Source organism: Sebastes fasciatus, chromosome 4 (genome assembly GCF_043250625.1).
Source record: "Sebastes fasciatus isolate fSebFas1 chromosome 4, fSebFas1.pri, whole genome shotgun sequence".
NCBI lineage: Eukaryota > Metazoa > Chordata > Actinopteri > Perciformes > Sebastidae > Sebastes > Sebastes fasciatus.
The window spans coordinates 5,199,260-5,343,438 of NC_133798.1; the positions used below are offsets into that span (position 1 = coordinate 5,199,260).

At 41.2% G+C, this 144,179-nt stretch overlaps 2 protein-coding genes, 1 long non-coding RNA gene and 1 other non-coding gene across 4 annotated transcripts; 2 read left to right on the top strand and 2 right to left on the bottom strand.

The window, feature by feature from the left end:
* Positions 1-28,009: 28,009 nt before the first annotated feature.
* On the top strand, positions 28,010-28,081 carry trnap-ugg (transfer RNA proline (anticodon UGG)). The gene has a single exon. It is a non-coding gene; the product is annotated as a tRNA-Pro (tRNA).
* A 211-nt stretch (positions 28,082-28,292) lies between these two features.
* lrp5 (low density lipoprotein receptor-related protein 5) lies at positions 28,293-98,810 on the bottom strand. The gene is made up of 29 exons (XM_074631573.1): positions 98,533-98,810; positions 83,728-83,928; positions 83,396-83,612; positions 79,164-79,232; positions 78,901-79,029; positions 72,773-72,969; positions 72,438-72,569; positions 68,360-68,448; positions 68,010-68,228; positions 67,313-67,401; positions 66,103-66,274; positions 49,705-49,921; positions 49,419-49,572; positions 48,026-48,161; positions 47,123-47,367; positions 46,021-46,205; positions 44,872-45,020; positions 44,277-44,454; positions 42,011-42,207; positions 40,791-40,996; positions 40,422-40,612; positions 38,660-38,869; positions 38,387-38,512; positions 37,655-37,891; positions 36,082-36,192; positions 35,733-35,972; positions 34,993-35,135; positions 34,773-34,870; positions 28,293-33,171 (listed from the first exon to the last, which is right to left on the bottom strand). The coding sequence occupies exons 1-29, from the start codon at positions 98,594-98,596 to the stop codon at positions 32,847-32,849; spliced, it is 4,926 nt and encodes a 1,641-aa protein (XP_074487674.1). The 5' UTR covers positions 98,597-98,810; the 3' UTR covers positions 28,293-32,846.
* Positions 98,811-134,173: 35,363 nt separating this feature from the next.
* c4h11orf24 (chromosome 4 C11orf24 homolog) lies at positions 134,174-142,801 on the bottom strand. The gene is made up of 3 exons (XM_074631574.1): positions 142,240-142,801; positions 137,032-137,437; positions 134,174-136,432 (listed from the first exon to the last, which is right to left on the bottom strand). The coding sequence occupies exons 2-3, from the start codon at positions 137,201-137,203 to the stop codon at positions 135,408-135,410; spliced, it is 1,197 nt and encodes a 398-aa protein (XP_074487675.1). The 5' UTR covers positions 137,204-137,437; positions 142,240-142,801; the 3' UTR covers positions 134,174-135,407.
* LOC141765537 (uncharacterized) lies at positions 138,429-141,498 on the top strand. Its single transcript, XR_012593528.1, has 3 exons — positions 138,429-138,720; positions 140,744-140,807; positions 141,359-141,498. It is a non-coding gene; the product is annotated as an uncharacterized LOC141765537 (long non-coding RNA).
* Positions 142,802-144,179: the final 1,378 nt, after the last annotated feature.

Here is a 144,179-nt window from a genome sequence, read left to right on the forward strand (position 1 = left end):
GTGGGAAAGCAGGAGATATGTATGTATGCATGTAAATAATACAGAAAATAAAGATACTCTTTTCTGTCAGGTGGAAGTAGCTCCATTACTCAGATCTACCAGAGCTTCAGGAGGACCAACACAAGGTGCAAAACAAACACTCCAAAAGTTTACCAAAATGATATATATAAATATGTATTACTGTAGCCTTATTCTTATTCAAGTGTAACTCTCTTGAGCTCTTAAAACTGAGGTCACTTGGCTGTAACTGTTCTGGACAGTTAAAAATGAAACCCAACTGAATGGTTACAGTAGGTGGTGTGTTGTGAATGTGGTCCGGGCTGATTGCACAAAGACAGACTTTGACTTCAACAATAGACTCACTTGACTATCATGACCAGGACCTGCCGAGCTCCATTCACCCCATAGATAGATAGATAAAGAGATAGATAGATAGATAGATAGATAGATAGATAGATAGATAGATAGATAGATAGATAGATAGATAGATAGGCAGGCAGGCAGGCAGGCAGACAGACAGACAGACAGACAGACAGACAGACAGACAGACAGACAGACAGACAGACAGATAGATAGATAGATAGATAGATAGACAGATACTGTAGATAGACAGATGTGATGGAATACTAGACTGTGCTGACACCATCTGTACCCAGCTGTACCTATATATGTCTAAAATCCATCTATAATTTTGTGTATTGCCTGTCTGTCCTGGGAATTACTCCTCAGAGTAACATGGCCTCTTTTCAGAATAATAGATTTTAACCACATTTCGGCCTGGTAAGTTGTGTTTTTGTTACTTTCGCGTGTAATGAACTGGGAGGAGTTATGTTGGGCATCCAGAATTCTGGAAGATAAAATCTGGTTAATTTTCTTCTAGACAATTCAATTCAATTCAATTCAATGTTACAAAGACAATATTGCCAAAGTATCAAGTCAATGCAAGGTGACTGACAGTTGGAGCACTTGACATCAGTGTGAAACTGCCCTCAGTGTGTTCATATATTTTATTCCAAATGAATAATGAGCACTGGCAGTGACAAATGTGACACTTATTCAAGATGGCAGATGTTCTAAAATGTTAGTTGGAGAAGTGATGACACCGGCACAATGTGTTTCAGTGTGTTAAAATCACCATTTTATCAGACAAAAGATTACTGTGTAGTTATGTCATTACATATATCATTATGCAACAGTCCATATGCATATGCTCCTTATCCATAATCCTTAAATAAGCAACAGGATATCCTTATGGGATTAACACTGAACAACATATGGTTCATATCCTGCACACACACACACACACACACACACACACACACACACACACACACGCGCACACACACACACACACACACACACACACACACACACACACACACACACACACACACACACACACACACACACACAGTCTATAACTGGCGTTAAGCACGGCCCCATTTTCCTAAACACTGGTTCAATAAGCAGATGACTGGTTCCTCTTGGCCCACTTATAGAACAATAGGCAGACTAAAGGTCACATGCAGAAGACTGTGGGAAGAGAGGGTGAGGGCTGGAGGGCTGGATGAAGGGGGCTGGGAGGTAGAAGATGGGGGGTAAACTCAGGAGCTGAGGCGAGGGAGGAAGAAATGATGATGCTGATATCAGTCACCTGTAGATATAAATGCTCCAAATGTTTCAGTTACCCTTTGACCTTTCCTCCAACACCACCATTAGGCCAAAATGTCTTCTTCACCAACACTCTGATGCATGACAAGATATCTAAAAAATGGGTGTTTCCACAAACGTTGCTGCAGATATTTCGCATTCCCCGAGGTGAATAAATGGAAACGTTGTGTGTGTGCTCACCCTGATCCTAATCGAATGTCCTGTTTGTTCCAGCTCACAAAATCCTGAAACCCGCCTGACTGCTTGTGTTTCTTGACCCGTCAGACTTCTTTTTAGCAATGTTGTTGTGTTCCCACATGTAAAGTGGAATCATCCTTCAATATTTTCAAATAAATACAGAGCTTTCGTCTGTCTCTAGTATTTGTAGTTCTAGTTAGTTAACGTAGTTCTGTGTGACAAAGCTAACTGTGCAATTTGAGTACAAAGTACTGCATCCATTCCAAGAGAACATCTGCTGCTGTTGTAAATATATCTCTGTCCCTGTCTCTAGTGTACGCTTCATCCTGTTGTTCTTCATTTCATCTCATGTAGTTTATGTGTATTTTGATGTGGCCTTTTTGCACTGTAAATCATTTCTCAATGAATTTCACAGTAAAATGTGTCTGGAAATGAATAAGCCATGAGTTGCACAGATAAAAGCAAGGGTGAAAGGTATGAGTGGGAGAGAAAAATGAGTGCAGTATGCGTCACACAGGAAAACTGTCGGCCGGCATCCTCTGAACTTGTGTTATCTCGTGTTATCAGTCCATTGTAAATATCCTCTATTCATAAAACAGCACTGTTTTACGTGGATCACAAGAGCAAGGGTGTGTTACTGCAAAAGACAGGTCTGACACTTCAAACCTGCTGGTTTCTTAAGGCCAAGCAGGAAGCCCATATATGGAGTTCCTTTACATCTTTTTTACTATCACTTTCTTCTGCTTTTTAATGCACACATATCATCACATCGTGACTGTATACTCAGTGAACTCATTAAGGACGGGATTGAAACATTTTAGAAAAAAACGTTTCTGCAAAACCGCGGGTTACATTGAATGACGACGTTTCTGAACCATAAATATGTTTCATATCTACCTTATATCACGCTTGCACATAACCGTCGCTCAATATTCTACATCCCTTGCTCTGACTGAATGCAAAAAACGTAGACATTCAACGTATCCGTGGATTGCAGAAAAAAACGTTCCCTTACATATGAAGTATATGTTGATATATAGCATATGGTAATATCAAATCACATGATCACCAGTCATTAGGATTAATCGTGTTGGGACCATAAATGTCTGAACCAAAATTCATGAAAAACAATCAAATTCACTGACATTACCATCCTAGAGCCAAACTGGATGTGCCATCCAGGTTTGTTGCAAGACATGTTTGTAAAATCATCTCTTAGTCTTACTCTGGGAGTCAAACCACCAGCCTTGCAGTCACAAGCACACTTGTTAAAGGAGTTTTGAAATACGAAATAACATGAAGGCGACAAGATGTGAAATCTGTGATGATAGAAAATAAAACCCTGTTATAGATTTGTTGTATTTTCTGGTGAATATACTAAATAATATTTGTTCATGCTGTATCATGTCTTACAATTAGACATATACACAAATGCTTGCAGGAGTGTAGGAGTTTTTTATCTGAGTACACAATCAGGTGCAGATATGCTAATACTTTTATACACACACACACACACACACACACACATGCATGATAGATGGAGGGAAGATTGGAGAAGTGCGTGGGTGTGGAAGTACAGTATGTGTTGTGGAGAAGTGGGCCTCACCTACAGCAGGTTACAGAGGCAGTCAGTCAGTTCAGTAACCTGCTTCGACTCAATGCACGTACAGTAAATGTCCTGTAAAGTGTGTGAGAATAATGCAGTAAAGCTATACTCTGATTAATTACAAACCTAGCTAACATACAGTATCTGACCTAATTCTGTAATCTACTGGTCATCGGGGCTTGGACTCGTCTAGCTTCTTTCACTTTCGCATTCACCACCTGTTGAAGAAAGACCGCTTTATGTGTGCATATTTAGGTCAACAAGTATAGTGTCACAGTTTAACCTCACAGCTTTGGCCAACAGGTGACAAATTAAAGGAAACACCTGAATAAATGAGTGTAGAGACATACTGGATGCTTCCATACAGGCCACAGGGCTCAGTCAGGCTACAGTCCCTTCAAAAACTATTGGAACAGCGAGGTCAATTCCTTTATTTTTGCTGTACACTGAAAACATTTGGGTTTAACATCAAAAGATGAATATGAGACAAGAGATCAGGATTTTAGCTTCTATTTCCAGGTATTTACATCTAGATCTGTTACACAACTTAGAAGATAGCATCGTTTGTAACAGAGCACCACATTCTTAGGTGAGCAAAAGCATAGGAACAGATAGACTTAAAATAGATTAAAGTGAATAATACTTAATATTTAGTTGCAAATCCTTTGCTTGCAATAACTGCATCAAGCCTGCGACCATGCAATTGACATCACCAAACTTTTGCATTCTTCTTTTGTGATGCTTTTCCAGGCTTTCAGCGCAGCCTCTTTCAGAGCTGCCATCATGTGTTACATCATCAATGAAGATCAATGACCCCGTCCCAGAAGAAGCCATGCGAGCCCAAGCCATGACATTACTGCCACCGTGTTTCACAGATGAGCTTGTGGGTTTGGGATCATGAGCAGATCCTTTCTTTCTCCACACATTAGCCTTTCCATCACTTTGGTAAAGGTTCATCTTTGTCTCATCAGTCCATAAAACTTTGTCCAACAACTTTTGAGCACTAAGTTGCAGATCTAGCATTAGCTGCTAATGGTACCTGGCCATGCCGGGCCGTGCTCTTCCCTAGCTCCACCCTCTCGTCCAAATACGGTCACTTTTGGTTCCAAAAAAACAAGATGTGACGGCCGAAATGGCAAGGAGGGTCAGAAGAGGAGATGTCACGCGTCATCAATGCGTCATATCTTTGGGGTCAAACACATGCGCAGTAAAATCTGGTCTCACTGAAATTGAGCCAATCGCAACGCACGACCGCAGCTCCAGTTACCCTGCGCATGTGTTATACCCTATACATCCACATCTTATATAGAGTCTATGGTTTATACCTACTATGGCTGTTTATAAGAGGTAAATGCACAGGATGTCATTGAATGGTCAGAACTGTCCTTTAAGCAAGTCACACGGCCTTAAAGTCTCTCTTGTGGAGCAGCTCAGTAGCTAATGAATGGGAGGTGGTAGGGGGGGGGGTCAATCTAACTGTTCCCCTGTGTGTGCCCCTCTCTTGGCTCTTTGTTGTGTTAACACAGACGTGTGGTCTCGTGGAGCAGCTGAACACTGAGAGGACAGAGAAGAAAGAGCCTATCAAGCCTTCTCCTCTTGCCACAATCAAAGACAATGATGCCAGCTGATGCCAGCTGCCTGCCTGGCAACCAGCCTGGCTTGTGGCATGTAATTTGCAGGAAGAGAAGTTGTATAGTTGTCCACTGAACCATAGCTGAGTTTGCCTTGCTCACTGCCTGTTTAATAAGGTGCGTGTGTGAGTGTGTGTGTGTTTATTTTGGTGTCCTGAACTTCCTGTCTGGTTGGATTAATAAGCGTCTGACAGATGATATCAAACCTACACGTGTTTATACACAACAATAACTATTTTTGTGGAGAGAGCCATTTATGTATAAATTGCAAAATACATGTGTGAATCCTTCTGTGTGCATTCATTAATATTGAGACTGATCTGACTCCATACTATGATGAATACCAGAACGGGATCCTGTCAAATTAATTAATGAAAAACTAGAGGATGCCATCATGAAATCAAGAAATATAAAACATAGATTCCAGATTTTTTCTCAAAGGAGAACACAGGAGAAGTGATTTACAGGGCAGATAAGCTGCTGTAGCAAACAAAAAGTGCAATTCAATTAAAGTGAATATATGTAGGCTATGTATATTTATTAACATGTGTAGTAATTAGAGCTGTCAATCTATTAAAATAATTAATTGTGATTAATCGCATGATTGTCCATAGTCAATTGCGATTAATCGCAAATTAATCGCATATTTTTTATCTGTTCAAAATGTACCTTAAAGGGAGATTTGTCAAGTATTTAATAATCTTAAAAACATGGGCGTGGACAAATATGCAAATGTATGTATATATTTATTATTAGAACTCAATTAGCAACACAAAACAATGACAGATATTGTCCAGAAACCCTCACAGGTACTGCATTTAGCATAAAACAATATGCTCAAATCATAACATGGCAAACTGCAGCCCAACAGGCAACAACAGCTGTCAGTGTGTCAGTGTGCTGACTTGACTATGACTTGCCCCAAACTGCACGTGATTATCATAAAGTGGGCATGTCTGTAAAGGGGAGACTCGTGGGTACCCATAGAACCAATTTTAAGTCACATATCTGGAGGTCAGAGGTCAAGCTAACCACATCCCGACTCCAGCCCTGTATCTAACACACAGATGTGGGATTGATATCCATCTTCTCATCCCCCTCTCAGAAAGAAAGTGAATTGGTGTATCCTACAATTTTGAAACATTCTTTTAATTAGGTAACTGTAGAACAACGCATCAATATCCCAAAAAAAGAAGTGTCAGTGATAGACAAAATTATAAATACTGGTTAAAAGTACAGACCTTTGTGAACACAGAGGAGCAAATTTATCATTGGGCTGATAAACAGGTTCACAGTGATGCACACCAACTGGGTGTCCACTCAGTGTTGTCCCACAGCAGGTGCTGCCTTTGTCTCTCCACCAAAGATCCCATATACAGTAGACCCCCATGACCTCATCAACCTCAATCTGAGTTTGTCCATGGTGTATGAATATAACTCTGTGGCTGTCTGCTCAATTAGGTTCTCTCTGTTTCTGTGTAATGATGTACTGCTCGGGCCATATGCTGAACTCTGTAGGGTCACACTCTCACAGTCTCTGAGCACAGAAACATCACAGATCAGAGGGACAGAGGCCCTGTTCACACCTGGTATTAACATGCGTCCTCAGTGATCCGATCACAAGTGGACAGCCTTAAGTACAGGTGTGAGGACGCATTGAGGTGAGATCTTTCAGACCACATTCAGAGGTGGTCTGGGCCACATATGACCACATTCTTTTAGCAGTGTGTGCGTGAATGTGTCCTGGACCACATTAAGGACCAACTACTCATCTGATGTCCCGCTGGGATCCACGGGATCACCGCGCTCCTCAGGTGTTCTCTGTCCTCCCCGGCTCTCTGGAGCTCTGCACCCCGCTGTTGTCTGGCAAAAGCAGCGGCACCGGCGGCGCGGAGGTTCCCGGGGACCGCCGGTACAATTACCTTTTATTTTGATGTTAATACAATGTACCAGAATTCACAAATATGTAGGATATTACTACTGTCATTCATGTAATATTACGTCACAACGTCTGCTGTATCAGCCGTGTGTTTACTACGTGTTTATTTGCATATAGAGCGGGGAAGTGAGATCGGATCACAAGTGGCCACTCAAGACGCATTCTAATACCAGGTGTGAACAGACGTACTTAAAGCTGTCCACTTGTGATCCGATCACTGAGGACGCATGTTAATGCCAGGTCTGAACAGGGCCAGAGACAGGTCGTCCACCAATCGGAAGGTCGGCGGTTGGATCCCCGGTTCCTCCGGTCCATATGTCGAAGTGTCCTTGAGCAAGATACTGAACCCCAAATTACTAGTGGAAGTCAGGATATTGAGTTCTTTAAAAGATGCCTGAGATCCTGGAAAAGATCCTTTGACCTACACATTTTCATGCATCTGGCCAACTGAGTCTGGATTTTGTAGAAAGTTAAACATTTGGTCTGTTGTATCACGAGTACCCCGAGGAGAAGCAACATAATGTAGCTTACCACTGTTACGCAGACGACACACAACTTTATGTCCTGCTGACTGGTAGCAACACAGACAAACTCTGTCATATAATGGACTGTCTCTCAGGCATTAAAATGCTGGATGTCACAAAATTTCCTTCAGCTCAACGACTCTAAATCTGAAGTCTTTCTATTTGGCCCCCCAAACCTGACTAATGTGTTAGTAAATATTCTTGGCAACCTGTCATCTAACATCACGCAGTCCGCCCGCAACCTGGGTGTGGTCTTTGACTCACCAAAGTAATTCAATCATGCTTTCTCCAACTAAGGAACATCTCAAAAGTCAAACATTTCCTTTCTCAAACAGACCTAGAAAAAGTCATCCATGCATTCATCTCATCCCGATTAGACTACTGTAATTCCCTTTATTCGGGGTTCAGCCAAAAAGCCATTTCCCGTCTCCAACTTGTTCAGAATGCAGCAGCCAGGCTATTAACAAACTCTAAGAGACGAGACCATATCACACCCATCCTTGCAACACTTCACTGGCTCCCAGTCAGGTATCGAATTGATTTTAAAATGTTTCTAATTACTTTTAAAGCCCTACACGGCCTTGCCTCTAACTACATTTTAGAGTTACTTGAGCCCTACGAGCCCAGCCGCTGCCTGCGCTCCTCAGGTAGGACCCTCCTCACTGTCACCACAGCCCGCCTGGTTACAAAGGGAGACCGGGCGTTCTCCGTTAGAGCCCCACAGCTGGGGAACTCCCTTCTGGAGGAACTCAGGCTAGTAAACTCTGTTTCTCCTTCTAAATCACGCCTCAAAACCTACTTTTACAGTACGGCCTTTTTATAGCAATCTCTTGTCTTAATTTCATTACAGTTGACTTTTTGTACACATTGTTTTATTAAGTCTTACGTTCAACATTTTATTTTAGCCTTTGTTTTTATTCTGTATTGTTTTTATCTTGATGTTTGCACTATTGTAACTTATGTAAGGCACTTTGTAATTATGTTTGGAAAAGTGCTATACATTTAAAGTTTATTTATTATTTATTATTACCACTGAAACTTGGTGGCATGGGCTTATTGTTAATACTTAATAATTAAAAATAACAAAGATCTTTTTTAGTAACTTTCATTACCTTTTAAGAAAGTACCGCAAAACTAAACCACAAAACCAAGAAATGAAACTATTTTTACAGGAATTTGTTTTATCAGTTTATGTTGGTTTCAGTGGGCAGTTTGAATGTGATTGAATAGTTTATTAGAGACACTGAACACGCTCAGCATCTCCTTACTAGCATCAAGTTCAGTCCTTTGTGTGTGTGTGTGTGTGTGTGTGTGTGTGTGTGTGTGTGTGTGTGTGTGTGTGTGTGTGTGTGTGTGTGTATGTCTATGTGTGTGGTCGAGGAAAGGCATGGGAAAAAAAATCTGCAGTCCTTCACAATGCTGGAGAACATGCTTGATAAGACACATTAATTTTATATGACATTATTCAGCTGATTATGAAGCAGGCCATGCCACCCGCTGAGGCTCAACAAGCAGCAGCATCCTCTGACGCCAAGCGCTCCCTTCTCCCTCTCAGAGACACTTCTCCTTCTGATGAGGCCGCCACCCTCCTCCGCCACCACCGTCATGTTCATCGTGTTCATCATCACTGTTGTCCAAATTAAACTTACACATCACGACAGTGTGCGGCTAGTATTGCTTGCACCTTGTGAGTCTGTGTGTGTGTCTTAACGGCAAAATGTGGTCCTGGAGACACCGACTGGAACGGGAACTACAACAGAAGTTTGGAGTACGTGTTTATATGTCTGTTTGTCTGTCTGTCTCTGGACAGATTTTACCACTATGATAGCGTCGCAATCATGCAAGATGCAGTCACAAAACTTTACAGCTGTGTCATTGAGATCAAATTGAAGGCTGCATTGAAGAAGGGTGTGGTCCGAGCAAGGGCGCTGGATGTAGGGGTCCATTGCCCCCCAAACACACTTTACACCCCTGGCCCGATTTGGCGTCGCAGCTGGTGTGATCCCATCACAAGATGGGGCTGCCTCCTGAACGTCGGTGAGTCAAATCATCTGTCGGTGACCCCTCAGTCAACTTGAAGTTCTTCAAGTTGAGTCGCGGCCCTGGGAAGCGGCGAGGTCCAGGCGAAGGGTGCTGTGAAGCCGTGGGCCACCTTCACCCCGGGCCTTTTCAAACCGACCTAGAGCTGATCGCAGCATACCATCATGGAGGAAATGTGCGCAGCGAGGGCCAGCCAGGGTAGAGGTCCCATGAGGAGATCCTCCTACACCGAGTGGCCATTCCCGACCCGCTGAGTTGAATTCCCCGAGCAGACTGCAAAGACTAAGATGTGTAGATATTTTTGGTTCATTATGAAACTGTGCCGGGCCGCATTTGACCCCATTTGACTATGTTAATGTAGTCAAAATCATCACTGAAACTCATACCAATGGATTTTCTGATTACCAGATAGTGTATGTGAAAAAAGGGTACGAAGTTGAATTCAGGTACAGCCCTACAGAATTTAGAAATCATCATCATCATCATCATCATCATCATCATCATCATCATCATCATCATCATCATTATAAATACATTTGATAATGAATAAATATATTTAAAAATACATTTAAAATGATTTAAAAATAAAACAAAATGATAATAAAAATATAATAATAATAATAATAATAATAATAATAATAATAATAATAATAATAATACAAAATTAAATATATGCAAATATAAATACAAAATAAATAAAAGCGAAAATTAAATGGAAGAGTACATAAATAGGAATAGGAATATAAATATAATATAATAGGAATAAAGAAGCAATTTAAAACAGAAATATCAGTTTATTAATGCCTAATTACTGCCTAATTAATTAATTGATTTCAGATTTTGGCATATATATGTAATACATATACAGTATATACAGTATACATACGTACGTTCCTGTGAACCCAATATCTCAGTGAACGCCTTGAGAGAATTTCTTCAAATTTGGCACAAACATCCACTTGGACTCCAAGATGAACTACAATTTGGTGGTGAAAGACAAGGTCACTTTAACCTCACGTCCATGACTTCTAGTTCTTGTCACATTGTAACATTGTTGGAGGGAACCTGAGAACAATAATTTCATTGGCAATGACTGTAACATCCCCCCCCCACCCCCCCCCCCCCCCCACCCCACCCCACCCCCCTGTAATTGTAGTGCAAATGACATGAAATCAAGTGTGGAAGATTTGCACATACACAATGGATGAGCTTGCCCTCTCCTACTCACAAAGATTAGTTTGTTTCAACCAACATTAAAAAAAAAAATCGTTGCCTAATATTAACAAAAGCGGGAATGGATCACCTTAGAATGACCAATGATCTATTGAGTCATTTAGTTATGAGCACTTGTTGCTTTTAAAACTTTTTTTTTTTTTCACTACGATCCAAGTCATCATGCTTTAAACCAATTTTCCTCCATTTATTGTCAGTATTTCGTTTTAGAAATCACAAATTATTTTCTTTTCTGGGTATTAAAAAATGAATAGACTATTAAAAGTCCTTCCATTTGGACTGTATTATGCAGATATCCTGTCTTTGTGTTCCTCAGCATGTCACAGCACACTCTTTCTGTGTCACTTCTCACCCATATGATGCCTCTACCCATCCAGCTCAAGCATTCTGGTTTTCTCATACCCATCATCTTTCTTTTTTTTTCTCAGCCCATTACACCGTGGTTCAAGCCAAGCTGTGCTGTCTCTTTGTTTCCCCTACGCTTCGATCGATCTGACATGGCCCCAGCCTCCAGCGGCATAATGCCCATCAAGATACACAGGAACTCAGTACAAACTGACTGGCTTAAACAATACCAGCAACAATACCATCACATAAGGACAATACAGGCCAGACAGATTTCACTGAACAATGGCGTATGCTACACACACACACATACACACACACACACACACACACACACACACACACACACACATACGCACAACGTTTACACAGAGCAGAGCTCACAGACTCTGCAGTGAAGTAGGCCAAATGATGCTTTGTTCATCAGATTATAGTTATTTGCATTTCACACATCATGGATCTAATAATTGATTTATAGCTGGACGTCAAAGTTGGAAGTTTGGAAAAAGTTTTGAGAATTTGAAATCTCTTTTTAAAAAAAATATTTTGGACTTTGTTGCCTTGATGGATTTGCAATTTCAGAGTTTTAATAGACAGTTAGATGAAGCTTCACAAATAAGTGTTCGGTACTCACAAAGAGTGGTGAATATCAGGCTAAACTAAGTCTCACTGCAGTTAGCTGTTGATGGATGGATGTATCTACAGTTTGTTTGATATATGCCGTGCACTCATCTTCTTAGAATGTGAAACAGATCTAAAGCTCTATCTTTGTGTTGTCATTACTGTGAGTATAGTGTATATTACCACTCCTCAGACTTGTATAATATCCTTGGATTAGTATTAAAAACAGAAGGCACGAAGGATTGTGCAGGATTACATCACAATGGAACATCCTCATCTGCAGAGACGACCAGCATTCAACACTTCAATTAGTAAGGGTGTGGATGTGGCATCAAATTGGTGTAACGAAAATCCCCCAGCAGCATGCTGATGAACCGATTGTGTGCTTATTGACACTAACGTTGTTTGGGAAAAGAAATATCAGAACTGGCAGAACTCTGCTGTATTTAGTTACGTCCCATTTGTTAAAGAAACAGCATCAATTATTCCCATTATGTCACCATTTTGGATGACCACAATAAACACTGACTGGCTGCACATCAAGGATCATTGGATGACTGGGTGCCCCCAAAAACCTATCCAAATTAAAGCTGAAGTAGGCGAGATTGGAGCAAATCTGATTAAAAAAAAGTTATTTTTATAAATCGCTATATTGTGACAGTAGTACATGTGACAGGTAACCTGAAAAAAATCATGTTCCTCTGTGTCCCCCGGTGCTCCTAACGGCATCTGCAAGATTTCACATACCGGAGGAAAACAAGCAGTCAGAGCTGATCTGAGGTCTGCTGTCCATACAGTATGCTGTCTATGAGAGCCGGCTGTCGAACTCTGACCAAACGGTCAAACTAGGCAGCGCTGATCAAATATGAATCAATATTGTGTTACGTTACTGCCTATTTCTCTCCTCAAATGTTTTCAGAATCATCTTGTAGTGTACTGTTTAGCTGTAAAAGGAGAAAGTTTGTGAAGCCGCCGCCATTGTGAAATCTGGTGAAGGAACACCAAGTTCCGTTCACATGATCGGAGCACAGCCAATAGGAACGCTCTCTCAATGAAATGACCTGTGATTGGTCAAAGTCTCCTAGATTTTTTAAAGCCTGAAAAAAAAAACATGGGGAGGAGCAGAAGTCTAGTTCTCTCTCAGAACACTTGAATTACAATATGCTGAGTAGTTTTTATGGAATTTTTGCCCAATGATGCCAAAAAATATACTCACCAGAGCAATATGCTAAAGACAAGAACGGTATGGCGTAGTGGTGCACTTATGTAGACCTAAAGGGACTGTTTGTAACTTTTTAAGCATATAAATGTACCGGGTCGGGACACATGCGCGCTCGCATACGCGCGCTCGCGTGTGGCCGCTGTCACTGCTCCTCTGCCTGCCTGCCTTCAAAAACACAACGCGCGCGTTCTCGCTGTCTCGCTCCACCTCTACACGTGAACGCGCACACTCCACACTGCAGAAGACTTCGTAGCTCTGAGAATATCTAGTGAATGTACAGCGGACGTTTGTGCTGAAATAAATGCTGCAGCTCCTCCAGACCAACAGAGGTTTCCCGTGTCTTGTGAAGGGACGGGGCTCTGCAGAGAGAAACGTTATTGTCTCTGACCGGGTGCCGATGTCTCCCTGCGGGTGCAGTCGGGAGGCGATAACGTTTCTTGCTGCGAAGCCCCGGCACCGACCTGCTTTTGCTAAAGCAGGAAAAGCCAACACTAGGATCAGCATTGATTCATGGAGAGACCTTCGTCTGGTCAGCTAACATTTCTGCCAAGCAGCTGAAATATAGAGTGATATTGTGGTTTTAGCTGACGTGTGTCGCCTCACTGTTTTGAGCGATGCTCGTTCAGGTATATTTAGAGCGAGCAAGCGTGAGCCCGACGCTGACTTTCGTTGACTTAACGGCCACAGGTGTCGCTGTTAACAAGCAATTCTGAAAGTTACAAATAGTCCCTTTAAGTAACCAAGTTCTTCTTATCTTTCTGCAGCCATCTGATTCTTTAAAAACTCATCACGTAAACGACAAACCTGGCTTGTGTAATCGGAGTAGGGGATTAGAGAAACCTAATTTACCCAGCAGTAACGTTTAAGATTACAGCCCGCAAAATAAATATTTTGTAAATACCTATGAAATACTTACTGTAAAGCGTTAAATAATTTAGAGTTATTTTAGAGACAAAGTTTAGAGACAGGGCGACAAGAGTCTTTTATGTCCTTTTCAATAGCTATGTTGTGAAAAGGAGACTAACTACATGTGGCACTTTTATTTAGAAAAAAGAAAGAACATTATTATTACTTTCATACAAAATATGACTTTAGCTATGCACATCAACACTTTAACACCCAACACTCTATTTAGCTCCGTAATTGTATGAGCAAATGATATGACTACATTTGATCCAAAAATAACATTACTGTTCTCTAGTATCATTATTTAAAAAACATACTGGTAACTATGTTATAGCTACAGCTATAGAGGTACGAGGTCATGCAAGGCTTAGTCTAATGTTTTGTTCCCCTGCAGCAATAAGAATGTACACCATATTTAAAAAAAACCATCTGCATTTTAATCTATATTTTTACATTTACATTACAGATTATTTTGTAAAAATATCATAATTTTAATATCAACAATACCATAATTAATTTAATTGCGATATCATCATTGTTACTCCATCTCTCTGGTCTTGTTATCCAGTGGTAATATCACTGTACCCAGTAATTATTTAAAAGGTACTCAGTAATTTAAAGTCTGTAAAATATTACTTGTCTAAACAAGGCTTCTCTGTTGGAAACTGAAAACATTGAGGCCTTGTGTTTTTTGTTGTTTTTTTTTCAAATCAGCATATTTAGAGATAATGATCTCTGGCACTGACACTGACTGTTGACACATTTAATAAAAATCAAGATTGGAAGTGGCCATCAAAGTCCTATCTGGGTATAAAGAGTAACAGCGGTGTTTTTGAGCACAGATAATGACTGTAATATAAGAACTTGTAAGATAAGAAAAGACTTTTACTTTTAATGTTACTACCTATCAACCCCACTGTTTACAACGGTGCAGCTGCAGAGTAAGAGGCACATTGGTTTTATATTAATAATGGATATAATTACTACGTGTAAAGTGAAACGTTTGTTTGCAGTTTCCCTCAGCTTAATGACACGTTTTAGTCTCTTTCAGCACATGGTTTTGGTTTTCCAGCCACAATTGAACTTGAATTTGGCTCAATCTGACCCCTCTCATCCCGTCCCGTCCAAAAATATACTGCCCACTGCCACTTTAAGTGTCATTACACTGTAATCTTTCTGTAAATCTACTTGTGGTTCAGTGATTCTGTGGCACTTTATTTGACATGTACCTTTCAAGACTGAAAAGTGTCATAATTGAACAAGGGTTATCTCATTTGAAGGACTCCTACAAATGCAGCCCAGACAGCCCAGTACCATCCCCTGATCACGGCTAATATCGCCGCTCTATAGGCAACCCTGCCTTCTTTGGGGATTTGGAGTACAGGCTGTCTGGGACAAGGGAAAAGTGAGCATGGCTCACATACCCCCCCGCTCACTGCTTGACCCCCTGCTAAAGTAGGGCCAAAGGTTTTGCCCTTTTTGGAAAACCTTCAAAAATGTTGGACACCTTGGACTTCTAACCCCCAAAAGACACAACTAGTCCACACTGGCAACCATCATAGCAAATTTTAAGTTCCTAAATTGCATAGTTTCTGAGTTCTGCTCCGGAAATGAAATTGAAGTAAAAAAAATCTGTTTTTGGCCAAATATAATGAGTAACTACGCAAAATATAATGGGAAGGGCTTTCAGTCAGGTTCCCTTTTCCTTCCCCTCCACATCGATCAGTAGCTGTAACAATTTTATGTGGACATTAGACGTAAGGGGACTGTTTAATCCAACAACCAAAGAGAATTTATTTTACTCCTCAAGCCATGATTGACTAATTCCTGATGTCCAACTCCCTAGATCTCTTTACTGAGTAAGGCAGAAATATTTTGAGGAAGGGGGAAAATCTGGCAAATTTGTTGGCTAATTATATTAAAGGTCCATATCAAGCCCATTTTCAGTTTCATACTTGTATTTTGTGTTTCTACTAGAACATGTTTACATGCTGTAATGTTCAAAATAACCTTTATTTTCCTCATACTGTCCGTCTGAATATACCTGTATTCACCCTCTATCTGAAACGCTCTGTTTTAGTGCATTTCAACAGAATTGCAATGGAATTGCATTGCTAGGCAACAGTTTGGGTCCATTTTGACTTCCTGTCAGCTGATGTTATTTACATACACTGCAACAGGAAATAAACTGTAATAATGTTTACGTTTAAAACCGTGTAATGGTCTAAATATTGTATATTTGTGACATCACAAATGGACAGAAATCCTAACGGCTTGTTTCAAACGCACAATTTCTGAATACGGGCTGTGTGTATTTCTCCGTATATTGAGCGTTTTGATAGTTTAACAGTATTTATAAAGCACTTAAAGGGATTATTTGAAACTTTGTACGCGCATAAATGTAGCGGGTCGTCACACATGCGCGCTCGCATATGCGCGCATGTGTCACCTCTAGACGTGAACGTGCGCTCACTACACACTGCAGAAGAGTTAGTTTAGCTCTGAGAATATCTAGTGAATGTACAGGGGACGTTTGTGCAGAAATAACTGCTGGTCCTCCAGACCAACAGAGGTTTTCCGTGTCTTGTGAAGTGACGGAGCTCTACAGAGTTGTCTTCTCGTTACCGACCGGGTGCCGGTGTCTCCTCTGCTCTCTCCGGCTGCGGGCGGAGAGAGCAGGGAGACACGCTGGAGAGCCCCGCTGCCTCAGCCTGCACTTAGGCAGGAAAAGCCAACACTAGGATCAGATCTAAATCATGTTCATGGAGAGACCTTCGTCTGGTCAGCTAACATTACTGCCAAGCAGCTGAAATATAGAGTGATATTGTGGTTTTAGCTGACGTGTGTCGCCTCACTGTTTTGAGTGATGCTCGTTCAGGTATATTGAGAGCGAGCAAGCGCAAGCCCGGCGCTGACTTTCGTTGATTTCACGGCCACAGGTGTCGCTGTTAAGAAGCATTTCTGAAAGTTACAAATAGTCCCTTTAAACCTGCTTTATAATATAAAAGACATGAAAATCTAACTTTTTACAATACGGGACCTTTAAATAGAACCACTCTAACAGTACAATATCTTCCATTATGGGGAAGGATGGTTTATTGCTGACAAATATTAATGCTATAAATAGAAAATGTTGAGATTTCTGTGTTGATAATCATACTTTTGAATCCGATGTGCAGCTCCAAGAGATCCACACTTTCTCAAGCAAATTAAAGGTTAAACCTCCCCTCATCATCTAATGAACAGAAAGAAATGCTTGATGCCCCGATGACAGAGGAGGAAGTCACTGGAGTGATTAAGAAAATGGCTTCAGGTAAACTCCCTGGGCCTGACAGCTTCACACACCAATTTTACAACGTGTGATTATATCACAGCTCAGGGGCGTTGTTCGGCCCAACGTGAAGGTCTACGGTTTTGTTTTAATTTAAGACTGTGGCACGTGCAGTTAGCACCGCCTCTGGGATTTGGCTGTTAAACACAACATTGCGCTATCTTGAAATTCCTTATTTTGGGATAAAGATTTATACAAAGCCGTTTTAGCAAGTTTTTTGTGACCTGAACACTGCAGTCAGTGGATCTGATGCTATCTGAGTGAGATATACATGCATTAGTAGCTGAAATCATCTGAAATCACAGACTGACAAGGCGGATTATGTGAGACCTCAATCTCTATGTAAAGAAATCACTTTGATCTGGTTCACAAGTCCACATGGGCAAAGTTTATTGGACATTATTAAATGTCACACTGTACTGAGGTCTGCTGGCCATGCAGGTGTGAATAGGATAGTACAGGCTGTTCTCATTCACTGTTCTACTTACGAAATGTAAGTAAGTAAGTAAGTAAAGCTGTATTTATATAGCAACTTTTAAAACATACTGTTACAAAGTGCTTCACACACAAATGAAACATCGAACAATGTTAGAACCAAAGAATAATTACAATATGAGACACAGAAACAATGAGAGACAGACCAATAGAAAACAGACAAACACAAACAGTATATGGCTGTGGCCTATAAAAAGGCTTGCCTATAAAGATGTGTTTTTAAAAGATCTTAAAGCAGTCCAGAGATTCAGCAGCTCTGATAGGTCGGGGGAGGTGATTCTAGAGGGTTGGGGGGGCTAAGACAGAAAAGGCCCGATCACCTTTTGTTTTGTAGTTGGAGCGGGGGATGGATAAAAGGCAGAGATTAGAGGATCGAAGTGGTCGACAGGTAGAATATGGAACTAGGAGATCAGAAATGTAACTGGGGGCAAGGTCATGCAGTGCCTTATATGTAGTTAGCAAGATCTTATAGTTTATTCTGAATGTTACAGGAAGCCAATGTAGGGATGCCAGAACAGGGGTGATGAGAGACCAACGGCTATTTCTGGTCAATAACCTGGCCGCTGCATTTTGAACCAATTGTTGATGGTTTAAGGCAGTTTGACTGAGGCAGGTGTAGAGGGAATTACAATAGTCTAGATGGGAGAATATGAAAGTTTGAATTAATAGTTCAAGATCCGTGGAGGACAAGATGCATCTGATTTTTGCAGCGTTTCTTGGCTTGAGAAAACAGGACTGGACAAGTTTAGTGACATGATGGTCAAAAGTCAAATACCGGTCAAAGATGATACCAAGATTCTTAGCAGTAGGACTGATATTGGATTGAAGTGGGCCAATAAACTGATGAACTGCTGTAGCAAAATTGTCTGGTCTTATTAAAGTCTGTCTTATCAGGGTTTAATTGGAGAAAGTTGAGAGATATCCAGTCTTTGGTCGCAGCTAAGCAGTCATGAAGGGAGGACAGTTGATATAGGTTATTGGTTTTGGTTGAAAAATAGATCTGTGTGTCATCGGCATAACAATGATACGACACGTCATGAAAGCGGCTAAACAAATGACCCAGAGGAAGCATATACAAAGAGAAAAGGATTGGTCCAAGAACCGAATGTGAACATGTGTGAGAAGGTGGATCCAGGATGCGTCGCCAAACAGATAGAGCCAGAGCAACACGACCTCCTCTCCACACCAAACCATTAGAGCCAGAGCAACACAACCTCCTCTCCACGCCAGATAGATAGAGCCCGAGCAACACGACCACCTCTCCACGCCGAATAGATATAGCCAGAGTCCGAGCAACACAAGCTCCTCTCCACACCAAACAGGTAGAGCCAGAGCAACACGACCTCTTCTCCACCATGGAACCTAGAGAGACGACCAGATTTTTGTTTTTCATTCACAGTTGCTTAGTAATGTAAACGTATGTAAGAATATCATAATTTTAATATCAACAATACCATAATTCATTTAATTGTGATATCATCATTGTTACTCCATCTCTCTGGTCTTGTTATCCAGTGGTAATATCACTGTACCCAGTAATTATTTAAAAGGTACTCAGTAATTCAAAGTCTGTAAAATGTGACTTGTCTAAACAAGGCTTCTCTGATGGAAACTGAAAACATTGAGGCCTTGTGTTTTTTGTTTATTTTCAAATCAGCATATTTAGAGATAATGATCTCTGGCACTGACACTGACTGTTGACACGTTTAATAAAAATCAAGATTGGATGCGGCCATCAAAGTCCTATCTGGGTATAAAGAGTAACAGCGGTGTTTTTGAGCACACATCATTCCTATAATGTAAGAACTTGTAAGATAAGAAAATACTTTTACTTTCAATATTACTACCTATCATCCCGACTGTTTACAACGGTGCAGCTGCTGAGTAAGAGGCACATTGGTTTTATATTAACAATGGATCAAAGTACTATGTGTAAAGTGAAACGTTTGCAGTTTCCCTCAGCTTAATGACAAGTTTTAGTTTCTTTCAGCCCATGGTTTTGGTTTTCCAGCCACAACTGAACTATTTGGTTCAATCTGACCCCTCTCATCCCGTCTCCAGCATGCAGCTGTTTTTGGTGCGAAAGCTCCGATAAACCTGCTGTTCTCTACCTAGAGACTATGGCTGGTGAACACAGTGAAGCATTTAGCAGCTAAAGGGAGTTTCTCAGGGGTTGGAGGAGACTAAAACAGAGCTAAAAGGAGCCATATTGGTTATGGGGGGCATTACCCTTGTAATATTAAGCCTAGACCCCCTCTGGCCCCCCCTATACTGTGCCGAATATTTTCGTAAATTTTTCACCCCACATTTATCCCCAGAGAGGGAAATTGTAATTATTCATGGGTAGTAAATTAAATTTACATTAACACTGACTGAGTATTTTTGTTTTAATCATCTCCGCCAGGAGATTATATTCGGTTGTGTTAGTGTAAACAAGTAAACAGTGCCTTTTCCACTTGTCTCACGATAGAGAACACCACTTACAGTAACCATGGTAACTGTACACAACAAAGATGGCGACAGTTGTAGCTTCAAAATGCGTAGAAGACATAAAAACTTTAAATGCGTGACAAAAACTAAAATGTCACTGACGAAAACTAGACTTTAGTTTTTGGTGACTAAAATTTAACTAATACACATTTTCATCAAACAACTAAATCAAATAAAAATGGGGTTAGCCATACCAACTTTATATGGTGATAAATTATGTCAACGTTGTGTTTTCAGCTTGTTGTACTGCACCCAGTGGCCAATAATCATTTATGCTACATGTAACATATCAGAATCAGCTTTATTGTTAAGTATGTGTGCACATACAAGGAATTTGACTCTGTTTTTTTGCATTGCTTTCAATGTACTTACACAGAAAAGGACAGATAAGAACAATCGACAACAAAGCTGGACAAATAAAGGTAGGGAATATGCAACAAATGACTTTTTCCAGCAATTATAGCAATAGAAGAAAATTTACAATGCTTTTGAACATCTCACGTTTCCTCTGGCTTCACCAAAATGTCCACAAATACACAATAAATATGTGATGCTGATGCCTTCATGCTACCACTGAGATAAATGTCCCCCCTGATCTTAATGACCTCCATGACATTTCCTCTAGTGCCACCCTCAGGACAAGCTTTACACTTACTACCACTGACACCAGCAGGCTGTCAGCAGAGCAACGGCATCAGTATATTTCAGTCCAACAGTTTTATATTGAGCTCCTGCTTCATTGTTCTGTGGCATATAAAGTGTTGATGACTGTTGTTCTCCATTGAGGAAGAAGAAACATGCAGCCCGCTTTATTAATTTCAGATACAGTAAGATGACACACTTCCAGTTTCAGTGAAGCACCTGCTGCTCTGCGTGCACCATGTGGACATCTGGTCCATTCACTAAACCAGGACAGCTTATTGTGGGATGTATTGCTGAAATCTTTTCCTGTTTTACATCTCAATAGAGATATATCTCGTGCTATTTACCCATCTGCTTTTATAATACTATATCCATGTCATATTCCATAGCCTTCTAGTCCATTTTAAAGACAGTAAATGTTTCACTTGTAAAGATGATGATATAGGCCATACACTGGTGTATGACATCCATCTGGTTCAAAAGTTTTTCAGAGTGACAGGCTTAAACAAAAAGGTGATGTTGGCACCAGTGCCTTTTAAGGTTGATAGCAGCGCTAAAATACTGCTATATAGAGCACGAAGCCCCGACAACTTTTTTGAGGACTACTTTTTTGTTCACATGCAGTGTGTTTGGCAGTCTCTCGCAATAAATACACCTAAATCATAAAACTGAGAACTGCATGGACATCTGAAATACATGAAATTGCAAGGGCATGAAGTAGAGTAGACTAGTATATTCAGATCTATGTCGTAGTGTGTTTTGCCATCTGCTGACAGGTTGTAGCTTTACACAGAGCCGATCACAGAGAAGCAAGAATATAATTTCTCAAATGTCTATCTGGCAGTGCATACATGATCCATGCTGGGCCGTTGCTCTGGGAGCAACTGAGTAGAAATAGATATTCTGTATCGCTCAGAAGGAATGGAGGAATAAAAGTATTATGAGGCAGCACAAAAGTATTGCGAGGTAATGCATTATTTATTGTGAATAAACGCAAAACATATTGTGAGGGAACGCAAAATATTGCGAGGAAACGCAAATGTAGTCCTCAAAAAAATTCTTGCCGTGACCCTCAGGGCCCCAACTACTATTCTCTATTATTATTAGAGAATGATGATAAAAAGATGATGTTTTAGTTGTATGAGGTGTGTGGAATGTAAATGGAGTTACATGTAATCCTGGGTTAGTGTTGGTGGTGGTGGGGGTTTGATATTTATGGTGGTTTGTTTTGGAGGATCATGGAGAGGGGTGTTCTGGTGCCTGATTGTCCCTCATGGATTAACTGTGTCATTAGTGGGTTATGGATTGCTCTCTGTATATATCTCTGCAGTGAGGATGGTGTTTCTCTCTTCGATGGTTTGAGTCCTGATATACTGTGGATGTAGTGGGTGCTGATGTATTGTGGGAGTCTGTATGCCAGTTCTGGATCATTTGTAGTCGGTTGAATTGGTGTTGTGAGGCTGTGGTCCAGGCTGGTGCTGCATATTCAAAGATTGATCTAATGTGTTTTTGGTAAACCTCGAGAATGATTTCTGGTGATGCTTTGTGTTTGTGTCCGGTGAGTGCTTTGAGGTGGTTGAGTCGTTGGCTGCCTTGTTGTTCCAGGTTATTGATGTGGGTGGTCCATGTCATGTTCCTTTGGAAGGTGACTCCTAAAATCTTTGTCTCTTCGGCCGGGGTGAGAGTGGGGTGTTGTGGAGGGTGAGGTGGATCGTTGTTTTGAGTTGGTTGTTTCTGGTGAATAGGATGAGCTGAGTTTTGGTGGGGTTGAGTTTGATTCTCCATTTGTTGGACCAGGTTTCTATTATTGTGATGCATGTTTGGAGTTTTTTTGGCAGCCAGTGGAATCGATTTGGAGTGAGTCCAGTAACGGAGGTCATCGACAAATCGTGAGACGTGTCCTATATGGTGGGTGGAGGGTAGTATACGACGGAGATGTAGTCTTCTCCAGGTGCTTTATTTTTCTTTTTTTTCAGGTGAGCTTTGATTTCTGGGGGGTGATTGGTTGTGTCAGTGGTGTCTGAACTGAGGGTGGGGGTTAATTGACATCCCAGCTCCCCCCTCAGTTCAGTCCTGTGGTGAAGTGATGTCTACTGTCACAGCTTTGTGTCCACAGACGGTATGAAGGAGGAACACTGTCACACACAGCAGGTTTGAGTGTCCTTCATGCCTGACATGAAGAGGATTGCCTTCTGCTGACCATTTAAGGTTTATTCAGCACAAGACACATTTTACACATCCTGGTATACAGTACACATTAAAAAAATCACACTCTAATAATTAATATTGTCACATTCTCATTTTCTCTTGTTCTAAATACTATAATAGAACTTAGAGATGTAGATTGAAGAGAGAATTTTAAAATGTAAACAAATGAGGATCTTTCATGTACCTACATGACCTGCTGGACTAATGCATCCTCACGTTGTCACCAGCAGCTTCATCAGCTGAAGGGGAAGTCTGTGGATGGCAGATACTGGTGAGGATCGACTCTACATCTCAGCACAGAGTAGACGACCAGATGTCAACGTCAACATCTCAACACAAGCTCCACTTAATAGCTTTTACTGGTGTCCGACAGACCGTGTGTGTGTGGCGGCGGTGAGTGTGGGGTTGTCGGTGGCGTTGTAGCTGTGAACGTAGCAGCGCAGTGTGTGTACAGTTCATTTGTCGGTGAATAAATTCTACAACTCCTCAAGACCCAAGCCAACTTCCTGCGTCTGTAACACCGGCGCAGACTCACTTAAGGTGGACTGTTAAGGTGTACCAGCTTTTCTCCTTTAAGTGACGAGCCGCTACTGAGTTTTGTTCAGCTTTTTATTTAATTTTTAATATTTCTTTCAACCGTTTAACTGATAGCATTAATCGGTCAAAATGGGTTAATGTGGGTTAATGGTTAAACGATTAATTATTAACATCCCTATTGCTTGTGACATAAGACGTGAGAGCCGTGTGGGGGCAAGACTGAATTTCGTTAATAGCTCCTTTAAAGTTGTTACGCATATGCGTATTAGTTTATTTATTATTATTTACTACTAAGAGTAATGTCTTTTAACTGAAGTTGCACTGCTTCTCTTGCCCAGTGAAACATTTCCTCTGGAAACTTGAGCACGGTGTCTGTAAATGACCTGATCTGCCTAATTGCTGTCCTTCAGAAGGGAAACATGAGAGTGATGTAAACTCCAGCAGCCCTCTGTCCCATCGACTGTGCAAAGTCCTAATGACGAGTTTCAGATAGTTCCCACCATATGTTCTAATTCTGTGGGAAACATGTGATCCCTGACACCTTACAACTTCCAGGTATAAGACACTCTATACTGTACCAACAGGGCCGGCATGTCCACAGGCTATAGGCAAACTATAGGCAATTACTAAGGGCGTCACCTTGGCTAGGGTGGCCAACTATTCATCATGAGCAAAATAACAATAATATTATAACTAGAATGGCACTCAGTGGGATTTTGTTCATGTTGAGATCAGCTGTACGTAGCGGACCATCGTAAAACACTTCATTCAAACTGGACAGAAACAAAATAAAACTAACCTAAATCTTCGTCGTTGCTCTTTCCAACAATCACTAAGTGTGCTTTGGTCGAACTCATAAGTAATCTCATGAGTTTAATGTGAAAAACGACGAATCTACAGGTCCCCCTCCTCCACCCCCCCCCCTGCTCTCTCTCTCTGAAGGAAAGAGGCGGGGTCATGCGTCATCAACGAGTCATCAGTTGCACTGTGCATGTGTTATACCCAGAGGTCTTAATGCTCAGGCTGATCGGAATCCTTAAAAAAATTCCTGAAGCCAGATCATGATCCAGATCGCCACCAAAATATAATGGGTTGTTCATTGTGCCACACCCCACCCCTCCAAAAAATTTCATTGAAATCCATCGCAGACTTTTGGAGTAATCCTGCTAACAGACTAACAAACCAACAAACCAACGTCGGTGAAAACATAACCTCCTTCCTAGGCCTTCGACCTTGGTGGAGGTTATAATAAAAAGTAACCAAAAACTGCAGGCTGACAGCACAGAGAGGAGCGCTGCCTGTCAGACTGGGCCAATCTAATATTTTCAATATTGAGGGGGGATATGATCGGCCCCTCCCAATTTGCTCCTCGTTTTTGTTGAAATCTGATTGACTCAGTCATTTTCATCGTGAGCGTGTAGTCTTGTCTCGATTCATTGCAGTGGTGCAATGAAATATGCTGCATCAACTGGTCCCCAGTATGGTCCCATTTGAAAGTAACTGCAGTCAGTTTCCTTTATCAATAGACATGTAAAATGTGCCAAAAACAATATTTGTAGCAGCCAAATAAAAGAAGGGGTGGAGAAGAAATCTGAGAAGGAATTTTCAAAATTGGGTTTCTGAGAGCTAGTACTGATATACACTGAGCGCACACATTGAAGATATCACATATTCAAGTCCAGCTGCAGTCTAACTCAGTGTAGGCCCATAGATGTGGTCACTTGGCAGGTGCTACACCTTTTTTTTGGGGGGTGGGGGGGGAACAGCGTTGAGGGAGGAGAGAGGGAACATTAAAAGAATTTCCGGTGAAGAGCGGGAGATAAAACAGAGGTGACGGGGAGGCCGAGAGAGAAAGAGAAGAAAGACCCACAGGTTCCAGGCAGCTGGTGTAATTACAGAGCGGCGAGCACACAGAGAGAATAGAGAGAAAGAAAAAACAAAAAAGTTGTAGAAGTTGTAGTGCTGGTCTCCACCTCTTCCCTGCCTCTGTTCAGCCCTCAGCACCTGTCTGCCAGCTGGACAGACCTTCGCTGGAAAGTTTCCCACTTCACCTGGACAAGTTTGCTCCCATTATTTTATCCTGAGCTTGGCGGGTTTCCTTGAATCCGTTCCTCATGCTCACCTGTAAACTTCAAATTGAGTTTAATTCGGTTACCCTGGAGTAGTAAAGGACCATGCCTTTGTTTTTTTATTTGCATGTATTAGGAGATTCTTGGGAGAAGAAACCCTCCTACAACCACGCTAACAATCTGACCAGTACTCACACACTAGTTTATTAGTATATTAGGATCCCCATTAGCTGACGCCATGACGCCAGCTAGTCTTCCTAAGGTCCAACACACAATTCACAAAGAATTATATACATCAAACATCACATACAAATATCACTGTATACTCACATTACCCTCTCCAGTGGCTCCCTGTGGCTTTGACAAAAAATGATATAGAAATGAATAATAGCTATTTTTTTACATTTTAACTTTCATTAATCATTGTTATAGGCCTAGAGTGATTCTTACCAATGGCCGCTGGAGTTTTAGATCAAAGTTACTCAAATTAGAGGAAATAGTGCATTTCCAAAATACCAAAATAGTGCAATGAATGAAACTAAACACATGGCCGACAAACCTGAACATTACAATATGTTGCTTATACAGTTAATACTACACAACATCACACTAGTTTGTATGTATAGAAGATAGCCAGATCATGTTAACAGCATCAAATGTGATGACAATGGCAGACGCATTAGACTGAACTGAACCATAGAAAGCTAATAGGCCTCTGTTTGTCTTTGTATGGAGCTGGTTCACAGACACAGAGAGCTGTTGCCTGAGGGCATCATTACTACTGCTGGAAACCAGGAGGATGGAACTGGGAAATCCCATACTATACATACTATACATACTAGACTATGACTTTTTTTCAACATACTATACTGTGACTTTTTCATCACTTTTTGCAACATACTATATTATGACATTTTATCACTTATTTCGACATACTATATACTATGACTGTTTTCGAAATGTTATACAATCACTTTTTCGACATTAATTACTATGACTTTTTAATCACTTTTTTCGACATACTATACTATGATTTTTTTCGACATATTATATAATAATTTTCTTCGACATATAATACTATGACCTTTTTTAGCACTTTTTTTTTTTTAGTGTGAAGAAGCACCAGGTATGACAGATGAAGGCAGACTAGCAAATACAATCCACTGAAGTGGGCTCAGTTTTAATGCTGGAGTGAAGATAATGGTATCATATGAAACTAGACGACCTGCAGTCGGGGTGGATGATTTGGAAAGTCTGTCCCTCTGCCCATAATTTCTAATGGCTGGCTGGTACCCTTTTTCCACCCAAAGTAGAGCATATATGCAGGTATTTTAAGCGTGGGAAAACCTGCTAAAATAGGTGATAGATTCCTTTCCCATTGCCAGTAGATGAGTATGCCTTTCTGTTTTTTTTCTGGTGTGTGACGTTAAATGTCACGACCGTGCCAGAAAATATGTTATGTATGAAAAAAATCTTTTTTATATCTGTTACTTTTTCAGTCTCACTTTTAAACTCAGTGCCGACTAATTTGGAACGATGTTCGAGCGCTGCTCGGACAGAGACGGATATGGAATTTGGAGCTGCCACCACCCTGTTAATCGTCTGAGAAGTAAACAAATCACTGATGAGACGGAATCAGAGGTGATGAGGGAGCAGCAGACAGCACAGAGGGCAAAGGTCAAACAGATGAGGTATGACCTGAAATAGGTGGAAGAGCACCTGAGATCAATATTCAAAGAGATGAGTCTGACACTTCAGTTGGACTTTGCTGATGTCACTTTTTGATAATGTGTAGCCTACTATGTAAGCATCATGTGTGAGTTAAGAAGTAGTTTAAACTTTCTCTCTTAGATAAACTTATACAACGAGCAACAAGCACAGACCCTTTAGCTCTATGGGTGGTAATGTCAGTCTGTCGGTCAGTTCAACTATTAGATGCATTGTCATGAAATTTGCTATATTCCTGTTCCCCTGTAGATGAATTATAATAACGTTGGTGATCCTCTGACTTTCGTCATGCACCATCATCAGGTAAAAAGTTTTATTTGGCCTACACACACATATATATATATATATATATATATATATATATATATCTATAGCATATAGATATAGATATATAATTCCATGTACAATTCACAGATGCAGTGCAATGAAGAGCTGCGACCAATATGCTACGCACCAGAATGGCAAAAATCATGAGTTAAAATCCATAACAGTGTAATTACTTGTTATGCCAGTAGATGTCAGCCTCACACTACATGACAGACAACAGTAGATACAGACTTATAAATACCTGCCTATCCGCTCCTCACACACGGTGGCTCGTTGGTCTAGGGGTATGATTCTCGCTTTGGGTGCGAGAGGTCCCGGGTTCAAATCCCGGACGAGCCCAACTTTTCCTTGAAGGTCTATTGCTTTATTTATTTACAGATGCAATGACACAACAAAACACTACTTTGTAGATAATAACCCACAATTCACGAGCCGGGGGTCACTTCAGTCCCAATCAAATAAAGGATCACAGTGTGTGGTTATAATCAGTGTTAAAAAATGTTGCATCTATCTTAATTAACTCAGAGCTAACACAAACACAACGAAATTCCTTAAAATAGAACCTTTATTATATAAAAATGCTTTTGATACAAAAATGTCACAAGTGTACATTACACAAAGCATTTTTAACTGAGACAACAAATACAGGTTTTAAGGAGTTTTATTGACAGTGGTTTGAGGCGGGGGGCCTACAGCCCTTAATATAAAAGAGTTGTGCTGCTCAGAGTTCCCACTGACACATATAGACTCGCCTTCAGCCGTGTTGTCTGGATTAATCCATCTCCAGCCGGCAGGAGATGTATTAATCAGGCAACAACAACAAGCTCACTGCTGCCAGTTCTAACAGTTCCCCACCTCTCAAAGTGCTGCCTGAGTTTTTTCTATCAGGAAAGTGTGTTCTCTAACTCGGCTCTTCGAGGCACAATGGCCAACACGAACTGTTCTGGGAGACACACACTTGTGAATTCATGTCTACAGTCACCTCTGCTTGGTGCTTGGAGGATTAGAACACACTCACAGATGACAGAAGTGTCCCAGTCTGAAGCTTTCACACTATTAAATGACATAAGAGGTTCCTGTGGGCACACACATTACTGTAATACAAAGATGGCAGCAAAGCCAGCTTAGAGGAAGCCTGGTGTTCTCTTTTGATGACGTGGCAGACTGTTAACCATCTTCCAACTTTGGTGAGCATGACCTGAGGTTGATTTAAACGGCTATACAGTAAGTCTACAGCCCAGGTGAAAAGCCCAAGCAATTCTTCTTCATTTATTTCCTGGAATAATAAGACCTTTGTCTTTTTGTAAGTGCATAAAATGTTATCAGACTTTGTGTTGCTAAGTCCTGTGTTGATAATATTATAATATAATAATAATAATAAGTGCTGGATAAACCCTGTAAACCCAGTTTGTCTCCACACATAGCCGGCTGAATATAATAAGGTACAAAGCCCAAAGCTGGACCACGACAGTGCATGATGAGAATCACTGAGCAGGCCTCAGAGGTGGGGAAATAACAAGGAAAATATGCTGCAACAACGCTTATACTGAAAACCTAATGCCCCCATAGCGCCCCCCTAGATGCTGTGATGTTCAGTAGCCTACACCCCATGATAAAAAAACGTTTTGGACAGAACATGCAGATGATGCTGATGTTCTTAAAGCCATCATGGTGGTAGGACCAAATGTAAAGTGTGTCCCAAGAGTTGACATGGTAAAGACTAACTTACTGACTACAATAAAACCACTTGAAGTTAGTAGTATAGTTGTTATGGCAACAGCAGTGCTTTTTTACCCAGGGAAAATCAATTAATTGTGTCCTCTAGAGGTTCTCAATCTTTTTTCAGCTCACATATGTCCCTTGGAATAATTTGACGTAGCCTATTTTTTACACTTCTATAGTCTTAGTAATGTGAAAGAACAACACAACAGAAATGTATAACAGAGATATGAGACATATTAAACATATGTGCGGATTCTAAGAGTTATAGTTTTGTTAGATTAGAACATAATCTATGAACTATTATAGTAACCCAGTCGCCAGAAAAAAAATGTTGCCAGTACGTTTCTGCAAACCCCGGGATACGTTCAATGTTGACATTTCTGAACAAAAAAACAAAACATTTCATATCAGCCTCATATCACGCTTTAAGAAACAGAGAGTGCCACGTGGTTAATGTTGTGAAATGATTGGTTGGGTTTAGGCAACAAAGCTACTTGGTTAAGGTTAGAAAAAAGATCATGGTTTGTGTTAAAATAATAACGTAACAACACAACTAGTGTAAATAAATAATAACAGTTTTACGTAATGTTTCGTAAAAACCGTAAAGTCAACGTTTACTTCTGGTTCCAAATGGGACCCTGAACTGCGGTCTCCTGGGTGACAGTCCTGTGTTTGTTTGACCCATCAACCAGCCCGCCCACCCTTGGAGGACTTTTGTGCTCTTTATACTTGTTATTATTATACCACGTAACTTTCAATAACCGTACGATAGACTCCATCACTTGCTCTGACTGAATGCAAAAACATCCACATTCAACGTATCCATGGTTTGCAGAAACATACAATACCAACGTTTTGCTGGTGACTGACTGATTAAACTGTGGATTTAAAAAAATATATATATTATTTGTTGAACTATGAAGCCTTTTGTAAAAAAAAAAATGATATGATTATTTAGGGGTTAGGACCCCACTTTGAGAAAGACCAAACAATAATGTGACATTGTGACATTCCCTTGTACTCAACACCTGAACTTGATATTTAAAAAGACATTAGGATGTGGCAAAGATCCAAGACGGGTCAAAAAGTGTTAATCGTGTGAGTCAAACCTTTGACTTTGGGGTTTGCAGTGGGGAGGTTTCTTAAGAGGGAAAGCATTCAAACTCAGGTTCACTATACTGGAGGTGAGCAACTGCACAACTCAAGGCCTCAGTAAGCTTCAAATCAAGTGCTTGTCAGACTGTCTAATGGTGTCTAAAAGCCCTTTTCAAGCCTGCTTATGTGATTGGCCAGGTGCGTAGAGGTGTGGAAGCGGGCATGTCGAGACCACAAAAACACAAAAGACAGAGCTCTAGTAGAGCGAGATGGGGAAGAAGCATCTGAAGCATACTGAGACCTTCACAGTTGATTCCCGGAACAGCTCGGAGTAAAATGTCTCAGCTGGAACTCTTTCACTTTTCTATTTCCAAAAAAGACTCCTTCAAACCAAACAATCAACAGACACAATACAGAATGATCTACACACACAAAACAGAAATACGAATAACAAAAGTTGCTATAAGAATAATTTGTTATTAACTGTAAAATAGCTTCATGATCTACTGTCAGTATGAGAGTGGTAATTTTGGGGCTTTCTGTGTAATTATAAGTCATAGTAACTGATATGGTATGTACACAATAGCAGCAAACAGACTTTTGGTAAACGGGACGATGAGGGTAAAGAAAATGTGACGGAAGAGGTTCTCAGATTCACAATGAAAAGCATTCACTTCTCTCAACTCAATCATTGACTTCATTACACATATGTACAATAGCTTTACATGTTGATATTCATTTGGTATGTTGTAGTCACACGTGGTGATTTCATGGGATAAAGGAGGGACTGTTGGCAGATTAGTCTCTTTGTCTCTTGGTTGATTGGGGAAAGCTCTGCCCACGTTCAACTAGAAGGAATTCACTATTTGAAATGTAGAAAAGATTTCACACTCTGATCTTGGCCCTATTCCATCCATCCACTCATTCATTCATTCATTCATACTACGATTTTACCTTATTCCCTACATCAAGACAAACATTCACATGTGCTCATGTATGTAGCTGTCCCATCATTCACCCATTCACTCATCCATCATTCACTCATTCATCATTCCCTCATTCATCATTCACTCATCCATCATTCACTCATCCATCATTCATCCATCCATCATTCCCTCATCCATCATTCACACATCCATCATTCACCCGTCCATCATTCACCCATCCATCATTCACCCATCCATCATTCACACATCCATCATTCACCCGTCCATCATTCACCCATCCATCATTCACTCATCCATCATTCACCCATCCATCATTCAACCATCCATCATCCACCCATCCATCCATCATTCACCCATCCATCATGCTCTCATTCATCATTCACTCATTCATCATCCACCCATCCATCATCCATCCATCATTCTCTCATCCATCATTCATCCATCCATCATCCACTCATCCATCATTCACTCATCCATCATCCATCCATCATCCACTCATCCATCCATCCATCATTCACTCATCCATCATCCATCCATCCATTATTCACTCATGCATACATCCACCCATCCATCATTCACTCATCTATCATTCACTCATGCATACATCCACTCCTCTATCTGTCCTTTGTTCTGTGTGGAGCTGTGGATCAGCCAGCGTGAATAAAATAGTAAAATAATTCCTCTCTGATTTATTTTTGTTCATATTATTTTAACACTATATACAGTCCCGCCGCTGGTCTGCCAACAAGGACGCTGTGAGGAAGGAGAAGACAAATGGTGTGACTTTTTCAGACACCAGTGCCTACTGGGAACTCTCCCAGTGGGTGAGTTCAATGCTGACGAGTTCAGAGGAGGGCAGCAGCAGCAGCAGCAGCAGCGTCGGGCCAGGAGTTGGGCTCACTGTATATTTGGACAGATGGACGTCTTGACATTTTGGGATCAAGAGGTGGCCCAGCAAAGGAAGTTTTCTTCTTCTGATGGAATGAACATTTGAGAGGGAGCTGCTAGCTGTATTCACTCATCATCTCCTTTTTGTGCCTTTATGAGCGAGTGAATGTTAGAGCGAGACACACGGAAGACAGACGTAGAACTGATCAGATGCTGGTCACCCTGAGAGCTCCAAGATGACTGGAATGATGAAATGACCAATGTGGGTTTGTAGGGACCTTTGAGCAAGGCACTTGAGCCTAACCAGCTGATATAAAGCAGCACGTGTGAGCCGGTCAGGGCTGGAAGTTGGCACATGACTTCTTTCCCTGGTAAAGTGGGCCAGACGAGGCCAGTTCTTGTAGCGAGTGGACTACATCCTTCCTCACGGGGCTCCTGGGGTCGTTGGAGGGTCACGAGGAGTCGGTGCAAGGTGAGGGAGGAGGAGGGCACAAGTGAAAGTAGGAGCGCTCGGTGGAAGGGGACGGGGGGCAGCTTTCTTCGGCCGACAGGTACTGGGAGCGGGGGGTGGGGGGCGGAGGGTAGGGGTCCGAGTCTGAGTTAAGGTCCATGTAGTACTTGTTGTGTTTGCCGTGGCTGCCGTGGCCCGTGGCCTTCCAGCGGCCCGCCGATGACGCCAGCCCAGCCGGCGGGTGGTGGGGGGTGTAGTCGCTGTCGCAGACGTCGGTGCTGCAGGGAGTAGTGGGTGGGGCGGCGCCGCGGACTGGGTGGTAGGGTCTGATGGGGGAGGAGACACAGAGTTGGTTTAGATCAGGGTTCAGGTTCATTCGTTCGGTGAGAGCTCTGTAAACTACTCAGTGAAGACACACAGACTGTACTTAATGTCTCTGATGACTGGCCAGGAAGTCCAGTCCTTTCTTTTTACTGTAGCTATCACAAAGATACAACTGTAGCGGTGTTCACCTGAGGCCTGTACTACGAAGTGAGTTCAACATACCCAGGGTATCTCCTCGTTATCTGGCTGCACTAACCCTAACAAACGAGATCCCGCTAAGCGGTCCTACGACGCTGGTTATCAACTCGGTAAATCAACCCAGGGTTTCTCAGTCTGGCTACGAGCGTGTTCACATGAACGGGGCGGTGTTTGCATCATCTGACCAATCACAGACATGGACAAGTCTACTGTCAGCAGACAGACCAGCAGAGCGGCACATTTTACAAAGGAAGAGTAAACTATATTAGACAAATATGAACACTTAATCAGACTAAAAGTAACACAGTTGAAGCTGCCAAATGCAGGAAGGACAGCTGGCAAAAGAAAAAACTCCCGATGTGTGAATGCGTAAATTAACAGATTTATTAATTTAACGGAACACTCAAAAGTCAGATATAGTTGTTTAGATATAAATAGCTCTAAAAGTGTAATGGATGGATGGATTACACTTCATTATGCCCATTAACAACAATGCGTCGTGTGTGACCATTTCATCCTTCTTTCAGTTGCGTCCCCATCTCCGGCGGTGTCAAACGGACTCAAGACCAAGTAAAAAAAATAAATATAAATATATAATTCAAAGCAGTAAACACCCCCAGCATAAATCCAGTCATCCTTCCTGCATTTGTCAGTTTAAACTGCTTTGTTTTTAGCCTGGATTATGACTTAAACTTCTTCACATGTGTGTAATATTACAATACAATCTGCGCACTAAGCATTGATTGGTCAGTAGGCGGTGCTTCTTAGTGGCGATCTACCCCGGTAAGAAGTGAACCACCTTCGTAGGACTGAAAACCCTGAAGGGTTAACCCTGAAGTTACCTCGCTAACGCCAAATCCTGCTTCGTAGTACAGGCCTCTGGAGCCCTCCCATGCTACACTAATAGTCTGAATACGATCTCATGTAAGCACATCAATCGGCTAAAATGAATTTCAGTTTGAAAGATCTGGTTATCCCAACCACTCCATGAATTCAAGTTGCCCATGTGCACACTCATTTACATTTACCACGTTTACACTGCTGATTGGAGGAGAAGCTAATTTAACTTCTTTTAACGTATTGTTGAGAATGATAAAATCATCTTGTTACACACTGTCACACAGTGTAATATCTTCTGTATCAACTTGTTCCAGCTCTTCATTGTTTTTTTATGACTGCAGTGCACCATTCCCTCAAATGGAAATATTCTACATGTGTGTGCATGATTTTAAACACATTTACATGTGATATCGAGCAGAATCTACTGAACAGCATGGGTTTGCAATGCAATGAGTAAAAGCTCCAACAGTAAAATAACAACAGAGCAACCCTTGATGCCGCTGCATCTTTGTCAAATGGTGAGATGGATACGATCTGTGTGAAACCGTGTGTGAGTGTGTGTTACCTGTATGATCTGGTGGTGGACGGACTGTTGGAGGAGTAGAAGATCTCTGTGTTGTAGAGAGAGCGGTCGGTAGCCGGGGACGGAGGAGGGTTCAGGATCTACAAACAGAAAATACCCCGGTGTTATCTGACTGTGGACAGGAAACGACAAAAACAGTGTGCACAGTGTGTGTTTGTGTGTGTGTGTGTGTGTGTGTGTGTGTGTGTGTGTGTGCGCGGACCTGAGGGTAGAAGGCTCCCTTGGTAGACGATGAGCTGCTGGATGAGGCTCCAGTCACATGGTTCCTGTCATAGAGAGGAGCTCCACTGCTGCTGCTGCCCATCAGGCTGACTGAACTCATCATGGACTTCCCACAGGAAATACCTGCACACAGCAGTTCATATTTTACTACTCGATATTGTGATATGAGACTAGATATCGTCACAGATTTAGATATGGTAATAAGTGTTGTCTTTTCCTGGTTTTAAAGGCTGTATTACAGTAAAGTGATGTTATCGTCTGAACTTACCAGTCTGTTCTAGCTGTTCTGTAATTTTCCGTTACACACTTAGTCATTATATCACATTACTGATGGATATTTATCAAAAATATCACTGTCTAAATAAAAAAAAAAAAAAAAGCACCAATAGTCAACCCCACAACATCGATATTGAGGTATTTGGTCAAAAATAGAGTGATATTTTATTTTCTCCTTATCGCCCTGCCCTATTTTACTAATATCATAGGACTGGGCAATATGGCTTGTAAATAATATCTCGATATTTTCATATTTTCTCTAAAATAACATAACTGTTTGATCTAACCCGTATACACTTTTACACGCAACATGTATAAGATGCTTCACTTCTTCTGCTCTCTCCATTCTCTCTCCATTCTCTCTCAATTCTCTCTCCAGGCTCTCTCCAGGCTCTTTCACTGTTCCCTACTTCCCTCCAGATACTATAAAACGTCTGATCTTACCTTGGAAGGTGCCATGCTGCGAGCTGCTGGGGGCGATGAAGTTAAGGGGCACATGGGGCGTACCACTGATGTACTCATGAGGAAAAGTTCCACTGGGGCCTTTGTAGCGTCGACACACCACACGCTGGCAGACAAAATAAGCTCCCCCGATCACAAAGACGAGCAGGATGATGGCGATGACTGGACCGATGGTGTTAGGGCCAGTGTTAGGGATGCCACTGGAGGGAGGAGACACATACTCTAGAAACACAAACAAAGGACGCAGAGTCAGGGGACAAGTACTCGACCGGAAACAATACATGAGTGCTTACAATATAGTGTGTTGTGTGAGTATTTCAATGCTTTTTACCACAGGCGAGCTCATCTGATCCATCGGGACAGTCAGAGTAGTTATCACACTGTTGTTTCTTAGTGATACACTGGTTGTCACCACAGCGGAACTGGTTAGGAGGGCAGATTGCTGGAGGGGAGCAGGAAACAGAGGAGGAGATCCTTGTCACTTGTCTAACTAATGATAAGGTCTTGTAATGCAACATGTTCAAAGAAAAGCCTCCAGTTTCATGTGATCAACAGTTACCCAACATACCCCGCAATTAAATAGAACTGAGACAGCATTCATTTGATTATTTACACCTGTGCTTTTCCCACTGTCACATGTGAAGATCAGCTTGAAGGTTGCTGAAGGTGTTCTATTAAACACATGCTTAGTACATTTGATTAAATATGTGGTCATGTCTTCATTTGCACAAATAAGTGCTCGCCAAGAAATAAATCAAAACGAGGGCTTACTTTTAACAACACGGGTATAATAATATGTAAACATTATGAAACAAGTTGCACATAAGGCGACATTTTTAGTCTCTGGCCCTTCATATAACTATATATACGGTACTCCGTGTGACCTCAAGTTACTTCTACTTTACTTACTACTGACAGCACAGTAACAACTGTACTCTATCAATGCTAAGCCTATCATAAATCTATTTTTGGCGATTTTTCTGCTTCCGACGAATAATAATAAAAGATAATCGAGATAAAATGATCGTCGTGTCGCATTCCGTTTCACAATGATGCTCTTGTTGTTATAAATCCAGCATACGCCTTTCCTTTACAGCGGTGAGCTTTTGCCCCGCTTGGCGGGTCAGGGACGGCTGGCTGGACCTCGCCGGGCGCATTTCCTCCACGGTGCGACGGCTCAAGGTCAGCATGGAAAGGCCGGCCGCGAGCTTTACAGCACCCCTCACCCGGACCTCGCTGCTTCCCGTGGTCTTAGTGGACTTAATGCTCACTGCGCACTCTCTCCCTGCCCCCGGCACGACAGTAAACCGCGTAGGACTGTCCTCAGTGCGTGGTCTGCGGCGATGTCGGCAACCCAACCCAACACGGACCCTGTAGATTTTATTTCTAAATGCATGAAATAAATAATCGGGATCTCAATATTGACCAAAATAATCGGGATTATGATTTTTGCCATAAGCGAGGAGCCCTAATTTATACATTTGTATGATGTTGAATTTCATCAGGTATGTGCACTTTTTGGGATGTAATGGTGGACGTTTTTTGATGAACCTGATGGATAAGAACTCTTCACACCTACACAGTCCTCACTGCAAGTAAGCCCATACATATGAAGAAACAAGTGAAAGGCCGTTAGGAGACCCAGAGCCTGTGAGCTCAACACACTATTGTGATGTAAACTGCAGGCAAGATCTCTTTATGTAATTGATTGGATGTGTGGATTAAGATGCTGCCTCTTAGAGCCATCTGCTGTCATTCTGTACAGGAACACTGAGCTGATTCTGACCTTTATTTCTACAGTATGTATTAGTCATAGATCCACTTCGTGGATAGTGTAGGAGCTAAACGCTCCATGTTAACTGAGCTAAAATTCACAGCTTCAGTGTGTCTCCGCGTGAACCTACTTTCACAGTCCTGCTCATCAGAGTGATCGGCACAGTCAGGTTCACCATTGCAGCGCCGTTGAGCATCAATGCAGCCTCCTTTATCACACTGAAACTGGAAGGCCGAGCAGACGGGACAGTTCTCCTCATCGCTGCTGTCGTCGCATTCGGGGAAGCCGTCACAACGCCAGGCCATAGGAATACAGTCGATCTCCCCCGTGGAGCAGGTGAACTGCTCTGTGGAGCAGGTGGGAGGCTCTGACACAGAGAGAGTGAGGAGGCAGCATATGTTCACAGTGGGGAGGAGGAGAGGAAGAGGAGAAAAGGGACAAAGAAGAAGAAGCTGTGAGATGAAAGGCGTGAACACTGAATTTCAGGAAGCCACAGAGATCAGAGCTGGCAGCGTGGGAGCATCCTGGCACAGTCAGACTGAAATTTCCCGCCGAAAACTTTCGTCATATTGTATAACTATGTGACTAAAACTAATAAGCATTTTCGTCTAAAGATAATAGTGTAGGTTGGGCTGTAAACACAAGCTGTGGGAGCCAGCATGGCGAGCATGCACAGTGATTAATGAAACAGACAATCAGCATCTCTTCTTGTCTGCTGCTTCTATTATTTCACCATGTAGTTATAAACCGACGATAAAGCAAAGCAGGCAGGTCAGTTCATGCCTGGCAGCGAATGTGTTTCCCCCGCTACACATTGACATGAATGCACCATAATCCTGTTGTTGTGTGGTTTGTTGTTCACCTCCACAGTGCAGCAGGTCCTGCAGTAACACCAGGTGCATGGGACAGGAGCAGCGAGGAGTGCCGTCACCCTTGGCGATGCAGATGTGAGAACAGCCCCCGTTGTCACGGGAACAAGGGTGGGATGCTGGAGAGAGAGGAAACATTTGTCACACACTTTGCCGCCAAACCACTACCTTTAGCAGAGCCCTACTACTAATATAGGCCGTTGCAATGAACTAATGAGTGTATACGGCAGTAGCTAATGCTGAGAGCCGGAGGCAGAGGTCCATACCAAACTCCTGCGGATCCATCTCTTCCACAGCGTGGATGGAGGTCAGGTAGGATATCCGTCCTTGTATGCGTGTGCGTCCATCTCCGGACAGTTTGTCCACCCTCTCTATCATCTGCTGCTGCCTGTCGATCCAGTACAGATGATCTCCAAGAACTGTCAGCCCCATCGGCTGGAGGATGTTGGAATCCTGGAGGACAATGCGATTTGCTCCTGAGGGAGGGGAAACAATGTCATAATAATATGAAAATAGTATATATTACTGACCAATTCAGAAAAAGCTACTTAGTTAGCTACTATTTTGAAAAGGGGCCTTTAAATCAGCCATTCTCTCCAGTGGGCCGCGGCCTCAGATCGCCATCTAGTGAGCCGCGGAGGCAGAGGTACTAGATTATTTTTTTATTATTATTTAGCAGAGTAGACCTAGAGTGGACCTAGACCCAGAGCCTTTACGATTGCAGAGGAGCTTATTTTGCCGAGCGTTGTGGATATGTGCCGAGAGTTTCTTGGGGAGGCCGCTGCAACCAAACTTCAGTCAACACCACTCTCAAATGACACCGTGAGCAAAAGAATTGTTGACATGAGTGATGACATCGAATGCCAACTTGTGGAAGGAATAAAGGCAAGCCCATACTTTGCCATACAGTTGGACGAGTTGACTGACGTTAGTTACCAAACTGAAAGCAACTTTGAATGCTACTCTGCGTGTCAGCCTCTCATCCATCCCACCACGACTTCATCTCATTATTTCCCAGAAGCAAGCCCAAGTGTCCCACTGAGGGTAAGCAGAATATTTATTTTGGTCATTACAGCTGACAGTGGCATAACACATATCTACAGCCCAGTTTATTTTTTTCTCTTTTTTTGTCAAGTTGTGTTTTTTTCTCATATATTTGGGAAGACGGTCCTCGGAAATGTTTTAACAATCAGAAATGGGCCTTAAATTGCAAAAGGTTGAGAACCCCTGCTTTAAATGATCTTTTTTAAAGAATTACGATCTAGATAAGCACAAAGCAGATGTAGCCGACGATGATCGAAAGACAAAGAATACTGAAAGATGAAAATAATAATGCGGTTATAATGTAATTCTTGAAACCCTCTCTCCACTAAGTTCTGAGGCTCTTAATTTACTACCGGCCTAGTTATACTCACAGAGGAGAAACAACAACAAAACTCAGCAGCCATTCTGACATTCAACTTGTTTATTGAAGTACGGGTCAAAGGCCATGATGTCTGGTCTCTCCCCAAAGACTCAGAGAGCGGTGGAGACCACACACTAAGACTGATGAACTGATGATGAAAATCAGAATGAAACTAATTCTGCCATTAAAATGTACATTAATTAATATGCTATGTTTAACTAATCATCTGAAAAGAACTGAAATCGTGTACAGGTGGGAGCTCAGCAGGGAAGGTTTTTATGACTACCCCTCGGTATACCACCTGCACTGCTTTGAGTGATATACAAACTGTGAATAAGACTAAATGAAACATTTAATACAAATTTAAATAATTTTATGTTATAAATCAAAACCTTCCCTTTATATTAATCACTTGGTAAGATCTTGCCAGCTTAAATATGGATTATTAATATATATATATATCTTTAGTTCTCCCCACTTCTATCCATGCTTGTGCTGTTTCCATAGCAGGACTTATATATTGCAGTGAAAAACTGATTGGTGTTCATAGGGTTAAAATGTGCAATAATATGCTAATTATTAAATTTGTTTCATTTGAATTGTTTCTGTTTATGGTAACTCACCTGTCAGGTCACTGCTCTCGATGCGTTTGAGGTCGGCATCAACCCAGAACAGTTTTCCCAGTTTATTGTCCAGAGCCAGAGCTACTGGTCTGATCAGACCGGTGGTGAACAGAGACTCTCTCTCTGTCCCGTCCAGACTTGCTCCTTCGATCTTAGCCGAGCGCTCCTGCACTGTGGTGAAATACATGTACCTGCAGAGGGGGACACACACACACACACACACACACACACATTTATAGAGGAAATTGCTCACAGTGTACAGAGATGCCCCAGTAAGTTCACAGTTACACAGTTCCAGTCACTAATGAGTACAACAGAAGTTCGTGGAACCAAGCATTTGTTTTGTGGAGCTAATAAAAATGAGCTCACCCTTTCTCGGCGTTGACCACGATGGCCCGCGGCTTGTCGGTGTCGTCCTTCAGGACCACACCGACGGTGTGTCCGTCCATCCTCTGGACATTGATGCTGTTGGTTGTCTCACAGGTCCAGTAAATATGGCGGCTATAGGGGTCCAGGCTCAGGTCATGGAGCTGGTTGTCCACTGGCTGAACAGTGCTGCTCACTATCATGGACGACTGGAGGCACAAACAGTCATGGGTTTAACGTTTGACTCATTTTGAATTTAGTCATGTGAAGTTTTACGTACTGCTCTCTCTATCAATCTGCATCGGTCCACCTCTGATAGGATGGAGGTTACTCACTGCGCAAATTAAGACCAATATATACAGTATATTGCAATGTGTTTATTTATTTACTTATTTACTTATTTATGCATACATCAAATTCATTCAATGTGATGTTAGAGGGTTTTCCTCAACTATACAGTACGTAAAGTTGGAGTGAAACTTGTGTCACTGGGCCTCAGAAGAGCCTTTTACAGTTTTTTATACTGTTATTAAGAGTCTGCATCTGTTCATTTGGTCGTTGGGGGCACTACAATTACAGGCATTTAGTATCAAACCAATACAGCTGCGGTATATATTTCATTGTTATTATTATTATAATAGGGGAGAGGAGAGGAGAGGAGACGAGAGGAGAAGAGACACTTAATGTGTGACGTGTTGATGTGTTGAGGAGCTACAGCCAATGAGAGCACAAGCCTCGGGTTGAGGGGAAACCTGGGGGAGGGGTCACCTGTCATCCAAAAACTTGAGGAATTCAAAACTAACAGCTGAATTTAGAGCATTTTATTTTACAAAAGTACAGAATGATTTTTTCTTTTTATAACTGTATTGAAGCAATTTTATTAATTCTAAAAATAGTGCAACGTTGAATTACATCAAATTCATTGATATTCGTTAAATTTCGAATATTTTCTTATGAATTGTTGACATTTTATTCATCCACTACATGATTAGACACTGGATCCTCTGAGGGAATTTCTTTTGGTGGCTGCATCCTTCAAAGGAGGATTTACTGGCCTACAGCAGAACACCATTATGACTGAAGGGTAGGACTCATTTACTGCTAGTTTGAGTTTGTGTTTCCACGATAGCAAGCAACTGAGTTCAAGGAGAAACATGTACATGTTAGCATCCATTTAGGTATCATATGCTGTCAGTGTGTGTGTGTCAGGGTGAGGTTCATACCATGGCTCCGTCGTCTCTGGCCCTGCGGATGTTCTGTCGTCCGTCCAGCCAGTAGACCAGCCGGTCCAGCGGATCGTAGCCGACGGATCGGACGTTCCTCAGGACGTGGATGGGCAGGATGATGTCGGGACTCTGCTCTCCCAACACCATCCTGCTGATACTCGCCTTCTGACTGAAGAGCAGGAAACTAGAGGGAGCTGCAGACAGAGAGGCGGAGAGAGGATGGAGAGAAGGAGTGAGCAAGCTGAGCGGACACAGCGTCGCTCACACGGGGAGGTCTGAAATTTGCTCGATGCATATTGTGAAATATAAACACGCAGGGTCAAAACACAGAATGCGAAGCCTAAAAACACACACAAACACACATCATTCCAACGGAGCAGCTGAAACCGCTCAGCATGATGGTCCCAAGAGCTGAGGAAGTGTGGTAGGTCTGGGAACAACACAAGTATGCTCGATTTCACAGTCTGTGTGTAAGTGTGTGTGCGTGCACGCGCAGACATTCACATAGTTTGTGTGTTGGCTGTTGAGCAAGAGGCAACCTTTAAACGTTTACTTCAGTCATTTCTGTTCCATTTGTTCTTGACTCCCAACTAAAGCTGCTCGGCAGCAGAGAGGCAGGGGCCGAGTCCATCAACAACACACAGTCACCTAACCTGACCCGCCAGATGGGTTCATTACACAGAACCATCTGAGAAGCCCTCATTGGAAACTGTTTGGAAAAGGGCAGGCACTTTCAAAAACTACTTTGAGAGGATGAACCATCTGTCAATCACACTCTTGCCGAAGCCAGTCGGGAGAAGAGCGAAAACCTCTTCCATTGAGAAAAGCCTTCAGTGCCGTTCTTTGCTCTTCCTTCAATGAAGAAATACTCTCCAGTTCTGATAGAACTGATGCAGCATCTACGCCATTGTTGTTTAGAACAAACAGTCGCCTCTCTGTGCCGTCACACACACACCCGAAACACGCCCGTAGCCGCCAGTAGCTCCTCACAGGACGCTGATTGGTCCGAACCACTGTGGTTTGGACAAAATTATTTGAAGCCTAACAAGACGGACTTTCGTGTGATCTCGTGATATCTCGGGAATCCTGCTGCCGTGCAAGATAAACAATCACTCACACACATGCACAAATTTCCACACATCTAACTGTTGATGTTCTGCAACTCAACTTTGAAGTGTTTTTAATACCTAAACCTTTAAAGGAGCCGGAAAAAAATCTCCAGAGAGGTGAAATGATTTAGGCCTTTTAGCAGCCTGTAATTGTAATTGTTGTCAATGAGATTGAAGCATTTTGCACGCTGCTTTTGCATTGCTGAGCGCCTCGCGTTTATCCGCTCTGTGTGCCTCGCGTTTTTACAAGAGTGCCCTGAACGCCTCGAGTTGAAGAGTGAAAATATCAAAATAATTAGTACACTGCAACAGCATTTTAATGTTAAACTTTTGATTTTACCTTTAACTCCCAGGAAAGAAAAATTAATTATATGCCCCTCTGGTGTTAACTTGGCGTGTGAATCTCTGGCATCAAATAATATTCATCTGTTTTTATTTATTTTTGCTCCTGCTTGATTATTTCTTTCTGTTAGTTCTCTCCATTTCTCTCTCCTTCTAATAATACATATAAAATATATAATATAATACACACACAGAATGATGGACACTACTACTAGTGAATAGGACAGTTTGAACAGGTGAGTTTTGAGGTGGGATTTGAATGTTGTGATAGTGTCAGACTGCCGGATGTGTGGAGGGAGGGAGTTCCAGAGCTTGGGAGCAGTGCAGCTGAACGCCCTAGCACCCACGGGTGCTGAGGTGTGAGGTGGGGGTGGTCAGAGAACCAGCTGAGGATGAGCGCAGGGAACTCACTGAAGGTCCTTTCAGACACAACGCGACAATGCCACCACTGCACTCTGAAACCTGTTATTTCCAACGGCTTGTGCCGCACCACGACGGCTTTTCGCTGCATCGAGCAAAGCCCAACTTTGGGCTCTGTCTGACCAGGACCTAAATCTGTTTCCATACATAAAGTAGCCTATTTCAAGGACTTCCTACAATCTCTTAGAACTCACTTTGTTCGTAGTAATGCTGTGACCTTCCCGCCGTATTGTGTCTTCTTTCAGAATACTTGCATTACATTCTATATATATATTACAGAAGGGATGTTTCTCATTAGTTTTTACAGCCAGTCCTGGGATTCAACTCAGTGGCCATCTATTCCCTTCCCTTCTATTGTGTTTCTCTCTGAATCCCAGCAGCTCTGTACTTACAGCTACAATTTCGTCCATCAGGGTTCAAAGTGTAGTGGGAGGCACAGCGGCACTGGGCACCAGCAGGCGTGGCCAGGCAAAGATGGGCACAGTTGCCGTTGTTATGGGAGCACTCGTTGGTGCCCTCCTGACGGGAGGAATGGAACACCAGGATGTCCAGCATCAGCTCCAGCTGGCCCTGAGGACACAGTGATGGAACAGCGGTGAAGTTCAGTATCTCTGGATTGAATATATTGTGACACATAAAATAAACTTCCAAGGTATTCAGTGTCTCCCCCAGATTTGAATGAAAGTCTCCTAAACAAATTAGGAGCACAATAACAGTAATCAATATAATTAATCAGAATCAGAATCAGAATCAGAATGGTGTTTATTGCCAGGTGTAAGAGGTATACACTAGGAATTTTCTTTGGCTTTGTTGGTGCAAGACAAACAGCATAATAACGAATAGATAAAACCTTCGAATAAAATAAGAATAAAATGTACAATTTACAAAATAAGCTATAAACAAAAATAATAAAATACAAAAATAATAATAAAAATAAAAATAATAATAATAATATTATAATAATATATAATTAAACTGGTTCCATACCTGGAGCACCACAGTGCGGTTGAGTCCGCTGCGTTTGTCTGCCCGTTCAATACTGCGCAGGTTAAAGTCCGTCCAGTAGATAAAGTCCCGATACTGAGTCAGACCGAAGGGGTGAGGGAGGTCGTCTACTATGATCTCCCTCTGGAGGCCTGCAGAAGACATGACAACAACTTCATCTTGTTGTCAACTACCACATCATCATCCAAGCATCAAGCAAAGCTTCCACCATCATTATAGATTTGTATACAAGTAGATGGAGATTAGGTGTGTGTGTGTGTGTGTGTGTGTGTGTGTGTGTACATCAAAGGGATGGGTCATGATTTTCGAGCAGCATATGTAGTGCAAAGCAAATTCACAACAACTTTGGAGTCAGGATTCACTCAAATGACAGCTGGCCTGATGGTGGCACTAGAGGAAAGGTCATAACGCCTCCTGAATCAATTCCCATTTGTTTCGGTGTGAGAATGTGAACAGCAAATCTCACGCAAATCCAGCCATTAGTTTTAGAGATTAGTCTGGCAAAGACAAACAAACGAATAAAGAGACTGAGGCAGTAAATGATACTCATGGGTGGAGTAAGAAATATTGTTAGAAAGCATTTGTTTTTATTTCCCCCTGTCCCTGAGGATTACTGTCTATGAATACTCTGGTAGATAGACAGGTATTCTCTGGACATTATTCCACAAAGTCAGCATCAAATATTCAAAACAAAACCATTCAGTGGGGCTTGCCAATATTGACAATAACATAATTTATTTGATGAATGGATTTCCACTTTGTATGTATCACATATTGCAATTTAACAATCTTGTTTTGTCCAAATAATCTTAACTCAACGTTCGCTTACAAGGCCGAGAGATGCCTGCACATACATCCATCTGTACATCCATCCATCCATTCAGCTAAGTATGTGTGTGTGTGTGTGTGTGCCATAACGTGTGCAGTGAGAACAACATTACCCTACGAGGGCAAGCAGTACCCACCACTTTGTGTGTGTTTATTATTGAATTGTACATTTTTATATCTACAAAGAAATTAACCATATGCCTGTTATTGATGGACAAAGAATATGAGGATAGCTGATTGTGCCACACTGCTCATGCATGGTAACTGCCTGCTTGATAAGAGGGTTGGTGCGTGTGTCCAAACCTTGCATGTTGGTGCTTTCAATCATGCACGTGTCCAGGTCAGTCCAGTAGAGTCGATGGTCGACATAGTCAATGGTCAGTCCGTTGGCCCGGCCCACTTTATCCACCAGTGTTGAGATGGTGCTGCCATCCATGTAGGCTCTGGCTATACGAGGCCGACCACCCCACTCTGTCCAGTACATGTAGCTGCGGAGACAAAACACCGTTTCAGTCTGGGACACAAGCGCAAGATCTCCATCTCTGTTTGTGAAAGAGTTATGAAAGAGTTACAGTGGCTTCCCCCAAAATCCTTCCTTGTCTTCTGATCCAATATTTATTTAATTGGATCATCTGTTCCAGAATGGGAACCTGTTTCCACTTTGTAACATTTGTTTTGTTAAGTTCTGTGAACGAAGACAAACTTGTCTTTATTAATGTGTGAGCATGGGTATGTGATCATGAAATGACATCAGATGCCTCCAGGCACTCGTGTTAACAGCTCTGCGCCATGACATCATCACAATACCACCAAGTGAGTGACATGTGCTGGGGAGTTTGACACGCTGGCACAGGTACTTAACGCTCACACAAACACAAACACACACACACACACACACACACACACACACACACAAACACAAACACACACACACACACACACACACACACACACACACACACACACACACACAAACACACACACACACACACACAGAGGCAATGAGAGTGTCTCGTGGGTGTTTTGGCCGGGGATGAGCACTGATTAACATACAGGTTTAATAGCATCATCCCTTTCTCGGCTGGCTGTTGTACCTACATACCAACACAATGACATCGCTATACTCTCACTGCCTCAGACAGAGTGAAGAGACATGCTACATGAGGTCATTGGCACAAACTCACACCCTTGAAAAACACAGACCTCCAGCATAATACAGGTGTCTGACGGTGACTCACTTCCACAGGGCGGCTCCGCAAACTGCTCTTATCAAATGTTGAGCGGTTTGAAGCCGCAGCTTTGTCATGCCGTACACTGCACGGTACTTCATACACTTGCTTTCACATGCACAGTTTGACCAATATGTCCACCAGCTTTTGAAATGGTTTAGTTCACCCAATCTCACCCATTGGCTGGGTCCAGCGCTAGTGACCGCGGGTTGTCCAGTGAGCGTGGGTTGTCCAGATCCTTACAGACCAGAACTTGCCGGTACTGGCCGTCCAGCCGGGCCACCTCGATGCGGTTAGTGCCTGTATCCGCCCAGTAGATGTTACGACCCATCCAGTCGACTGCCATGCCCTCTGGGTAGTCCAGTCCAAACTCTATGACATGCTCCACAGAGCTGCCATTCATATATGCTCTGCTGATGGTCTGAGAGAAAGAGAAAGGTCATGAAATTACCTAAATAAGTAAACCATACATTTTTATAGAAACACACATATACAACTACTCATTTAAATACTATTTCATAAATAAAATAGTGTTTGTGTTTAACTTAAAGGTATAATATGCAAGGATTTCCTTAAAAAAAACAATGTATAGACTGATACTAAAACAATCCTTCTCTATCATCACTGATGCCCTACTAGCAGTGTGTGGTGGTGTCTCTTTCTACAGAGACTCTGCAGTCCTCTGCCTGGATTTTCTCTTTTCTTCTTATGCTGCTTTACTCAGGACGAGGCTGGGCTTCAGCCAACAGCCTTTGGGCCCCACGTGGGGGTGTAACCCCAAGCCAATAACAGCGCACACGGCGTGCAGCCCATTCAGGTGTGTCACGCCCCTCCGCTTCTGACCAAGGCACAAGCAATAGGCTATACATCGACGGGCACAGGTCCCCCTTTAGATGCTTTGTGGGAACGGGTTTGTAACATCGCTGTGAGTTCCCCTGTTCCTCTGTCTCTCCTCTGCTGTGTGCAGTGGCTGCTGTGTTCTGCTATCAGTGTGAATGTGTGTCAGTTTGATCGAGGCACCGCAACCAGGCAGAGAGGACAGCCATTGAAATTCAGTACATCTCTACAGCCCAGCCCACCTTGGCCTGTATGTCTGTCCAGTATATTCTCCTTTCCGAGACATCGAAGTCGAGAGCGGAGGCCTCTTTAACTCCCGTCAGAGGAATGGCCACGTCGTTGCTGTTGGTACCCAAAGAGATACTCCTGATGTTGTCCCTGAGGAAGAAATAGTATTTTGCACATTTAATGCAAGTTAGGACCTCACCAACACCAGTTCATACACACATTTGATGCTGTTCATGGTTGTAGTCAAAACCGCTTAAGCTGAGACTGAGAAGTCCAAACTTGAGCAGTTTTAAGATCGAGTTGAAACGGGTATGAACCAAGTCAAGACTGAGACAATGAAAGAGTTAAAGAAACAAAAACTAAACAGTGGCCCGTTCAATATTCTTCATTGACTTACTGTTGGTGAGAGTTCGCTATGATAAAACAATGTAACACTAACATGTCTACGCAGCTTCAGTCCGCCGTCTGTGTCTACACAGGATGTGTTCGGGGACAGTATTGAGTGTAGGTCAACCGTATATTGGCCCAACATACAATCACTGTAGTTCGTACGTGCATAAAACATAAGAAAATTGACTAAGAGTAAAATGCAAGCCGTAAGGTGGCCGTGCGGTGGTTAGCACTGTCGCCTCACAGCAAGAGGGTCGCAGGTTCAAACCCGGCTTGGGGCCCTTCTGTGTGGAGTCTGCATGTTCTCCCCGTGTTAGCGGGTTCTCCGGTTTCCTCCCACAGTCCAAAGACATGCAGGTTAGGTTCATTGTTGACTCCTAAATTGCCCGTAGGTGTGAAAGTGATGTAAAAAATACTTTTGATTTTCAAAATGTATGATCATAAAAAGTCTTAAAATGTCTTGTTTTTAGTAATAGTCTTAAATTGTGAATGTAAGCGTGAATGGCTGTCTGTCTCTATGTGTCAGCCCTGTGACAGATAATGGATGGATGGATGTTACGTGGCCTGTGTAGATAGCTGAATTGCTTAAAATAGAAGCGTATTGGTTTTGGTCAGACATGAATGAGACCAACAACAGAAACAGAGACGGAAAAACGTTTGTTAATAGTCACAACCACTGGCACAGACCAAGACTAGGAGTCAAAATACCCAGTAGACCAAGTCTAGTGTCTGAGATATCAAAGTTTGAGATAACAGAAATAATGTCTTGAGACTGGAGTACTACCGCCCTGCAAAGAGGTAGGAGTCTCACCTAGGAAGCAGGAAATGGGAGTTCACCTACTGTATGTCATTCAGGTGTTGTGAGTCCTCGTTCTTATCATTTGTTTATAGTCATATTTTTAAAAATGTATATGGACAACATGAATGCATACAGTATGTACTCGTAGCAGGTAACAGGAACAGTAGAACAATGAGCAGGTGTCTTTAGCTCTACTGCAGGTTGACCGGTAGGCGTACCGGTTGGTGAAGAGCAGGAAGGCCTCAGGCACCACACAGGTCTGCAGGTCTGAGAGCAGCTCCATCCCCATGGGACAGGCACAGTTGACAGCCTGCCGACACCAGAAACACAGATGGCTGCATCCGCCGTTGTCCACCGCACAGCCATTTGTACCTGGACACAGATTGAAAGAGGGGAAAGTCTTAACACTTATTTCACAGCAGCGTTTTACATCTTTTTCTTATTTTCTTAGTTTTGCTCAGCATGTTTGCTGTGAAACCATCTGAAGCCATCTGTCCTCCTTACCGTACGTCTCTGTCACTTTAGTGGCCTTCAGCCCCATTAAATCCGGCAGCTGATCGATGATGATCTCTCGTACAGCCGTGGCTTTGTGGACCCTCTCGATGCTGCGTCTCTGCCAGTCAGTCCAGTAAATGTAATCACCCAGCAGAGTAAAACCAAAGATATGAGGCAGCTTGTCCTCCAGCAGAGTCTGTCTGTTACTGCCATCCACGTTGATCACCTGAGACAGGAACAGAAAAAGGAGACGGGGAAACTTTTAGAGTTTTTCCAAGGCTAGAGTGCACATTAAATACTCTTTTCTTACAGCCTTACATCCGTCATGGTCAAAGCTACGGTAGAATATAATAGTTAAGCTTTAACTGACGGAGAAAAAAAAACCTGGAAAGGTAAAACACTTCCTCTGATGACAACTTTACTTAAATGTTATGGAGCAATACACCAAATCTACCAGCTCCGTGGTTGCTATTCTGGAGCTGATCCCTGACCTTTGACCTCACATGGGAGGGGTCCATTTCCATCCAGGGAGTAATGATACATGGGTTGTGGGTAAAGAAGCTGGGAAAGTGTTGGAAAGGGAAGAGAAGAGCTGGAGGAAACAGGATGGAGGGAGATACTGACTGATGAGTCAAAAAGAAAAAATAACTGGAATGTCCAAAGGAAGTTATGTGTCCAGATGTGTACAAAAACATCGACAGAGAAGGACAAATTAATGAAGACACCAGCTGAGGAAAGGGAACTCCACCATTTTAACATAAACATTTCTTTCTCTGCCATGAGAGGCTTAATGTGACGATCGGCTGAAAATTCAGCTTGACGGGCTCATCGGCGCCAGATCACAAGAAGCATACAATGAAAGACGTGGTCCTGCTCTTTTTCAGTACAGTGAAATGTGAATGAAAATTGAGAGCAAAGACCACCTGAACTTGATTATTTGAAAGAAAACTGAGTTTGTTGTTAATGTCTCCATCTGGATGGAAAGTCCGGAGGACCAAGAGGGCGCCAACATTTAGAGAGCTCAATAGGACACGTGCAGCAAGAAGAGAAATTAAAACATAAAAAGCAAACAGAGGAACACTCTGTAAAAAGCTCACAACACAATGGAAACTGTTTCCAGGATACACTAAAAAGTGATGCACATGCACAGGGACACACTTGTTGCCATGGTTTATGAGGTCATCGTCAGGTCAGTGGTGTTGGAAAATCACCTAAAATGTAAGTTTTGTTTGGCTTACTCTAACATTATAATAATAATTAAAAAGCTAAAATGTTTCTTCGTGTGCTCGTGTTTTGTCTATTTGCGTGTGTTTTCTTAATTTGCAGTGCATTGAGCTCTCAGGGCCGCCTCAGTAAGAAAATGAAAAGAACAACTTAACCACTTTAAAAAAAAAACACTGCAAATGGGCAAAATACAACAAGCAAGTTTAGAAATTCACCAATTTGACAACACATCCGTGGCATAAAAACATTTCTGCAGATACAGAAAACGCACGCAAAAACAGCTGTGAACAGAACTGAGTTACAACACAAAAGAAGTTCCTAGGGGAAACACAGTCTGACAACTACAGCTGAAATGATCAGTCAGTTAATTAGTGAGTTGATCGGCAGTGAGTTTCAACCCCCCCCCCCCCCCCCCCCCGGACCTACGATACCTGCGCTACTGTAGAAAAACAATTACCGTCACGTTTTCAGAATTTTGCCATCGACTTGGTGGGTACTGAAGTATCGGTTCTTGTGACTTCCCTTTAAGATTTAAGACACAATAAAGATATTGTTGTCTGTCCCGCAGCCACTTGCTTCACCCACATACCGAACAGCACAAAACAATGACATAGTCATGTGCTGTTTGTAAAATACAGTGGAAGCACGCGGAGGAACCTAAAGCCCTCATAAGGTTAGGAGTTGGTTCCCAGGACGGGATGACAGCTGCTCTGAATCAGAGCTCCATAAACATACAATTATTAATCATTACCATTGTCAGTAACAGATGGAGAGACAATATTCTGTCCACCAGAAATGTCCATGCTGATTACACACAACACCAATACACACGTAAATGCAAAACACACAATTTCTCGCAACTTGTTTGTGTGTGTGTGTGTGTGTGTGTGTGTGTGTGTCTGTGTGTGTGTGCATACCAGTCACAAGGCATCTATTACTAGGCCGTTGAAAACTGATACAGGCACCCCTGCCAACAAACCCCCCGCTGTGTGTGAGGTTGTGTGTGTGCATGTTTCTACGAGCAGAAAGTGAGAGCTGCAATTGACAAGGCTGCAATTAGAACTTGTGTCCAGCCCTCCTCCTCACCGCCTGTGCTATTACTGGACTGGCGTCGACTGAAATAGACACACGCTTTTATTTTAGACACACTACAGTCATCTGCAGCCTGCGCAAGGGTGTGTGTGTGTGTGTGTGTGTGTGTGTGTGTGTGTGTGTGTGTTTGCCACACGCTGCCTGAAATTCTTCATCGTGCCATGCCAGAGATTTCATAAATGGAGGAAAATCTGATGGACAATTTGTGACACTATACTGTATGTACACGACAAACAGATGCATTAAAACTGGATGTTTGGAAATAGCTTAGTGCGGTGCATAGGGATGGTAATTTTTTATTTTTTTTTAGCGGATAACCGACCCTCTTTAACCGATTATTAGCTGTTAACCGACAAGATTAGTGCGTCGCATGCAGCGGTGCGCCAGCTGCAGTGTATGAGCACAACAGAGTCCCCAGTTTACTTGTCCGGGAGCATTAACTTAGCAGCCATGGTGCTGTGTATAGTGTTGCGGTCATGCAGCCACCTTCCCAGTAAGTCTCCACCAAACCTGAGCCAGGCCATACAACAATGATAACAATCATATCGCATCCATACAGGGTTAGTAATATACAGCTATCAAATAAATATATATATAATAATAATAACTAGAATGGCACTCGGAGAGCGCAGACCTCCGCCAAGGTGCGTGACTTTAAAAACAGATCACAGCTCAGAGCTGGCGGTACTGTGATGTGGTCGGCTTATTATTAACTCGCTGTGTTTCCGTGTAACGTATCGGCGGATGCCTCTCTCATTCAGCAGCCTTGTTATGTCTGTATAACGTTACACTACGTTGTCTCTCATCCCGTCATCTACCGCTTATTTCTTACTCGCCGCGGATGGCCAGCACCCGCACCTCGATGTCTCGCCACACATCCACACGCGTATCTCTCTGATCTCAGAAGGAAGAAGGTGGGGTCATGCGTCATCAACGCGTCATCAGTTACACTGCTCATGTGTTATACCCTGTGGTCTTAATGCTCAGGCTGATCGGAATCCTTAAAAAAATTCATGAATCTGGATCGCCACCAAAATCTAATGGATCGCTCATTGTGCCACACCCCACCCCTCCAAAACATTTCATTCAAATCCATCGCGGACTTTTGGAGTAATCCTGCTAACAGAAGGATAGACAGACAGACAGACAAACCAACGCCGGTGAAAACATAACCTCCTTCAAGGCCCTTGGCACAGCGGAGGTAATAATTATCGGCCTACATACCACACTGGTATTAGATCAGTACACAGTATCAGCCAATACGCAAATTCTATAATCAGAATCGTATCAGGAAGGAAAAATGGTATCGGAACATCTTCAGTAACGCATGGATACCAACAGACACTGACTCCTCTGTCGACACACACACACACACACAAACACACACACACACACACGCACACACACACACACACAAGAAATGGTCGATTGGGGGTTGAAACTCTCCACTTTGAGGAAACTACTACAGAGACCATTTAGCCTTCAAACCAGAGCCAAACAACTCCAAAATACACTCTGATGTGCTTCCACAGAAGACAAAAGGAAGTGACTGTAAAGAAGGACGAGTCTGATGAGAGCTGGAACCGCTCCAGTGGCAATGGATTTCACACTGACTTCATAAATCATTTGCCCAAACATACCGCAGATTTTGATTTCATTTTGTCATCAAGTATTAACTCTGCACTCTTTAGTTGCTATGAACCCCCGAGATAATATCTAGAGGAAAAAAAAGGCAGAATTAGAATCAGTGTTGTTGCTGTGATGAGAAGCAGTGTATCCAGCTATCTGTTAATGAATACTCATTTAAATATCCATTCAGAGGGTGGGGGTGAGCAAACAGAAAAAAAATAAACCATTCACTTTGATGGGCCTCTGATCCAAGGGAGGTTCCTGACCCCTCCACAAAAAACCTATTCATTTATCACTGTGACACAATTAGACATGGCCATCCCAGTGAAAAGATGGCCGAGAGACTCCCTTTCTCTGCCCTCTCCTCCTCTCTTGCTTGCTCTTTCTCTGCACTGGCTTTTTCAGGAAGAATTATGCACCGAGAGGGTGATTTTTTTTTTTTTTTTTCCCGTCTTTTTTCATTTTGGGGTGTGAGAACGTCTCATTTCTTGATGGACACGAGGGGGAAAAAAGGACAAAAAGACAGAAAGAGAGCAAACAGAAAAGTAACAAAGGTCTCATCAGACACGCAGGGAGAAGTCAGACCGTCGCAGGACAGTTCACATACGCTCTCCTCTGATAAACATAATGAAACACACAGGATGAATGGAATCTTGTGGAAAACAGGAGGGTTGCACAGTGTTTCACTCGGAACCCTGAAGCCTCGCACCGACCCGGGATTCACTGAAACCTTTGACTGCTTAATGTGTGTCCATATGCAAAACTGCAATCTGTTTCAGCTCATTCACTATTATTTTCATTCTGGAGGATCACCTGACTTCAGTAGTAATAAACTACATCATGTCACATACATCACAGAGCAGAACTAAAGACTGTTTATTATCCACTGATCTGTCAACTATTCTTTAGATTGGTTGATTAGTTAAGTCTATAAAATGGGAGAAAATAGCAACAACAAAAAAAAAAGATTGAAAATTAAAACATTTCTTAGAGCCCAAGTTGAGGTTTTATCCAACCAACAGTCCCAAACCCAAAGATGCCTTTTTCCAGAGCTCTCTTTTATTTGTATGCAAATCTGTGTCGTGAATATGCTACATTAGCTACTAGCAGTTCCTGTTTGCACTGTAACAGCTTTGATGCCACTGCCTGTAAATTTGAGACTTATCTTAGATACAGTATAAGCGCTGATGTATTACATCTAGCTACTCACACTGAGAGAACTTGTGCGTTATTTTTAACTAAAATGTGGTAATATGCAAATGTGGAAATAACTTGTATCAACAAGGCAAATGAAAACAAATCACACAGATGCTCACCAACACTTTGATTAATAAAATAGGAATCAAAAATATTTAGCTGCTCAACTGGTAACGTATCAATTACCTGACCCTAATCCTAAATTGTGCTGGTCTGTGGTCAGAACACACACATTCATGACACATAACCCATAAACACACAGTGCTGCGATCTGTTTCCTTCATAAGCAAACAGAGAACGTAAAGACACACTGGGAGTGTTTACTTATGTGTGTGGGTGTTTCTTAATGGAGGAATTTCTAAGGAATGTGAAACCTGAGAGTAACCGATGTGTGACAGATGATACACTCAAGTCATCCAAGGAGAAAACTGGTTGATAATAACAGCAGCCACCACTGAGTTCCAGTTGCTTTTGGCTGTGGCTGCAAATTAATCGTTTTCTCTACCACTAACTTAAGATTAAATCCACTTTATTGAGTTAATAAATTACATGTACAGTGACTTTAATACACTATGTAGTGATCCTGGTCCCATTCTACTGCATATAATGTTCTTTGCAACGTAAGTTATTTTCCTTTTCCAGAGAAAAACAGTAATTCTGTCCACTTGATCTCCCAAATAAATATGTTAAAAAAATCTATGACGTACACTGAGACACTCCCCCACCCCTGAATTACAAGACTATGTCCCGTTCACATCCACCCATTGCCATACACACACCCCACCCCCCAACATAAAAATAGAAGTCAACTGTCAACAGTATGGAAAGACTACAAGCACGCAACTGCTGAGTAGCAGCAGTAGAAATACTACAGTAGTAGTAATACTGAAGTCACTGTGCTTTCAGGGGGCGGCGTATCAGAGATCAGAATGCAAGTTAAAATGTGATTTTAAGTTGCTCTTTCAACACCGTGTCATCTGGTGCACAGGTAAAACATGTTCCCCCTTATGTGTAAGCAGTTAGTGGAAGTTCTCTTATAGACAACAAGATGCAATTATGCATATTGGCAAAGACACAAGGCAGGCAAAAACGCTCCTCAAAAGTCAAGTTGAAGTCAACCCGATCAACCTGAGCCTAAAGCCATAAACTGGATCCCTGTTACACTACACAATTAATCAGAACAACATCCTGACTTTCACTATGCACACAAGCAGATCCGTTTCCTCAGCAGAGAACCGCTCGCTTCTCCAATTTTAAATAGCAGCGCTCCAGGTGCAGACACACCTGGCTTTTAAAGGGAATGGGAGATGACACTCTGATTGGTTTAATTCCTGTTATGCCCAAAACACACCTATGATTAATTAAGAGACTAAATGCAACCCCTTTGCCCCTTGTGCCTTACTTTGGGCGCAGATTATGCGCTGCTTAAAAGCTACTGTTTGTAACTTCTTACATGTATAAATTATTGCGGGTCGGTGTCCCATGCACGCTCGCGTGTGGCTACGCTGTTCAGACTCAGACTCCAACACAAACTACACAGAAGCACCAAAACCGCAAAGTTAAATATTTAGCCCAACTTGCAAAACAGTGTCAACTCGTCCTGCTTCAGCCTCCCAACAGTGGTCAGAAGACACAGTGGAGACCATAGATTTGGTCTCCAGGGCCAGAGTCTCTGCTGTGCTCATCTGCCTGCCTGCTTGCCTTCACTCACACACCGCGCTCGTTCTCACTCGTTCAGCTCGCTCCACCTCTCACGTGCATGCGCGAACACTCTACACTGCAGAAGAATTAGTTTAGCTCTGAGAATAGCTAGTGAATGTTCAGAGGACGTTTGTGCAGAAATAACTGCTGCAGCTCCTCCAGACCAACAGAGCTTCCCCGTGTCTCGTGAAGTGACGGGGCTCCGCAGAGAGAAACGTTATCGTCTCTAACCAAAAACTCCGGTGTCTCCCCGGTTCCCTCCGACCGCGGTCGGGAAGCTGAGGCAGGAAAAGCCAACACTAGGATCAGCATTGATTCATGGAGAGACCTTCATCTGGTCAGCTAACATTACTCCCAAGCAGGTGAAATATAGAGTGATATTGTGGTTTTAGCTGACGTGTGTCGCCTCACTGTTTTGAGCGATGCTCGTTCATGTCTATGTAGAGCGAGCAAGCACGAGCAACAGGACGCTGACTTTCGTTGACTTAACGGCCACAGGTGTCGCTGTTAACAAGCAATTTCTGATTTTTACAGAGTCCCTTTAACTAACCAAAGTGGAGTTGGAAACGCCCTAAATGCATTTGTGCCATGCACTTTAGACCAGATAACTTAAATAGGGCCCCTTTTGTGTCAGGGCCTTAAGATGACTTCGCTTCATAAACTGATCCAATGTCTCCATCAATAGATTTAACTACTTATTCTTGTTTGACCATTGAGCAATGCGACTTTACATCAATTTCTTGTACTTGCACAACAGTGCTACTTATAAAAACTGAAAATAAAAGTGAAAAAATAGTACTCAAAACATAGTAAAGGTTGCAGTGTCAAAATTGAATAGGTAGGACATGAAAAGACACAGTTTTGTTATCAGTAATAACATTTAAGGACTGTTTTTAGGATTTTAAGTAGCTGTAGTTGTATCGAAAATAAGTTGGCTTGACCTCTGTTGTGTGTCTCATCCACATGGGACACTGTAGAAATAAACACACACAGCTGTGGACTAGTAGCTGCTATTGCTTGCTCACCACAACAGTGCTTACATCAGACCACAATATTACCATTCTAATAGGAGACACAAGATCAGCCGCAACACACACACACACGCACACAGATGTGGACCAGAGGCTGAGCTCCCAGAGGAAATGATACATGCAGCTACTGTCACTTTGTGGTAACAGGACTGGAGGACTGGAGGAGAGCACAGAGCAGGGAGACAGACAGAGGGAAACAGGAAGGAAGAAACAGGGAGGAGAGAGAGCTGGCAGGACACTGTGGAAACTCTGAACAACAACAGGTGTTTCTGTTATTTCTCCAACCTGAGAGCTACACACACGGTAAGCTCAGTCAGGATTTATGGAGACATGTTATAGCAGTGTCAGAAGCACAATCAGTCATCATGTCATGATCAGGAAACACTCTAAACCTCTGAACTTGCAGGTTAACGACTATGGTATTTGATATAAGACAGCATATGACATGATTCTGATGGAGTGGTGTATCTGATACTATGCTGCTCTATATATGGTACAGTTTGTCATGTTCAGGGTGTGGACACTTTCTGTAAGACTGGAATCATATAGTGCACTCCGATACAAAACCCTGCAATTAATAGTATACAGTATCTGTGAGGCTTTTAATGTTATACAATGTAATTATGTGGTAATTATGTTAACTAATGCTACTGCATGTTATGTAAGATGAAAACCCCACCAGCAACACACCCCTGTAAACCTCCCCGGAGATTACCTGTAATAATGGACAGTATAAACAGTCTTGACTGGACTTGATCTGATTTGTCACTGAATTTCAGCCTGCCCGTTTTTGTACTGCTTAGCAGTAACATCGAACCTGTTTGAGTGTTGTCAGGATACCTTCTATGTCAGTGCTGTAGTATGTACACGGATCAGCCATAAAATTAAGACCACTGAGAGGTAAAGTGAATAACAATGATTATCGCATTACAATGGCACCTGGCAGTAGGGGGGATATATTAGGCAGCAAGGGAACATTTTGAACTTTGTGTTGGAAGCAGAAAAAATCGGCAAGCGTAAGGATGTGAGCGACTTTGACAAGAGCCAAATTGTGCTGGTTAGACGACTGGGTCAGAGCATCTCCAGAACTGCAGCTCTTGTAGGATGTTCCCGGTGAACCGGCGACAGGGTCAGACCCGAGGCTCATTGCTGCACGTGGGGAGATAAGGCTGGCCCGTGTTGTCCGATCCAATAAAATAGCTACTGTTGCTCAAATTGCTGAAAAAGTTCATGCTGGTTCCGATAGAAAGGTGTCAGAACACTAAGTGCATCGCAGTTTGTTGCGTATGGGGCTGCTTAGTCGCAGACCGGTCAGGGTGCCCACGCTGACCTGTGTCCACCGCCAAAAGCACCTACAATGGGCATGTGAGCATCAGAACTGGACGACGGAGCAATGGAAGAAGGTGGCCCGGTCTGATGAATCACGGTTTCTTTTACATCATGTGGATGGCAACGAGTTGGAGGTGTTGACTCGGCCTCCAAATTCTCCAGATCTCAATCCGATCGAGCATCTGTGGGATGTGCTGGACAAACAAGTCCAATCCACGGAGGCCCCACCTCCCAGCCTACAGGACTTAAAGGATCTGCTACTGACGGCTTGGTGCCAGATACCACAGCAGACCTTCAGAGGTCTAGTGGAGTCCATGCCTCGACGGGTCGGGGCTGTTTTGGCGGCAAAAGGGGGACCTACTCAATATTAGGCAGGTGGTCATAATGTTATGGCTGAACGGTGTATATACAATCAAGTGTCATATTGCACACCATAATACTACTAATAGATGTAAAGTATAAAGCACAGCAAGCCGTAAGGTTATCAAAAGATAATATATGACATGGAGAAACTGCATAATATTTTGGGTGCTCATTTATGGCAGCATGCTCAAGGACATCTCATGGTTGCAGTGACTCACACTTTCTCAAAACACCTTTTATTGCCTGTTTGATACTGCCATTGATCGAGTGCTGACTCCTCACTCACTAGTCTTAACCAGGGTAGCCGGTAGGGGCCGCAGGTGATCACACTGCTGAATGTATCGCCGGCACTCAGCTACTGCATACTACGTACTCAATCAGTATGTACTGCATACTGCCTACTAAATGAATGGTTAAGTATGAGTTTACCAGCAGAGCAGACTGTTCACACTGAAGTATGCTCAAGTGACACTCTGCCAGCGGCTCCGTCACATCTCTGAAAGCGCTGCAGCAAATTCCCTAACAGGCGTTCTTTGGATACACTGACATCATAGTGGGAATTCAATCGGTTACTTTCTTGAATGAAAACATATTAAAACTTAATAAAGTGACATATTAACAGCTTAAACAGTTTGCCTGAATCATAAATAAACGCTTCGTGTCGCAGTTACGCCAGTGAGACGGAGCTGAGATGCACACCTGCTAATAGCCCCACTTTAGATTACATGTGCACTGTATTATGTAGGAAAATGATGTTGGAAAAATAGGATTAAGCATTGTCAGATACACAATATTAAAAGTCTCTGAAAACCGGTTCAGGTATGAGCTTCATGTACATCAACCATCTCTAGGTGGTTGGTCAAACCAGTGAACAAGACAACTTAGTTTGCTGGCTGCCTGTCGGGGAGTTGGAGCTGATATGTGTTCCATCATTACCAATGCCAGCGTGCGTAAAGAGAAGCTCCACCGTCTCACAAAGCCGTCTCAAATCGTCTTTCACGGCCCTCACAGGGCATAAAGCATCGCGGCAGCACAGAGCCACTCAGAGGCCGACGTCCACACAAAACTTCATTTCAATCTCTGATCCAATTGATCCATTCAGCTACGCACCGTTTGCCAAGCAGCTAACCAAACCCCTGATCTTCACTGTCGTTTCAGGAAACGCACTGAAAGAGAAAAGTCAAGCTTTGTTGTGTCAACATGTTACATTTGTAGATTAAGTGAGGATTTATCACTCATGCCTTTCTCCTATTTACAGTATATGTTCTAATGTTGTTCTGCACACCACATGGAGTTAGTCATGTGCTCATACTGTCATGCAGTATACATTATATTTATAGTTAACACAGTCTAACTTCAAAATAGTTTTGGTAGTGTTATGTTAACCCCTAACCTCCTGATCTACTGTCATCCTTGTATTCTGTTTTTGCTTGTGGTCTGTTAGTGGATTGAGCTGTTTGTTATTGAGCAGTAAATTAAAATCCCTCCTTTTACAAGAAAAACTAATTTCTGTCTACATTTTCATGATTTTTTTACTTTATTATTTTTTTAATTAAATGTTTTACGTAAACCCACTCAGGCTGGAAACAGGAAGCTGTTCCAGGTCTGTTTTGAACCACGGATGTGTAAAGACAACTGGGTACAGGAACAGTGCCGGGCTTTGAAGCAAATGTGACAAAGTGGCCAAACCGTGTAAATACAACTTCTGGGTCCGTCACTGTTTCCTATAGACTTACATTGTGAAAGAGATGTCTCTAAATTTTAAATATTTTTTTTAAGGTACATCAACTTCTCATTAGGTCCTAAAAGTTGTAAAATTCACCAATAGCCAAATCCAGAGTAACTTTCCTCGGCATGATGAACGTGCATCAGACCCACGTGTATCGTGTTGTCTGAATTTACACTACGGCTCTGTATCGTGTTGTCTGAATTTAAACTACGGCTCTGTATCGTGTTGTCTGAATTTACACTACGGCTCTGTATCGTGTTGTCTGAATTTACACTACGGCTCTGTATCGTGTTGTCTGAATTTAAACTACGGCTCTGTATCGTGTTGTCTGAATTTAAACTGCGGTTCTGTATCGTGTTGTCTGAATTTACACTACGGCTCTGTATCGTGTTGTCTGAATTTACACTACGGCTCTGTATCGTGTTGTCTGAATTTACACTACGGCTCTGTATCGTGTTGTCTGAATTTACACTAAGGCTCTGTATCGTGTTGTCTGAATTTACACTACGGCTCTGTATCGTGTTGTCTGAATTTACACTACGGCTCTGTATCGTGTTGTCTGAATTTACACTACGGCTCTGTATCGTGTTGTCTGAATTTAAACTACGGCTCTGTATCGTGTTGTCTGAATTTAAACTGCGGTTCTGTATCGTGTTAAAGTAAAAGTAGAAAGTACCATAAAATGGAAATACTCAAGTAAAGCAGAAGCGCCTCAAAATTATACTATACTATACTACACAAAATACAGTACTTGAGTACATGTAACTGGTTAGTATGTCTCAGTTGGTGTTGTAGAGACATAGCCTGTTTAGCTGGACAGTTACAGAAACAAGACACAGGCAAGGAGACTAGCTATTGGAACAAGGCGCACGGCCTTAAGCAGGGGAAATTCCACTATATACACCTCCCTGCTCTCCACCTAATACACACACACACACACACACACACACACACACACACACACACACACACTCACAAGCAGTTACCATATGGCTCAGCAGTGTGACTGAATGGCGCTACACACAGTCAATCTGCATAATCACAACAAAGCAGCCGTTTTGTGTGTGTGTGCAGAGAAAGCAACACATCAGTCAAAGCAGCTCACACTCTCAAACACATTCACGCACGCACACACTCCTTTTTAGAAGGAGGAAGGGGGGGGTGCGGTAACTTCAGAGGGTTTTCTTTTCCACAGAAGGAGGGGGAGGGGTGGGAGGTTGCAGAGGGGGAGTCAGATTTCTTTAAAAAAGACTTGAAAACACAGAGTGAGAAAGAAAGAGGGCGAGAAAGAGAGAGAGAGAGAGAGAGAGAGAGAGAGAGAGAGAGAGAGAGAGAGAGAGAGAGAGAGAGAGAGAGAGAGAGAGAGCATTCCACCAGTGTTCTTGGAGAAAGTCTTCAGTCTGGCTTACTCATTTATCATTCGTTCTCTTCTTTCTTTCAAAAGGTAAAAATGCTGCATGGCCGCTGTTCAGTTTTCAGCTGTTTGGCAGGCTCGCTTCACACACACACGCCACTAATACAGTAAATAATAGGAATTAAAGATATTGCAAAGAAAAAAAGAAGAATAGTATCAATTTGCACACACACCTGAGAACCATCAAAAGCACCTTTGCTTAAATGATTATCATAAAATAGCAGCCGATTAATTTTCTTTCAATCAACTAATCAATAAATCAATTATTCGTTGCGGCTAAAAAAAAGTCGTCAGTGTCGTCAATAGTCATTTTCTTTCAAACATTTCAGGTGTTTGTGTGACGTTTTATTCTTTTAGCTGTTACACCTGACTCTGTTTCGTCTATGATCTTGAACACATTTACGGATGGGACGGACTAAAGTCAGGTTCAAGTGAGACAAAAGTCAAACTGTCTGGATGCATAGGTGTTTTCCAAACACTCCTTATCTAATGTAGAATAAGCTATACAGTATATTATAATTAAGTTGCTTGTAAATTTTTCAGAACATATTATTAACAACAATAAGTGTTACATTTCTTGTTTATACTGTACTGTGTTACATAGGATGCTGTAACATGTCATAGACTGGCACCTACCAAACACAAATCACAATCCCTTGTTAAGATATCCCGAGTCTCTGGTGACCCTATCAACTTTTTAGAGAAAAACTGAAGAACAATAATGCTTAACGTTTTTGACACCATATTGTTGACAACAAATTGTTTGAGGAATACCAGGGAGTTAAAGGTTTACATTTAAAAATGTATGAATTAGACAAGGTGCAATATAGTCCTGGGTCGCTGAAGAGCCGAGGTATACGTGGTTAACAGGTCTTTTCCTGACACCGCTATGACAAGTTTGACCCCTATCGCAGTGATTCCTATACAAAGCAAAGATGACACAAGATGCCTTGTTACCTCCGCCAAGGCCAAAGGCCTAGGAAGGAGGTTAGGTTTTCACCGGCGTTGGTTTGTTTGTTTGTTTGTTTGTCCGTTAGCAGGATTACTCCAAAAGTCCTTGATGGATTTGAATGACATTTTTTGGAGGGGTGGGGTGTGGCACAATGAACAAATCATTAGATTTTGGTGGCGATCCGGATTCAGGAATATTTTTAAGGATTCCGGCCAGAACATTAAGACCACAGGGTGTAACACATACGCAGTGTAGATGATGATGCGTTGATGACGCGTGACCCCGGCTCCTTCTGAGAGCAGAGAGATACGTGTGTGGATGTGTGTGCGGGAGCTGCTGGCCGTCCGCGGTGAGAAAGAAAAAAGCGGTAGATGACGGGATGAGAGACAACGTAGTGTAACGTTATACAGACATAACAAGGCGGCTGAATGAGAGAGGCATCCGCCGACACGTTACACGGAAACACACCGTGTTAATAACAAGTCGACCACCTCACGGTACCGCCAGCCGTGAGCTGTGATCTGTTTTTAAAGTCACGCGTTGGAGGTCGGAGGTCTGCGCTCTCCGAGTGCCATTCTAGTTGACCATATTACCAAAGACATTTCAGCAATATCTGTCACGGTATGAATGTGTGTTGCTGAGTTTTGTCAGCCATTTTTAATTCAGCCAGTATACGACCAATGAAATTAGAACCACATTAACTGTCTGATCGTCTGACGGCTCATGTTTCTTAAACACCCGGCACAATGTCAACGTGTTCCCACATCTCAACAATTCATTTGGTAAGCACAGTGTTATTACTACTGATAATAAGAGTGGACGAAAGTACATAAATAAGAGTAGTTTCTACATGTATAGAAACACTAAATGAAATCAGACTACACACACACAAGAGAGAGAGAGAGAGAGAGAGAGAGAGAGACGCAGGCAGACATACAATGGAAATGTCTTCACACCCAGCAGCTATTTCTTTTCAACAGGATAAAAACAAGGCTGAAACGTGAAAAAAAGCCCTTTGAGGTGGGTCCTTTCACCCTGACACACAGAGAGAGAGAGAGAGAGAGAGAGAGAGAGAGAGAGAGAGAGAGAGAGAGAGAGAGAGAGAGAGAGAGAGAGAGAGAGCAGCCACCCCTTTTCAATTGGTAAGCATTCAGCCAGAAAGCTCAGGCATTCACCATTTTGTTCTGGTGTTCTCTCCTCTTCTCTCTGCTGCTATGAAAATATGTTAACACTAGTAAACTTGTCCAATTCTGCAGAAACCACAACAACCACCAAATCACAACGAAGGCAACGCCAACCAGACAAAATTGGAGATAAGAAAGAAACTGAAAGAAAAAGAAGAAGAATACTGATCAAAGAGTAGTAACAAGCTGAAAGTGGGAAAAAATGAAAAATAGAGGGACGTATAGATATTGTGATGTCTAAAAAGGAGACGTGTAGTGTGTGATATTGACAGGGTGAAGGAGAATGGAGAACACCTGCTCTAAAGGAGCTGTAGAAGTGTTGGGGAGAGGGGGAAGGGCAACGAGAACAAGCACCACCCCCCCCAGCCCTGCCTCACTTCGTTGTCCTCTGCTTGTCAGACTGGGGTCTGTAATGGGACTGTTACTGCTTTCTCAACAGTAACACATAAACAAAATGTAGAAGGATATGAGTGTGAAATATGTACGTATATTATGGGTGTTATTTTAGCGCTGGTTGTCAAGCTGACAAGTGGTCTTTCCTTCATATCCGTGACCGCTTATCTTATTCAGGGTGGCGTGGGGGCTGGAGCTGATGCCAGCTGACATTGGGTGAAGGCGGGGTACACCCTGGAAAGGTGTCCAGACTATCACAGGGCTGACACATAGAGACAAACAACCATTCACACTCACATTCACACCTATGGGACATTTAGAGTCAACTATGAACCTGCATGTCTTTGGACTGTGGGAGGAAGCCCGAGAACCTGGAGAAAACCCACGCTAACACGGGGAGAACAAGCAAACTCCACACAGAAGAGCCACAAGCCGGGTTTGAACTTCCGACTCTCTTGCTTTGAGGCGACAGTTTGAATTGTCAAATCTTTGTATTGAACAGCTCAAATCTGATTCAAATCAAATAATAGTGATCTTTTTGAATAAGATATTTTCCCCTTCAGGGATCTTTTGCCAGTCAAAAGACTCAAGTGTTGTTTTTAAAAAGAATATTCTATTATTTTCTGTTGTAGCCCCTAAAGACAACGGTCAACTCTTTTGACTGACAAAAGATCCCTGAAGGGGAAAATATCATAAATCTGACTTAAAGCAATGTCAGACGATGTCAAATGTCAGACGACAGTACCCAAATCAGATTTTTTTTTTTAATCGGATTGGCTCACCTTCTTTCCTTTGTCTCATCAGACTGGAGACAATCATACAAAAGTTCAATATTCAGCAATTTGACACTCTGCAGTATGTACAGTGCATCTGTCAGTGGACAAAATGTCAGACAAACAGGTCAGACCAGAAAAGAACAAGACAGGCCAGACCACACTGGACCATTAGAGACCAGACCAGATGACAACAATCTTACACAATGGTGCGTGAGTCTGTCCAGCTATTGCATAACTCCACATTGTCCCCTTGGGTCACCATTAAAACACACATGCAAGCACACACATCTAATTTATCCTCATTCCACCTCTGATTTCTCCTTTTCCTTCCTGTCCTGTCTTTCAGCTGTAGAAGGAGCTAATGGAACCCTGCGTGTCCGCTATTAAACATACCTCGATCTTGTCAGTTTTAGCATCTCCCCAGTAGAGCTTTCCTGCTGCGTAATCTATAGCCAGTCCATTGGGCCATCCCAGAGAGCTGTTGAGCAGAACCAACCGCTCCGTTCCATCGAGGTTGGCCCGCTCGATCTTGGGATGCTCGCCCCAGTCGGTCCAGTACATGTAGCTGAAAGAGACAGAGGCAATGAGATGAGATGCAGCTTACTTCCAGTCACAGGCAAATCTTACATATTACACATTTCCCATGTAGGTTAGCTGGAGTATATCCATTTCAGTTTTGGAAGAATCTCGACTAGAAAATGTGCCTTTCCACCTACAGCTGTCAATAATTTCATACTTTCATACACAAATTTTCAACCTTATCTCTATCTATCTGAGTTAGGGATATATTGTGAAAAACGCCTGCAGTTCTTGCCGATGTTCTCAGTGTCTCTGGGGCGAAGCTGCAAAATCTGATGTTCTTCCTGCATCCAGTGACGCGACAGTGACGCCGAGGCTCCTCGAGTCTGCAGCAGCAGCATGGAAGATATGGCTGGCAGGGACCCCTCCAGAACCTGAGTGGAGCCTTCGCTCAAATTGACCTCAGATACCAAGAGAAACGGAATCTTTCTGCCGTAATGCATGTCAGCACGGGCAGTTTTTGTTGGATTCTGTCGCCGACAACCCCGAGAGAGCGAGCTGTGTGTGCGTTACTATGCATGGAAGTTTCTTCCTCACTGGGGGGGAAGAAAACTTGTAGAACCAGCATATTTTCACATCTTATTCGGTAAATTAAAGGTGCAGTGTGCAGGATTTGGTGGCATCTAGCGGTGAGGTTGCAGATTGCAACCAACTGAAACTTCTCCCGTGCTCCATGCGTGTAGGAGAACTACGGCGGCCGACCCAAAAGCGTGGAAACATGAATAGCCAGTGTTTGGGTTGTCCAAATATTGGAACTCTTAATATTTTGTTTGGTTTGTCTTTTATTCCTCAACATGAACATCTAATTGCTGCAACAAAGTCTTGTGCACAATAGCTTTTGGGAGGGGTTGGCCTGAAAGTAGTCAGAATTTGTAAGAGGATTTGTTTCTATTTTGGTCAGTACACTTGGTCAAAATGAAATGTATAGAGTCTAAAAATACTCGACTCAAAAACTTGTGTGTTTGTTTTTAATTGTAAACCAGCTACTGCCTTGCTTGATACATGCACACACACTGACACCTACCCATTAACGGGGTCCAGGACGATGGCTCTGGGTTCATCCAGGTTCTCAGAAATTAAAATTTTCCGAGAGGTTCCATTCAGTCTGGTCACCTGGAATACCACATGATATAATATTAAAATACAACATACCTGCATTGTTTATAATCATCCAACCTTGTTTGTCTTTTTTTTGCTTTATTATGATGAGGGTTGAACAATTAATCGGAATGTTATCGAAATGACAATATGAGGTGCAATATTTGTTAAAGGCAAAATGTATGTCAAAATACAATTTTCAATAAAATATTGTCGTGCTGCAGAGATGTCCTGGCCTACTCATAATATTATACAGACTTATGAAAACATCTTTGTTTGGTACAGATCTCTGCAAAAAAAATCACACCATAATCATTATAATGTTTTTCAATGAAAATGAGAATAATGATGTATAAAAGTATCATTCTCTCTAATATCGCAAATCATATCGCAATTGCAATATCAGTCAAAATAATTGCAATTAAATATTTTTTTCAAAATCACTCAGCCCTTGTTATCAAACAATAAAGAAGTAGACCATGAGCAGGGATGCCGTCAGTATTATAAATATTCATTACAGGTCAAAAAAATCCTTAAATTAGGTCATGTAACAAAGTAAACCAAACAGTTGTTTTCCATAGACAGCGCTCTACAATAAATAGAACCCTAATGTAAAGATGTACCTCAATCCGGTCAGTGCCAGTGTCGGTCCAGTACAGGTTTCTGGCCACCCAGTCCACAGCAATGCCATCTGGGTGGTTGATCTCCGTGGTAACCAGCATCACGGCATTGCTGCCATCGATGTGGGATCGCCGGATGGCCCGAACCTCATCATCTGTCCAATAGACGTAACCCTCAACCGGGTCATAGTCTATAGCTATGGCGTGGCGAATGTCATCAACCTGCATGAGCAGAGGAACAATGATGATTACATGAGAGCACAACGAGACACGACTGATAGGTTTGTGTTTGTGTGTGTGTGTGTGTGTGTGTGTGTGTGTGTGTGTGTGTGTGTGTGTGGGTGTGTGTTTACCTGGAGTACTATGTCAGTGAAGTCTGGCAGGTCCAGCGAGATTCTCCTCAGGTCAGTCCGTCGAGCCAGCAGCAAAACCTGCTCTGCTCCTAAACAAACCACACATACACGCTTTGTTAACTGTTAAGGGTCAATTCATGCAGTCAAAAAGTGCTCACAGGAGGGTTTGTGACTGAGCGGATTTAGCTCTGAGACAGATCTCATGGATTCACTGCATATAAACACTTGCATAGTGGTGATCAGGGTCTGAAATTAACTTTTTTCACTGCCTGCCACTGCGGCAGACAAGTATTTTTATTTGTCTGCCACTCAGAAATTTGATCTGCCACTTTTGAAATCTCAGCGTTAAATGAAGGAATAACATTTTAGATCGGGAGTCATTCAATGTTCGATATATTTTACATAAAAAACATTATATGCATGGTAAATTTAAGTGTTCAATTACACTGTAGCTTCTGGGGGAGCCCTATTTTGGGGGGAGGGAGGGTAGTGTTACAGTACTGTACTTTGTTATTGTCATCTATAGTGGTTATTTGCATAAAAACACACAATTCAAATGATAATGATTATTTAAATATTTGCTTTGATTAAAAAAAATCTTGGTTAGTTGTTATGAAGTTAAACAGGTCATAATTCCCTCTCTAATATCTATTTTATATTAATGTGAAAACATCTCCTTCAAACTAATTTATTCAAGTTTTTCGCCAAAAACTTAATTTTACGAGATTACATTTGAACACATCATGATAACCATGTAATTTACCTTCGCCCAATTGTCATTTTGAGTTGACCGTGAACGTCTCATAATAATAACTGAATGGCACCTCCATTAACGTTAGTAGCTCCGTTATTTAACCAAGCAGGACTGTGCTGCCCACCGGCTGCTAACAGGTAATGTTACGAACACTCATCCTGTTGATTTCAGCACAGATTGTTGTTCACAATGTAGCATTATCAGGGAAAAATAGGGTGCACCCATCAGGTTCAGGTCCATGCTTTTGAGTGTTTTTTTTTTCTCTCTAACTTCGGTCCAAAACAAACTGAAACATGATACGGCGTGCTTATGTGTCATTGTGCATGCGTAACTGTGGGAAAGCATCACAGAGGAATGATAGTCACAGAGGTATGAGATGACAAGAAAGTGGACAACTACGGTTCTCTATTCCCATCACTAGCATTTTTCCTGCCTGCCAAGGTGGCAGGTGTCCCGATGATTTCACCCGCCACTGCCAACAATTTACCCGCATTTGTCGGGTGCTAATTTCAGACCCTGGTGGTGATATTTACAATTTCAGCCTTAAAATAACAACACTTCTACAACATAATATACGTTTCAGCTTCTATGCTGACGACTTTCACCTTCACCAGTTACAGGGGCACATAGGTCATGCAGTACTGTACATCCATAAAGTTGGGGGACAAACAAGAGACAGATTAAAAAAAAAAAAATGGTCAAAATCAAAGCAGCAGGCGCAGAGTAATCCTGACTTTTAGTCCCTAATAAGGTGTCAGGGCCGTCCCTGCCTGATAGATGCCCGTGTCTTTCAAACTCCACACTTTGTAATGCATGTTATAAAGTAATCTCCAAGTCCAAGCCAAGATAACCCTCAAAGAGGTCTGACTGCTTTATTTTGTATGATTACTAGGCCACCCTTACAAGGAGTAATAGATATTCCATGGCAAAACCATTGTAAATCCAACACGATAAAATACCAACAGCTAATAGTCAGGTCTGGGATCAGTTAAGCTATAATTCCCCTTGTGTGAAAATAGCGGTTAAGAAAAATGGTTGGGTTTGGGTCGGTCTGTTGGAAAATTCGAAGAAAATCGACCTTTCAGCACCAACACAAATACCACATCAGCTAGATGAACCAATGCAAATATCTATACAAGTGGCATGAATATATGAACACTTTGCATAGTTAAAAGCAAGTATATCTGCGGCTTAAAAAGTACAACACTTCCTGCTGAGTTACAGTGGAGTAGAAGTATGTAGTAGCATAAAATATAAATACTTAAATAGAGCAAAAGTACCTCAAAATTGTACTTAAGTGCAGTACTTGAGTAAATATACTTAGTTACTTTCCACCCCTGCCTAAAGGAGAATGAACACTAGCATGATAATGTAATAATTACCGAGCAGCCGCTGTGGAAACGAGCAGCTATATAGCCTGATAATAATAATGCCCTATATAATAATAAAAATAATGTCCCAAACATCAATCTATCTGTGGTGAAAAAAGATTTGAAGCCCGAGCCAAGCTCTACTGTTATCACTTTTACTTGCTTCCTCCATCCAGTCTGGAAACAAAGGGCTCTGCTGTCCTGAGGGATCCTCTACTGTGTTTTGGCTGTTGGTTCAGACTTAACAGGAGCCAAACTCACCTCGTGGGAGACAATTAACTGTGTTTCTTTGTCTCTCACACCTCTGACTGTGAAAAGCTCACATTTAAAGCAGTTCAAAGTTTCTCTCTCCTCCTGTTCCTCTGTCTTTCTTTGTCTCACATTTCAGATCAATTCACTTGAATCTGAAGACAAAGCCACGACTGTATAAAAGAACTAATACTGACATTTCAAGTAGGTCGTTTAAAAATGTACATTGCATAATCTCTACAAAGACAATAAATGAGTAATTATATTGTGCACTCCGCTATAGCACATTGTACATTATATAGTATACAATTTTCAACATCTAAAACAATGTCAGATATCAAAAACACAGCTCTGTAAATCATGTAAATCTTTCTCCCTCTCTTGCTCCAGCTGCATTTTCACAACCAATCACAATCTGCCATCTCTCAGCCTCGGCACCAATCACATTTGACATTGAAAGTTGTTCCATCGTTACCTAAATGACTGAGGCGAGGGGGGGGGGGGATAAATGAAGGGAAAGAATGAAAAGGATGGTGGAAAAGCATCTGTGATTCCACTCTTCTCTCCGCTTGACTTCATTCTGAGACACTTAAAGACCCCTGACTCTCTCTCTCTCTCTCTCTCACACACACACACACACACACGCACACACACGCACACACACACGCTCTGCTGCCAGCCTAATAACAAACGCCTTCAATTTAACCAGCCAAGCAAAACAAATTAGAAGCATGGACACAAAGACACACACACACACACACTCACACACACACTGCAGGCTGACACAATAGAGCATTGTTGTTTTTATTGTCAACGGTGGCTAAGTGATTGGTTGGCATGCTTCATTCAAATTTAATACATTCACATAACAGCCTAACAGACACAGACGCACTCTGACACAGTGTTGTGTTTTTGCAGAATAAGGCTCTATTGTTTTAGCATCGTGGGAATCAACATGGTGGCTGGTCAGTTAGTGTCCCAGTTAGTTCTAGCAGAGAGGTCATTTTTACGTGTTTACAAGTTGATACACTCGATGCTGCATCACGACATTACATGCCAAAGACAACGGTAATTGAGGTTAACAATAGGGTCCATCGATCTGGATAGATGTAGCGATTCAACGATCAATGATCTGATGTCATCGATTCAAAGTGAAAATATTGACACGTAGCATGATCTTCGAGATAAGCCTTTATTTTGAAATTCCCATGGCACGTCTGTTTCACCGTTTCCGTCCAAGCACAACTCATTCCTAAACATCCAAACAGTGCTAGCGGCGTTAGCGAGCGAGGTTAGTATATACAGGTGTGTGCAAGTATATATACTGTATATATATCTTCTTTCCGATTTATTTACTATTATTGTTATTATTTCTTTAATCTATTTATTTATTTGTTTTCCCTTCTTTGTGATTATCTAATGTAATTCCATGTGTACGTTGCTAAATCTCCATCACTACAAAGAGGAATGGGGGGGTAGGAAATTTGGGTCTAGGATAACATTGCTTCAAATATGTAAAATACCAGTTCCTTTATAGTTGTACTGTTGTACTCTACTTTTTGTGGCAATACAAATTTTAACACAACAAAAAAAACAAATACTGGATCTGAAAGCAACTGTTATCGGTGCAGCTCTCACAGGTTTTCTGAGGGTTTACCAGTGGCTGTATAGTTTGTAGTCATACTGGTGTTAACAGGATTCATACCTGGTTTGCACGTCTTTCCATCTGGTTTCAGCTGGACTCCAGTGGGACAGGCACAGCTGTAGAAAGGCTGGACTGGAGAGAGTAGGCAGAGATGACTACAGCCTCCGTTATTGTCACTACAGGGAGTCTGGACTGCAGCGACACCGACACAGAAAGGGAGGAGACGAGAAGAAAACATGATTAGCTTCTCAAAATGATATATCAATCATCACAGATCAATGACACTACACACTTCAGTTGGATTAGTTCAATATAATGGTTTGCTGGTACATTGATCTTACTCTAATGCAAATAGACTGCGCTGTACATACACATAAGTACAACATGTCACTTACTGTAAGGCTGCCGATAGGGCTCCAGGACCTGGATGTCCATAGGAGAGTAAATCCCACTGAGAATCTCTCTGGTTTTGTCTCCACTGTGTTTGTTACAGGCGTGGATGGAGCGGGTCTGCCAGTCGGTCCAGTATAAGGTCTCCTCGGACAGTGTGAGTGCAAAAGGATGGGTCAGGGTGCCCTCCACCACCGTTTCACTGCAGGACAAAATAAAAGCGTCTTAAGAATCAGAGGAAGGTTTGTGTTGGAGACTCCTGTTGCAAAATTCTGCCCTAGAAGTGAACTTAAAAACAGATTTCTAAAATCTGGGAAATAAAAAATGAACGGGATATTTTGATATGCTGCTAAGCTGTTTTACATGTTAACCTGTCATGAATTGTTCAGTAGATTATTATATTATCAATTTAATGTTTAAATGCACTTGTTACACTGATTATTATTAACTTATACTTACAAAATCAATACTACGTGGCATTCATGTTTTCAAATTGAACAGTACTTGGATTACTACTTTAATGATCTTAAATTCTTTCACCAGACTACGGGCCCTATGTTCCTCAAACATACACATTTTTGGCAATTTAATTGCTTTTGCACTTCAGTTTACTGTAATATTCTCTTTCTAAATTGCACAGCGCTGCCTAATCAGCCTAAACCAACCTCAGCTTCACCACTCGCTTTCGTTCAAAATGATTGATAATGGTGCTGATAGGAGTTGCGATACCAACACCAATATTATGCTTTTTTAATAACTTAATTAGGCCCGTCTCGATGATTACGTTATCGATTTATTGTACGATATATGGACATGATGTATATATGTGTATATATGACATTACGTTAACGACCTATCCATATATATACATGCCTGTTGTGTTTACACGCGTGTTTGTTTCATAAGAATGTCTCCAACATTTCATCCAACATGATGCCAGAATAAAATTGCTCTTTGAAAGGGTGTACTTGCATTATTAAGCTATTATGTTATCATTATATCAGTGGCATAAATGGTGTAAAAATGACAATAATACTGTAGTATCAAATTGTTTTTCTACAAAACCCTTCTTTTCATTTGACAAAAGAAGTTCTCTAACACACAAATGTGAAGAAATGGATCTAGCAACAGAAATAGCATCGTGACTGCATTTGCACTATTGCTGGTAAAAACAGAGACCTAAAAGTCTGAAGCTCCACTATTCACTCCTAAACTGCAATGTTCATGAAACCACACAAATTGTTTGGACAATTTTAACAACAAATGGAGGATTGGGCCTCATCAGTGATGAAGCTAAACAAATTGGGTCAGATGTGTGATGAGGGTGGCACTAGAGGAAAGCCATAAGGCCTTTCAAATCAAAAGAGCTTGTCCTCTTGGCAGAACATTTTGGCGGGTGGTTTTCAAGAGAAGCTCTAAAACTGAAAGACTGTAAAGGAGTTATTCTCTGGGGAGGACAAATGTGTTCATTGAATTTCATTACAATCTGCTCAGTACATTATTAGATTTATTGTGTACAAGTGAGATTTTGGCCTGCTGAGGAAAGGTCAGAGAACCACTGCAGATTCCACTGCAATGTGGACGGCAAGTTTTTTTAACAGCTTATTTGTTAAAGCAACACATTGAGAAGACTGTGCAGCCTTGGTCAAGGTAGGCCCTCTCTCGATCCGTAGGGCCAAACAGTGACAAAGAGCATGAAGGCTTAGAGAAGTGTGTGTGTGTGTGTGTGTGTGTGTGTGTGTGTGTGTGTGTGTGTGTGTGTGTGTGTGTGTGTGTGTGTGTGTGTGTGTGTGTGTGTGTGTGTGTGTGTGAGCAAGTGTTAGATTTGATCAGGAGAGAGTGGTTCTTTTCTAAAACACACTTTAGAATCACTTACAGGAAAAATGCACTCACACAAACGCACTTAGGCACCGGATCAAAGGACGCTTGTATTTAGAATATCAACACAGCAGAAACTGGCTTTCATCAATCATCATTTTTAGTCGTGTGTGTGTGTGTGTGTGTGTGCGTGTGTGTGTGCGTGCGTGTGTGTGTGTGCGTGTGTGTGTGTGTGTGCTGTAAAAGCAGAGGAGGCTGCCAGCAGTGGTTAAAGGAAAAAAAGAAAGAACAGATTTAACCAACTCCAGATTTCAAAGCTCTGTTCAGCTTTTGCGGGTGTGTGTGTGTGTGTGTGTGTGTGTGTGTGTGTGTGTGTGTGTGTGTGTGTGTGTGAGTGTGCGTGTGTATGTGTGTGTGTGTGTGTGTACATCAATTGGAAAACAGTCAAATTATTTCATTACTCCAGCTGTCAGGTACACTCAGATTAAAGCCCCTTCCCCTTCTAACTGAGCTGCATAGGTACATGTCTCTACTGAGACTCTATGAGCATTTGTACAACACACGATCATACCTTCCTAACATACCTACACACATCTTGGCTGCACAATGAGTGCCGTGGTTACATAAAAATACAGCACTGTGCAGTATCAAGCAATAGGCGACCGTTCACAATGTCGCATCTAAAAACGTGTGGAAAACGGCAACCGTGTCGCTTTCATCCTTTTATCCAAGGTGCTTGGGAGGTTGCGCTCCTGTCCGGACTGCTGTTACTGTTACTGCTCCAAGTGTCAGTCTGGCTGACCTTTCAACTGGATGCTGTGACGTTCTCGGTCAGAAAGGGTTAAGTAAGTCAAATCGTGGGACAGATCATAAAGGTCTGGGGAGCCCTGCATTAAAATGATCAACTTTTCCTCCATATTTACCATAGAGTAAATATTAACAGAAGAAAGTAAAGATATCTGCTGGCTGTGATTGGTTGTTCCTCGTCACAAACGTTGAAATATTTTTATCTCGGAGGGCAGCCGTTGCAGCCCGAAGAATAGGCACTTGGGAATGCTTGCGCGCCACAACGGCATCGCTTCTCTGTCTACATTGACAACAATGGATTTGAGGGTGCAAATAATATGGCATGTGAACGCCCCCTAAGAGGGAGAGCTAGTGGATACAGTGATTGCAGAACTGGTGTGCTGCTGTCACAGAACAAAGTTGCTGGCTGAGGATATTGTGCCACATTTTCCCAACAGCGTAAAAACATTTCCACAAAATTTTGATTTGGATTCAATCCAATCTTTACACCATGGTGTAACAACTGTAGAATTTAGCTGCAGGTAACATAACGCTACACTAGCAGTAGTGGGCATCCTATGCATTTTTTTTGACAGTCGACAATAGAGAGATGACCAAAAAGAGAGATGGGGAATGACACGCAACAAGGGTCCTTGGCTGCTAGTAGTTGTATCAAAAAGACAGCGTGTCAGACACTGTAAACGGTGGAACGGTACGAGTATTTGTCTCGAACTGTTTAGAACAGGACGTTCGGTTTGGAATGTGACATCCTTTCGGTACGCCCTGTGACCCAAACAGCGCCGTAGCAGCGCCGTAGCCTGCTAGTCGTCAAGCTCAATGAAAAAACTGTATGCTGATATTGCTCAAATGAAGTCAGGTATATCTGTGGATAACTTCCGACGACATCACCCAAATGTGTCAATCAGCGGAATGAAACAAAAACAGAGCAGACGGTCGGTCCTTCTCTGCTATAGAGCGTTTATCGCTGTGTATTTGCAACTATACTGGATCGCAGACAATCAAACATTGTGAAACAGAGAGAATGATAAGATGTGGAGAAAGAAGGCTGATAGATGGACTAACGGAAAGAAGGACAGATTGAGCTGTGAGAGAGATATGCGCTGGGAGTGTGTGTGGTGCTGTGTGTGTTTTCACTGGGGCCTCCATACCACAGCTCTGTTTGTGTTGGACAACTCTCTCATGCTCTCTATTTTTCTTTCATTCTGTCTGTACAGCTATTTTTCTCTTCCCCTCCTCCCTTTTCTCTGTTGGAAAGAAGTTGAACAGGGTGAAAACTCAAAGAATTTTCTGCTGATCTTCAAAGCTTCAGGGGATCCTGAAATTGTATTTTTTTACTGTAACATTTATAGGTGCTACAATTTTAGAGAGTGTACTTTATTTCCACCTTAAAGGATAACTTCTGTATTTTTCAACCTGGACTCTTTTTTTCCCATGATTTTGTGGCTAATTGACTAATGGACAACAATTTTCTGAAACTGTTCCAGTATTGAGGGAGAACGCTGCAGATGGAACAAGCTAAAAGAGCAAGTGAGCAGCGCCAGTGTAATGTTACGTCCACTAAAAGTGCTTGTTTTTGCCACTGACAGGCTCAGATTGTTATTATAAGTGTCTGACAACATTATGGAAATAAGCCTACAGAGAAATAAAACCTTTTTCTTAACTTTCGCTTGATCCGTTCTGTTTGTTATTGTTATCCAAGTCCCACTCAAGGAGAAGTCTCGCGTAGTGAAATCTGAATGTCCGTATACTCTGGCTCAAATAAATACTGGTGGCCATCAGATTCAAAGAGCTCATCCACATTGTCAAAATCCTCTAAATATTCAGCCATGACACTGAAAATCTTTTAGATAACACTAAGCTACGCTTTCTGTACTCCAACACAACAAACTCTGCCCGGCTGACTCTCGCGTTTCCACCATGGATGTATTCTACTATTCCAGCGTTGTCTTCTGCCAACACGCCAGATTTCAGAACGAGACTTCTCCTGGAAGGAGACTCTTCCCTTAATGTCAGACACTTATAATAATAACAATCACAGCCTGTCATGACAATAACAAGCACTTATAGTGGACGTAAATGGCGGTGCCAGCTTGCCCCAATAGGATTACATTGCAGCCTCTGAGCAGCTGCTGTCTCTGAGTTTTTGAGAACACGCCATGAACGGAGTTAAGCCTGCGAGCCAGTTCAGACGTCAACTCAAGTGCCATTTGGCTGTTTACGGCGTACACAAACGTTAGACACTCTGTTCTGCCAGAGCTGCTGCTTCACTGCTCAGCAAATATATCTGCTACCATCATTACTTGCACAGCATCCACCTGCAATCTGATTCTAGTTGTCTGGGGAAAGATATTTGATATCATCACACCACTACCTCGAACTGTTACTGGTTTAAGTGTATGCTGCAGGGAGTGATGAGGTCTGAGCCAAGACGGCACAGATGAACTATACTGCCAGGCTGTATTCTCATATCAATAAATCTCTCTATGTGTGTTGGCTGACTGAACTGTGTCTGTAAAAATCCTCTCCCGACCATTCCCCAAATCTAAGTTCACTTGAGATGGTACTTAATATTAAATGTAACTTCTTAAAAGAACTTTTTCTTTATAATATGTTTATGAATTAAATATAAGCATACTTAGGAAATAGGGATGCTAATTTTGAAAAATGTTCGTAACCGATAACCGACCCTCGTTAAACGATTATTAACCGACAAGATATTTGCCTCGCGTGCAGTGGTGCGCCAGCTGGAGTGTATGAGCACAACAGACAGCTGGGTCTCCAGTTCACCCGTACGGGAGAGTTAACTTAGCAGCTACGGTGCTGCGTGTAGTGTCGCGGACATTCAGCCACTAACCCAGTAAAAGTCTCCACCGCAACTTTAGTTTAGATTAGCAGGTTGTCCGCTGTGTGTCTGCCCGGCGTAACGACACTCTGTCCGCCCGGAATAACGATAGTCATTGCCTGACAAACAATGTGTGTGTTTGTGCTACGTTAGCATCTGTAGCTCTGCTGGTAGCTTCGTGCTCACCATTGTCACACACATACGGTCCGTCAGCGCGGCGTAACTTCAGCGAGTTTCCGACCGACTGTGTTGTCGGTGGCGTTCTAGCTGTGAACGTAGGTGTAGCAGACAGTGTGTGTACAGTTTATTTGTCGGTGAATAAACGCTTCGAGGCTACAACTCCTCCACTCAAGCGAGCTATAGACGGGAGACAACTTCCTGTATCTGTAACGCCGGCTCAGACTCTCTTAAGGTGGGCTCTAAAGATGGACCAGCTTTTCCCCTTTAAGTGACAAGTTTTTCTCAGCTTTTTAACTAATTATTAACATTTCTTTTAACCGTTTTAACCGATAGTGTTAATCGGTTAAAATGCTTAATGACGGTTAAACGGTTAATTATTAACATCCCTATTAGGAAAATGTCATGCAAGTCGGCACAGGTCTACTGTATACTTTGAAACTGTATTCACTCACATACACACACACACACACACACAAAGGGCCATACCGTGCTGATCCGTCCAGGTTAGCTCTGTGAATAAAGCTGAGTTTGGCATCTGCCCAGTACAACTTCTGTTCCACTAGGTCTATGGTCAGGCCGTTGGGCCAGTAGATGTCCACAACCACTATCACTTTCCTGTTAGAGACAGAGGCACACACAATGGTTGTAGAATTGATACTGCTTCTGTACATCTGGGGGATACTGTACTATACAAATAGAAGTGTAAATACAGAAGTTGGGTTTACTTAAGGGTTATATAGTTACAGTACCTGTTGCTGCCGTCCATACCAGCACGCTCTATCCTGGGCTCCTCTCCCCAGTCTGTCCAGTACATGTAGCTGGAGGAAAAAAACAGAGAAGAAATATGTCAATGAAACAAACACAGTGCCATTTAAAGATAAATATAACCCCTTTTCCACACACGTGCTGGCTAGGCTTGACTCGGTTTGACTCAGCTTGTCAGTCCAGTACGGCAGGGATTTGCATAACCATTACAACATGGCTACCTGCTTGAAGGTGTGTGTAACCATGGCTGTGACTAGTGGTCAAAAGAGCATCTGTAAAAATGGTAGATAAATACATTTCATTTCCTATATTCTTCACAATAAAGTTCCCCATTGTTTTTGCTGCTTGTTCTCTTCCTCCCTGCAGTATAAGTAGACTTGCTTTTATTGTAAAATAACAAAGCTCCGCTAATTCATCATACAATGAATGTTTCAAAACAACTTGTTCTTAAAGCAATTTAATCAAATTTATGCAAGAAAAAAAACTCAAAACCAAATGACCTGAATGAAAATTGTAATCTGGACATCATTGAAAATGAGGGCATGTCCTCAATGATTCCTCGAGATTTAAATAAAAGTTAAATGAATGAATTTCGTCTAAAGTCGCTAACAACAATATCCTGCACGTCTCTACCAGAACCAGAGTCACGGACGCTTCAGGACAGACTGCAGTAACGTTAGTTAGTGTCCTGGTTGAGACTGAGAGGACCAGCCTTGGTAAGTGACGTGTAAGAAATGACGTTACAACCGATCAATTCTTTTGCTAGTCAGCTGGCTAAATTAGGGATCAACAAATGAACTTATTGACGTTCGTTGTCGTATTCAAGTTAGCTCTACGATGCTCCACATTAGCTCACGTTGTACATGTAAACGTACATGTAAAAACACAGACTCTTACCGAGAGGACAACTGGTTATGGAAATCAGCACGGCATGGTTTGACTCTGCATGGCCAAAAGTGGCAATGGAAGAGCTCTATAAGAGCTTACTGATTGAGGATGTTGATCACTATTGATGAGTCAGCGATTACTTGGACAGCTCCTCACTCTCCTGCTTTTAGGAACAAAACCTCCCCATCCTTCTACTCCTCTTATCTAATGCCTTTATAATGTAGAAGAGTCATTGCCTTACTTCCTTTTCTTATTTCATTGTATCTACACATCTCAGATATTTTTGTTTTCCTCCCCAATGTTTCTCTCGCAATATTTCTGTTTCTCATGTCATTTCATTTTCTTGTCATTTATTTTCATTATTCCATTTCCAGGCCTTTGCTTGGGGAGTATGTTTTTGTTTAAATCTGTATAAATTTATGATCACTATAATAATGTTTCTCAACAAATGCGGTATTATGCATTTCATGGGAAAAAGACCAAAGAAAAGAAAATGGATATATTTTGATTTGATATATGTTTTTTTTCTATAACATAACTCATATCTACTCATATCTACTTTACTAACACTCTGGCTCTGCTCTGGTTGAGTTCCCAGTCAAATAAAGTGAAGCCCAATAAATCAGCCTGTCCCACAAATAGTTATTGGTTTGAATGCTACTTATTAAATGCTGTGGCAATGTGTGTGCATGAGAGATAGCGCTAGAGATATATTATGTGTGTGTACCTACAGTTTCACAACGAATGAATGTGATCTGCATTCCTTTGGCCAGCAAAGTAGACACGACAATTACAGAGCAGGAAACCAGAGAGAGAGGAGACAGAGAGAGAACGGAGGGGAGATGAAATGGTGGGATTCATTCCTGTGCATGTATATATTTTCTGCAATGTTTACAACGCAAGAACGACACTATCTTAAACTCACTTCATTTGAGCACAACTGAAGTTGGCTTGAATATAACTGAGTAAAAACTGACTGAGCATCACATACTGTAAGTTGTCTTGAATTAATTTGAACTCCACTATCTTGAGTTAAATCAGAAGACGCAAAGTGAATTCAGCTTGAAAGATGAATGTTTCAAAACAACTTATTCTTAAAGCAATTTAATCCAATTTACGCAAGAAAAAAAACTCAAAACCAAAATGACCTGAATGAAACTGACTTGATTTGACCTGACATGGATGGACGGACGAGTGGTGAGTTAGTTCAAAGGATGAGTCTGGTGTTATCTATAGTTGTCTTATTGTCAACTAATCCCATGAAAAGACCAAAACCAAGTTAGTCCGTCTCTCAGTACTTTCTGACTTCTCTACTCCGTCTGTGTCACTCAGCTCCAATGAGCCCATTGGTTAATACCGAAGACGTCATTCTTAAAGGGGCTGAATTCAAAATTCAGGCATTAATATAGCAGCAAACTAGTATTTTTTATGTAAAGAAATAGAGGAGTAATGTCTACCTGAGTCTATGATATCACAGTATTAATATATCATCATCAACTATTGTCTATGTAAAGACATAGAGGAGTATAGTGTCCACAACCTGTCTGAGAGTTTGTGTTCTTGGCCTATACACTACTTTTTGCTGAGTGTTTCCTCTTTTCTCCCACCTGCCCTGCAGGTTCAGTTGCAGTATGACCAACAGATATGCCAACAACTCCAAACACAGACACACCCTGTGGTTCTCACAACCTATATAAATGTTAGCTGTACAATCTGACTGTTCCTGGAGCTGACATGGTATGATAGATCCAACTCTTGAGCAATACAGGAAAAGGAGTATTTAATTGCAGTTGTAAGGAAATGATTCATTGCATTTGGCCTGAATTAAGGAGGTCTCTGGACTCATTGAACCTTCTGATTTAAGAGTCTGCAGAGGTCATGGTTGGAGATTTCTGTAGCCCCAAACCATCATAAAAAAAACTGTTAAAACACAATCGTAAGTCATTCTGCTACTCTGTATTTTACATTGTACTGAATCAACGCCACAACAGTAAATCTATCATCTGTGGAGCTCAGGCTTTGCTGATCCAACAAGTTGTGTGCAAGAGAGAAGAGGGGTCAGTGTGAGGTCAGAGGTCAGAGGAAACTCTCTTCCACCATCTTTCCTAATCATTCTCATATCTCACTGTCATTGCAGCCTGCGCCTCCAGCTCAAATATGCTAGGCTACCTGGGATATGTAGGCATTGTCTACACTGTAATGCTATTATATTTCAAGACTTTCATTTAAAGACTTAAGTGGGCATTTTCTCTGAAAGGCTCTTAAAATCCCACAAGGTTAGCTAAATCAAACCCTCATTCTAGCATCTACCTCCACAACCAAATTCAGTTCTCAAATTTAACACTTTAAAGTTTCTTTAAATATTTATCAGTTACTTTCCAAAATCCACACGAAATACTCTTCACATCGGCAATAAATGAGATCCACCGCACAGCACTTAATTAAAACGAAAATCTGTCACTTTTAAAGCAGGTTCACCTGTTACTGCTGTTATTTTTTGGTGAAGAACACCAGGAGCAAATTGCACAGTTGAGTTTTCATTAAAACAACATTATGACTGGTGTGTTAGCTGCATGCTACATTAATCAGAGCACACAAACAAGGTCAAATGATCTCCCAAGTTACCATATGACTGGTTGCTGACAAGCAAGTGTAGCATTTAAAAGGCTATTTTTTAAACGGAGTCCGGCTCAGTGCTCACTCTACATTACATCAGTTCTGTTTTAACTGAATATTCTCTGTTCTAGCTCTGCTAAAAACACAAAAACACGGAATCCGTCAGCACGTTAGCATGTTGATCACTACCAAGCCCGCCTGTAACCGTTACCGACGTTATCTTCACTTCACCCGTCTCTATCCTCTGCTCCGCTCTGTGTGTGTTTGGAGCACTCAGTGAAACACCAGAGCAGAGGATATGCTTTCATTTAACAAACCAAGGTAACAATCCACACCTTGTCTTTATGTTGTAAACAAGGTCTCAGTCTCAACGAATCAATTAAGACCACTGCTGTAGCCCATGTTTGTCCTCCTTCTGAAAACCACTGCATCTCTCTCTCTCTCTCTCTCTCTCTCTCTCTCTCTCTCTCTCTCTCTCTCTCTCTCTCTCTCTCTCTCTCTCTCTGAATCTTGAGACAGTTCAGTCACTATCCTCTCTGCCGACAAGAGAGCTGCTTCTGGGGAAAGTGACATCATAACAGAGGTCAGAGTCTCTGTGGATTGAACACCACTTTCACGGCTCCCACATCTGCCCTCTGATGTGAATTCAGTATAATACTAGTGACGCACGTTGCTACATTATGGTCTAAGAATACTATGAAGAGTGTTTTACCGTTGAGCGGGGTTGAGAGCGATAGCCCTGGGCTGGTCCAAGTCCATCCAAAACAGGACCTTCCTGGAGGTGCCGTCCAGGTTGGCCACTTCGATCCGATTGGTCTCTGAGTCTGTCCAGTAGAGCTTTCTGCCCAACCAGTCGCAGGCCAACCCGTCAGGACTATCCAGCCCTGATACTACCACAGTCTGGCCAGTTCCCAGTGCCTCTTTAAGGGCTGCAAACACAAAACATACACACATTAAACGATGCATTCTTCATCAAACCACTTAACATGTAGCGTACAAAGCAAAGAATAATCAGGAAAAACAGGAAACAGTATGCTGTCTTACAGTTGGATGACTGATTCCAGTGCGTCTGTTTGATGGCCTCCTCACTGACATCTGTCCAAAATATCAGGCCCTCAGAATACAGGAAGTCCACCGCTGCTGCATCCTCTAGGTCGCTAACAACGATGGCCGACTCACCCCGCACGCCCTCAGCATCTACCAATCGTACATCACGCCGGTTGGCAAACAGGAGGAGAGGTGAGCCTGGAAAGGAGAAGAACATTTGAAACATTACATTCAAAGCTTTTTTTTTTACCAGCACCAAGTATAGTTTTACCATGGTGACAATAGACAGCAATACATGTCCAAAATCCTACAACTGTGTTCTTATGAATCTAAAGAAACTCACTTATCATAAGAGGTTCTTCTTAAACCCAAATTCTGCATTCTGACTATTCATCCAGACCATCCAGGCTTTGTAATATTTGTGTACAGCCCGTTCATGGAAAACTGGAATTCCCCAGTGGCTGAAAGGATCGACATTTCTTGCCTTGCTTGAAGAAGATAAGCTATTTGAAAAATAACAAGCTCACCAAGTTTTGGAAAATTTTGCACACTCTACAGTTTTCTGGAAAACTATGACATTTTACATATCGCCCAACTCTAATCCACATTATTACTTCTACACCTCCACAGTGCCACATGCCACAGTCAAGTTCACAACAAAATACCAAACAAGCTTTGGCAAAAATGAAAAACCTGTTTGCAGCACACAGGACTGTTACTCATTGGAACAAAGTTCAACCATGCATTGTCAAAATCATAAAACCTCTAACATTATTGCCAATCTGCAGAAGTCATCGAAAAGAAAAAAGACAAGGACCAAGATCAAAAAGATCTTTTGGGGGCGCCCCGGTAGCTCTCCTGGTGGAGCAGGCGTCAAGGCTGAGGCCTTACCGCAGTGGCCCGGGGTTCAAATCCAACCAGCGGCCCTCTGCTGCATGTCATTCCCTCTCTCTCCCCTCTTTCATAACTACCACTGTCTCTCTCCATTAAAGGCATAAAAAAGCCCCAAAAAGTATATATAAAAAAAAAAGATCTTTTGTATGCACAAAGAAGTTTTACATGTCTGTCCTTGAATGCTTCATACACTATCAGATGTTTACGTTTTACTAATCAACATGGCAGGAAAAATCAATATTTGAAACCCTGACAGTGTGCCAGTAAAGTATGTGTACGCCGGGGTCCAGATTCCACAACTCTGTGTGTGAGTAACTCAGGGACGTTGACCTCCCACTGTTGGAGGCAGTAGCTGTCACAGCAGCTGCCACAGTGCCTCTGGGGAAGCTTGTGGTTTTGGCCTGGCAGGGTGGCAGAGCTGCTACGCTGTGGTTTGGCACAACATGCCTACTGTAATCCCACAGCATTAAGACACACTGCCTCGGTCAGTATGGACGCTGTCCCAAAACAACACCCAGTGTCCTTAAAAGAGACACAATGCTACAATGAATTGAATTAATTCAGCTTAGTAACTTTTTTTTTATTATTATTTTCCAGTTTTATTGAACTTTGAGATTCTTTATCTGTTCTCTAGCTGTGTATCATATTGTTTTAGACTAGGTTAGATAAGACCGAATAGACGAGAGTCAAACACATACTGAGAATGGATTTTATAGTCTTTGTGTCAATGAGTAATTATGAGCTTGCAAACTGACAGAGATAAAGAACAAATCTCTATGGGAGGTTTAAAGTGAAATAGACACCAGCACGTAAAACATATAAATTGCCATCAGTACCAAAGATCCAGATTGACGTTGGCCTTTTGATAGACAGTAATGTTGTTGCTGTTCTGAGCAAAACTCACCAATCCGCCAAAGTTCTGGCTAACTTGGCAGTGGTGGCCTAAAGGTTAGAGAAGCGAGCTTGAGACCGGAAGGTTGCAGGTTCAATCCCCCGGACCGGCAGGATAAAATCTGGGTGGGGAAAGTGAAAAAACAGCGCTTGCCCCTCCCTCATACTACCACTGAGGTGCCCTTGAGCAAGGCCCTTAACCCCAACCGCTCCAGTGGAGCTGCTCAGTGGCCAGCAAATTAGACTGTGGTTGTACTGGGCAGCTTCCAGGTGTGAATGTGATCAGGAAGTTTCAGGAATGCCCTGAAAGATGCACTTGAAAATCGTACTGACAGGATTTCTAAATACCCTGGTATAACGTAATACCGTAATAACGTCCAATCCTACTGTCAGGGCTCGAGACTAATGACGTTCCGTCGTCCCGGGGACGACGATACAAACTGTGTGTGGGACACAGTAAACTCACTATCGACGCCAGAGAACTCATCCTATTTTTTCCCTGATAATGGTAGGGTGTGTTGTCGGGCTGCCCGATAAATCCTATTTTCTTAGTCACCGCGATATGAACACATCGCAAAAGGTTGTCTGAAACACGATGAATAACAAAAATCATTATATTTAGGGATTGTTACCGAGACACCCGTTATTAAACGGGTTCCGGGGTCTGAAGACTGTAGTATTTATTATCACGCTGCAGCCTCTCCCTGCTCTGTGTCAGAGCACACATCAACACACACAGCGAAGTCAGCGAACAGCTGATCAGAGAGGCCATGGTGGAGACAAGGAAGTGAACCGGGTGAAGTCGAGCTGACGACAACTATGCTCGTTACTGTATGTAAGTGGAAATAAAACTTTGCAAGTGTGAAGCCAAGATACGTTATCATTGCACCCGTTCAACAAGCAGAAACATGAAACGGTAAAACATGTAGGAAAGCGACGTTTCAATCTGCTCTGTCTGTCTGCTATGTTTACACAAGCACAGCATGTGCTGATGCACGATGTTTCTAAGTTTCACTCAGTATTTTCATGTCAGGAATATGTTTTATTTTATTAACATTTTAGATTTGTTTCCAGTGAGTTTATATAGTGACCTTGCTGTTGTAAATATTACTCTTGCTGCTCTAGAAACAACATTTAGCCTAGTTATATTTAAAATATATGTATATGGATAGCTAATATGCACACTTCAATATTTGTTTATTTATCGCAAGTCATATCGTCATCGCAATATTGAACAATGCTATTGCAGATTTTCTTCATATCGTGCAGGCCTAGTGTGTCGGCGATGCTGGCGATGCAAGAATAATAGGGCATTTAAAAAATGTCCATTTACCTATTTTGCACTGAGGCTAACTGAAATAGAGTGGCAAAAGGTTGATTAGGTCAATTGGTCGATCAACAGAAAGTTACCAACTATTTTGGTAATCGATTAATTGTCTTACAAATAATTTCTCAAGCAAAACATATAATAAGTTTGATGGTTCCAGGACCTCGATTATGAAAAGCTGCTTTTTGATCTTCCAGTGCTGTAATCTGAATACCTTTGGGTCAGACAAAACAAGACATTAATGATGTCACCCTGTGCTCAAGGATACTGCGATGGGCATTTTACATAGTTTCCTGATGTTTTATGGACCAAACAATTAAACAACATAATAATCGTCATCAGATAAATCACTGTTTAAAATGTTGCCATCAAACAGGTAGTATAATTGTCTTACTTAGCAACACAAAAGCAGTAATATGACACTAATACACTAATCACCAGGCTCATCTATGAACAGAGCAACAGTCCACAGGAAGTGACACAGATCAAAATAAATGACAGAAAATGAGAGAGAAGAGCAGACCACACACCGGGGGCATCTTAAGGTCACTTCTGACCTAACAGAGACACTGGGGGGATTAGTGCAGGCTAACCTCCTTGGGCCAGCTGGGGTTTCTGGTGACTTCTGGAGAGGACAAGCCCAGACTGCTGTATCCAAACATTACACTCACACATACAATACATGTAAAGGTTCTGGTGAAAGAGACAGATTTTTAGGGATGCACCGATCAGACTTTTTCAGTCCCGATACCGATAGTGATACCTGGGTTTTGGGTATCGGCCGATAACGAGTACCGATCTGATACCGGTGTTTAATTAATAAGCTGAACGCCTCGCTGTGTGGAAGTGACTGGGATCATTCTGTTATGTGTAAGACAACATGATTTGTAAAACAAAATGTAACAAATAAATATGTAAATATAATGTATTGGTTAATTATTATTAAAATAATAACTCGTACACCAGAAACTTGGTAAAAAAAATCTTCAAAATTTACAGGAATTACAATTCAAGTCTATAATGTATATAGCAAATAAACATAGAGCTGAATTGAATAGATCTGCCCCATTGTCACCGATATCCGATCCAGCTATTTCAGTCAGTCTCGAACCGATATCCGTTCCGGTATTGGTATCGGTGCGTCCCTACGTATTTTAGACCCTTTCAGACATGCATCTCGCAAACGCTACCAAACCCAAGCAAAACACTTAACATACAGCATGTGAGAAAATATGCCAGCCAGGGGTTTTAAACTCCATCAGTTTAAAATTCAAACTTGCACTTTGTAGACGGTCCCTGACCAGTCGTCTCACAGCCGGCTGCGCATAGAGACCAATGTGATGTGTCCAGCTCGGAGGACGCCTCGTTTTCATTCAAATTAGGTTGTAGCTCGTTGTCTACCGTACTACGGTTAGAAAGAGCCGTCGTTTGTGTTTTAACAACGTTTCGGTTATGAGTTATTGATCCAGGAAGATTGAATCTGTCATTATCTTTCCAACTTTACCGAAGTCAATGACTTGACTGTCAGGAATGATTGGAGGAAGTGCAGTTACTCGAGTTACTAACTTGAGGGAACAAGTTAATACAATTTTCTCCTAGGGGTCTAGGGGGGCTCCGTACAAATGTATGTCTGGATGATGAAAAGGCATTACTTTATAGGGATGTCACGATACCAGAAATCTAGGCTGTAGACGCACACACGAACTCTCTCTATATATATCCTCAGATTGCAAGCAGTAGTTTAAATTCACTGACATGGTGACAGACCATTAGACCAATAAATATTTATTCAAAATGCTAAAGTTATATTTTGATGACAATAAAAAAGCACCACTTTTCAGAGATTTATCAATAAACAACAAAAGATAGAAATTCAGTTCAGTTCAGTTTTGAACGAGTGAATCCTATTCTCAAACAAATTAATAAAGAATCTCTGAAAAAGTAAATAAAGCCAACATCTCCATGGCGCTGTTGTGTGTGTCAGAGAGCAGAGGACCGAAGTCTTCAGAGAGTTACTCACCAAACGGAAAATCTACCCACATTTGGCGCTTGTTAATTTCGGACCCTGATTCCAGGCATTGTGTGGTACCTTCGGTACTGTAGTAAAAGAGTACCGTCACGTTTTTAGAATTTTGGCATCGACTTGGTACCGAAGTATCGGTTCTCGTGACATCCCTATTACTTTGGCAGACAGCCATTTTGTGCATTCTGTCTGAAAAAGGCTACATTTAGATGATTGGCTGACACTCTCTTCCATTCCTACTAATTATTACAGTAATAATTACTATAATTAATTATCATTCTATCCAACATTGAAACACAGATGACATTCAATTAAATATTATAAATATAAAATATGCTATGTTTTTCAGCTAAACTAACAAACAGTTCTTACTATGAAATGCTACAAATGTTGCTAAATTTGAGATTAAATCAAAATGTATGAAGACAAATGACATCACTGCACCTGGCATTGTATGGATGGATGTGTGTCTGCGGGGGGGGGGGTGAGGGGGGCACGCACAACACGGGTGCAACACAACACAAAAGAACGGACCAAAAAAGTACATTTGCGTTTGTCAATGGGATTAACAATCGAAGTACGAGGGGGGGGATGGGAGGAGGTCATACTGAGGTGGCAGCTTGAAAAGAAGGAAGGGTCCAAAAGAAGTTTCTAAAGCGAAGGCAATGCACTGCTGCACACACACACACACACACACACACACACACAGTTCTCCTGCTTTGTTCTGCTTGGAGAAAGCTAACAGGCTCCCTCGCTTTACATCTTATCAGAGCCCATCTTAACAGAGTGTGTGTGTGTGTGTGTGTGTGTGTGTGTGTGTGTGTGTGTGTGTGTGTGTGTGTGTGTGTGTGTGTGTGTGTGTGTGTGTGTCAGTGTGTGTGTGTGTGTGTGTGTGTGTGTGTGTGTGTGTGTGCGTGTGTGTGTGTGTGTGCGTGTGTGTGTGTGTGTGTGAAGGGACCCTAGAGAAATCAAGGTAGACTGCCACAGACTCTCTCTCTCTCTACCTCTCTCTCTACCTCTGCTCCCTCTGTCCCATTTCTCCCTCTCTCCTCCTTTCCTCCCCCCTTTGTCTTGCCTGTCTCCTCCTCTCCTCTTTTCTCCTTTCCCTCTCTTCTATCAGCATTTTTTCTGTCATTCCTGTCTTCCCCCCCCCCTCTCTATCTCTGTCCTCGCTCCATCAGGTTTGTATGAAATCCAAACAGCAAAGAACCTCCTCGATGTCTCACACCAGAGCAACACAAACAGGAAAAGATATCAATCTCTTCCTTAACATTTCTCCTCAGCACGCTCACCAAAACCTCATCTCCTGACCCTTCAGCCCCTCACATTTCCCTTCTAGCCCCTCACATTTCCCTTCTAGCCCCTAACTCTTCTCCCTTCTCTGCTGTTGCCAGGAGCTTACCAACAAATATCCTTGTGCATCTCATTCACTGGCTATCTGTAAGTGTGGGGAACAAACCTCAATACTGTTTGGTGCTGACCAATCACACGTGTCCTAGCTTCAATCACAATTTTGCCAATTTCAGTCAGACTGTGTTTATTTATATGGGAAAAGTTCTGTTAGTGGTTGAACAATAACAGGGTTGTTTCGGAAAAATCTAAATTAAAAGTATCTATTTTGTTTAGATTGTGTCATTCTGGTTGTTTGTTCCATTTTATAAAAAAAAAATATTACATTTCTAAAAGAATAAAAATACTAAAAAAGTGGTGGGGTGAAAAGTATTAGGAGCTGCTCTGTTCTCAGTCGACCTACGCTAGGTCTCGCCCTTGTTTTGTTGAGTGTCGAGTGTGCCTCATCCAAACAAAAGAAAAGACTCAGTGTATGACGCCTGAATGCAGTGAATGCAATGGTCCATATAGTGCAGGCTAATGGAGGGAAGTGTGGAAATCACCTATTGGTTGGTCTCAGCAGTGGAAAAAAGAAAATACCCAGGTTGGCTGGGCAAAGAGTATTTTTGGGTGGCCCACCCAAATAGATGAGCCCCCACCCAAAAAGATTGATTTCCCTATTCAAAAGTCAGTAGAGCTGTCCGTACGGCTGCTTGTGTTTGGACGTTTAACATATGAGAACTTTAATAAAAAAAAGCATTCTGAAAAAAACAGGTCTTTATTTCACAAAGTAAGGTATCAAAAAAGTATTGTTTAGGTGTTGCTACAGATACTCAGGTATTCACACTAGTATTGATACATTTAAAATGAACCCAGTTCATCAAAACAGAAGCATTCAGGGGATTTAATCCCTCTCAGAGCAGGACCAAAATGACGGACGGTCCACCATCTTATTTGTACAAGCTGATGTCATGTTCAGGATGTTGGTCAAAGAGGATAAGTACAGAAAGTAGTGAGTCTGTAAGACAGGGTAAATGAAATGTTTCACTATAGGGCCAAAAAAATCAAATCTTCATTTTTTTTCTACAAGCTTGGGGACAACACAAACATTTATTTTCCTTTGTGTGAAATGACTAAAACACGATTAGGGGATCATAACTTTTAGGACCTGAGGAATGTGTATGATAGGCATTTTTCACATTTTTCTAACAAACTATTACTCGAGAAAATAACTGGCAGATTAAATCATAATGAAAATAATGGTTAGTTGCAGCCAGTCCTGCACTGCAAGCCGTTATGCTGCAAAAAATGAATGCATTGTTAAATGTATCTTGAGATAGTTATTTCATGACAAACAAATGGTTGGGTGGCAGGACAGTGGCATTTTTTTTCACACAGAATTAGCAGTGAAAAGATGGCTTTGATTATACTTTGGGCACATTTTTGTAATGAAGTAATGCAGGCAGTGTCTTACTGAAAGTATAAGATGTGTGTTAGAATAGAACCAGTAAATGGAATCCAGTTTTCAAGAGAGACTAATGCATGAGCAAATAAACAATTCAAATTAAGCCAAAGAATCTGTGAGAGCAGACCTGCAGTCAAAGTAAGAGCCCTGATGACTACTACGTTCAACACACTTCAGTACTTTGTTGAGCCTCACATCTACATCGCTTATTTCAACTCTCTCAGCTTGCCAAACTAACAAAGCTGGACATGAAACAACATCACCGAGCACGTGAATGCATCGTGGAGTTGTTTCAGAATAAGCTACGATGGTTTTGGTTGGTCTGGTTTATTTTGTTTGTAATAACAGAGATTAAACCATCCTTTAATACTCTCACCAAATGTGTTCTGCAAGGTGAAGCTTTGCCCATCACTCCTGGCAGTGCATCACGTGACGCAGCTAAAATCACAGCAACAGTGTCAAACACTATCTTGGATCCCTGCCCACATTCATGCCACGAGCCAGTTATGGATTTACAATTTGATTTAAAAGGTGATAGAAGATGAACACATCCTCCTAGTTCGAAAACAAAATGAGAGTAAAAGATGAAAGTTTATTCTTGACAACTCCATCCACTGATAAAGACCATTTAATGTGGTTGAAAAAAAGCTAGTAAGTGTTTGGTAGCACATAGCTTGAGGGGGTTTCCGTCTTGAAACACAATTTCTTTGTCAGTGTCAATGAGAAGTATAGAACTGTCAGATTTAAAAATGTTTGCGTCACTATCAAAGTCTAAATTAGAGCTCGGAATCATTTTAAATGTCTCAATATTGTTGTCAATTCAGTAACTGAGTTTCAGTAGAGATCCCAAAACAATGTTTTTTCAGTAGCTTAGTTTGGGGAGTATGCAAAGCTCCTCAATGCATCAGAGCTAGTGCCTGAATAAAATATAGTCAAACGGTTAGACTCTAACAAGTGCTCGAAGTGGGCCGGTACGCATCTTTTTATCAATAATCAGTAATTTATCAATACAGTGTTCACGTCCTTTTTGTAAAATAATTAGTGAACTGTCCGTCATAACCTTTTTTTTATTTGTGAACAAATATCATTAATGAAACATTATTTAAAAGTTTTCTGAATCTGCTCTTCTGATTTATAGAATATGATTTTACAGGTCAAACATTTCCAGAAGAATTAAACGTTCAGGCGAAGGCTGTAATAAATAATACAAAATAATCATTTAACTAGTATTAATAATGGTCCAAAATTATGTAAAATGCGTAGTTTTAAGTCAAAAAGTTTCACATTTTCTTGGGGGAGGACCCCCAAACCCAATACCTGCTAGTGTCTTTTATTCACTGTATAAATTCAGAATGTGTCTGTGTATAATATGTAGGAGCATCCTGACTGGGACGCTGCTCCTAAAACCTGAATGAATTGATCACACACCTCAGCTCTGCATCTATACCTGCCTGTCTGTCTGGCTGCTGTTGATTTCAGCCTATAGACATCCTATAATATATTATAGAGTGATGCTGTAGGCTACAAATAACACAGAAAGCACTTTAAGTATTAACACTCAAACACACCACCTTAACCGTATAATGTTTCAGTTAGAATATTATTGGAGTATTATAGGCCTACTATAGAAGAGGCATAGCCCAAGTATATATAGCAATAAAACTACAACTGATTATGACTGACACAGATACTGATATTGTAATGATTATGTACTGAGATGGGTCACACAGATACTGATATTGAAAAGATGCAGCTTTTTATATTGTAGACTATTGTAGTCTAATTATTGAAACACTTTCTAAATAAAAAGGGAGTTCAGTTCTCTTTTTAAAGAAGAATTTGAAAGTGTAAATGACAGTTGGCGGGGTATAAAACCAATGATCTGTTGATCTGTACAAATCAAGACTCCCTAGTCTAACAAAGGCATGTTTAAATCGAAAATCAAATTGAATCGTGACCTTAAAATCGAAAGTCAGATCGAATCGTGACACCCCTAATGGTTTGTGTCTGTCTGTCCCACTCCTCACCAGGATGTTGGCTGTGATGCAGTTTTATTGTTTGCCACATAAAAAGACGACGCAGAAGAAGAGACTTGGCTTTTTCTTTAGTTCAGGTGTTTCACTGTGGACAGAGGTCTCTATACTGAAACTACCTGGAAACATTAGTGTGTCGTTCTCACACGTAAACAGCGTTTTAAAGATTAGACGCCGTAGTGTAGACTAGTCTGAGTATCATTTATGAAAAAACACGCCATCTACTGCGTGATCCGACAGTCTGTCACACACACACACACACACACACAGCTGTGATGTTTGCCTTGCAGTGTACTGACACTACTTCGGTGGTTTTGGCCAGTGGGTGTGAAGTGTGCGTAAATGTGGTCACCTCAGTGCCAAACTTAGAACATCACTCTTCTTCTTTCAGGACCAACAAGAGCCATTCACTACGGTACAGTACTGACGGTAAAGCCCCATTTGTGATTATTGCTATTGGGCGATATAAATAAAACTGACTTGACTTAAAGTTCCTCAGTGTTATAGCGTTCTGAGGAGGGGAAGGAAGTTGTAAAGAGTTTACTATTGCTATTGTAAATAGTTGCCCGTAAAATGCATTGGTTATATTGTGATGCATTTGTAAATCATTTTTGGTGTTGACTCGCGACTCTCTTATGAATCCAAAATGATTAGTGACATGGTTTGACTGGAATAAAAGTTAAGATAAGATATACTTTATTGTCCCACAGGGAAATTTGTCTTGGACTCTAGGCCACTGCATCACACAACATACCAAAGTCACAATGTACATACACGCATAAAACATGGATCGTACATACACTCATGCATGAACGTGCTTAAATTCAGATGTTGAGTGTTAAAATAATAAAAGGTAATAAAAGACAATAGTTTTAAATACTAAAACCAGGTATAATCATACCAGATAATGATTAATCAATTTACAATATATTAGTTCTCAATAAAATCATATCATATAATACTAGACCTACTTGTTGCTGTTTAATATTTTAATGGACGACGCAATGAATTAATTTTTGTAACGATTTAGCCGGCACATTGGCATTCTGAACCGTCTACCTGAAGGCAACACCTCCAACTCAGAATGTGTGTTGGATCGTTCAGAATCTTCTGAGCCTCCCTGAGCTTCATATAAATGCTGAAGATAGTGATGTTCTTTTATCCCTATGATCTTCATAGTTGTTTGAGTAAAGGCGTGTGAGCTTGGACTTTAACTGTGCTGACAGGTTACCGTACCACACTTGGATGCCATATCTAATTACACTCTCTAAAATCGTTTGATAAAACAGAATCATTAATTTACTGTTTACACCATATAGTCCAAGCCTTCTCAAAAAATACATCCACTGTTGTAGCTTAGAGCAAAGGTTTTCAACATGCACACTCCATGTGAGTGAGCTGTCAATGTGAACGTCAAGGTATTCATATGAGGAAACCTGTTTTATGGGTACATTGAGAATGAGTACTGGACTATGGTCACCGATTGACTTTGGATCGAACATCATTTTCTCAGTCTTCTTCACATTCGGTGAGCATCACACCAGTCCATAAACTGTTTGATTTCGGAGAGATAAAGTGAGGTGTCCTGATCTCTGTGTAGTAAGCAAAGAATGGCGGTGTCATCGGAAAATTTTACAATGAAATTTTGAGGAGTTTTGCTCACACACCCATTAGTGTATAATGTGAGCAGAACTGGGGAGCTCAGCAGCACCTGTACTAATAGATTTAGGGTCAGATAATGCTTTATTTACCTTTACATGTTGGATTCTGTTAGTTAGAAAAGAAAAATACCATTTAATGATAAAAGGATTTACATCCATCTGTTTCAGTTTGTTCAGCAATAAATAAGGCTGAATTATTAAAAGCCGAACTAAAATCAATGAAAAGTAAACGTGCATATGCCTTGGTATATTCCAGGTGTCTAAGGACTAAGTGAGTGATGCTACTAACTGCATCATCAGTGCTTCTTCCCTGTCTATATGCAAAAACTGCCAAGGGACTAACTCTGGGTTTACTGCAGTTTTCAGTAAAAACACAATATAAATTATTTTTCAAAAACATTTCATCACAATAGAAGTCAATGTTACAGGCCTATAGTCATTGTTTTCAACTGGCCAAGACTTCTTTTGTACTAGAGTGATATCAGTTTTTTTCCATAGTGCAGGGACAGTGTGTGAGTCCAGAGAACGCTGGAAGAGTGGACACCAAGCTGGTTAGGTAAACAAGTTAGGTAAAAGTTACAACTTAGGTAAAAGTTACTTTGAGTAAAGGTTTGTTGTTGCACTTTATATATATTATTTATTAGCGCTGATGCTGTTGTTGATTGGTATTACTATTCTGTACTGAGCGGTCACATTTTACCCCTTCAGAATTATAATAAATGCATTTTATCAAAGGACTTAATGTTCTAATTCAAAACATACATTTTTAACACTATTATTGTAAAAAAAAAAATAGGGCTGCCACTTTCTGTAGGATATTGTACAAAATTATATGAACACAAACAGACTTACAATAAAAACAATAATTAAATTAAAAAGAATCAGTATAAAATGAGTAAAAATCATGAGGAAATATCCTATCAGGGAACAGGTAAAAGAGGATTCAGAAGCTGACTGCACATTCAGTGCCAACTTTCAGTACGATGCAGTTTTCCAAGACAAATCTGTTGCTACTCAAAAAATACTGCGATCCCCCAGCTGTTAGTGAAGTACTGGCTAGTACAAAGAGAAATGATCTGTCCAATAACTTCTTGTTTATAAGGCACTACGTGGCCTTGCACCAGACTACCTTGCAGAAATGCTTTTGGTTTATGAACCAGGAAGGCCCTTCAGATCCTCCGGTTTTTCTCTTTTAGTTGTTCCACAAAGCAGAACAAAAACATTTGATGCTGCTTTCAGCCTTTACACTCCCAGCCGCTGGAACAACCTTCCAGAGAAACTGAGAGGAGCTGAAAATATTGAGTTTTAAACGTAAACTAAAAACCCATCTATTTAGTCTAGCTTTTATGTAGTGTTTTATAGTTTGATGTTTTTTATTGTTAATACTTATTTTATTTATCATCATCATAGTGTTTATTTTACTCTATTTTATTTAATCAACATTTTTTTGCTGATCATTATTATTTATTTTATTAAATTAAAATGTTATTATTTTAATACAATCTGGTTATTTTGTGGTTTCATTATTTTTATTTCCTTTTATTTTATTTATCTTTTATTATCTTAAATACCCATCTCTTATTGCTTTCTCATTCAATTAACTTTTATATTGGTTGTTTTGGTGTGCATTAGTCTCAAAATCCATTTTTAACACTATATTTTTGTCAATCGTCTGTCCAGCACTTTGAATTGCATTTGACTTGTTTGAAAGGTGCTATATAAATAAAGTTTGATTGATTGATTAATTGATTCTTTTTAATATGAGCGCCTCACTCCATAGGGCTCAGTCCCACTGGATACATTTCCTCTGTTCTTTGATCCATGTCATTTACACCAAAAGCGAAAACACATACCATCATTAACAAGCTCAAACCTACATTTGATGTATTTTTTGTTTGTTTGGTGCATGTTGGATATTACATTTAACGTCATTTTTACCACTTAATCATTCTTTACAGTTTTATCTGTAAAGAACTGAAGCCGTCTGATTTGAGTCCTGACCTCTGGGACTCTGCTCAGTCATGTTTAACTGATTTAACGAAGGCGTTTGTGCTCAAACTGACATTTCTAGCATCCAAAGTGAATATTATTATACTATATTATAGCATTAAGTTCCCTCACTGACTGAAGTGAGCCTCAGTCAGTGTGGTGTGGAGGGTGAACTCACTGTAACTCAGTCCTGTTCTTTATAGAAACTACTGATATGCCATTAATGAGAACTAGTTTCAGACGGATGCTGACAGTGACATGAGGGGGGTAAATTCGCCTTTAAAGGGGAAACAAAGCACAGATTATGTCTTTCGTGAAAATGTGATGTGATTCTCATCAGCAGCGGATCTGATTGTGGATCTGTTACTGGACCACAGAGTGAGCTCGCAGGAAGTCTGTTATACATGAGCTATAACGAATATGTGTTAATGTAGTGTTAAAATGCATGCAGACAGAGGAGCTAGCTGATGCCTTGCATCCATATGAGAGGAGGCTATAAGCTCCTCCTCTGGCTGGACACTTTGACATTAAATAGTAAAGATCAGCTACAGACTAAAGTAACGTTAATAAAGACCTGGATCCGGAGGGAAACGCTTTTACTGCGTCCAGCAGCAGCTTTCTTTCCCCAAAACAGACATCCAGGCTTCTTGTTCACTATCAAAGCAGAAAGTGTGTGTGTGTGTGTGTGTGTGCGTGTGTGTGTGTGTGTGTGTGTGTGTGTGTGTGTGTGTGTGTGTGTGTGCGTGCGTGTGTGTGTGTGTGTGCGTGTGTGTGACACCCGACACCGAGCAGGAGGAATGGAGGAGCTGCCGAGGCCCCAGAAAACACCGTAACGTCCTAACTTCACTCTGTAAACTCACCAGCTCCTCTGTCCTCTGTCCTCTGGACACAACAAGCACCGGGACACATTAATAATACACCGGCTGTATCCTCCGTTGTGTCACACACACACAACAATGCAAAGTTTGGAGACTTTCACTGCAGACTGCTGTGTTTGTTTGTACCCTTGGGACATAAAAAAAAAGCTCAACTTTGAGACGAGGAATCACGGCTAGCGCTGTAGTCGGTCTCAGTGTTGGGGGACACAAAGCACACACACATACAACATGTTAACTACAACATGTTAACTACTATGTTCTTATCACAGTTTCTCCTGCTCCTTGTTCCCAGAGAACAAAAAGTGAACGTACCGTGAACCTCCGCCAGCAGCCAGCTCCAGAGCAGCGGCAGCAGCAGCAGCAGCAGACCGCCCATAGCAGCTCTCTAGACGGCTTAAATCCAGAGGAACTCCCGCTCCATGTTCACAGATATCTGCTCCTTAACTCACTAAAGTAGAGACGTGTCCGCGGACACACACAAACGGTGCCAGGGTTCCGCTAGATATGCGTCTGCATGCGTGAGTGTGTGCGTGTGTGTGCGCGCTCCTCTCTATAGACTTTTTCCCCCCTCAGTTAAGGCGCTCGCGCTACTTTATACTTTGGACTGTCGAGCTCGCGCACGGATAGAGAGAAAGGGCAGGCGGGCGTTGGTGTGACGTCATCCGACACGAGGCAGTACTACTTTTTATTTCACTACTAATGTGTCACTAATCAAATCACCATGTCATATACTGTGTGTGGGCAGAGGGGACACAATGAAGTTAATAAAGTTAATAAAATACTGCATTTTATATCAATCTACAGCAAACAGCTCATTATAATGACATTGATCATTGTGCCTCTCATAATAATGTTAATTCAACAAAAATAATTTGATAAAACAACTGATGTATAAATATCTATTTACTGCTAAATAACAAAACAAAACGAAACAATTCAAATATCTACAGTATATAAGCATAATTTCCCTCTCTAATCCCTCACCTCATTAAAAACTAATTGCACTTTGCTGCAGAGGGGACACAATGAAGTTAGTGGTTCTTCAACCAGGTTAATAAAATACTGCATTTTATATCAATCTACAGCAAACAGCTCATTATAATGACATTGATCATTGTGCCTCTCATAATCATGTTAATTCAACAAAACGATTTGAATAGCAACTGATATATGAATATCGATTTACTGCTAAATAACAAGACAAAACTAAACAATTCAAGCATCTACAGTGTATAAGCATAACTTCCCTCTCTAATCCCTCACCTCACTAAAAGCTAATTGCACTTTGCTGCATAGGGAATAAAAGTATATATTTAACCAGACAAAACTTTATTAGTATTTTCAAAAGACACACTTCATGAGGAGCTCTTCCTTGACCAACAACATCATGGTGCTGTAGGTGCAGTATTTTCTCTAGTGGAGATGCCTTAATTACTGCTGTAACTCTCAACAGAACCGTAATGACACTTGGACGTATTTAAGATAGATAGATAGATAGATAGATAGACAGACAGCTTTATTGATCCCTGTGGGGAAATTTGATTGGCACCAGGTCAAACAACCACAAACAACAACAAACAAAAAACATACAAAAAAACAACAAAAACACAGTATTTACAATACACCAATAAATAAATAACAAATCTAAAAAGCACCGGTTGACAATCAGAGTTTCTGAAAGAGAATTAGATATTTGTCTTAATGTTGCCACTTAAAGCTGAAGTAGGCAAAATCGGAGCAAATATGATTAAAAAACAGTTATTTTTATAAAATGGTTGTTATATCGTGACAGTAGTATATAAAACAGGTAACTTGAAAAAAATCTTGTGCCTCTGTGTCCTCCGGTGCTCCTAACGGCATCTGCAAGATTTCACAGACCGAAAGAAAACAAGCAGTAAGAGCTGATCTAAAGTCTGCCGTCCAGCTGCCGTCTATGAGAGCCGGCTGTCAATCACTCGCGAACTCCGACCAAACGGTCAAACTAGGCAGCGCTGATCAAATATGAATCAATATTATGTTACGTTAATGTCTATTTCTCTCCTCAAATGTTTTCAGAATCATCTTGTAGTGCACGGTTTAGCTGTAAAATGAGAAAGTTTGTGACACAGCCGCCATTGTGAAATCTCTTGAAGGATCGCCAAGTTCCGGTCACATGACCGGAGCACAGCCAATAGGAATGCTCTCTCTCTCTGAAATGACCTGTGATTGGTCAAAGTCTCCCGTCACGGGCTAGATGTTCTAAAGCCTGAAGACAGAGCCATGAGGAGGAGCAGAAGTCTAGTTTTCTCTCAGAACACTTGAATTACAATATGCTGAAAGGTTATTGTGGAATTTTTGCCCAATGATGCCAAAAATATACTGCCTATTGCCGTATAAAGGATGTATCTCCACTCCAAACATCTATGTGATGGTGATGTGTATAATTTTTTAATATATATATATATGATGAGTCAGGTAGATCTAACTGCCAACAGCACAGAGAGAAGATGACAATAATGATGACAAGACAGGCTTCCCAACAGGGCACAGTGAGTACTGTGTGGTAATTAGTTTGTGGTCATTTAATTCATTGTACACTTGTTTGTTAATGCTGTATGCACCACCAAAGTATATTCTAAACTGAAACGATAGGGACCTTAAGGCAACATCTGCATTATTACCTAATCATAACAATCTGTCTTGTATCGGGGGTCCTTAAAAATCTAGTTCTATTACTCTAATTTATATTTTGCTTACATGAGGCATATAACTAGGGCTAACCCGGCCCTTACAAGGGAGATCTATCAGTGAGCAACAATATCTAATAAAAGTCAGAATCCACAACAACCACAAACATATAGGCAGTCAAAAAAAGCTTGTTCAGTATCAAACCAACAGAAGCAAGCTGTATGAAGGTATGTCCTATTGCCTGATTAGGTTCCTATCATTTCCAAAGTCATTTTTTAACATTAACAATATTATTATACTTTCTGCACACGTTCCGTTAATTGCATTGAATGCCTGTATTTTAGTCCCTGTTATTAAAACATGCATCTTTAAAAGAGTAAGAGAATACATGTGTCACTTTAAAGAGGTATACAGTATGCCGAAATGCCTGGGTGTAGCATATTAAGTCCAATTCCAAGTGGATGGTTAAGAGTAAAAAGAATTTAAAGTGGCAGTAGGCAGTATATTTTTGGCATCATTGGGCAAAAATTCCATAATAACTTTTCAGCATATTGTAATTTAAGTGTTCTGAGAGATAACTAGACTTCTTCACCTCCTCATGGCTCTGTTTTCAGGCTTTAGAAAATCTAGCCCGGGACAGGAGACTTTGGCCAATCACAGGTCATTTCAGAGAGAGAGATCCTATTGGCTGAGCTCCAGCTGGTGGGCGGTGCTTGGTATTTCCTCAACAGATCTCAACATGGCTGCCCGGTCACAAACTTTCTCATTTTACAGCTAAACAGTACACTACAAGATGATTCTGAAAATATTTGAGGAAAGAAATAGGCATTACAGTAACAGAATATTGATTCATATTTGATCAGCGCTGCCTAGTTTGACCGTTTGGTCGGAGTTTGCGAGTGATTGACAGCCGGCTCAGAGACGGCAGCTGGACGGCAGACTTTAGATCAGCTCTGATTGGTTGTTTTCCTCCGGTCTGTGAAATCTTGCAGATGCCGTTAGGAGCACCAGAGGACACCGGAGGACACAGAGGAACATGATTTTTTTCAGATTACCCGTCTCATGCACTACTGTCAGGATATAGTGAGCGTTTTATAAAAAATAACTTTTTTTAATCATATTTGCTCCAATTCTACCCACTGCTGCTTTAATAGATATTCTTCAAATAGACTCACACCAACCAGCCAATTGGCTACAACATGGAGAGAGAGGATTGCTTGCCTTTCTCCATTGTCATGTCTCCAAAACCTCTGAGCAAGTCAACATATGACCACAATCCTTTAACACATGGAATGAAGTTGAGGTTCATTCTGAAATTGAGAGACATGTCTCTCCTTCTTCCAATTGCAAACAACTCCTCCTTCAAACCCTCTACTTTAGATGTTGTTTTCACCCAATGGAAGAACCAATGCATTAACACTGTGGGTGACCTACTGTGTATTGAAGGGGACATTTTCTTCCTTCCAAGAGCTGCGGGTGAAATACAACTTGAATACTAGTAAAAATAAAAAAGTCAGCTATCTTCAGGTTAGGGATTATATGAAAGCATACATAAGGAATACAACATTGCAAGTCCAGATAAACTCGATGAGATCGATGAAAAGGCAAAATATTAAAGCCTCTTCATCTGAGGTGTTTACAGGATTTACAGGTGTGCATGGATGAGCTGGCTCAACAAATCTCAAATGATATATGGGACGAAAGCTTACAATATATTCATACTTGCTCTATAAATGCATTGCCTGATACAGTTTAGTGCTGCACAGCTTATTCAAAATCTAAACCGAATGAAATATTCCCCAGTGATTCCCCCTCTCTGCAACAAATGTCAGTTCCAAAAAGCCACTTTCACCCACAGTTTTATACTCTGCTCCGAAAGAGAGCAGAGGACCAAAATATTCATCATCTTCTCCAATATACTGAAAATCCCACTGGAGCCAGTTTCAAAACTGATTATACTGGGAATATCGGAGGCATTAATAAATAACTCTTACAGCCTTAAAGTGGCAGTAGGCAGTATATTTTTGGCATCATTGGGCAAAAATTCCATAATAACCTTTCAGCATATTGTAATTCAAGTGTTCTGAGAGAAAACTAGACTTCTGCTCCTCTTCATGGCTCTGTTTTCAGGCTTTAAAAACTCTTTCTATCTAGCTCTCCTATTAGCTGTGCTCCGGTCATGTGACCGGTGCTTGGCGTTCCTTCAAGAGATCTCATCATGGCTGCCGGGTCACAAACTTTCTAATTTTACAGCTAAACCGTGCACTACAAGATGTTTCTGAAAACATTTGAGGAGAGAAATAGACATTATATTAACATAATATTGATTCATATTTGATCAGCGCTTCTTAGTTTGACCGTTTGGTCGGAGTTTGCGAGTGATTGACAGCCGGCTCTCATAGACGGCAGCTGGGCACCGGAGGACACAGAGGCACATGATGTTTTTCAGGTTACCTGTTTCATGAACTACTGTCACGATATAGCGACCGTTTTATAAAAATACCTTTTTTTAATCATATTTGCTCCAATCTCGCCTACTTCAGCTTTAACAGAGGTTCAGTCAGGGATAGAAAGTGTCTAAATGACACAGATCCATACCTTCTTATAGCCTACCATCATGTTGCAGCTTCAGCACAACAATCGTTGCTGCTCAATGGAAACAGCCGCCCTCCCTACACATGATGCGTGGCACTTTTTTGGACACATTTATTGCAGTAAATTCAGCTGCTAGAGCACACACTGCCAAAAAGTGTAATATCAGTCAGTTAGATAATGCCAGAGAACCGATGAAGGCTTTGATTATCCAGCTTGTGTTTATTTGAACCACCTGTACATTTTGGAGGGTTGTCTTGTTTTGTGAGTATTAACTGGCATCACATAGCAACCAGTTCAAACTGTTTTTGTGTACGGTTGCTGAAAATCCTAAATCCGTTTTGTGCAGTGTTTATATTTTGTCTTCCTTTTATGTGACAAGATAAAACTACCCTAACATGCTATGTGGTGTGCCTTGCATATCTGTGGCCTTGTTGTTATGTGTCTTCTAGTTTTGCCTGGGTTATATTCAGAGGCAACGTTATTTCCTGTGAAGGAGGCACTTTATTTTTGTACCACACAAAAGTCTTAGGAAGGTGATCTGGGGATGGTGGGCCTAAATAACACAGCACTTTGATTGGTATCACAGACTGTATATAACAAGTGGACGTAGTCACCGTGACGTCAACCTGAATTTTTTCAGAACATTCAGACATTTTTAGGTGACCGAAATGTTACAATTAACTTTCATGAACTGAAAACACAATGAGAAAGGGTTAAAGCTGTAAGACAAAAACTTGGACAACTCCCAGACCGGACAACGCCGCGGTAGCGACCTATCAATCACAAGGTAGCCCCGCCCTAAAGCATCCCCTGCTTTATGGTCTATTTGACTTTAAATGGGACCATAATTTACTAAATGAACATCATGCTGTATTGAAGAAGACTTGAAACTAGCGATTGAGACCATAAACTCATGTTTACAATGTTTACTGTGAGAAGTAGGCTCATTTTCTCATAGACTTCTATACAATCAGACTTCTTTTTGCAACCAGAGGAGTCGCCCCCTGCTGGCTATTAGAAATAATGCAAGTTTAAGGCACTTCAGAATCGGCTTCACTTTTCAGAATTGGTAATGGTATTAATAATAATGAAATACAATAACAAATATTGAATACAAAATCAATATTTAACCACGATTATAAGACCATGATCATTTCCGAACCTTAACCATGTGCTGTCAGAGCCTAAAACAGAACCATAAAAAGCAATATCATGCTTAAGTTGCTACAAGGAGATCTTAAGAGTGGATATTGTCGGAAAAACAAATATGCTACAAGGTCACTGGAAATACATTCTGTATAACATTTTGAAACTTGTCAAATGTGCATGTTGATAAAAAAAACCAAAATAAATTCTGTTCCTTTCAAAATGTATTTGCTGTTGCAAATTAGTAATATATGAATTTGGTTTCTAGGAGACAGGGTTATCTGGGGCTGTGTTCATTGTTCTGGCTCGACCGAAATAGTTTGGAAACTACTCTTAATTACTTTCTTCCTTAGAGATATATGAGAAGACAAATATCACCCTCTTTTGGTGTCAAAATTAAAATTAAAATGCAATCTCTTCAGTTAGGACGCCACTTCCTCGTTCACCTACCAACCTGGGCCAGCTTTACGCGCCAACCGGAAGTAGCAGTGCTTGTCTGTCACGGGGGCAGTGGCAGCGGCTTGGCTGGTGCATGAAATAAGCACTTTGGCTGATCAGCTTGACCACGACCTCATGTCGCCAACAGAGCAGTTAAATGAAAGTATTGCAGAATACTCTACGCCATTTCTGACACTGACGTGGACCAGGTGGTGTTCCGAGGCCTCTGCAGCCTCTCGGAAAATGAGGTTACATTGTTTGTATTGCATTTTAATTTTCAAATTTGAATTAACATTTGAATATTGTCCACTGTACAGCGGGGTAAGACTTTGAAAATTAAATGTCAAACAGCTTTTCCATTTTAATATGGTCATAAAACGCCCATATAAGTATGTGAAAATGGAAATTTTTCAAGTTTTTCGAGTTTACATTATCATTTTAATAAAGTCCCCTATGGGCTTCCATATCCCCCTCATTTCCTGTAATCTCTCTGCTGTCCACTTGCAAATAGAATAAATACAAAACGATCTGTACTTCACACACAGACATGAGGTTGATATCCTTTTGATCTCACTCTCACAAAGAAAGCAAATAAACATATTTCCCAAAAAGTTACACTACACTCGCACTACAGTGCGATGCAAAAACGTGAATGTCCCTCTCTAGAGCCAGTGCTTGGTTTGTACATTCTGGGCTACTGTCGAAACATCCAGCTCAGTGAAGAGGACCCACTCCCTGTGTAGATATGAAGGACTCATTCTAAGGTAACACAATGATTCTTATTCTTATCAGGTGTTTATACAATAAAGAAAACATACTTATTAATAATATATTCAGTTTCTGCCAATAGATCCCACTGCTAATGCTAAATGCTACACACTGTTCCTTTAAAGCAACTCCAGCATACAATGATATTTCAGACAGTGTGCCTCCAACTTTGTGTCAACAGTTTGTGTTTGTCCCTTTCCTGTTTCAACATGACAGTGCTTCCGTGCACAAAACCGGCTCCATAAAGACATTGTTTTCCCAGTTTGCTATGGAAGAACGTGACTGCCCTGCACAGAGCCCTGACCTCAACCCCATCCAGCATCACTGGATCATCAACTGGACTGCGAGCCAGACCCTGATCACCCAACAGCAGTGTTGGACCTCACTAGTGCGCTTGTGTCTGAAAGAGAGTAAAACCAGAAGAGTGGAGGCTGTTTAAACAGAACATTAATAGAGAGAATTATCAGGAGAATTGTTCAGTTGTCCACATACTTTTGTCCACATATTGTATTTTTAAAACTTGTACAAACTGTGTGTGTGTGCGTGTGCCTCAGTTTGGAAGTAAGCAGTTTTAAATGAATCCAAAGGTTAGCATAAAGAATGGGCACTGAGTTTTCCATGTATCAACTGCTCACAGAAAAACACATCTGGTCTGCAATGTTCTTCACGGCAGTACGTAACAATAGATCTTCCATAACAACTTCCAAGAATACACAATACAACAGTAGAACATCCTGAATAATGAGGATGAATTATTTGGTCAATGTTTTTACGCTGGATTTCACAGCTGTAAGACAATTGGAGGGACTTTATGGCATCAAAACAGAAGAAAGACACTGATGGAAACCGAGATGAAAGGTCCCAGAGCTCTGTCTTCACGCACACCTAAAGCCAAGCCAACGCTGGCACCTCTCCTCTCCTTTCTGGATGCCTTGTTTCTCTGCTCCAACTGGCCTCCACTCCAAAGGCTCCGTAAACTCAAAGCACATGTTCTCCTCCTCTGCCTCTCCATGTACATGTGAGACAGGCAGGCAGTTATTCCACACCATAGAATATGCAGTACAGACCAGGTATTATTGTTTTGGCAGCAGTGGTAGTAGTAGTAGTAGTAGCTGTGGCTGTATAGTGAGGTTCCCATACTTACATCTACATTTGATGTACATTGAAATAGCGTGCTGTAATAATTCCTCCTGTTCATACTGGCCGTTAAGAGATCCCTTCCTAAAGGACCTCAAGTGTAAGTGATGGGGGACAAAATCCACAGTCCTCGTTCGACATGCATGTTAGTCTCCTCTCACAATCACATTTTTATTAATATAGAGAGGAAAGAAGAAAAAGCACAACGTACAACAGGTGAACAGGTGAAAATGACAATTTATTTGTATAGCCCAAAATCACAAATCACAAATTTCCCTCTGGGGGCGTAACAATCTGTACAGGATACGACACCCTCTGTCCTTTACAGTATGACCCTCTCATTGGATAAGGAAAAACTTAACAAAAAAAAACTTTTAACAGGGAAAAAAATAGCAGAAACTTCAGGAAGAGCAACAGAGGAGGGATCCCCCTTCCAGGATGGACAGATGTGCAATAGATGTCGTGTGTACAGAGTAACAACATGATGAAAATACAACAAAGACAATCCATGTGACAAAAAATAATACATATAATGTGAACATATGTGAGAAGGTGGATCCATGAGGATGTCAAGCAGCTTCCCGGCATCGCCAGATAGAGCCACAGTCCAACTGTATTCATGTGTGATGATGTTAGTCTCCATAGGAGCCATTTCATTGTCGTGAGACCATTTTTTTAAACTTGACCTCACTGTATGAAATGACCTGTGGTAACCTCTAGGATAATCACAGCCTCGTGAAACTGTACAGCCAACTTGTAGAGACCTAGAGCATTCAGAGGATGGATGGCTTTCCTAGCTAGATTGACAATAAGGGGGTTTTTGAGCAGTTTACACAACAGAAGTGCTCACCATCCAATCGCTGAAGAATGCAATTCTTGCAGGAATCTCCAAATGTCAAAAGCTTTTGACACCAAATCACAGCATAGCTTTTTCTACAGTGTTCCTCGAGGTCTTGGTGTCTTAATGTGGTATTTTGGAGAAATTACTGACCATTTTTTATCAATTCTCGAGGTAAAAAAAAAAGGTTAAATTTAGCACCAAATCTTTGTAGAAAATCGTATCAACCCAGAAATTGCTGCGACAGCTTATGAGACATAATTGAGCATGGGGATGACCATCATATACTTCTATCATAATGTTCTAAACCATTATACACTTGTACTATTCATTTTAATTTAGTAAATTCTTTTTTTTTAATTTCTGATTTTCAACGAGAACAACTTGATGCACAGTGCTGAGTTGCACCTCAAATTAATCTTCAGGTTCCTAGCTTTCTATGTTGCATACACTGTTGATTTTTTATCTACCTATGAACATCTCCTGTCCCCTACCCCTACTTTCCTCAGGCAGTGAGACCGGGGTTCATGCTACTTTTATTTTCTGACGGCCAATATGGCCGTTAATATCCCAGAATTCCAGCGATATAGAACAATTACCAGACATATGTTTTAAATAGCCATATAATAGCCTACATTTGACATAACTTGAAAATAAGTTAAAGGCAGGGTTGACGATGTTCTCCAGTCTACACTATTTGTTAAATTGGTTGAAATGGTCTTTACACCCCGACAGCGATCCATTACTGATGACCTCTGAAAAAGGACCGGAAAAGGGCCGTCCTCTGTAGCTGCTGTAATCCTGTAAAAACGTCTACCAATCACTGCTTTGCGGTCCGCTTGGAAAGAACCAATCAGATGCCTCCCTGCCTCCCTGCTGGTACTCTACCCTTGGCGTGCACCAGCCTGAACTCAAAGCGCGTCGCCGCCGCACGTTTACTGGAGAACGGAAGAGAAAAGTCAGCCCTGCAGCAGCACTGCCGCGGTTACTTTTCATGAGGTAGCATGGTTGAGTTGAGGTCCTCTCTCCGCTCTGTGTCTGTGAAGTAGTTACGATGCGGCGGTGCTCGTGCATGTGTGTGTGTGGGGGGGCGTTGCCTTGGAATAGTGTTGTTTGGCTCGTAGGTCTGTAGCCAACCTAATGGTTCAAAGCTTTCTCTTCCTCTCTCTGTCTCTCTCTCAAACACACTCACAGTGAGCATGGCGGCGCTCTTCGTCTCTGTAATTGTCTCAGTTCGATGTCCAAAAGTCAAAATGTATTGAAAAAAGATATACGTAAAAATTTCCAAAATTCACAACATGTTGCAAAATATTGTGCTTCAATCCATATTTGTTGTCTTTCAGCGTTTCAAAAACAACATTTTCACTGCAGTCAAAAAAAAAGAAAAAGATATTCGGTACCAACCATGGTTTGGTCCGAGCCACTTTGTTTGTCTCCCGCTTACACAGCCAGCTGGCTCTGTATGAACAGGAGATATTCACTGAACTGGATTAGAAGTGTTGTATAATAGAAGTTTATATTTAAGTTGCCTTGGCAACATATCTCATACGTCACACAATATTAGGCTATTTAATGAGCTATTAATTAATTAATTAATTAATTAATTTGGCATATTTCACAACAGACATTTTGGCCGTTGATAATTTCATCTGCTGGATGACTACGCGTGAAACTGGCACAAAGCCGGCATATATGCCAGCTATAACGTGAACAATAAGTGGTCTGGCTTTACGTACTCCACCATAAAAATTGTTTTGTTTTTTTGTTGTTCTTATTGCATAAGTAGACTACAACTGCATTTGGTTGTGCAACCCTGTGTTGTAGAATGAATGAATGAATTAATATCGATCTCTCTCTATGTGTCAGCCTTGTAGCCTTGTACAGATTAGCAACCATTGTTTAATTGAATCATTAAAGTTGTGTTTCAGTTCAGTTACTTATTTTATCTACTGTTAACCACGTCCCTTCTAGTCATCCTGTTTCTATGCTGCCAGCCTGCTGCTGGAATGCTGTAATGAAACATATTTTCTTTCCCCAGTCACCTGCAACCCACAGCCGCCGGCCTCGCTTTGATCCACACGCTGCTCTCTACAAATATCAGAAAGATCTCTGCATTGGTCTGCCTTCTTCGCTCTATAAAGACGGAGGCTTAGGGGTAATATAGCGGAGTGTAACAAATACCTTTCTCTTTCTCTGTGGGTAACAAGGAACAGGTGAGGCTCCCAGCCGTCTGAGGCTGCAGTGACGAGAGCTCTAAATGAAACAGAACTGTTTCCTCGTGCTACATGTCTGCTTTCAGAAACCCCTGCATTACATGTACGATAATATGACAATGAATGTATTTTGGTATATAGACTTCAATCTGATTATCAACATCTTTTATCCCTAAGAACAGTTGAATATAAGACTGCAGCATTGGAGACTCGATCTCTCTGTAGGCAGAACTCAGAATACAGTAAGTGCTGATGTATTATTGAGTGTCTCTCACCAGAGGCAGAGCCTAAGCATGGTGATTTCAACTGATCCATACTGTACATCCACCAGTTCAGGGCCTGCCATACTGTAAAAACATACAAGCATAGTATGTTTCATTTATAACCTGACTTACTGAAGGATCAGTTCTTTACACTTTAATCAGTTTTTTGCAACTTAAAATAAGTCAAGGTGACAAAATTGAAGCTCACAAAACACAAATATTAAAATAAAAGTTGGTTCAACAGATTTTTGCATAAGCTTAATATTTTAAGCCAGTTATTTTTTCAGGAATCAGACTTGCGATCTTGAAGCTGTATTATTTCTTGGTCCCTTGCATTGTGGGCAGTGGAACAAGCTGAAAACACAATACTGACATATTATCACCTTGTGCTTAAAGCTTCTGTAGGCAGTATATTTTTTGGAACTCTGCGTTCCTTCACCAGATTTCACAATGCCGCTATGCCGCAGATTTCACAATGCCACAATGCCCAGATTTCACAATCACAAACTTTCTCATTTTACAGCTAAACCGTGCACTACAAGGTGATTCTGAAAACATTTGAGGAGAGAAATAGGCATTACAGTAACATAATATTGATTCATATTTGGTCAGCGCTGCCTAGTTTGACCGTTTGGTTTGACAGCTGGCTCTCATAGACGGCAGCTAGACAGCAGACCTCAGATCAGCTCTGGCTGGTTGTTTTCCTCCGGTCTGTGAAATCTTGCAGATGCCGTTAGGAGCACCGAAAGACACAAAGGAACATGATTTTTTTCAGATTACCTGTCTCTTGCTCCACTGCCAGGATATAGTGACCCTTATGTAAATATAACTTTAATAATAAAAATAATTTTAATCATATTTGCTCCATTTCTACCCACTGCAGCTTTAATAGATATTATTCAGCTCTTACTGCTTGTTTTCCTCCGGTCTGTGAAATCTTGCAGATGCTGTTAGGAGCACCGGAGGACACAGAGGAACATGATTTTTTTTCAGGTTACTTGTTTCATGTACTACTGTCACGATATAGCGACCGTTTTATAGAAATAACTTTTTTAATCATATTTGCTCCAATCTCGCCTACTTCAGCTTTAAGTGTATATGACTGTTGCTATTATCATTAGTATGATGGTCATTGTCTCAATTACTTCTCTACATTTCTTTCTCTCTTTTTCTTATTTGTTTATTTATTTATTTGTCACTACAACCGTTGTTTTCCCCGTCTCTTCTGCTATTTCACTTGTTTATCTTCCCCCACATTCATTTCCCCCTATTTTGACTTTGTCCATATTTTGTTCAATTTGCCTGACTGTTCACCTATCCATCCAATGGTATGTCTGTCTTTCAAGCTTTTTGTCCATCTACAGAGGTAGGCAAAGTTGTTGGTAATGTTCCGTTAAAGAGAGAAAAACCCACAATGGTCACTGAAATAACTTGAAACTGACAAAAGTAATAATAAATAAAAATGTACTGAAAATGAACTAATGAAAATCAGACATTGCTTTTGAATTGTGGTTCAACAGAATCATTTTAAAAAACAAACTGATGAAACTGGCCTAGACAAAAATGATGGTAGCCCTAGAAAAGATGTAAAATAATGTGACCATAGGGACATGTTAAACTAAGGTGTGTCCTGTAAATAGCATCACAGGTATCTTCAAACTTGTAATCAGTCAGTCTGCCTATTTAAAGGGTGAAAAGTAGTCACTGTGCTGTTTGGTATCATGGTGTGTACCACACTGAACATGGACCACAGAAAGCTAAGGAGAGAGTTGTCTCAGGAGATCAGAAAGAACATTATAGACCTTCATGTTAAAGGTAAAGGCTATAAGACCATCTCCAAGCAGCTTGATGTTCCTGTGACTACAGCTGCACATATTATTCAGAAGTTTAAGGTCCATGGGACTGTAGCCAACCTCCCTGGACGTGGCCGCAAGAGGAAAATTGATGACATATTGAAGAGACGGATAATACGAATGGTAACCAAAGAGCCCAGAACAACTTCCAAAGAGATTAGAGGTGAACTCCAAGGTCAAGGTACATCAGTGTCAGATCGCACCATCCGTCACTGTTTGAGCCAAAGTGGACTTAATGGAAGACGACCCAGGAGGACACCAAATCATAAAAAAGCGAGACTGGAATTTTCCAAAATGCATATTGACAAGCCACAAAGCTTCTGGGAGAATGTCCTTTGGACAGATGAGACAAAACTGGAGCTTTTTGGCAAGTCACATCAGCTCTATGTTCACAGACGAAGAGATGAAGCATCCAAAGAAAAGAACACTGTACCTAATGTGAAACATGGAGGAGGCTCGGTTATGTTATGGGGCTGCTTTGCTGCATCTGGCACAGGGTGTCTTGAATCTGTGCAGGGTGCAATGAAATCTCAAGACTATCAAGGCATTCTGGAGCGAAATGTGCTGCCCAGTGTCAGAAAGCTTGGTCTCAGTTGCAGGTCATGGGTCCTCAAACAGGATAATGACCCAAAACACAGCTAAAAACACCCAAGAATGGCTAAGAACAAAACATTGGACTATTCTGAAGTGGCCTTCTATGAGCCCTGATCTAAATCCTATTGAACATCTGTGGAAGGAGCTGAAACATGCTGTCTGGAGAAGGCACCCTTCAAACCTGAGACAGCTGGAGCAGTTTGCTCACGAGGAGTGGGCCAACATACCTGTCGACAGGTGCAGAAGTCTCATTGAGAGTTACAGAAATCACTTGATTGCAGTGATTGCCTCAAAAGGTTGTGCAACAAAATATTAAGTTAATGTTACCATCATTTTTGTCTAGGCCAGTTTCATTAGTTTGTTTTTTTAAATGATTCTGCTGAACCATAATTCAAAAACAATATCTGATTTTCATTAGTTAATTTTCAGTAAATTTTTATTTATTATTACTTTTGTCAGTTTCAAGTTATTTCAGTGACCATTGTGGGTTTTTCTCTCTTTAACGGAACGTTACCAACAACTTTGCCTACGTCTGTATATCTATCTGTCTGTCTGTCTGTCTGTCTGTCTGTCAGACCATCTGTCCGACCATCTGTCTGTCTATTACCGTTCGTCTAAATATGTGTATAAGTCACCAATGGTTTGGAGGATGGAAAAATGGGAGGGAGAGGGCTGTAAGAAAATAAGAGGAGCGTAGGATTAGCGACTTCCCCAGTTTCTGTAATATGTGCAAAACTTCAATAAAAAAAGGGGACAAAAAAAGTTAATATGACAAACATATTGGCAAATCTATTTACACATCCAGCAGCAGCATCTGTATTAATTTGGAGTTGTGTTTGTGTCCACCTGATGGTCCAATATTCTCTCTCTTTTAGCTCTGGTTTTGGTCTCCACCAACTCCTGAGGGAAATATCTGTCTCTTTAGCTACCGAATGCTCCACTATGTTCACCAGCTAGTCTCTAACGGCGTCTGTCTGCTGTTTGCTGTCATGCAGTAAGTTTAACAGAACTTTCGCTCTGAAAACAGCTGCTTCTTGAACTGAGGTTGATAAGGGTGGAGTTTGCGAGCTGTAAAACCAAAACAATGAGCTAAAAGATGCTAAAAGGCTCCATAGAGCTGAGGGGAGTGATGGTAACTCTCACAACCAGTGACACCTTCCACATCACACATTTATCCATTATTAATATCAAAATATTGATAAGTGTAGCTTTAAATTCAACTTTATAATTTGCAGAGCAGCACTGTGGACCCCTTGTAAATGGAGGAATTGTTAATGCAGGAATTACCTGCTAAGGGAGGTTAACAGAACAAAAGCCATCTCCCTTGAAGTTTGAGGGAAAAATATTGTGTGATTTAGCCATATTTCTCCACACATACATAAAAACAGGAGTGAATCATTGCCTGCTCATAAATATGACTTGTTGGACATAACCAAACAATCCATTCCTTCAACAGCAGGGACACAAATAAACACCCTAGTATTCTCTACAGTTAGCTGACATCCAATACTTTGGTAAAGCTATTGGTTGTAAGGCTTAACGTTCCACCTGCTCGCTAGAAACATAATGTTGAACTTTCAAACACTTTGAAACACAAGAACATGAACATATAATATGGATAGATTGACTTTTGGTTTTGTTTTTTTTATCAACATGGTCAGTTTCACAATGAGCACCCTCACAAATGTGTCGTCTCCCTTCATTCAAAGCAGTCTGGCAGTCTGAAAATATAATAATTTCTTTCAAAGTCAATGTCAAAATTCATTGCAAGATTATAATACTGTATATATACAGTATATATTTCCTGTTGAAGCAGAGCGTTTGCGCAGCATAGTTCATCAGTTGGAGAAGATATGTAGTGTAATGTGATAGAAAGGGCTGAGGCTCGGAGTAGGATTTTGTAAACATGTGTGATCATTTTATTGGTTGGAGTTTTTATTAATGCCTACGCGTGTGGCGTGAGGTCACCATTAAAGGTGCACTTTACCAAGGCTATTAAATGAAGGCTGAGATTAAACGAGGAGCTATGGGGTATGACACATGATGAATGTAACTGGAGCTGCGATGTTGGGGGGTGGTGTCCATTCAGGTAGACTAGTGTTTTGTTGTGTATTAACATTTAATTGAGCGAATTTATGAAAAGCAAGTCACCAAGTCTCACTGGTTAATTTAATCACATGATCCACGTTCCTCATATCTTTATTTTTCGTATAAAATATATTTCGACCCAAGGCTGACTGTGGACTCCTCAGTGAAACAAATCAATCATCCCCATGTTCTATGATCGTGCGCCAGCTATTGAGCCTTTAGGCAAGTACAGACCCGATTTTACTGCACATGTGTTATACCCCCAATGATATGACGCCATGACCAGGCGGAAACCTCTGGTTTTGAGAAGTGAAGCCAATGTTGAAGTGCCTTACACTAGCATTCTTTCTAACAGCCAGCAGGGGGCGACTCTTCTGGTTGCTAAAAGTAGGCTGATTGTATAGAAGCCTATGAGAAAATGGTAGCTATTTTCGTTGTTTATGTTCATAATGATCATTTTGGGGGGAGTGTCTTTGGTGGGAGGCCTGAAGGGACGTACTGTCAGTGTTGATGACTTGGTGACTTTCTCTCTAGATTTAGGGACTTTTGGAGCTATAGTGCTGCCAGCTACATTCATTGGAAAAGAGTTGGCAACACTGGGCTGGGTTTTTAGGTTGGATCATTTTTTAAATCAAGTGTACTCTTGCTAGTTTCTCAGCATTACCGACCCTACCTTTAAAGAAAATCCCTGTGCCAAGTTCTTATTAACTTTTACAGAGGAGCAACAGAAAGCTTCCTAAATGGAAATATTACAAACTGGCATGGTTTGTGAAGGACCCAGGACAGGAGGGCTTTGCAGCGGCCGATTAAAACCGCCCAGAACATCAGCTACATCAGCAACATCAGTGTCAATATCAGTGATATTGGTGAGGTGAGGTGCCTGTGCAGAGTGCAAAGGCTACTAACCTCTTAACAATCCAAATGCCTTAAACTTACATTCTTAACTTAACAGCAGGGGGCGAGGGGGTTGCAAAAAGAAGTCAGAGAATGTATAGAATATATAGATGAGAAAATGAGCCTACTTCTCACAGTAAACATTGTAAACATGAGTTTATGGTCTCAATCGCTAGTTTTAAGTCTTCTTCAACACAGCATGATGTTCATTTAGTAAATTATGCTCCCATTTAGAGTCAAATAGACCATAAAGCAGGGGATGCTTTAGGGCGTCGCTACCTTGTGATTGACAGATCGCTACCACGACGTTGTCCGGTCTGGGAGTTGTCCATGTTTTTGTCTTACAACTTTAACCTTTTCACTGTTTTCACTTCATGAAAGTTAATTGTAACATTTTGATCTCCTAAAAATGTCTTATTCAGCGTTCAGTTATCCTTAGCTCTACCCTCTCGTCACTTCGGGACATGGCCACAAACCAAGATGACGACGGCCAAAATGTCGAACTCGAGGCCTCAAAACTGTAGTCCACAAACCAATGGGTCAAGTCACGGTGACTACATGCACTTCTGATATACAATCTATGGCTGTGACTTCTCTTTTTATCCTCCTTGCACTTTACCAGGAACCAAAAACTAGTCAGTGGGTTTACCTAACCCTAAGCCTTTAATAACTCTTTGGGCCAACTTTATATTTGCAAACTCTAAGAAAATCAAAATCCATCTTCCTGTGGGATATGATGTATAATGCAGCCTCTACGGTTCACCAACAGAATTTGAAAACTCTTGTGTTGTTGTCCACTTGTGTCTTTTGTCAGCAGCTTGGTTGGATTATATGGAATGGGATAAAGGGGACAAACAAGCATATCTGGTACTGGGCAGCTCTGTCAGGGTGCTGGCAGAGTTACATGTTGTTTTCTAATCTAAATTTAGAAACGATAATCAATCAGCCTGAACCATCTGGGCTGGTCAACTTTGGAGCGAACCTACTAATGAGAACTTGGATGAAGCGTGTGGTTTTCTAGTTATAGGATAGTCTTTCTGAGCACTGGGTCAATGTGTCATCTGTCAGCTGGCCTCAAATCAGCACTGTTCTCTGTGCAGAGGTCAGACAGGCTACAGCCATGAGCGTGTGCGTGGTTGAATGTTGCTCTGACAGTGTGCCTCAATTCCCCAATGTCCCAATTTGGAAGTTTTGTGTGTGCAAGAAATGAATGTACTTTATAGTTGGTGTAATGCTGATGTACGTCAGTGACACTGATTTGGAAAATCACTGCTAGGTTTAAAATTGAAAACTTCAGAAAGGGACATTTTTTCTTTTCAAATTTGAAAGTATTACCAACTACTGCTATACTCATTAGGCAGAAACATGTTTGTGTGAGTGGTACATGATTATATCTTCTATTATTATTATTATTATTGTTATTATTGAGTTAAGTGCTGTTTGAGGTAGCGCTAATTATCACTTGGTGGTTTAATCAATAATAAATAAATAAATCACATTTATTATCCATTATTATATATTACATAAGAGGGTCATATTGTGTATGTACTTTTAAAGCTGAAGTAGGTGAGATTAGAGAAAATGTGATTAAAAAAAAGGTTATTTTTATAAAACGGTCGCTATATCCTGACAGTAGTACATGAAACAGATAACCTGAAAAAAATCATGTGCCTCTGTGTCCTCTGGTGTCCTCTGGTGTCCTCTGGTGCTCCTAACGGCATCTACAAGATTTCACAGACCGGAGAAAAACAAGTAGTCAGAGCTGATCTAGAGTCTGCCGTCCAGCTGCCGTCTATGAGAGCCGGCTGTCAATCACTCGCGAACTCCGACCAAACGGTCAAACTAGGCAGCGCTGACCAAATATGAATCAATATTCTGTTACGTTAATGCCTTTTTCTCTCCTCAAATGTTTTCAGAATCACCTTGTAGTGCACGGTTTAGCTGTAAAATGAGAAAGTTTGTGATTGTGAAATCTGGGCATTGTGGCATTGTGAAATCTGCGGCATAGCGGCATTGTGAAATCTGGTGAAGGAACGCAGAGTTCCGGTCACATGACGGGAGCACAGCCAATAGGAACACTCTCTCAATGAAATTACCTGTGATTGGTAAAAATACTTAAGTTCAATTTGAGGTACTTGTACTTATTATTAGTATTTCTAATTTACGCTGCTTTATACTCCGCTACATTTCAGAGGAAATATCATACTTTTTACTGCACTATATTTATGTGACAAAGGTTAAGCTACTAGTCACTTTCAATTTAAATACAAAATGAACTTATAAACTAATGAGATGCATTATTATAGATGAAATGCCATGCTTACCCTTGAGTTATGTGGCTGATTAGACCTACTCAGTTGTGCAAAGTTACGTACGCTGGGATTGACATGAAGTCACCATTTACTAATAAGAAGGATAAAGTTGTAACTCGTCCCACAACAAAACTTGTGCTCAAAAGAAAGATGAAAGAAATATCATCTTTCGGGACCTTGGAGGCTCCTTAATTTAACATTCTGAAATTAGTTACTCTGTATAATGAGTGCTTTTATGTATTTGTAATGCTGTATTTCTACTTGAAACAGAGTATTTTTAAATTGTGGTATTGTTAGTTTTACTATAGGAAGGATCTGAGTACTTCCTCCACCACTGCCTGCAGGTATGTCCCACACAGAGTTGTACTGGTGCAGCGCGGTGCCTGTTTGAAGAGATATTTTCACATTGAAAAGTTGAGACAAGTTCAACTTGGCACCCGCTGAAGTGCCAGAATGGTTAATTGGAGACACGCACCTGCTGCGACCAAACCATTGAAAACAACTGAAAAAAAACTGCCCTGTGGTGCTTTGGAAAAGCATCAGCCCTTACAGTGAAGTGCAGTAATCCCATTACTGAATGTCATCTGTTTCACAACCTGGCCTGGAGACAAGGCAACCTGAAACACGCCTTTGAAGCCAGAAACTTGTGTTCTCACAGTTTTCACACTTAATGGCTCCCACGTTTCCCTCATAAAACTTTTGTTTTCCCCAAACCTGAGCAGCCCTCCTGCTGTGTGAATGTTTGTGCGGGTTAGCTGTCAGTGTGGGTGTGCTGGTCACGTGTTTAACTGCATATGTGTGTGTGTGCATGCAGGGACTAGTTCATGTGTACGGTAAATATCAGCACTATCGTGCTAATAGCACATTTTCACAATTTCAGGATCACAGACAAGCAGTCTGGTTTCCAAACCATTAGAGATTAGACTTTATTTATTCATTGCTTTTTGATTTCAAAACCAGCAAAGGAAGGGATGGGGGTAGTGTTTTCTCAGCCCACAGAGGGAGCAACACAATGGCATATTAAAGGTCCCATATCGTGCTCATTTTCAGGTTCATACTTGTATTTTATGTTTCTACTAGAACATGTTTACATACTTAAATGTTAAAAAACTAACTTTATTTTCTTCATATTGTCAGCCTGAATATACCTGTATATACCCTCTGTTTGAAACGCTCTGTTTTAGTGCATTTCAACGGAATTGCAAGGGAATTGCATTGTTAGGCAACAGTTTGGGTTCATGTTTACTTCCTGTCAGCTGATATTATTAACATACACTGCAACCGGAAATAAACTGGGACACATTTAGAATGTTTACTTTAAATACTGAGTAATGGTCTAAACGTTGTAGATTTGTGACATCACGAATGGACAGAAATCCTGACTGCTTGTTTCAAAGGGAGCGTTTCTGAATACGGGCTGTGTGTATTTCCACTCTGTGGATTGAGCGTTTTGATACCTTAACAGAATTTATATAGCACTTAAACCTGCTTTATAATATCAAAGACATGAAAATCTCACTTCTTACAATATGGGACTTTTAAGTTGGTCTTACAAAAGCCATAGAGAAAGATGGCCCCAACGCTTAAAGAGAATATTAACATTGTTGTATTCCAGTTATTTTAAAGGATAATTCCAGTTTATTACAAATTGAGTCTTCATTTTCTAGCTTATCACATAGAACACATTGACACTGCAACATCAAAGTGAGACAGGTCAAGAAGTACCAACAATCAGACTGGTTGAAAACAAGCCAACAGTTATAGTATATCTAAAGGAGGAGATAGAAGCCACAAGACAATATCAACACAAGAAAGTTCCTTACCATTCATGGAGGGTTTCACCCCAAGTCCAGCACCCTAAGGCTATACACTAAGTGGAAAGAGGAAGGCCCAGGACTAGCGAACGTCAGAGCCACTGTCCAGGATGAGTGAAAAAAAACAAACATGATCCCAGCTATCTGATGACTGGCAGTGTGTATATGTTGATGGCTCGGACCTTGTTCTTACCATTCAGCTGACTTCTCAGGACTTGCCTTACTCTCTGGAGGTACTTTTTCAACCTATATAGATATATATATTATTACATTCTCTTATCAGATTATGGAGGACAAACTCAAAGTGAGTGCACCTGAAATGCCCGTTGACGTAGGTCAAAGTTAATGTCTCATCTATAGTCTTAATAGTTCCCAACCTTTTCAGCTTGTCACCCCTTTTTAAAAATACTAAATGGACCACAACATGTCTTCAGGGACATGTTGTGGCCTTACACATGAGAGACTGATTGCTCTTAGATTGTTTCATTTTCTAGACTTAAGAGGTAGAGTATCCAGTATTTCACAAGAAAAAGACGGAAAATTAACATAACATCGTGATACAGAAATGTAACAGGCATGTAAAGTGGGAGGTTAATTAATTTATGTAGCTTAATAATAATAATAATAATAATAATAATAATGCTTGTTGCACTCACCGTGGTGCCCATAGACTTTTTATTTATTGTCTGTCATATGTGTGTGTCATTGTCTGAGTTTTGTCTCTTTTCTGTTTAATTCTAGTGAAGCTACACTGAGGAAGGCGGTTGTATATTCATAATTGATAATCAGTTATATGCACAGGCTGAAAAGTGCTGTCTATAGTAAAGGAATATATCCCGGGTCTGGACAGGTCAGAATCAGAGGCAGAATCAGGTTTATTGCCAAGTAGGTTTTCACATACAAGGAATTTGACTTGGTATGAATATCTATCCGAGTAAGGGTTAAATCAGCCGCAACTGGACTTGGTTTAGAATCTTGAAGACGTTAGACGTGAAGCTTCTTCAGTTCTGGCTAAATGGCAGGGTAACCCAGGAATTTAACCTCTGTGGGGTCATCAGCAGGATAAGCGAAACCACTCAGTACATTGGTGCTCCTAGGTGTGACCACTGTAGTTATGGGTCGAACCATAATTATTTTAGATTGTCTGGCGATATCAATGTGCTTTCCTACGCTGTGACCAGAGTCTGTGGATGAAGTTGTTACATTTTTCTCATATAGCAGCTGGCTATTTGGGCTGAAAAGACATATTCTATCCAGTTAAAGTTACCTTCATGTAAAATAAATGTAGAATACGTAAATAAAGTTAGTTAACATGAGTGTAAATTACAAAACAGGTGTTGAACACCCTACACCCCCCTGTGCGCACACACACACACACACACACACACACACACACACACACACAGACACACACACACACACCTTGTGTGTTTGTCTCCAGCCAATTAACTCCCTCAGATCTTCAGACCAGCCTGATTCCCAGAAAACTGGAGACGCAGCAGAGCGAGCGCGCCGCTTTCAGGAAGTAATCAGCTCCGTGCAGATGGCTCTTTGTTTGTGTCTCAACCTCCTTGATTATTGTGAGGCATGACTCATAAACTGCCCAATAAAAAACACCCCTAAAACTCTGGGAAACAACACTTTCTAACCAAATAAAAAAATCTATACCAAACACACATAGCATCAGTGCAGGGAGTCAAACAATGGAGTCGTTGCTCTGATTCATGAAGAATATTGGAGAGTAACAGGCTGGGCTTTATTCACAGTTGACAAGTTGTATTGTCCATGGGTTGCATTCATTGAGGCGTTCAAAGCTGACAGTGTTTATTGTTGGGCTGTGCGGGGTCAGATCAGTCTCAATATTCACAAATGTATTTTGTGATTTATATATACAGTGAATGACTCTTTCCACAAAAATATTTCTCAATGCACACACTCCGTGTTGGCGTTCACCCTGTGCAAGACGTAAATCACACCCTCGGAGTATGGAGGGAAGACATCTGATTGGCTACAGATTATTCCCTGTTGAAAAAAATGTGTTTGCAGATCGGTGCACGTCGGGAGTCTCATAAAACCCACGCACACAAATGCAGTGAAGTTCACACATGACAAGCAGTTTAAAAGTAGATTTGACAGGAGGCGCTTCAACAGCAGGGCCACGAGGTCAAATAATAGTGCAGTGTGTCCCCTTAACGCCCCTATCATTTCAGTTGATACTGTACTTTATTAATCCAGCCTTGCATATCTGGGTAGGTTTAAATGTGCACAATAATGTTACTACTGCAAATATTGTAAGAAAAGCCATATAGTCCAAATTCTTCCAAAACGGCAAATATCCCCTATAATCCCAGTTTCCATAGCGATGAGACTCGAGGGATAGGATTGGTCCAGACTGAAATACGTCAACATCTCCTAGATGAACTGGTGCAGTGGCTGTGCAGAACAGGCCAGTTCGGCCTGTAGTGTTGCTGCACGCATCTTTCTGGAGAACCGTTCATACAAACAACTTGACACTCGACACCGCGCTTTCTTGGCTCCTCGGCAATACATCACATAGTTGCGTCATACGCCCAGTCGCGGCTGCTCAACATGGGTGTACTCACTGTCATAAACACACTTAGCGGATGTATTAATTTCCTTGCTTTGCTGTGACATTACCACCGTGGTTAAGGGGGTCGCAAGATCATTTCTTGGGGTCACCATATGGTTGTGGAGGAAAAAAATTGAATAGATTTTATAGTGTGTTTATGAGAGGCATAGTTTGCGTGCACGTTAGTTTCTGAGTGGGGAGTCAGGTTAGGGGGAGAGAAAACATCACGGAACACATCGAAAATCCACAGTGGCTGGAGCACACTGGACAACGCCCAGGTGCTAGTGGTTCAAACTAAACTAAACTAAACTGTCATCACAAAGAAAGCATTGTTTGTTTCCGTTTATTAGTCCGAGCATTCGCAAGAATCACTGGACAGCAGCAGTGAGAGGCGCGTAGAAACAGCTGTTTACACCGGTGTGCAGCGCCTTCTAGTTGACTGTCCCTTCACTTCCCTACCGTTTCCCTTCTGTCTGTGGATTGTTGCATTGGGGGGAAATGGAATGGTCCACTGAAGTAGAGCATGGATTGAATTAGTGGAGGTATTTGGTACTTACACAATTTGAGTTGCAATGGCAGAGTGGTGCTGTTCCGCTGGTGTCGTTGACTCCAGGGACGTGAAGAAAAAGTTTGGTTGTAACGTTTTCCAGCATGCATGTAGTGTTAGCAGGCTACATCCAGGATCCAGCAGCTAAAGGGAACTGCAGGTAATGAGCCGCGGTCTGCAGTCAGACGACATGCTCGACTAATACCCCTTTCACACCGAGGGCTCAACTGGGGTTTAACAGCGCTGATTGTGTGTTTGAAAGGGTTAACCTGCGTTGACGAATAAGTGGCAGTAGGCAGTATATTTTTGACATCATTGGGCAAAAATTCCATAATAACCTTTCAGCATATTGTAATTCAAGTGTTCTGAGAGAGAACTAGACTTCTGCTCCTCCTCATGGCTCTGTTTTCAGGCTTTAGAAAATCTAGCCCGTGACGGGAGACTTTGACCAATCACAGGTCATTTCATTGAGAGAGAGAGCGTTCCTATTGGCTGTGTTCTGGTCATGTGAACGAAACTTGACCTTCTTCCACTAGATTTCACAATGGCGGCGGCGTCACAAACTTTCTCATTTTACAGCTAAACAGTACACTACAAGATGATTCTGAAAACATTTGAGGAGAGAAATAGGCAGTAACGTAACAGAATATTGATTCATATTTGATCAGCGCTGACTAGTTTGACCGTTTGGTCGGAGTTCGCGAGTGATTGACAGCCAGCTCTGATAGACAGCAGCTGGACAGCAGACCTCAGATCAGCTTTAACTGCTTGTTTTCCTCCGGTCTGTGAAATCTTGCAGATGCCGTTAGGAGCACCGGAGGACACAGAGGCACATGATTCTTTTCCAGGTTACCTGTTTCATGTACTACTGTCACCATATAGTAACTGTTTAACAAATATTACTTTTTTTAATCATATTTGCTTCAATCTCGCCTACTTCAACTTTAAGCCTACTATCTCTTGCCTTATTTCTTATTTATTTGTGGAATGATCAGCTATGGTTGTAATTGTCATGTTAGGCTATACTGGTCTGCAATCTTTGAAACATCCTCTAATACAGTGGTCTCAAACTCAATTTACCTGGGGGCCGCTGGAGGCAGAGTCTGGGTGAGGCTGGGCCGCATCAGGTATTCCACAAAAAAAGCTTTGTTAAAAAAAAAACAATCTTCTCAAACGTCATTATTAACAGTTCTTTAACTTGAATGGGTTCTTCTGAACATGAACTGTCCTGAACATGAATGGAACATTGAAGAACATGAACGGTTCTTCTGAACATGGCCTATTGTGTCTCCCACTTTTCCTGAAATTGTCTGTGCTCGTCACCAACCTTTCTCTTCACTGCAGGCTTTGAAAAAGACAAGATATATATTCATTCCACTTGGTGTCACTCCGCAATAAAGTTGTGCCTGCTGTGTTTGTGTTGCTCTGCAATTACACCACCAAACCGCTAGTTGGCGGCGGCGTCTCTATGAGTTTCCTTCTTCTTCTTCTTCTTCTTCTTGTACTACAAACAGAAACTGAGCGGAGTTGGAGCTCATAACTGTTGAACCACAGAACTTTTACTGACATTACTGGAACACCGAAAAGAGAAAATATATCTGAGTGGATTTGTGTGAACAAACATTGAAAAGATGGAGGCAGAGAGAAGTAGAACTTTCTGTGGTTGTCCGGGGTCCTGGCCGCTCAGCATCGCTGAGAGACTGGACCAATCACAGCTGTTGCGGTCTGCGTCGCCGCGACGTGTAGTTACATTTCTGGAGAGGTGCACGTCAGGCTACGGCGTCGATTCAACGCAGAAGTATAAATCAAGCTTTAATCGAGCTTATGCGATGTTACACGGGCGCCGCCATAGTTGTTGTGAAATGTTTCTCTGCTTGCATCAAGCCCGGCCGATTGCCCGCCCCCGGGAGCCATATACCCCGCTGTGATTGGTAGGTTCGTTCAGCTCGGGCTCGCGCAACAAAGGGACTTTCCACACACAACGCGGCAAACTGCCATTCACATAAAACTCGTGGGCCGAGGGCGCCTGGTTAGCTCAGTTGGTAGAGCGGGCGCCCGTGTAACAAGACTTGGTCCTGACCGCGGCGGCCCGGGTTCGAATCCGGCCTGTGGCCCTTTCCGCATCCACTCTCTCTCCCCCCTTTCCAAGACTCTATCCACTGTCCTGTCAATAAAAATGAAAAAAATGCCCGCAAAAAAAAAACTTTATAAAAAAAAAAAAAAATTTGCGGGCCGCACTAACATTAAACTTTCATATCAAGGTGGGGGCCACAAAATATCGTCTTGCGGGCCGCAATTGGCCCGCGGGCCGCGAGTTTGAGACCCCTGCTCTAATATCTATAATAAGGAGATACAGCAGACCTAGCAGGAATTGCAATACGTGTGGCTCCTGAAGAGTTTGCACTTTCAGTTGCACAGTCTGACGCCTCGGGCTACCTGTCATCATCGGCACAACAGTTACAGTTGATTTATTGGAAAACTGAACAACCACCGTTGCACTCATTAAAGGTCACCTATTATGCAAAATGCACTTTTCCATGTCTTTTAAACATCAATATCTGTCCCCAGTGTGTCTACAGGCCACCATAGTATCATAAAAGACCATCCTCTCTCTTTTTCTCCTCCTCCGTTTGTCCGGAAATGGGTGCAGAAAAAAAAATCGCTTTTTTTCCTTCTCTTCTGACGTCATTAGAGAAATGCAAGCCATGTAAGGGTTTCCTGGTCGAACCAGAGAGAACCTTCAGTAGCTGACCCCGCCCCACAGCGCGTCACTGTCTCTCCTCCTCAACCGAACTTGAGCAAAGTAGCTCCTACTGTTAGTCTGCAAGAACCAGCAGAACAGGCTTCATGTACTCCCATCATCTAAATATAACATGTTCTTTCACAAAGGCTTTATGTAATTACACTGTTTAAACAGATGATATTTATATATTATATATATTTGATGTCATGCATGTAGCAGAGTACAGGTAGTAAATAGTGACTTGTAAGCAACACAACACATTTCTGTTTCACAGTCAAACTTTATTTGAGTTGACAGATGACAATATTAATTATTCACAGCATTTGTAATCATCTCACCTGTTAGTTAGTTATGTTAACATGGTACAGGAGAAAGTCTTCAGCTCTGGTACACTATGGTAAGCTAAGCTCCGGTGGTCTGTAGTCATGGTAACACAGAGACAGCTACTACTGTAAATAATATACCATTACTCTGATCTTCCATACATTTATCTTTTAGCAGAAATAATGAACTGACTACTGTTTCACATCTTCTATTTTCCACCCTGATGGTCGCTGTGTTTACACACCGTGTCATAGCGGTAGCATGTAGCTAACCCGTTAGCATGTAGCTACATGCTAACGGGTTAGCTCTGTATCTCCCATCTGCTCTCAGCTGTCTGCTCTCCTCTGGGATGATTCTGTCGGTCATTTCTCACAGATGGATCTGTAAAGACAGACGTAAAACAGAGTGTATGTTTACGGTTTACAGAGTTGATGCATGAGGTAAACACTGAGTTAACTAACAGAGATATAAATAGTATTATTTACCTGAGAGAAACCGTCAGGAAAACCTGGAGTCTGGACCGCAGATGTTCATCATTTGTCGCCGATTTCTGATCAGATTCCTCCGGTAACGTGCGCTGGGTGAAGTTTCTGGTTTATAAACTTTAAAGTGGTTTATAAGCTCTATTCTAGCTCCTCTCTCTCCACTCCTCCAGAGCTTCTCCGGGAGGGAGGGGGAGATAGTGACGCTGTGTTGTTGAGGACGTTTGATTGACAGAAAACGCTGACCAATCAGAGCAGAGTGGGAGGAGACAGGCTGTGAATCAGTGGTTTTCAGACAGAGGCTGAATTAGGCTCTGAGGCAGGCAGACTCAGGCTGCAGTATGAGAAGAATAAAGGGTTTTTTGAACATTGCAGCATGTAAACATGTTCTAGTGCAACATTAAAATACATCTATGAACCTGGAAATGAGCATAATATGTGACCTTTAAAGTAAACGGGTGGAAAATGTTGTGTGGAATGTGTTTAAAGTCTCAAAGCTCTCCAACTTTAAACAAAACTTTGTAACAAAACATTGTGAATCAGGCAAATCTTGTTTGATTAACGATGCATTGAGAGATTCTGTCTATGGCAGTTAAAGGGTTGTTTATTATGATCTGTGTTGTCTTGAAATATACATTACCACATTGGAAATAAAATGATTTAAAATCAAATAGTGTATTCTAAATGATCCATACACAGTACACAGGCTGGGAGGTTGCATATTTGTGTGGCTGTGAAATGCCCGGGATGGCTGAGAAACGTGTTTACTGTGTGTGTTGTTTAGTCTGTGTGTGGCTTGCCGTGTTTGGACTCCCATGCACCCTGACTGACGTGTTGCTGTGTGTGTTTGTCTTTGTTGTGGGTGCATTGGCAGAGTTACGGCAGATGACTAAGATGAAAAGCACTCGCTGATGCTCTGGGAAACACATCAGCGCGGAGGTGAAGGATAGCAAGCCTTGCAGCGCTGCAACATGCCGTGGTACACATGGAAACTGTATTACTGAGGGAGTCATACTGTATGTAATGTCAGCGGTTGGACTGTAGTACAGTACAAACTCTCATTTTAGAAATAGAGTAGAATAGAAAACACTTTATCGTCTGCTTATCGCGTACAAAAGGCAGAAATTTGTCAATTTTTTTTTGTTTTCCACTTCAGATGGCACCCCCTCAATTTAGGCGGGATTCTAAGCTGATCGTCATAGCGACGCTATGTGAAATTTGCCCTGACATCATCTTCAACGCGACACAAACACTGTGTTCTCTCGCTGGATCCTTCCATCGGCAACCAAACAGAGGAACATCTGTACTTCATCAACGAATAGTGAATAAAAAGATAACGGTCGCCGATCGTAGCTTTGCTATTTAAAAAAGGTGGGTTTATGCCATGGATGTATAAAGAGAACTGGATACAGCGTTGGAGGCGGGGCCCCGTTCATTCCTATGAGAGTTGCTCAGTGGCGCATGAAGCTTAAATGGCTCGACCTTCGTCTGGAAAAGTACCCGGATCTTGGGCACATGGAACATGCGCAGTAGCGTCGTCACGGCTTGCACTCCAGCCTCAGTCTGGGTCTCATTCACATGAACTGAGGAAGGGAAATAACTCTGGATTCGGTTATTAGTGTGTTTTACAACTTTAAAAACTAAAAATTTTAAATAAGGGCTAATAGAGTGTTCGTTCTGGGAAGTTGATTCACCTAAAAAAAATTATCCTCTGAGTTACAGACGTCTCTTTCCCAATGTAAGTCTATAGGAAAAAGTCTTTTTGGGTCCAATGCATCATGTGACGGTCATGTGGTTTGTACAGGATGTCCCTCGTTGCGCAAATGACGACTCTAGTGACAATTTTCTCTGACCAGTCAGTGGTCTGCAGTCGCTTGGAACCTCGACCGAGGTGATACCAAAAAAAAGTACCAGGTACCAGGTACTGTCCACAACTTTTGCCAATGGAAAACCAAAAAAGAACTGTTTCAAGCTCAATGTGATGGACTAACTCAAGGAAGTATTGTTTTACTGAAATACATGGAATCCTGAGGCTAAAACATTACAACATGCTGTGCAAAATGGTTGATTTGTCGTGAGTGTGCAATTTAATAATCCAACTAGGAACATTTTTAATCTACAACAGGTACTGGAACAATCACTGAGGTAAGTTTGGAAAAAAAAACACCTCTCCTGCCAAACCTACTGCAGGAACCACTGTTTAACCCGCTTGTGAATTTTATTGGCGTGCATTTTGCCATCTGATTAACAAGAACACACCAATAAAAATATATTAACCTTTTACGAATACGTGGTAGAGCAGGCAAGTCGACCTTGTTGTATATCCCCCCAGGCGAAGGAGTGGAGCTGTGAGAAATCTGACGTGCAGATCTAACTGCTGGCTCTCTGAGGGACCCGTCCACACAAACCGGACCGCCGGCTAAACCTTCTGCAGCGCGCGGCAGCTTTGATCAATGAGTGCACTCTTCATGCAGAATGACGGTATTACACTGTAACTACACTACAGCTCACAGCTATGAATTAAACACAACATCAGACAACATTGATTAACTCCAAAACCAGCAAGATCAATTTGGTTCTTTTTTTTATCATTTATTCTCTACAAGTAAAAATATCTTTTTAAAGTGCATTCGTACAATGTTGAGTTGGCACACGGCAGGTGTCTTCTCTTGTCATTTCTGGACATTCTGCTCATCAGTTACTGCAAACCCAAATCCACCCTGAACACAATCTGCCAGTGTTGTTTCCAGGGACCTTGAACAGCTCACTTTAGAATTATTGACATCAGAAACTTGAAATTGCAGTTAGAAAATCATCAAATCTTGAAAATGCTTCGCTGACATACCGGACACAGTGACATCATCAGTATGCACTACATTCCAATTGTCATCACTGTAGACCTCGAGTCAATCTTACACAAGGCCGGAGAAGCTTTAGATCTGGTTTCTAATGATCGCTGAATCATTTTTTTGTGATCTCGGGATAACCCCCATGGTTTCTCATGATTATTAGTGAACAATGCATGAGAGTGCACTATGCTAATTATTATAAATACCAGACATGTTGCAGTGATTACCTTATGTCTGAATCTTGAATGTTTTTATCTAATGATTTGAAGATGGCTTGGGTTATGCCCGACATCATGAAATAATTATTTTGTGATGACGAGAAAACAAAATTTGTCATGCTGGGAATATTAAAATTGTCCGTGATCATGAGAAAATAAAAAATAAAACAATTACACCCTTGTATGGAAGCCAAGAGCGGCCCGATTATTATTATTTTTTTAACTCTCATCTTGAGATCATTATTTAATGTTACAATAACAAGTTCATTATTTTGTCTGAAGATAACGTGATACATTTTCTCATGATAACAGGAAGAAAGAAACCAAAAGGTAATTTTTTCAAGATAATTGAAAAAAAAAAAAAAAGAAATTCTCAAAGTAAGAAAAAAAACTGTTTTCTTGAGGTAAAGGAATAAATGTCAAATTCTCATGAGGAAAAAAAAAAAAGTTATTTTCAAATCATCAAAGATCTCATTTTCTCAAGATATTGGAATAAAGACCTTGTTCCAGAGATAACGGGATAAACATTCAATTTTCATGACAAAAATGATTTCAATCAACACCGCTCTGTGCTTCCGTACCAACGGCCTCTAATGCTTTTGTAAACAAATTTGAATGTTCCTGCATTTCTGAAACCACACATTTTTCAAATACAATTTCAGAGAATTTTACTTCTATAACAAAAAAAAAAGAAAAAAAAAGAAACAACAAATCAGTTATGGCATGACATCAACTTTAAATATATGGAAAATTAACAAAATTGGCAGGTCCAATGCAAAAAAAAGATTAGGGTCAAAACCTAACCCATTTCATACACTGCAGAAATACTCTATAGCATAAACATTACTTTTTCATTCGAAAACATCTTCTGCTGTGTGAGCGCTCAGATCCAACCATAAATCTTCCTTTCATATCGTCCTTCTAGCAGTCACATATTGATAATGGCTTTATGTTTCCCTTGGCTTTATCATACAATAATGTGCTTCAGTGATTATTTGGCGACTGTTCATCAACCACAAACCCCTCAGGAGAAGAAAACTAGTCAAGAAAAGTGAAAAGGCAACAATAATTCAGTCATTGAGAACAATTTAGGGGCTAGTAGAACATCTGTCCATAATCCTTAATATCATAGATTGTTCATAACTGCAACAGATACTACTGAGTATGTGTTCATCACTTGTACTCGTGCTGAATTGTGACTCCCAACTATTTCATTCTAACAAGCTTCAGTCATTATGCAAAAAAACTATTGGGAACTTTATCTCATTATGAGAAAACCCATGATTATGATAACACATAGAATAATTATGGCTAAACTAAAATCACAAAATATTATATGGAAGTCTTAATTTTGAGTTTTTTTCTTTGCAATGTTTCCAGGTGTGATGCGTCTCCAAAATATATTAAAAAGAAGTGGATGAAATGGCTTTAGATCCATACAAAACATCGAAAACAACAACATGAGAAAATGTACAGTGAGGCACATTTTAAGTTATGTAAAGAATCTGTTTAGCAATTATGGACAAAATATAACCCGCAAGTTGGTCATGAACAGAGCAGATTAATACACACAACCCAATAATATTCCAAATAGCTGAGCATTAAAAAAATACATTCATCAAGAACAAAAATATAAAATATATTGAAATAAATGGCCCTATTCCCATGATTCACTGCAAAAATATTAAACACAGAAAACAGCTGAAATGTTGTCGGCATCAATGAAAGCTAACGGAACGAAAGTGAAATCATAAGACTTTGAAATCTAAAAGGAACATTTGGGAATAGCCTTATTTGTGGTCGACCACAGTTAGGTGACGAGATGTGGATGACTTTCATCTGATACTGTACAGATATCTCTAGTGAGAGACGGGCCCAGGGTGGGTTTAGCAGCCTAGCTCCATCTAATGTGAAAGGCCAGCAGTTGCCCCTGCTTCCAGTCTTTGTGCTAAACTAGGCTATTACCACATCGGTGTCTTTTTGTGTCTTAACACGTGAAAAAAAAGTGAAACTGTTAGAGGACATTGTGGGGCTCTCATTAGCTACGCTGTGGTTTAAGTTTTAAGAATTCTTTTTACCTGTACAGCAAATGAGGAAATGGGGAGCGACGGGCAACAAATGTTCCCGGCTGTACTTAAACCAGGAGACGTGGCGGTTCATAGTCTGCAATTTAAACCTTTAAGCCACCAGGGCGGCCCAATAATACACATTTCTTCTTCTTCATTTGTCTATTGCGTCGATACCTTTCTGTAGCTGTGTTTCCATTCAATTGACAAGCGAATTTTATGCAAACTTTTGAAATGTCGCAAAAAAAGAAATGAGAATTAGGCGCGTTTCCATCTACCGGTTTGGAGCGAATAAACTAGGCTACAGCACGTAGCTACTTAGTTTGGTCAGAGGTTAGCGGTATAGGCTGCATGGCTGTAATCCTCCACTAAACAGAGTAGAAGAAGAGGTTGGGAACGGAACAAGTCGCCTTCATCGATGTATAAAGAGAACTGGATACAACGTTGGAGGCTCCCGTTCTTTCCTATGAGAGTTGCTCAGTGGCGCATGAAGCCTAAATGGCTCGACTACCGAATGATAAAGTACTGTACGTGTACGAAATAACTCTGGAGGGGCTCGGTTGTCTTTGCAATCTAATTATCTACGAGAGAAAAATGGAGAGAGGTCTTCAGGAATTTGTTTTATGGGAATTTTTGCCGTTTCCATACAGCTTTTCTAATGTGATGCGCAAAAAATTAAGTGATTGGAAACTCAGCTCGTGACCATGTAAATGATGAACGTAATAGCGTTTCTCATGTACTGTAAACTGTGGGTTTTACAGCAAACAAAAGTGATTTCCCAAAATGTCTGATTTTGTCCTCTCCTTGGTAATCTCCAGACCTTTCCTCACCGTTTGGAATATATTGTGAGATTTTCTCAAGAACGCTTCAGTGAAAAAGTGATGTATGATTATTGCCCACGAGTCTCCCAATCTAAGCTACAGTATGTTTTGTGTGTGCAACCACACAGTCAGAGTGGGTATGCACAGCTGCTTTTGTAATGGGCATGAATAAGAACCTTACAGCTGTTCTGCCTGATGTCAAACCTTTGAAGTCATTGATCAAGTTCCTGAAAGGAGTGTAATTAATGTAACCGGGATTGATCGGATTAATTCTCAGTGTGAAATGAATGAGGCGGTTTGTTTTAATAAGTCTGTCTGACCTTCTTTTTTAACATCATCATCATCACGAAGCAGAGCAGCTGCCATCCAAACAAACACACCGAGTGAAGAGAGCCTTTGCTGCTGCCCGTAACGTGCACACCGCAGAAAAAACAGCCAACGTTAACAGACTGACGAGACAATGAAAAAAACGTCAGCTTCATCATTTGACTAAGATGACTCGGTGGTCCCTCACTGGCCTACTGACTAAACCAGACACCACACAGTATATACCTTGGCCCTAACACACCAGGCCACATCTGGGGAAACTTACTGCAGAGCAATGGAAATACATCTCCCACTGTATTCAGCTGGCAGGAGTACCTGTGTAAAATACTGAGGTCTTTCTGAGAAAACGCTCCTACCTCTGTGGAATCGTGTGACGTTTTTCCACATGGTTATTTACTCTTGATTTAAGTATGGAAGAGGCTGGTTCAAGTCCAGCTCTGTAAAGTCACTCGGGTCAGAACTTTTTCACGGCGCACTACTGCTACTGATTGGTACTAGTATTTCATCAGGCTGCTACATTCAAAGGATTGTTCGACTGTAACACGTATATTACAACTCGCGTCTTACTTTCGTAGATTTGGCCATCTTTCCTATCCGTTATAAGCTCATCCTATGTGGGTCATAATCTCTGATTTGTTGAAGGCCACAAGCCAAAACAGGTTGGTCTAACAATAAAGTTGTTGTTTATACAGTATTACAAATGTTGCTGGAGAGTTTTTTTTTCCTTCTTCGTGCACCTTGGAAGTAGGTGAAGTTGTGCCAGAAATCCTGACTCTGCTAACAATCTCTCGTTGCACAGGAAAATAATAAAAGGTTGGTTTACGCCAACCTGTGTGATCATCTGACCACTTGTGTTTGTCTGGAACCATACGTGTGTTGCCATTTCCACCCATTAAAAAAAATAATAATATAAATATAAATATATATATATATATATATATAAAAATATATATATATAAATATATATATATTTATATATATACAAATATATATATAAATATATATATATTTATATATATATAAATATATATATATATATAAATATATATATATATATATATATATATATATAAATATATATATAAATATATATATATATATAAATAAATATATATATATATATAAATATATATATAAATATATATATAAATATAAATATAAATATATATATATATATATAAATATATATATAAATATATATATATATATATATATATATATATATATATAAATATATATATAAATATATATATATATATAAATATATATATATATATAAATATATATATATATATATAAATATATATATAAATATATATATAAATATATATATAAATATATATATATATATATATATATAGGTAGGGCTAAATCAGTATCACTGTATTAATAAGGATATTTCCCCATATGGAAAATGTGTATAAAATGATGTTCACACTACAATTATCTGCATGTATGGCATCAGACAAAATTATTCAAATGTGCAAAAGAAGTAACCCATTTTGTTAGTTTTTAAATAAATTCTAGTTTTCTCAATAATCTAAATTTAGACACTCTACAGAACAATAGGATCATATATCGATGATATGACTGAATTATCTACCCGCCCGGTTGATGTGTTATTTTGCACATATGTGGGAATGTTTCATGATACGAATCTTGGTTCGTTTCCAATGTGATGTGTTTTAGACATGCTAATTGAAGAGCCTGTTCCTTGTTAGTCAAACAGTCAATTGGCCATCATGGTTTTGGTTGACGGAGACAGTTGTCGTCAATTTGTGGTTTTTGCTTTTACATTTTTTTCTTAACGTGGAATAAGTTATTAGTTCATTACTGGAAAGTTAAAGTCACATCTCTGATATAATATTCACAAATATGCTTTGGTCCTCAATAGGGCTGCAACTTTATATTCCAAAGTCGAACATTCGTTTGAATGTGGGGAAAATTAACTAGAATGAATTTGATGTTCGCTCAAAATTGTTCAAACTTGATTTGTTTTGTTTTGTTTAAGTGACAGCCCTCGTCCTTAATGAACACTAGACTTCTGTGTGACTACATTCATCTGAAAAGGTACAATAACTCAAAAATCCTCTGTCGAGCTTTTTATCACCTTGGAAGCATCCTGATTGGTCCGGCCACCCTGGAACCAACTACAGCTGGACAGACCAGCTGTGTGGAGGAGATTCTGTCATGGGCCAATAGCAAGGCCCTGTTAGACGGGCTTTGCATGTACACATAGAACTGGAGTTACAGCCAGGTAACCTCTAATTGTGTTGCTCAACATTTGGCAAAACTGGGACAAGCCAAACTCTTCACATTCAAACCATCAAAAGAAAGAGAAGCAGGAAAAGAACAAAGCGTTAAGTGGAACAGTTATGATAGAAACAGATCAGCGACTGCTTTAGTGTCAGTTCAGTGAGCCGTTGGTCAGTTTAGTCCATTCCTACTTCTCCCCCGAACTGTCAAACAGTGGCACTGACTCACCTTTTGAATTCACAGCGCCACTGCGTCACCATCCAGTCCATCTTCCGTTCTACCGTCTCTGACTCCAAGCGCAAAAACAATCTCCACTGCATTGTGCTTTGCCTCTTCCTCCTCCCTCACACCCCAGAGTCTGTGTACATGCCGTTGATCAGGTAGTCCACCTGGGTGTAGTCCTTCCTCCTGTAGCTCTCGTAGGCCTGCGTGACAAACAAAGCCACCGTGACCAAGAAGAAGAGCAGGCCGAAGAGCAGGACGGCCAGTAAAGACGCCGTGTCCACCAGCTGCCTGGTCAAAGCTGCCCCCGCTTCATCTACCATGGAAACTCTCGTTCCCGAGGCGACGGGCTCGTTGCGATCGGCGGGAGTGCTGGTACTGGCAACGGTTGTGGTGGTAGGCCCTTTGGGTAAAGAGGTCTGAATTGGTGGCATCCCAGTAGGTGGGGCATTTGGCTGTGGCGCGGCAGTTGGTGGTGGTGGTGGTGCTGGAGGTGACCTCTTTGTACCTGTGGTTGTAGTAATAGTGACAGTTGTGTTGGCTCTTGTAAGTGTGGTTGTTGCTTTTACCGTTGTTGCAGGCTGTGCTGCTGCTGTAGACGATCTTGTTGTTGTAGGCGTTGTTGCTGCTGCTGTAGAAGTTGTTGTTGTTGTTGTTGTTGTTGTAGGCGTTGTTGCTGCTGCTGTAGAAGTTGTTGTTGTTGTTGTTGTTGTTGTAGGCGTTGTTGCTGCTGCTGTAGAAGTTGTTGTTGTTGTTGTTGTAGGCGTTGTTGCTGCTGCTGTAGACGTTGTTGTTGTTGTTGTTGTTGTTGTTGTAGACGTTGCTGCTGCTGCTGCTGCTGTAGTCGACGTTGGTGTTGTTGTGGTTGTAGAAGTCACCAGTAAAGTGGTTGTGAATACATTCTTAACAGGTTCTGTAGTTGTGGATGTACTAGTACCAGTGCTGGTGATGGGTCCAGTATGAGCAGCCTGTGGAGGCGAGCCTGTGATGGTAGAAGGAAGAGGGACTGCAGGCTGAGGGACTGCAGGCTGAGGGACTGGAGTCGAGGACACTACAGAGTCCTTTAACGTGTGGCTGAGCGGGTCATCCTGTGTGTCTTCTGAGTTCAGTTGTAGAGTTGTTGCATTTTCACTGACACCATTATCACCTGGGGAACAAACAACTCCATGAATGACTAAGCTTTAAAAGAAAGAAAAAAACAAAACTTCAATTCATTATAAAACATAGGAGACCTGAATAACATAACCTATGTAAGCCTATGTGGGACAGAGGCAACACTGATGATAGCAGCTTTGTAAAGTATTTAGACACGTTTAGCTGACAATGATGTAAATTGAAATCTCCACCAATTGTCAATGCAAACAATTTTTCAAAATCTTTTTTTTAACTTATAGAGCATCAATTTGCCTCTTCAATGGAACTGTTCAACACAATAAATTAGCAAATAAACAGCACAGAGCAGCAACACAATAAGAGCACAAATGACATTCAAGCCTGATGTGTCTGATCGATGCTGCAAGCTGCATGTTTTATGTTTATATACGTACGTATAGGTTTTGTTTTTGCCCTTTGCACGGCGTATAAATGCTGCTTAAACACTGAAAACATCACCACAGTTTTAAAAAACAGTTACCAGTTTTTGATTTTGAATGAATGAACAGCTGCATCTGTGCATAGCAGACATATTTGTGTCAGCTGTACCATGTGGCCACAGCTCCTTCCTGTATAAATCCTGCTCGTACTCACATGTAGCAGCGGCGCAGTTAGCTTGTGTTGTGTTGAGCCGGGTCAGGGGCTCGGCCGGAACTGGGTCCTTTTTAGGTACGCTGGAGGAGGAGCAGTCAGTGAGGAGCAGCAGGCAGAGGAGATGAAGACACACCGATGGACTCAGCTGGAGCGCTGAGGGATACGGGGACATGGTGGACTGGGGGGGGGGTATTGACACAGACTCACACACTCACACACTACCCTGAAGTAACACACTCACATACGCCTACAGTGAATTTACACACACATGTGCACACTCACATAGGCACAGTCAGGCGTACACACACACTATCAAGCTTGCACACACACACAAGGGGTTCGAGGTTCAGCTGAAATAGGAGGATGGAGACCAGGAGGACGTGAAGGCAGCATCCGCTCTCTGGACCTACACAAGACATCAAGAGGAACACAACAGCAGCCGTTAGAGATGCATCGAATCAACATGGAGTCGCCTTTATTGTTGTGTCACAGTTATGTTATCATGGATTAAAAACTCTTTCAATAGATGTGTTCAAGGATGCTCTCACTTTTGAGACTGGTTTAGTCTGGTGTTATTCTGTTTTTTTATACTTAATATATACTACTATTTTAAACGTAATACTTTCTGGCTGCATTGCCTGCATTGTCTGTGGCATTCAGCCCCAGCCCATTCATTCCTAATGAAGGGGTAAATACAGTATATAGTTTCATATTTTATTAAAAAAAAAGTAGCTGTTTCCTAAAACAGCTGGCCACTGTAGTTTATATCAAACGTTACTCAAACAGGAGGAAAGGGTGCATTTGTTCAGCAGCGGATTAATCCACATTTGGTGCTTTAGTGAGTATTTGGGGCAGCAGGACGGTGTATGTGGGATTGAGTCAAAATAAACTACAGTGTGTGTGTTGATGGTGATGAAGATGTCACCAGTGACACAGTGACGCTCATTGTCTTTAACAACAATGAAGCTCTGTGGCACAGAGGAGACGGATGGACAGACAGACAGACAGACTTTATTGATCCCTTAATGGAAACTGAGGTGTTACAGCAGCAATACATCACAAAAAAAATGTGCATAACTCACAAAAACCACCATATTTACAAATCTCTATATACATACCAACTACTCTACTTCAAACTAGATAAAAGAGATAAAAAAATACAGTAAAATAGAATTAAAGATATGTCTCTGCTGTGCAAATTGAAAGTAAAATATGCGTTGTGCATTGCCGCTCAGAACAGAAGTGTCCTCTCCCGGCACAGAGGAGAGTCATTGTGTGTTGAGATATCGGGCTTTGATATACACACACGATGCTTGTTAGTAGATACATTAACTGTTGGTCTGGCTCTGCACATGGGATTTGTTGACAATAAAGTAAACACATAGAATATCACCACACGCATATTTAATCATAACATTCTTGATTGCTTATTGTTTGTCTTTGATTTTCAGAGACGTTTGCATACCGACTGTAATTCAGTTCACAGACTAAAACATGCAAAACCACCAGTATGGTCCTTTGTGTACAAGCGGACAGCAAATTACTGCAAACAAATTGCATTCAGCCCTTTCCCATAAAATGTAATGATAGCTTGGAGCAGAGAGGAGTATGGTTCATCACAGGAGACAGAAAGCAGCACCACAAGCCAAACATGAGGGATGACTGCCATCTAGTGTCTGAACAATACAAGTATCTCTAAAGTTCACTTTATGCAAAGAGCCACAAGTGTATGGTTTTACTCCAGAGTATTTTAAATTGAAATGTTAATGTAAACTGGAAATGAAAATCCAGTTGATGCAGTAGATGCTGTAGTTGGAACAAAATTAAAGGTCCCATATTGTGCTCATTTTCAGGTTCATACTTGTATTTTGTGTTTCTACTAGAACGTGTTTACATGCTGTAATGTTAAAAAAAAACAACTTTATTTTCCTCATACTGTCTGCCTGAATATACCTGTATTTACCCTCTGTCTGAAACACTCCGTTTTAGTGCATTTCAATGGAATTGCAACGGCACTGCGTTGCTAGGCAACGGTGTGGGTCCATGTTTACTTCCTGTCAGCTGATGTTATTCACATACACTGCAACAGGAAAAAAAACTGGGACACATTTAGAATGTTTACATTTAAACCATGTAATGGTCTAAATATTGTATATTTGTGACATCAAAAATGGACAGAAAGCCTAACGACTTGTTTTCAAACGCACAATTTCTGAATACGGGCTGTGTGTATTTCCGTATATTGAACGTTTGATAGTTTAACAGTATTTATACAGCACTTAAACCTGCTTTTATAAAAGACCTGAAAATCTCACTTTTTACAATGTGGGACCTTTAAGCAGCAATAGATGCATGAAGTAAGAAAGTGTATAATCTTATTTGTTTGTTTGTTGTAGCCTTTATAAGCCCATTTTAAAGTAACACTACGGTGTCTTTTAATACAAGTCAAATAGCGGTGGTTGTTGATTGTGTCAAACCTATACATATACAAGGCTCTATCCACAGGCTTTGGTTCAAGTTCTAGTGCAATTTCTGCTTCCAATCACTACCTAAACTGCATTTACGGGGCCTTGAATTGGTGTCGGAGCTAAACAAGCGATAATCAACATTGCCTGTAGTGAAAGAAATCAAAAATTCTAACTTGTTGAACCCAAAATGGCCATACGCAAACATCATCATCTAACCCTCTGGGGCGTTTCGTCAGAAATCAATCACTTTCTGACCTCACCCCTTTGGACTTGAACACGTTTCCTCCACGTTAACATGTACGAGAGTGTGTTAGAACGTGGTTTGATTAACCAGAATGACCGACCATTCAGGAGACCCTCAAAGTTGACACATATTGTACGACCACCCGTCCTAAAGACACAGATATCGTCTTCAAAAAATAAACATAACAAGCTTTTTTCATTTTTTAATATGTTATAAAATCGACATTCCTAATATCTATCAGTTGAGCAATAGCAGACTTATAGTATATGGCGGGTCGGTCAGTCTGACACATGAATCCTTAATGTTGCCCATGATTTTCTATTTCATCTCAAATATTACTTCAGCTTTCTCATTTGTTCGTTCTTTTTTTTTTTTTACTGAAAGACAGAAAATTCAAATTAAATGATATAATAAAGAAGCACAAGTCAGCAAAAATGTGTAGTGCAAAGTCAAGTGAAGGTGTGAAGATCTTTACTTTTTATTTAGAAGCCACTGGTCACAGGCTGGTGATGCTTTGCTCATCTCATCTGAACTTAGTATGTTCTTCCTGTTGCTGTGTATGGCTCCACTGAAGTGAGCACATCGTCCAAATCAGCAGGACTTCATCACCAATTGCAATATGTCAATATTATGAGCATCTGAGGGATGAGCTCCTACAAGAAAATCTTGGTGGTAGCTCAACATGTCTTTAAAAATAAAGTGCAGTACATGAGTAAATGTACTTACCTACCTACCATATATTCAGGAGTCTGCTGTTGCTCAACCGTTAGTGGCAACATAAAAACTTTAGGAGATGTAAAGAAGTGTCTACCCTACAATATATTAATAAATGAAAAAATGAGTTCATGCTTTTTTTGCAAATTAAGATTTAAGGACAAAATATGATGCATATTTGTGTTGTGTCTTTAGGAGGGTCCACTTTGAGGGTCTCCTGAATGGTTGGTCATTCTGGTTAATTAAACCACGTTCTGACACTCTGTTATCGATTTGTGACAGGAAGCCCCTTCATTGGCGTGCCATACAGAAAAAACTGAACAAGAGACCAACTTGAGTGGCACCACAAAGTGAGTACTGGCCTCAGCCTGACCATCCTGATGGAAATGTTCTGGCTCTGCCACTCGGTTACATGTTCATTGGTTTGATTGATGTAGCTCAGCTACGCGCTCCTTTAATCTTTAGTGTGCTTTCAACCAAGAATCCCCATCACATCTTGACTATTGTAGGTCAGAGTAGCTGAATTGGTCAGCTGATAGAAATACAAAAAGTGGGCAGGAGGAGATGGAGAGAGTTGACAGAGGAAAACAGAGTGAGACAAGAGGATGACAAAGTCACAGAGGGGAGGAGAGATCAGGAAACATGAACATGAGAAGAAGGAGAAGAAGTGAATGGGAAGTATGAATGAACCGAGTGAGAAAGACGAGACATGATCAGATACGAACAGGAACTGATAGAGGGGGATAAAGACAAAGGGGACACATGACCCAGTGCCAACAAATCCACATGGACCTCATCAATTCCAGGAGAGTAAACTGGCAGACACTATTGTCCATGTAGGCTTTTGCTTGTACAACTTATTTAGAAGTTAAGTTACTAATAAGAGTTATCCATTAAATAGGAAAGGCCTGCTATTAAAGCCACTGGAGGAGACATTAACGAGGACTGGTTTCATTCAGCTCAGCTCAGCACAGAGACCTGCCCTGAATGTCAACAGGCCTGCAGCAGCAGGACACAGTCACAGCTCGGGACAACTCGGGACAGCTCGGCAGCCTACGGTCGCCTACGTGGAGAAAAGTAGTGAAGGCACGCGCTCTACATACACCGTCTGCCCACACCTCTGGACCAAAGTCTTCTTCACACATCCAGATGTGTAACGTTGCCTCGGGTACTCAACTCAACAAGACTTTAGGACATCCATTTAAACAGCCTACCAACCAACCAACGCATAACGTTATCTCAACAAACATCTTTATAATCCAGTAACTCTTCAACATACACCGTGACATTAACCCACATGTATCTGAATAACGTGAGTGTGTTGTTGTCTCCGTGTTATGATGCTGCCTGGTGGCTCAATAAGCAGAGGAACGGACCTCCAGCACACCGACACTAACATTGGTCCATGACATGTTTGTAACTAACATTACAGAAGTCTCCAACAGTAACGTTAGTCCAGATGTGTAACACCAAAGTTTAGCCCTCATCAGACTACTGCTGCTAACACGACAACACGTCAACAGTTACAACTCACACGGCTCAAGTTAACGGAGGGTGAGAGATGTTTAACATGTTACAGGTAGTTAACATGTTAACAGTAAACAGGGTGGACTTCAGAAGAGGTCACGTTCATGTAAAGATATCTCCCTTTAACAGAGAACTCAGTGAACATCCACATTGTAGCCGAGCTAATGCTAACAAGCTGTCTCCATCAGGCTGGTTTATCTGGAGAATCTCTACAACGGTTAACTAAATACAGTTTTAATAACTTCAGAGACTCACCAGCGGTATGTTGTGATCCATTTAATGAAGCCAACCAGCAGACACACAGACAGACAGACAGACAGAGAGACAGACAGACAGGTAGCCAGCAGGATAAACTGAACCAACTCAATACTTCCTGGAAGCAGGCAAGGCCTGTGGAAGGAGGATGGGACACGGACAGAGAGGGGTCTACGACGCATGCGTAGTGTAACTGGAGCTGCGGTCCTGCGTTGCGATTGGTCTTTACTACGCATGTGTTGTACCCCTAAAGGTAAGACGCGGTGATGATGCGTGATCATAGCCTCCTTCAATAGGCCTTGGAAGCAGAATATAAAGAGTTCTTCTTCTTTGGCTTCATTTCTGGCAGCGCAGACTCATCGTGAGCGTGTTACTGCCCTCTGCAGGTCACAACCAACTACAACAAGATACCATTAAAATACTACTCTTGCTGAAGTAAGCGGCAATATCATATGCATAAATTAAAATTATTAGTAGTAGTATTATTACAAATTATATTAATAATAGGCCAATAATAATAATGATAATAACAACAATAATAAAAAACAATAGTGTTATTATTATTAGAATCCTTGAATTCAGAATGACTGCCCCGCCTCACCAAACAAACAGCAACAATACCTGAACAGTTCAGTTACAATACCTATTTCATTTCAACAAGGTGTCAATGTTCACATTTATTGAGGGCAACTTCACTCAAATAAAGAAAGAACAACCTTTGTATGTCTTATGCAGCATATAAGATAAGATAAGATAAGATATTCCTTTCTCAGTCCCGCAGTGGGGAAATTTGCAAACCTAAAGTGTCCTGTAAAATCTGAATTCATCCCACATCTATATATATATATATATAGATGTGGGATGATATAAGTAGTAGAATATATATATTCTACGACTTAATTTCCCAAAATACCTGCATATTAGATCTATAAAGTAACCACTTCCTCTCATGTCTTGGTTTAGTTGTTTGTCTTAATCAGTTAAACACAGTAATTAGTAGGAGAAATGGTAGTATTGTTACTACATTATCATCATGTTGTTGTTGTTGCTGTTGTTGTTGTTCACAGTTCATTCATTTAGTTAGTTAATCCTTTATTTAAACAGGTGCTCTCATTGGATTAAAGTGTCGTTTTCATAAGAGACCTGTATACAAGAAAAATAAAAGCAGTACAAACGCACAAGCAAACACAAATACACAATACAAAAATGAGTTACAAGCAGCATTCAGATTGCCTTTGAGGGTTTTTAAAATGTCTTTATTTTTCCCATTTGGCCAGACAATGCTCTTTCAGGCACGTCACTTTCATTTGTAGAGCCTGATGCTCACCAGGCTCTCTCCTTCTCTTTCAGCTGGAGACCTCCTTGTGAATGTACTTCATCTTGAATACAATTACAACATTTCATTCATCACACATGGGTCTACATATAATTCATAAAGATTGTAATTTAGGCTAAATTGAACAAAATATTACATTACACTTCACAGATACATGTGTACTTTCAACTTAAACAAATGATACTGAGGCAGAAATGCATATTTGTCTAGCTGGACAATGAAAAACATTTGGGGTCTGCTTATTTGAATAAATTTGAAATGTCTAAACAATTGAATAGTTTTAGTCAATTTAGAATTTTTGAGTTTTAAGTTTTCAATCATAGTCAAATATGTTTTAAAATCAGTATCTTTAAAAAATAATAAAGCCATATCATTTTATGTATATAATATTTTGCAAGGATAATAATCAAATTAATCATAAAAATCTCATCTGCTGAAAAACTGGGATTGTTGACAGTAATATCTCAATCTTTGTTAGGATGATATCTTTTTCAAAATGTTTTGAAAGATTCTTCTGTAAATTAAACCAAAAAGAAGTAGCAAGAAAACAATCTACAATCACATGTTCAATAGTTTCCGATCAATAACTTATGAGCTCTGAAAA

Coding starts and splice junctions, on each gene's coding strand:
- lrp5 (XM_074631573.1), bottom strand. CDS start 98,596: ATGGGCGGTCTGCTGCTGCTGCTGCTGCCGCTGCTCTGGAGCTGGCTG. Junction 49,573..49,704: donor TAAAGTGACAGAGACGTACG/GTAAGGAGGACA, acceptor ATCTGTGTCCAG/GTACAAATGGCTGTGCGGTG. Junction 47,368..48,025: donor GGACAGACATACAGGCCAAG/GTGGGCTGGGCT, acceptor TCTTTCTCTCAG/ACCATCAGCAGAGCATATAT.
- c4h11orf24 (XM_074631574.1), bottom strand. CDS start 137,203: ATGTCCCCGTATCCCTCAGCGCTCCAGCTGAGTCCATCGGTGTGTCTT. Junction 136,433..137,031: donor TAACTGCGCCGCTGCTACAT/GTGAGTACGAGC, acceptor TTTGTTCCCCAG/GTGATAATGGTGTCAGTGAA.